Below are 144,179 nucleotides of genomic sequence, written 5' to 3' on the forward strand. Positions count from 1 at the left end.
AGCATACAGAAACCCGGGGAAACACCTGGAAGCCAAATAAACTATACTGAAAATAAGAATTAGGAAAAAGATAAATGATGAAAGATAAGAAAATTAGACCTGCGACAGAGACCTAGTGAAGAGAATTTTTAGCTTGTGGTTTAATGTTTTTGAGGATAATCTAGAGTTCATAACTGCCTTGAGGCAGGCTGGTTGTAGGCAGTTTAGGCAGACCCCTAAGAGAGGCCTACTTTGGGCAGGTGGTGTTGGAGGAGGCCATTGGGCTGGACAAAGACAAATCCAACCATTTGACTAAAGTGTCTGTGAAGATGTTGAAGTCAGATGCAGCAGAGAAAGACCTGTCAAACCTAATCTCAGAAATGGAGATTATGAAGATGATTGGACAGCACAAGGACACCATCAACCTGCTGGGTCCTGCACACAGGATGGTCCTTCGTACACTATCATGGAATATGCCTCCAAAGACAACATACAGGAGTACCTGCAGGCCCAGAGGCCTCCTGACCTGGAGTACTGTTACAATATCAGCCACAATGCAGCAGAGCAACTCTCCTCCAAGCACCCGGTATACTTTGCCTACCAGGTAGCCTGAGGCATGGAGTACCTTGCCTCCAAGAAGTGCATACACCAAGACCTGGCCACCAGGGAAGTGCTGGTGACAAAGGACAACATGATGAAGATCTCAGACTTCAGCCTTGCCAGAGATATCACCACATCAGTTACTATAAAATGAGAACCAACAGTGGACTGCCTGTGAAGTGGATGGTCCCTAAGGCCATGTTTGACCAGATCTACATCCACCAGAGTGACTTCTGGTCTTTTGGGGGTGATCCTGTGCAAAATTTTCACTCTGGAAGCCTCCCATATCCTGGAGTGCCTGTGGAGGTGGTTTTCAAGCTGCTGAAGGAGTCATTTGATGGATAAGCCAATAAGTGCACCAGAGAGTTATACACAATAATGAGGGGTGGCTGGCATGTGGTACCTTCAAGCTGCTGGTAGAAGACCTGGATCATACTGTGGCCTTGACCTCCAACCAGGAGTACCCGGACCTGTCCTTGGCCCTGGAACAATACTGTCTATGCTTTCCCAACACCCAAAGCTTCACCTGCTCCTCAGAGAAGAATTCCACCTTCTCTCATGTGCCGTTGCCCAGGGAGGCCTATCTGCCCTGACACCCAGCCCAGCTTGCCAATGGTGGACTCAAATGACTAGTATCCCTATTACTCCTGTCCAGATTCCGTCATAAGCTGTAACCCTTACCCCCCACCCTCCCTGCAAGACTCACTGCCTTCTCCTTTGTCCCTTTCCTACTGGCAGGAGCCAGCTGCCTACCTGAGGCCTTCACCCCTTGAAGTTCACCTCTCTTCCCCTTCCTCTTCCTCCTCCTTACAACCTGCTCATGAAAGAAAGGAACAGAGAGGCAGGTACTTGCTCGTGGCTACTTCCTTCCCTCCCATATGTTGGACCAAGACCCCTCCCTGTCATCTGGTACTGCCTAGACGTCGAGAGAGTTGGAGATGAGGCATGCCAGTGAAAGCTGTCGGAGCTTTCCTGGTTTGGTTTTGTCTGCTTAGCATAACATGTAAGACTGAGTTCTGGTGGCAGGGACCTAGTCCTTGGGGCTATAGCACTAGTGAGGGGAGGTCAACTGCTCTGGGCCTTGGCTAAGAGCAAGCCCTGCTCCAGAGATATGGTGCCAAGGGCTTATCAATTTTGATACTAATTTGCTTTGCTGACCAAATACCTGGTATCAAAAGATGGGAAGGCAAAGACTGGAAGCAGTGTTGTGACCATGGGGTCCAGCCCCAAACTATGAAGAAAACACAAAGTGTATAAATCTGAGTAAGTATATATTTACACACCTTTTTAAATAGGTTGTTATCAAAGATTTAATCAATGGGTAATATGCTCCTCGTGGCTGGGAAGCATCAGTTGCCATATATTAAAAACAAAGAAAAGAGGTGTCTGGGTGGCTTCCTCCAAGAAGTGTCCCTTCTTTTCAGGTCATGATCCCAGGGTCCTGGGATGAAGCCCCACATCAGGCTCTCTGCACAGTGGGAAACCTGCTTCTCCTTTTCCCTCTGCCCTGCTTATAGTTCCTCTTCCTGTCTCTCTGTCTGTCAAATAAATAAAATATTAAAAAAAAAACAAGAAAGAAACAAAATGTTTTAAAAGGCCTTTTTTTTTTTAATTTTCTAGGGGTGCCTGGATGACTTAGTTGTTTAAGCAGATGTTTGCCTTTGGCTGAGGTCATGATTCCAGTGTACAGGGATCCAGCCCTGCATGGGACTACTTGCACCCCAAGGAGCTTGCTTCTTCCTCTCCCTTTGCACATGATTCCCCCTGTTTGTGTGCTTCTTCTCTCTCTCTCTCTCTCTCTTGCTGTCAATAAATAAAATAAAATCTTTTACTAAATAAATAAAAAAATAAATAAATTTCTAAACCTACTTTCAGTTTAGGTCCCTTAACAAAAATTGCTACTGCTTCATTAAAAAAAAAAAAAAGGATAATTTAGAAAGATGCTTCCAGAGTTAAAAAGCTGTTTTGTTTCTTTGTCAGGATTCAATATAGAAGTGCTTTAAAAAGTAAAAGAAAAAATATGCTATATTAACTCTAATCACACTATAACTTTGGTGGTTATATCAAGATAATGAAAAGTGATTTTAAAGCAAATTTCATTATCAGACATAAAGATCAAGTCAAAATTACAGAAGAGTAAAAGGATGAATTCATCAGGGAGTATAATAATTCTTTTTTTTTAAAGATTTTATTTATTTATTTGACAGAGAGAGATCACAAGTAGGCAGAGAGGCAGGCAGAGACAGAGAGAGGAGGAAGCAGGCTCCCTGCTGAGCAGAGAGCCCGATGCGGGACTCGATCCCAGGACCCAGAGATCATGACCTGAGCCTAAGGCAGCGGCCTAACCCACTGAGCCACCCAGGCACCCCGGGAGTATAATAATTCTTGAATTTTAATACGTAACAACAGATTTGGGGATATATAGGGAAAAACTAAGAACAAAAATCATAACTTCTACCTTGGACGACAAATGGAAAATAATTTCAACACACTTATTTTAAGATTACATAGACAAATGGTCATCATATTGGTAAGATATGTAAGACTTGAACAAAATGATCAACTAACTAGATATGCTTGATATTACATTACAGTAACTGAACTAACTGAGGTCAGTCTTTGGTGAATCACAGAAACAGGTGGAGTTATCAAACAAAGGAATCTTTGTTTACAACATACAAGGAGTTCACAGGGAATAAGTTCCAAAGCCTTGACTGTTTGAACAGGAGAGAGATTTTTATTTAGTATTTAAGATGAATACTCAGAAGGGAGAGTTTTATTATCCCGTGTATGGTTGGTCATAAGGTTGTGGATGCATGCACATCCACATATGTATTTGTGCAATATGTATTGCATGTTCACCTGAATGAAGCTTGTATTCCACCGAGGGCAGAAACTTCAACGTTAGAATAAAGCAGAGGTAACTGTTGGACAAGGGAAAGGAACTCTGCAGGCTTCAAGAGCAGATAGAAACTAGATGGGGTCTTGGGCTCATTTTCTGGGACAAGGAATGAAAGGCCTTGATTGCTTTTGAAATAGCACTAGGAGTTTTACCACTGATTTATTGTCTCAATAGCTTAGGCTATTTCCTGGTCTGGTGGTGACTGTTAGTTTTCCCATTGCCTTGTTCCCTCAAAATCCTTAGGAGTGAGGTTTTTGCATTTCTTTGTAAGAACCTCCCAGGAATTTTTGGAAGAAGTGTGCTGGGGCAAGTACACAGGTGGGGTATAGATCATTGAAAATAGCTGGGGACAAAAAATGACTTTTCTTATGTCAGGAAAACTATATCTCTTCTTTAATTTTCTAGGAACCTCTAACTCTTTCTGCTGATGTTACCAGCAGGCATCTGAGATATTACTGATTGTTCTCTTGAACCTAAGGAAAAGGAAATGTAGAAAGCAAAAGAAAAAACTTTAAAATCTATCCTGCAACTCATCAATTCACTGCAGCCACCTCTCTGTCTTTCCCTTTCTCTTTTTCTCTCTTTCTCTTTCTCTCTCACTTTCTCTCTCACATACGCACAACACACGCAAATCGACTTAAAGCAATTTTTAATTTTCCCTATTCCATTTTAATATACTTGAGGCATGATCATTTTCTTAGTAAATACAAGGAAAAAAAATCTAGGATTCCATCATTCTGTGTGATTAAAGTATTGAGGAATTTACTTCCAATAGCACTTATAAAAACATATTTTATTTAAGGAATATTATATAATCAGGTGCCTGCATTTTTCTTATTCTCTAACTAGTGTTATTTGGCAATTAATATTTTGTCAATCAATATTCCCCTATACCTGAATGTGTGGGCAGTGAGAGATGAGTTAGAGGCAAGGATGGTGAACACTCCCAACAACTGCAGACTACATATATCTTAAGCCATGATTTTCTTTGCAAAGGTCAACATTGATAATGTTCTAGTCATACCTCCGTGTACCAGGAAAGAAGTAGCATATTTCTTGAAAGACACAGCTATCAAAGCTCCATTGAGAATCCGTAAAGATGGAGAAGGGATTTGCAAATTAAATATCTGATAATGGACATCTACTCTGATTATTTAAAAATGAATAAAAATAAAAAACCTTACTAATAACCAAACAGAGTATCCAATTTTACATGTGAAGGAAATAATGGAAGAGACATGTCACCAAAAGTATATGGATGGCTTATAAGCACATGGCCAATTTCTCAACATTTAAACATTAAAGAAATAAAAATTAAAATCATAATGAGACATGCTTACATATCTATTAGAATGGCTAAAATTATAAAGGCTAATTGTACTTGGTCTGAGCTAGATTGAGAAGAAACAAAAAATCTAAACTGTTGTTGGCATATATCATGATACAACCACTTTGGAAAATAGTTTCAAAATTTTTTTAAATGAAAAATATGTTGCAGTTACACAAATAGCCATTTTATTCTAGGCATTTCACCAAGAGAAACAATCCCTATGTTCATACAAGGACTTGTATGTGAATTTCATAGCAGCTTTATTTTTAAGAATTGAAAACAGTGGAAATGTTCATCAATGTCCATCAATAGAGCAAAGACAATTGGAGATTCTCAAAGTAATGATGCCGAGAAAAGAAAATCCAGGCCATGAATAGTATATACTGTGTGATTCCATGACTACAAAAAATCTAGAAAATACAAATTTATATATAGTCACAGTCATCAAATATATGGTGTGATTTTAGTGCCTTCTTCTGTGCTCCCATAGCTTCCTACACTTGGATCTCCGAGCATTTCTTACACCATGTGAAAATATGAACTCTTTCTCTTTATTCTGTCTTACTAGAATAAGAATCCTTGAAATTTTATGGACATTTGAACTCTCAGTTATTAGCAAAAATTCTATCACACAGTAAGTTTCCAAATATAAAAGCCAGAGTTTTACAATGACTTCGAAGCTTTTACATGATCTAGCCACTCATTTAACCTCTGTGACCTCTTTCCCTGCTACTCTTCAGTCACTCACAGTGGCCTCCTTGCTATTCCTCAGATATGCCAGGCATGATCCAACCTTATGGCCTTCAAGATAGCCAATTCCTTTGTCTGGAGTGACCTTATTGCTGATAGTTCTGCGCAAATTCATCACCTTCCCATACATTTGTTCAATTGTCACCTTCATTGTAACTACCCTGATCTTTCTATTAAAATATTTAACTCCCCATCCCCTGCCTAGCAACCTTGATTTTTCTCACCCTGATCGAGTTTTTCTTTTTCCCCATTGTACTCATCCTTTTTGAATGCACTATGCCATTTTTATTAAGGTTTATAGCTTTGAATTGTCTCACCCATTAAAATAAAAGTTCTCCAAAGCCAAGTATTTCATTTACCAGTGTAGTCTGAAGTAATATCTGCCATATAATAGTTCAGTAGACAACTGGTAAATTTCAAAATAAATCAATGTTGAGAGTATACTGAATTTCATAAGTCATTTCAATATTTTTTTCCAAAAAATAAACTACATAAAACATACTTTAAATTTACTTTCAAAATATTTTATAGCATATAATGGACAATATACATAAGCCTAAAGAAACAATCCTATAATTAACCATTTCATACCTACTTAAAAACTGCATAATACCACACTCTTAGATCCTCTTTGAATGCTCTAAAATAACCCTTCAAAGGAAATACATTTTTAAAACTCACAGATTTTTTGGCAAATAATTTAATAAAATAAAAGTTTCATTCATCTATGTAGATCAAAATAAATATGTTTAATAAGCATGAAATTATAACTCTGAAGTGTGCTAAAATGAAACCACCTGCTAAGGGTGAGAGAACAAAAATAAACATCCTTTTTCCAAATAAGAGGAATTTATTACCTTTGAATCAAAGCATGTGGATTTGTTTTAACTGGCAATAAAGCAATATGGAGACACAAACCATAGAAAGTCATATTTTAGATTTCTAAAAGACTTCTAAGTGAAGAGTATACATTTTTTAATTGCTACATAATGCTACATAATGACAAGATGACAGGTTGTGACAAATAGCATTTTAAAAGCTCTACTCATAATGGAACGAAAGATGTCATTTCCCTATAATTTTATATATGTCTTTAATTTACTATATCTGGATCAACATATTACCAAACAGATGTTCATCAAAGACTAAATCATTTTTAATGGAACATAATAATTTGAACCTACATCTATTAATCATTTTTTTCGATCTAACATTTATAGTCTCGCTAAACATTTTATCAGTTGTTGACAAAATTCAAAATAAATAGGATAAAAAGTCGTGTTTGGAAAAGTAGATTTTTTTTCAAATTTGCATTTAAATGAAAATATTTGCTGATATTTTTAAAACTTTATAAGTAATTTATATATATATCTGACCTATCAGATGATATAAAATTTTTGGAGAAAATATGACATATTTTTTGATCTTGGTTGAAGGTATTAATAAAGAGCAACTGTTTGTATTATTTGTATTGTGATATCTTAGTTAATAAACATGGATAACTGGTATAAAATATGTTTTTTTAAAAATTTTATTTATTTACTTGACAGAGATCATAGGAAGGCAGAGAGGCAGCCAGAGAGAGAGGAATGGAAGCATGCTCCCAGCTGAGAAGAGAGCCCACTGTAGGACTCAATCCCAGGAACCTGGAATCATGACCTGAGCCGAAGGAAGAGATTTTAACCCACTGAGCCACCCAGGTGCCCTAAAATATGTTTTTTTTTTAATATAGAAGTATAGTTCTTGCCAAAATATGGAACTAGCTGGAACTGAATGCCTCCTTCAAAGTCAGCTCTGGAGAAATTATGCCAGTGTAATATGGAACTATTTCAGATATTAACCAAAAAGAAAGAAATGATGATAAATTCCTTAAAAGACTCAAAGTTGCCCTTGACTGGTATGTTTCAAGCTCTATTCCTGGTTTGAAGACAGGTTTTAACAGGCCTGTCACTGTAGAAATCCACTAGATGTTTAGAGGCTATCAGAACTTTACAAAAACCTTCAAGGGGTAAAGACTTGAAAATTCTTTAGAGAGATTAGCTCCCTAAGGCATTATTCCTCCACACATTTTCCTCCAATCAATTAAGACTGATGGATGAGGGGCACCTGAGTGGCTCTCTCATCACGTGGGTGGTGGGTTAAGCCTCTGCCTTCATCTCAAGTCATGGTCTCTGGGTCCTGGGATCCAGCCCCACATCGGGCACTGCTCAAAAGGAAGCCTGCTTCCCTCCCTGCTTGCCTGCCTCTCTGCTTACTTGTGATCTCTCTCTCTCTCTCTTTCTCTCTCTCTGTGTCCAATAAATAAATAAAATCTTTAAAAAAAAGCTGATGGATGATAAATTATGAAAACTGCTCCCTCCAAATGATGCTTCTTCATAAGGATTTAAGAATTTAAAATTGTAAGAATTTAAAATTGAAACTTGATCAATGGATTTATCTTATAGAATAAAATCAAGTGAAGGCAGTTATTATTAGTTCTGAAGTATTGGTGATTCTGAATTCTTGGCCTCATTAGTAAATTTATTTTTAAATTCTCCCATGGAGTGATGATTGGCCTTCAGTCTTTCATTGATATACATCATTGGGTCAAATGAGATGTGTGTGCCCAGAACTATATATAATCTTTTTTGTATTTCACTGGAGATGGCATTTCTGAGTTTTGTTCAATTGAATTTGGACAGATGTTTTAATAGTCACTTCTAGAGTTGGCCCTGGAGAATATCTTCCTTTTTTTCTCTTCCCGATTCTCTGAAAAACCCTGACTAATTCACATTATCACAGTAATATCACATTTCAAGTTTTTCCAAACACTAAAGCTGCAAAATAGAAGGAAGCTACTCAGAATGGAATACTATTATGAATGATTGAGAAAGAAAACATTATTATAATTAAGCTACCAGGTTTCAATGTATTTTATTGTTGCTTAGAAAATCCTAGCATACCCAGACTTTACAGAGATTTGATGATCCTAAGAAGAGCTGAACTCATGGACCAAAATAACTATGCACATAAAAAGTACAATTACTTACCTAAAAAATATGATGTGGTTAACTTTATATGCCAATCCAAGTGTTATGGGAACAGGAATTAAAAAAATAGCTTAGGGGCGCCTAGGTGGCACAGTGGATTAAGCCACTGCCTTCAGCTCAGGTCATAATCTCAGGGTCCTGGGATCAAGTCCTGCATCAGGCTCTCTGCTCAGCAGGGAGTCTGCTTCCCTCTCTCTCTCTCTGCCTGCCCTCTGTCTACTTGTGATCTCTCTCTGTCAAATAAATAAATAAATAAAATCTTAAAAAAAAAAAAAAGAATGACTGTACTTTTAAAAAATAGCTTAAAAGGAGCGCCTGGGTGGCTCAGTGGGTTAAGCCGCTGCCTTCCGTTCAGGTCATGATCTCAGGGTCCTGGGATCAAGCCCCACATCGGGCTTTCTGCTCAGCAGGTAGCCTGCTTCTCTTCCTCTCTCTCTGCCCACCTCTCTGCCTACTTGTGATCTCTCACTGTCAAATAAATAAATAAAATATTTTTAAAAATAGCTTAAAAGTATATGATAAAATAATGATATACATATACAAGGAAAAGAAAGATACTATACTGTGAATATAAATTAAGTGAAAATTGTTGAAATAAAGAATACAATAAATGGAGACTAAGATGAATATAGCTGTAAAATGAATAAATGAGTTGGGGAAAACAAACAAATTAATGACTTCTGCCCAAATACAGCAGAAGAGAAAAAAAAAATAAAGAAAATATTTAAATAAGTACTGAGATAAATTTTGGAGAATTAAAGAAAGATAAAAGATACCAGACTTAAAATGATGCCAAACATGAGATATCAGAAACAAAACAAAACAAAAACTACACACACTAAAAACCACTCGTATACATTATGGTGAGTTTTAAGAATATCAAAAACAGAGAAGAGCATAAATGATGCCCAAGAGAAGAACAGATCACCTAAAATGTACAAGAATAATACTGACAGCACAATTCTCAATAGTAATAGCATATAAAGAGACAGCTGGGAGTTTTTATAGATGGAAAAGATATTTGAAACTAGGTATTATACATCAATCCAAATTATTGATTAAATTTGAGAGCACAGTAAAAATACAATGAAGCATGTTAGGTCTTAGAACATTTATCACACAGAGACACACATTTTGGAAAACTTCCTTGGAAGACAGCTCAATTTAGATCGAGAAAACAGAATTATGTACTCAAAGGCACATTTTGAAGGAAGGATTGAATATAGTCTGCACTGCAAATATTCTTTAATCGTATGTTCTGAATTTCCTAAATTTAAGAAGTATTTGTTCAAATATTTATCTTTAAATAAATCCTAGGAGACTTTTTCTTGGATTCTGGAAAATCAGTCCATTTGGATACAAATCTTTTTGTCACTGATGGAAATTTTGATAGCCCTTAACTGTGGAATGCCTAATGTATTGTTACAGCAATTGTGATTTGCCAATACATGGGTGATGTGTGTGTGTTGTGTGTGTTTATATTTATTTTTGATGGTTTAACTCTTCTATGAGATTTTTAAGTAGACATGATTTTAATAAATTATGATTTGTTGAAATTTATCTGAGGTCATATATAATAAAATGAAATTTGTGTGAACTAAAGAAGTGCATCTCCATTTTTTTTGTTTTAAGAGTAGACTGGTCTTTAAAAATTGTCCAAAGAAGTACATTATATTCATTATTAAATTTGATAATATACAATAAAGTATTTATGGTCATACTGGACCATATCAAATTCTACTATTAATTCATATTCATAATTACCATAAGAGGAAAAAGGGATATTTTTCAAAATAATAAAAAATTAGCGTATTTTTCAGAATATGATATAGTGTTATTCACTGAACTGAGGGAACAAATGTCAAAGTCTAACACAGTTTACAGAATGTTTTAACATAAATTGAAATTTAAATCTGACCAAATTTCACAGTTTTAAGTAAAATGATAGCACTTTATATCCTTGAAAAGTGGTAAGTGACCCAAAACATGGCTTAGAAAAACAAATTTAACACTACACTAGTCAGAGATGGTTAAGTTATGGTACAACTTGCCATTGTGTATCATCAAATGGTATATTTTTTTCTTTTGGGCTTGCAATTATATTTTATTTCAGCCATTCTGGTAAGTGTGTAGTGATATCTCAGTGTCATTTTAATTGCATTTCCTTGATGTCTAATTATGTCAAAATATATTACTTTGATGTTTAATGCTCTGAACTTTCTCAGTTCAAGACCATGAAGCCACTTAGGAAAAATACAGTTGCAGAGGCACTCATAGACCAACTCTTATTTCGAAATAAGAAGAAACATTACTACCCATTCCAACAAAAAATAGATTTGTTATGCAGCAGGGATTTTATAAATTACCTGACACAACTTATATAGTAAGATGAAATGGGACAGGCGGCTTCTTGCAGCTATATACAACATCATTTTAATTTCAATTTTCAGTATAATTTTTCCAAGGTATACACAGAATATATATTTAATGTAAATTGTGAACATTTTAAACTCTGTATATGGAAATTAGTCAATTTTAAGTTTATAACAATCAAAATTAACGGAAGTTTATTTTAAATTAGTTAGCTTCCTCTGCATTGCAAGACAGAATAATCAAGAATTGGTAAGAAAAAAGTAATCTCTGTAAAATTACCGGGGGTGCATTATAAAGTGTTCGGTAACCGATCAAACTCACAATTTGGATTGAATGGCAAGTGATTTTTAAAATCTGGAACTCATTGTCAATTTTTTTTTCTTCATTGTGTCTTAATAAATTACTGTGTTCATTTGCATGGAAGTGAAGAAAAATGCATGACATTTCATCTCAACACTAACACCTTTAACTGGCAACTCTGAATGTACTTTACAGCAGTGTAACAAAGTAAAGATCAATGATGTTTCATGAAATATCTGTTATAATTCTCAAGGAGATAGGGAGTTTGTGCAAAAATGCAAATCACTTTGCGACTAAACACATTGTTTATTTCAGCTAATTTTAAGAAAATATGCTGAGAATCTCTCAAAAAAGGAAGCAATGATTTAGGTTTGCCTTCAAAATCCTTATCTAATCCTGAACCAACAGCACATAGTTCAAAGAGCAACTAATTTGAGTAGCTCCAATTTACACATTTCCTAACAATGCTTAATTTAGTGGAATTTCTGTCCAATTATGGTAATTTGATGTAATGAAAGACAAAAGTTCAAAAAGATCATCCTTAATTTATATAGATGCCAAACTCTGCATTTTCTGAATGACGCCCAGGAACGTATTTTCAAAAACAAACAAACAATGCCAGAACCACTATTAGGTCATCTCTGGGCAGAAAGTGACTCAGAGCTTACATTACTCTCTCCCTGAAAGTATACTGTAGGCACTGAAACTACTACCCTGAGTCTGTGCTATCAAATTCCTTAAGTTAGAAAGTTTTAAAACCCGTCTGTGTGGGAGTATTTCATTTACAGATAGAGATTTGGTTGTTTATACATTTTCATACTTGATTTTTAGGGTGTAATAACTATGTTTTAAAATTCATGGTGGTTTTGAATACTGTTGGATAATTGAGCTAAAATGGTATATCCATTCCTCCTAGGAAACAGAAATTATAGAAAGGTAGTGCTTTTCAAATCTGACATCTTTGAGTCATTGTAGTTTCATATAAATGCAATAGGAAAAGTGTCATTCATGTTTATGATATTTTCTATAAATAAATTAGAATGTACTGGAGGCCTGATATAAAGTGGGATGCCTAAACTTCAGTAAGATCTTGTTTTCAATTCAAAATAAATTTTATTTTTTATTTTTTTATAATGTCCCTCAATTTCAGATAAGCACCCCCATAATGTCCACTCCGGTTTTTTTAAGATTTTATTTATTTTATTTGACAGATAGAGATCACAAGTAGGCAGAGAGGCAGGCAGAGAGAGAGGGAAGAGGAAGCAGGCTCCCTGCTAGGCAGAGAGCCCAATGCGGGGCTCGATCCCAGGACCCTGGGATCATGACCTGAGCCAAAGGCAGAGGCTTTAACCCACTGAGCCACCCAGATGCCCCCAAAATAAATTTTAAATTGAATTATGCACCTCTAAGTTCAGAGACAATAAACATCAACCAACACAATTAATAAGTTCTATTTCTTGAAATTTCGGGAACATTGATAGTCTCATCTCCTGGAAGAACAACAGCTAAAATTTTTGGTCATGGATTCTTGCTAAAATATCACTTTCCCAAAGAAAATTAATGTTGTGAATTTTTATTGATTGTTATTGATCATGAAGAATATAACAACCACGATAAAAAGAGTAGGAAAAACATGATATCTCATCTGTAAGGGCATGTGGAAAGTAGGAAATGCTAATAAAAATAACTACCATTATTTCCTAAGTTAACATAATATAACAGAACAAAAATATTTCAAAACAATGTTTTCTTTTTTTTTTAAGATTTTATTTATTTATTTGACAGAGAGAGATCACAAGTAGGCAGAGAGGCAGGCAGAAAGAGAGGAGGAAGCAGGCACCCTGCTGAGCAGAGAGCCCAATGTGGGACTCGATCCCAGGACTCTGAGATTATGACCTGAGCCAAAGGCAGCGGCTTAACCCACTGAGCCACCCAGGCGCCCCCATAACAATATTTTCTAGGCTCATTCTGATAACTCTTTTCTACATTCAAATTTAAAGGTTGAGGCATGTGATATATATTACACAAAAAACATCCCAAGGAATTCGTTAAAAAAAAAACTTTAATAAAGAACAAATCCAAAGGAATTTCTTTTCTAATTTAATTAACAAATTATGAATTGACTTACCTATTTCATCACAGTGTATCAGGCACCAATAATATTTTTTAATCGTCACACCTGATGCAATAGTTATCATCTTTCAGACATACTGATCACGAACAAGCAAATAAACAAGAGCACCGTAGCTTAAGATCTACCTGCATAAATATAGGCTACTTCAGACAATCTCTTCACCACAACATAGAAATGAATAGAAATCATACATGCTCTGTATGGACATACAGATGAGATAGAAGGGGATGGATGTTAATATATGCAGAATCTTTATTAATTACATTGTAAACCATAATATGGAAAAACAGAATACAATTTTAGAAATACCCAGGTCACCATCATTGTTTTATTTTTATATGTGTAGATAAGGAGTTTAATAAACAATCCATGACTATTCAACTCTTTATATTTTGAAAATTTTAGTAAAAGTAACAAACCTACCACCTAGAAAATTATACTTATCTGCAACATACAGCTTTGCCAGCATGGTAGAGGAAAAGCAAAACAAAATAAGTAAGAAAAGTTTAACATTTCACAAGAGATTTGCTTTTATTTTTATTTATTATTTTTTATTTTTCATTAATTATTTACTTCTATTTTCTACTTTATTTTAATGAAAATGTCATGACCATAACATAAGAGCAGAATTAAACCAACATGAGAAATTATTTTTTCATAAGTTAAAATAAACTAGCTTGGTGATTAATTCAAAATTATATTACAAATTTCAGTGTTCTTGAAGTAAGTATCACTGTATAAACAAATGAGTCAGGAGTCATAAACTAATGATGATTCTAAATGTTATTTAGAGAGACATTCTGTACTTAATATATTTCAAATATTCTACACAAGGCAAAGTGGATCCAAGTAATCTGTAGGCAAAATAAGATTTTAGAGAAGTATATATTTCCAACAGTATTTATAAAATATTACCTTTATGTAAGGCATCATCCTGGACTTTGTGGAAAACACACAAAGGAGTAAGAAGTGGCCCTTCAAGAAACATATACAATATCAAGGTTTAACATGAAGCAGCATGTCTTCTCTAAGTAAAAAAAAAAAAAAAAAAACATTGTACCAACTGACTTTACTGAAACTTTATATTTATTGCTCTCATTTTAGGTCATAGTGTCCTTCTGCATGCAGGCTGCTATAACGGACATGATATAGACTTAATAGCTTATAAAGAACAGGAATTTATTTCTCACAGTTCTAGAACGGAGAAGTTCAAGATTAAGGAATGGGCAGATCCAGGGAGAGCCCACTTCCTCATAGATGGCTATCTTCTCACTGTAAACGTACATGATGAATGAATCAAGAGAACTCTCTGGGGTCTCCTTTAAAAGGACTGTAATCCCACTTATGACCTAATCACCTCCCAAAGGCCCCTAAGTTTTAATACTATCACTTCCAGAGTTAGATTCCATAATATGATTTTGGGAGACATAAACATTCACACCATAGTATATATAAACAAAAAAAGACACAAAAACAACAAACAAAAAAATTATTTTAACTACCTATTATTTTCAACTACATAAACTTTTAATTTGTTTCTATATAATATTAAATAACTCATTTGAGTGATTCACTTATATCCAATGCATCTGAGTGCAATTAAATTTGCTTACCCAGCATATCCAGAAGCATATTTCTTCAGACTATCCCATTCCCCACCTTACAGGATTTACCACAATTAGAAGACATGGGATAGAGGATAGATAGATAGATGTATACATAAACACACTTGTACATACACATATGCATATTTTTTCCTGTTAATGATACTCATGCAAATAAAATTTAAGCTCAAGAAACCTGTCTTGTGTGTTACTTAATATCCAGTTTTTAGTCAACATCCAAAAACAAATAATCCAATAAAACCATGGATAGAAGACATGAACAAGTGTTTCCCCAAAGCACACATTCAAATGTTCAGTAGATACATGAAAAGATGTCCATCATCATGTATCATCAGGAAATTGCAAAGCAAAACTAGAAAGAGATACCACCTCACACCTGTCAGAATGGCTAAAATCAACACTACAAGAAACAAAAGGTGTTGGAGAGGATGTGAAAAAGTAACACTTGTGGGGGCTGCCTGGGTGGCTCAGTGGGTTAAGCCTCTGCCTTCAGCTCAGGTCATGATCTCAGGGTCCTGGGATCAAGTCCCACATCGGGCTCTCTGCCAGGCATGGAGCCTGCTCCCTCCTCTCTCTCTCTCTACTTGTGATCTCTCTCTGTCAAATGAATAAAATCTTAAAAAAAAAAAGTAACAATTGTGAACTGTTGGTGGTGATGCAAACTGATACAGCCATATTTGAAAACAGTATGGAATTTCCATAAAATTTAAAAATAAAAATAAAAATAGAAGTCCTTTGTAATCCAACAATCCTGTTGGTGTGTATTTACCCAATGAATATAAGAAAACTTATTCAAAGGGATTCTAGCACCCCTATGTTTATAGCAGCATTATTTATAAAGCTAAGATATGGAAAGCGCCCAAGTATCCATCAATTGATGAATAAATAAAGAATAAGTGGTATGTATATACAATGGAATATTATTCTGCCATAAAAAAGACTGAAATCTTGCCATTTGCAATAACATGGTTGGAACTAGACAGTATAATGCTAAAAGTGAAATAAGTCAGTCAGAGAAAGACAAATACCTTTACTCATATATGGAATAAAAGAAACAAAACAAACAAGCAAAGGGGAAATAATAAGACAGAAAGAGAAACAAAGCAAGAAACAGACATTTCATTTCAGAGAACAAACTGATGGTTACTTGACGGGATCTGAAAGGAGTGATGGATTAAATAAGTGATGGGGGTTAATTAGAGCACTTGTCATGATGAGCACTGAGTGCTATATGTTATATTGTACACATGAAACTAATACAACCATATATGTTAACTAACTGGATTTCAAATGAAAATTTTTTAAAATCCCAGTTTTTAGCTCACATTCTGGCTTACAAAAGGGATTTAGTCAGGAATTTGGAGATTAGTTAATGAACAAAAAAGGGGTGAACAGGCAGTTGTTAGATAAAATTACTATCCTTTCTGGCATTATCTTATACCTTTTATCTAGAAGTATTTTTAGCACTTTAGACTCTTCCTATTTTATTTTGAGTCATTAAACAAAAATTTCCTCAAAGGACCTTAGACTCCATCCAATTTGAGCAACAGTGTGAGAGAGGAAATGGTGTCAGGAGGAAAAAAAAAAAAAGATGAATCTACTTTTGTTTACTAGTGAATGCATAGTTCTTCCACAGAAGAAGCTCTAAATGGAAAGGGCTCCAGCTTTATATGTGTTCAGTCATATGTTCAGAAGTAGGTAACACTATCAAAAAATATAAAGCATCTGAGATTATTTTCCCTTATTTGAAAGCTGGTGTATGAGTCTGCCGTAGTTTCTTGGGTGTTGATAGAAGACGCAGACTCATGGTTTAGAAATAATATAGTTTATTATTCACAGCAATAGAGGTAGCCAGAATATTAACAGTATTTGTGTGTGTGTGTGTATTTGTGTGTGTGTGTGTGTGTGTGTGTGTGTGTGTGTAGGGGTGGGAGTTATATATCAGTTCTGAGCCTCAGTTCCCACAAGAAGAATCAAAACAGAGGCAGATAATATTTGCAAACACAACAGGTTAAGTTAAAAAAAAAGATACTATTTCTGTCTTCCAAGTCTATTCAATACAACCATCTTCAAAGGATGGCCTAGAACAAATAATAAATGCAGAAATGTAAGCAACCAATTGAAAAGTGTCTCCCAAGAAACACACTTTGAGAGTCTTCATTTGACAAAAATACTATAGGATATTACATGGATCAGGTGCATTGAATACTGGAAGGTTAAAATTACAAGGGACCAAATATTTTTAAGCAGTTCTGGCATCCAGTAGAGTTCAAATAGGTTTTATAAGATTGAGGAAAGAAGCCATCAAAACCTGGGCCCAGGGGCACCTGGGTAGCTCAGTGGGTTAAGCCTCTGCCTTCGGCTCAGGCCATGATCTCAGGATCCTGGGATCAAGCTCTGCGTCAGGCTCTCTGTTCAGCAGGGAGCCTGCTTCCCCCCCCCCTGCCTCTTTGCCTACTTGTGGTCTCTGCCTGTCAAATAAATAAATAAAATCTTAAAACAAAACAAAACAAAAATCCTGGGCCCAATTTTCCCAAAAGTATGATTCTGATTCTAGTCTCTATGATGTTATCCCTTGAAGACAATGCCTCTAATTGAGTTGAATTAGTTTACTAAAGAGCATACCCCCATTTGTTGTAGGAGATGAACAATATGCAAGAGGCAAAATGCCACATGGAAGCCACCTGGTCTTCAGTGGAATATAGAATCAGTTCCTTTGGGATGAATTTGTTCCACATTTGACTTCCCACTTAAGGGAAAATAAGAGTGCCTTCTAATAGATTTTAAATAGGAAATGACAATGGAAGCTTATACAAGATTATAAAATGGGAAATTTCATTTAGATAAGCAATCATTTCAAAGTCATCTTCTTAATATTACAGACTCTTCACATAATCATAATTTTATTTTGGTATTATATGGTAATTTCAAATATAGTAAATATAAAGAATTTACCTCTGTAATTATAGCGAGTCTGGTCATAGTTTAATGGCAACAAATCTTCAATTTAGAAGTATGGTCTACCAATTATTAATACATTTGGAAATGGTGTGTCATCTTCACTCCACTTGTCTCACTAAAACAGTGAGCCAAAAAAAGTAGGTCCAAGCTGTTTACTATGGTCAAAATGGGTTGCTTTTGCACTTGGTAAAGAAGCAGTCATATTTTGGAAGAAGAAACTGAGGCTATTAATATTTTCAACTTATTTTCAGAAAAGGAAAGAAAGGATAATCTAAGCTAAAGCCAAAATCTTACACAAGGTGGCAGGAGAATGATCTTTTCCCAGATAAAGGGTTTTTCATCTTAGCCATGTTAGGAGGAAGAAGAGATGAGACATTGTGGACTTGACTAACGTTTGTACACTGTTCAAAAAGTTTTCAAAATAATGTGTATTATTTTTCTTCTTTTAGTTGAGACAAAAACAAACAAACAAACAAAAAACACTAATGAGCTTACTCTTAAAAGGAGGTAAACAAGAAACTAGCAAAGATTGAGTGTTAGGTATTGTCCCCCTCCTTTTCTTTTTAATTATGTTATGTTAGTTACCATACAATACATCATTAGTTTTTGAAGTAGTGTTCCATGATTCATTGTTTGTGTAAAACACCCAATGCCCCATGCAATATGTGCACTCCTTAATACCCATCACCAGTCTCACCCATCCCCACATCCTTCTCATCTTTAAAACCCTCAGTTTGTTTCTTGGAGTCCATAGTTTTTCATGTTTCATTTCCCCTTCCAATCCCCCCACTTCATTTTTCCTTTCCTTCTCCTAATGTCCTCCATGCTATTCCTTAGGTTCCACAAATAAGTGAAACCATATGATGATTGACTTTCACTGCTTGACTTATTTCACTTAACATAATCTCCTACATTCCCATCCATGTTGATGCAAAAGTTGGGTATTCATCCTTTCTGATGGCTGAGTGATATTCCATTGTATCCATAGATCACATCTTCTTTATCCGTTTGTCTGTTGAAGGGGATCTTGGCTCTTTCAACAGAATGGCTATAGTGGACATTGCTGCTATGAACACTGGGGTGCATATGGCCCTTCTTTCCAGTAAAATAGAGCTAGCCTATGACCCAGCGATTGCACTACTGAGTATTGACCTCAAAGATACAGATGCAGTGAAAAGAATTAGGTATTGTTAAAGCACAAATGCAGGGGATAGAAGTTATGGTACAGAAGAGGGAAGGGCAACCATATGGCAGAGTAGAATAAAGTAGCTCAGGAAGAAATTAGTCATATCCAGATATTGTAAGGCATGTGGGGTTGGCAGGGAGAGCATGAGAAATCATGAGAGAAGAGAGAGAAAATGGACCAGGCAGGAGAGGTTTATAACATTTTAACATCTAAGGTAAGCATATGCAAAGCAGAATAGGGAAAGAAATAAAAGTTTTTATAAGACTCAATACATAAGGAATAACGTGGAGGACACTGGGAGATGGAGAGAAGTGTGCTGGGGGAAATCGGAGGGAGAGACAAACCATGAGAGACTGTGGACTCTGAGAAACAAACTGAGGGTTTTGAAGAGGAGGGTGGCAGGTGGTTGGGTGAGCCCAGTGGTGGGTATTAAGGAGGGAATTTATTACATGAAGCACTGGGTGTGGTGCATAAACAATGAATTTTGGATCCCTGAAAATAAACTAAAAGAAAAAAAAGACTGACTACAGACATGGAACTCAGTGTAACACAGATATGGAACTCACTGTAATACCAGCCACTTCCCACCGACACACACAGACTATGATAATAATAAATAATAATGCAATTAAGAAAATTTCCTGCCAAATAATTTTTCCTCTTTTTTATTTTTATGATTATTATTTTTATTTTATTTTTAAAGTTTTTAATTAAATTCCAGTTAGTTAAAATAAGGTTAATATTAGTTTCAGGTGTACAATATAGTGATCAACACTGCCATACAATGGCTTAAATAAAAAAATGAAAAAAAATTTTTTAAAGATTTTATTTTTAAATAAAACCTCTACACCCAAGGTGGATTTCAAACGTACAACTCCAAGATCAAGATTTATATATTTTACTGACTGTTCCAGCCAGGCACCCCAACAAATAAAAATTTTATAAAATTGTTGAGTTTGTGGGAGTCTCATTTGCTTAGTCAGTTAAGTGTCTGCCTTTGGTTCAGATCAGGATCTCAAGAGTCCTGGGATCGAGCCCCATATTGGTCATGCTCTCTCTCTCTCTCTCTCTGGCTTTTGCTCTTAAATAAATAAATAAAATATTTTTAAAAAAATTGTTGAATTTGTTTAACTAGTTTTAAACTAGTAGACAGAGATGAAGATAAAGTATGATGTCATGGCACGGAATAATACAACTTACACTTTTTAAAAAAAAATGTGCAATGCAAGTTACCTCACTTCTTTTATCACCACACTGGGACTTTCCCTACTGAGTTGTTGTAATGTAAAGACCTATTTTATATTTTTATATTTTAGCAAGAGGCTTTCATTGAGGTTAACCCTTAAACTGTCCTTGCTCCCCTTCCCCCAGGGGATTCACTTAAAAACAAGTCCTGGAAATCAGCTCCAGGTAACAAAGCCCATATACAAGGGTGGGTCAGGCCAGGTGGAGACATCAATGAGCAGAGGGGGGGGGCGGTGTTTGCATATTGTCTCCCTAGATACTAATGAGTATGCCCCACTCCTCTGCTCTTTGGGAACCTTTTTGGCACTAATCCTAATCAAGGTGTAATAGGCTGGGTCAAATGTCTATACTAGGGTAAATTGAACCTCAATTGGTCACCTAGCCTCACTGTGGAGTTTCCTGTGTGTGTTAAAATCTCATTGGTCACCTGTGCGTGGCCAGGCCTGACTGCATGGCCTTTGCCCTTAAAAGCTAGACTGTGGAACAGCAAAGGGTTGCCTTCTCTCATAAGAGGTGTGGCCCCAAACGTTCGGTTAGATTCTTGATGCTTCGCATGAAATAAAGCTTTGCTTGACCTTTGCTTTACATCAGTCTCGCTCCTTTAATCATAGACCCATTATTGGGGCATAACAGTATTAATCTTAAAGTTATAAGTCCACAATGCATCCATCATCCATTCTACCCCTTAACATTCCCCTTTGGACAGACCCATGATCTAGAACAAGCCTTATTTTATAGTGCCTTGTAGGTGATTTTGGCTGCTGCCTAAATTGCCTACTTTCCTCTCACCATTACCACGGAAATTGGGTCCACTGAAACAAAGGGGTAGTGTAAGAAATTAACACTTCCATAAATCTCTTTAAATAATAAAGTATAAGATAGTGATACCTTTTTTTCTGCCACATAACCAATTCTTGCAAGAATAAGGTCATATAAAAGAATTTACAACACATGCTAGCATTATCCTACTGGACCCAGATCATTTGTATGTTTCTCTGTCTCTGAGAAATGTAGTTATTTACATGACTGAAACCTGAAAATTGTTTGATATGACCACTAATATCACCTTCTTTTTTTAAAGCCTGTTTAAGGCTTCTGTAATACATAGGTTTTTTAAAAACTTATTAAGCATCTTGTATATATCAAACACTTTAAAAATCTCTGCTTTAAAAAAAAAAAAAAACTCTACCTCAATGGAACTTTGAGTCTGCAAAAGATACAGGCAATATACAAGGCAACAGATAGAATAATTACATATTTGATTATATACTCTGAGGATGTCACATTAAATTGATATGAAAACGATCAGAAGGATCTGGATTTCTTGTCAAAATTTTTTGCCTTACAAAGAAATTGATATTTAGGGAAAGTTGTTACTGAAAGAGGTCCTGTGTCAACCAAAAATGTTAAATCATGATCTCGCTAAATTTTCCAGTTGTGATCATTGCTTTGTTTAGCTGTCTTCTATTAAGACTGAATTTAGTAATTCAGTCTCAGATTTCAGTAAGTCTTTTTTTAAAAGATTTTATTTATTTATTAGAGAGAGAGAGGGAGGGGCAGAGGGAGAGGAAGAACCAGACTCCTTGCTGAGCAGGCAGCTGATGCAGGACTGGATCCTAGTACCCTGGCATCATGACCTAAGCTGAAGGAAGACACTTAACCAACTGAGCCACCCAGGCACTCTAGACTGTAAACTTCTTAAAGGTAAAAAAGTTTATTCTTCTAGTAGTTCCACAGACATTTCTAACATCCATAAGAAAGCATGTACTGATGTAAAATGCCAGCAAATCAAATTATTTAAAAAAGAAAGAAAGAAAGAAAAGATATATCTGGATAAAGAGAAAAACAGAAAATCTAATAATACATTGAATTATTAGAGCAAAGAGTGGAGGAAGAGAAAATAAATATGAAATAGAGATTTCCACTAAAAGAAAAAAATTGAATAAGGCAGGAGATTTAGAAAATTATTATGACAGACTTGAGAAAAAAATAAAATAGGAATTTTTAGAAAATAGCAATAAATGAAAAGGTAAATTGTTCCTACCTTTATAATATTAGCTGTTTGTTGTTGTTGTTGTTGCTAATTTACCTATTTAAGCTAATAAACAAAGAAAGGTTTCATTTAGGAATAAGGTTTCTATGTATATATATATATATTTTTTTTTTCCATTTAGGGATAAGGTATATATATATATATATTTTAATTTTAATTGTTAGAAAATGTGTCACAGAAAGTGTTTAAACTTTAAGATACAGATGCAACATGTAATGAACTGCATTGTTTGAACGTCTAATTTGTAAATGCTGTTAGAGGAAACTTGGTGGAAATGTTCCTATGTGCTTGTGTTTCTGGAACTAAGTATATTTATTAATAAGGAATAGTTTAAAATTATGAAATGACCAGGAGTGGACAATTTTCCTAATCCTATCAGCTCTTTGCAGCTCTTTTATTAGCCCCCTTCAGGAATATCAGCTTTTTTATCTAATTAAATTTTATATTAATGTGCTTTTGACTTTTGGCCTTTCTCTTCCTTCTGTTCTTTTTTTTCCCCCTAAATTACATGTTTCTGTTTAACAGCTACTATCAATTCTTTGATATGAATTCTCAACATCAATTTACTAACTCCAGAGATGAAGGAGCATCAATATTTAGAAGCGAAGAATACAAAGCCTTGGGCATCTGGATGGCTCAGTCACTTAAGCATCTGCCTTCGACTCAGGTGGTGATCCCAGGGTCGTGGGATGGAACCCCAGGTTGAACTTTCTGCTCAGCTGGGAGCCTACTTCTCCCTCTCCTTTTGCCTGCAGCTCCCTTTGTTTGCGTTCTCCCTCTCTTTGTCAACTAAATAAAATATAATAAAATAATGTAAATAATACATTTATTTATTTATTAAAATGCAATTATTACACAATACATAATGTATTGCATAATTATAATAATGGTTAAATAATTTATTAAATATTTATATTAAATATATCAATTTAATTAAATAAATATTTCTAGAATTTAAAATATTTCAAATTTAGATTATTAAATATTAAATCATTAATTTAATAAATAAATATCTAAACATAATTAAATAAAATAATTTATTTATTAAAATGAATAAAATAATGTTGTCATTATCTCAGCATGTATTTTTAAATAGTCTAAAAAAAAAATCTAATAAAGTCTAAATACATTGAGTTCAGATATTTATACAAGTTAACCCAGACACTGAACCCACAGTTTCAAAACTTTTGTTTTTATCTACTACTCAAAATACGATTTTAATGTATTTATTTGTAACTTTGACATAGCAAGGAAACTTGGAGGAAAAGGAGACATTTGCTTTTAATATTTGAAAATTATTTTGTTGATTTAAAAAAATAAAAACCTTAACACGTGAGCATTTCTTCTTAAATAACACTGTGAAGTTTCTGAGTCGCATTCTATTAAAAGTGCTGATAAAATGGCCTCAGTTACTCATTAAAATTATCAGCTGAAAGGGTAACAAATGAAGTAGAGAGCTTTTTAATTATTTATGAATGTATTGCTTGTGGATGGAGTGCCACATAGAGTTACCTCTCTTTTTGGCTTTGTTTTGTGAGCAGCAGTGGAATCTATGAATGAGATTAAACATAAGGACATTCACAGAAATTCTTAATGAACTTCTGGGGAAGGGCAATAAGTGCAAGGAAAAACTGCAGCAAGACTAATTACAAATTTCAAGTGGTCATCGCTTAATTATAGAAGCTTTTAAGTTCAAGTAATATATCTTTTTCATGAGCCTATCATATTGTATTAATTACCACAAACTGCACTCTTGAACACTTATCTTTTCACATATTTCTTATTCTTAGTACTTAAAATTACCCTTATGATTGATAAGTAAATGGATTTTACTGACAATGCATTTATTTACATAAATAAATAATGCTGTTTATATATATAAAAACAATTGAATGTGTTCAATGAATTTTTTTTCAAATTAACATCTTAATTCTACCACATTAGTTACAAATAGATATAGACTTTATAGATTCATCAAATATTTTATTCTCAAATTTATATGTCCTTTGTGAAGTAAATGAAACTGTATATATTAAATATAATCCTATCACATGTAACAGTTACTAGTGCATCCCAGGACATACATAGGTCAGGTCCTCCTCAAGGCATCACGGATAACTGGATTTAACTTTCTATCCTAGGAGTCTTCTGTATATTTCTGTGGCTTTTATACTACAATCAGGAGGAAGAATTCTTTTGCTAAAAGCTTCCAAATGACTATGCGAGTAGATTATTTGTAGACTAGTGATATAATATTATAGTTTAATATGTGAAGCATGATAAAATAAAATGCCATTGCCATATTTAATTTGTTCAGTAAAGCATTCATTTAGTTATCAAGCATTCATTTTCTTTTTTTAAAGATTTTATTTATTTATTTGACAGACAGAGATCACAAGTAGACAGAGAGGCAGGCAGAGAGAAAGGAAGGGAAGCAGGGTCCCTGCTGAGCAGAGAGCCTGATGTGGGGCTCTATCCCAGGACTCTGGGATCATGACCTGAGCAGAAGGCAGAGGCTTTAACACACTGAGCCACCCAAGAGCCCCAAGCATTCATTTTCTTTATACAGAAGAGATAGAACAATATTATATAGTAGAAAATACAGTAAATAATCTAGAAACCTTGATCATTTTGTTTTGGCAATTTTAGAACATAAAATTAGCTAAAGCTCAAGTGCAAGTTATATTTGTATCATAGGAGGAAAAGTTAATTAAAAGTTTGTTTATTACCATAGTTTAACACTTCAACGAAATGATAACGAGTCCAAAATCAATGAATATATGAAGTATACAATAAAAACAATAATCTTGAGTGTATGTGACTCACTGTAGGTATTGATAGGCTAGAAATCAAAGGGAAAGTATCTATAGGGTTTGTTCAGTTCCATGCTCATCAGATTAATAGGCTTTCTCATATTGCTTCCTTCACCACATTAATTTGTCTAATGAAGTTTTCAAGAGTTAAAGACAGTGATAGGTTCATGGCTGGAGAGAAGGTACAGAATCTAAGATAGTTCAGCAGTGCTTATTATTTAAGAGAAAGACAGCATGGGAGGTGAGGGGTATATCATGCATCCTGTTTTCACTCCCTTTGTGGAGCACCTACCCTGGAGGTCATGTAATAATAACCAATGACCAAAAAACAATAAAAAAACCCAAACATCCATGTGGAAGTGCCATCCCTGCCTGGAGATGAGTAGACTGCTCAAACAGATCCTGGGCAGGCATCTCAGCCCAGGCCTGTGCTGGGGAAGCTGGTTCATGGCTTTGGGCGCAATCAGGAAGCCAGCAAACTGACGGGAGAGTGCAGCCAGGGTTAACAGGACTGATGATCTTTTTGCAGCCAGGCCGCAGGTGGACACCCGCTCAAGAAGCCAGGCTAGGAGGCTGCCCAGCGCCAGCGCTGGCAAAGCTTGCAGCCCCCGGGGCTTCCCCCCGCGCCCCAGCCAGGGCGGGGCCTCAGGAGGGAGGGGGGCGGGGCGGCGCGGAGAAGGGGCTTTGCTAATTGCCAAAGCGAAAAGGGAGCTCGCGGAGGACTCAGGAGGGAGGGGGGCGGGGGCGGGTGGAGGGCGGCGGGGAGAAGGCGCTTTGCTAATTGCCGAAGCTGGAAGTGAGCTCACAGAGGATGTGGCTGAGAGTCTGGGAGGAGGTGGAGGGGCTGGCGGAGGAGGGGCGGGCAGCGCCGCGGTGCTGTGCTGCGGCCCAGTCGGGACTGCAGGACCCACCGGACTCGCCGCCCGTACGCTCCCATGTGAGGCTCCGCTGTCCCGCTCCTGCTGCCTGCTGCCCCTCCCTGCCCAAGGCTTCTCCGGACCACCCTCTGCACAGGGGTAAAGTGACACCGCGCCGCGCCCTCACCTGGAGCAGAAAGCGCGGACCCGACCTGGGGGCGGAGAGGGAGGTTGTGGAGGCCCAGCCTCCCGGAACCCCAGGGCACCGGGACCACCCCTGACGCTGCGCCAAACCCGGGTCCTCATGGGGTCGGGCTGGGGACAGCGCCTTGCGCGGTGCCCCCCGCCAGCAGGCACGCTAGCCCCAATCTTTCCGCAGCCCCATGCGCCCGTGCTGAGGACCCCCTTCCCTCCCCCGCCGTGGCCCCGCTGCTTTTGTTCTGGACTTGGGATCCCAGGTGGAAACTAGTCCCTCAGACCTCCCTGGCAGCAAGGAGGGCAGGGAGGGATTCTTGGTTTTCTGCCCTGGCTCCTCCTCTCTCCCCATTCACAAGCCTTTTGGCTTCCCTTTCCTCTCCTCATTGTCAGTTTTCTGAAATGGTTTTCTTCTGCATGTTGACCCAAAGAGCTATTTCATGAATGAATATACACGAAACTGAGTTGGGGCCCACCTGTGAGAGCCCACCTGTAGAGGCCTTTCATTAGAATGGTCTCTGGTTCTAGCCTCAGTTCAGAATACTGCATGTACCTGAGGACCAAGTCCAGATGTTTCTTTCATCTCTGACTTGAATTTGAAATCCTCCTCAGACTTCAGCTTCCAGGATTTCTCCAGTCCTTGCTCTCCCACTGTCTTGGTGGGGATCCGCCATGAGTGTTGAACACAGGAATGAATGAATGATATATACCCCAGACTGCTGGGGCTTTGTCTTCTTTTGCTGAGGTTGGAAAGGCTTGGGAGAGACCCCCTGTATGCAGATAGAGAGCTGCATGCAATTGCTTAGATAAACGTGTTCCCCACTTAATTGCTTGGGCATTGAACATTTCACCCTTAACCTGAGGCTTGAGCAGTTAGGAGGAGACAATCTGGAGGTGAATCAGAAGATGGCTGAATGCACATGGTGGTGGTCTGGGTTTGGGAGATTTTTCTGTAGATTCAAAGGAAAGATATAAATTCTTCCAGTGGGGAGTGGTAAACTTTTTATCGATGGGAGATGGAAAATAAATGGTCTGGTTAAACTTTCCCGCCCCCTCAAAACCCATTATTTGAAAACACAAAAAGCAAAGTGAAGGGAGAAATCCTCCCACTCCCATTCCCACTCACCTCCATAGCCATCTCCTCTTCCAAGAACCTAACAGACAAGGTGCCAAGAAGTGTTAGGTACCAGCAGTGGTCTCAGATCTCATTCAAGAATCATGGTGAAAGGCTTTCAAATAGATTGTGGGGGAACAGGGGTCCAATTAGGGGGGACAAGTTTAAGGTTTGCCTGGTCCCCTAAAAATTAATGGCACTAGAGAAGATGACCTTTGGGAACTATAGCTTAATGGATACAATGTGTTAAAAGCTTCAGTGAGTCATGGTGGGAAGAGGCTATGAGGGCAGCAAACACAGTCCTAGATGATGTTATTAATAGCATTATAGGCTCTAGATTTCCTGTGGTGGTGTTCTTGGCAAGACCAGCCTGGCCAAAGTGGATACTCTCAACCTGGAACAGAGGGTCTTGGAGATGCCAGCACGTGAGGTATGATGAGAGGGTAAAATGATAGGAGGTGTCCTTTGGAAGGACTGACTCCTTGACTTTAAAATGGAGAACTCAAATCTGTACGTGAAATCTTTCTGGCTACAAAGAGGGCCAAGGCCTCCTAAGGCCAAGGTCTCCTCGTCACTTTCAAAGATGTCGAAGAATATATTCAGACATTTCAAAGATGTCCTCATATCATTGGTTCCCACTCTGGAATTCTATCAATAAGGTGAGAGTTCCTGTAGTTGAAAAAGAGATCTAAAAAGACTTCCCTTTCTCATGTAATTTCTGTAACCTCCAGGACACACCCACCTCCCCCTTCCAGCTCTGTAATGAAGCCACAGCTGGTGCCAATTTGTGGAACTCCTTAAAGGCTATTCTCCCTTATATACCCCCGGACCAAGTTCCCATGCTCCCTCACCCGATTTCCTGCACTCACCTCCCACCTGGTGTGTTCACACCTGCAAGTGCCTTTTACCAACCCCTTTGCCAAAAGGCAGCCAGAGTGACCTTTCAAAGACCTATCAGTTCCTGGCATTTGTCTCCATAGAAATCTGCACTGATCTTCTAACAAATTCTCAGTCCTCCAAAGGCACCCATAATCCTCCCATCAGTCTATTCATACCCCTCCAACTGACTGATGCCTGTTCTGCCCCATCTCTCTGCCCTTCAACCACACTGCCTCCTTCTTCCTGTGGAGACCTCTCATGGCACCTGCCTCCAAGCACAGGTGATTCCCATTGATGGGAAGACCCTCTTCTCTCCCCCATCTCCCCACTCCAGTTACTCCCACTTATTCGTGAGCTCACAAGCCCCATGGTACACACTCTCCATGCAGCCTGCTCTCTGTTTTCTAGCACTGGCCTCCGTTTCTAGCTGTGGTTGTGTCATGGATGTCCTTCCCCAGCCAGCCTCCAAGCTCTCCTTCCCTTTAGCTCCAACACCTGACACAGTGCCTGGCACGTAGTAAGCCCTGGCTAGCTTCTAAGAGCCTCACTGAGGGACTGAAAGCATTTTAAAAATGTCACTACGTAGGCTCCAAACTGTAGGCAGAAAAAGCTTTGCCTGGATTGACATTTTAGAGACGTATTGGTCAAGTTGGATGTGTTCACTGACTTTGCCTTGTAAAATTAAAAAAAAAAAAAAAGGACCTCTGTATCGCTTCGCATCTACCGAAGGCGCATGTATACTACTAGACCACGTTATGAGCTTAATGGAAGGAGACAAGATGTTTTCGCTAAGAAAATGTATAAGACTGTTGAGGTCAAGTGGGAGGAAACAGTCCGTTTGTTGGAGCATTGCTATCTTACTCTATCACAGCCACTCATAAAAATCTGACACGGGGTGAGTCAGAATTGTCTGTCGGAGATGAGTTAGATCTGGCTCATGTTCCTACAGACATGAAAGCCAGAAGCGAAGAAGGAGGCTTTGAAAGCGTGGGTTGAGGAGGCCGTGTGGTTCACTGCGATGAGCTAAGTGCCCAGGGCCACCAGCAGACATGCTGGCCTGTGTCCCTCCTTTGTTCTGGGGTCCCTCTTGCACCATGTGGTGAGGCTGGTGGCTGGGAGCAGCTCAGGACAGGACCTGGTGGCATCTTACCTCTCCCACCCTCCTGTGGGCTCCAGTGGGTCCCAAGGGACAGCCTGCCTTCCTTGAAAAGCCCAGTAGCACTGGGAGCAGAAACTGGGGCCAAAGAGTGAGCACCCTGTTTGACAAGCTGGACCAGCCACCTCTTCTTCAGATGCAGGGGGAGCCCTGGCATGCTGACTCCTCCCTTCTCCCTTTCCCCTTTCCTCTCTTCCTCCCTCTTTCCTTCCCCTCTCTCCTTCCCTGGTGGTGCCCTTTCCCAATGCCCACTTCATCCCTTTTCCTTTCTACATGCCTGTCTTCTAGAGTTTCTTCTCTTTCCTCCCCATTACTTCCCTTCATCTGAATCTCCTCTTTGGTTCCTTTGTCCCTGCTCTCTGCTCCTCCTCCCCTTCCCTGGCTCCTGTTCAGCTCCATTGCTAATGCAGGCAGAGCTGGATTAACATGCTCACTTGCTAGCTCAGCCACCCTCCAGAGAAGTCACTCTTTGGTGGCCACCTTCCTGACCCCCTGGTTGCTTCTCCACTTGTTCAGATATTGCTCTGAAGTCTGAGAAGGACAGAGCGGGGCTGCCACAGAAGCAGGCCAGAGGAGAAACCAAACCATGTGTCCACACTGTCCCCCAGCACTGCTGCTCTGAGAGCTTTCTGAGTCCTCAACAGGGTTAGGATTTAGGGGCTTCTTCAGAACCGGGAGTGAAAACAACCATAGGTCAAAAGAAAAGCTACGGCCCCCACACAAAAATAATAATCACAAATGAAAACTATGTTAACTCTGAGTCCCAAAGTCGAAAAATTGCCTTGAATCTGTCACTAGAAAGCACCCAAGGCCTCACTCTCTGGGTTCTGGGTGCCCTGGGAATGGCAGGAGGCTCTGACAGGCGCGTGGGAGTGCGGAACTATGGGGGCTAGCCTGCCGGCTGGCGGGGGGGAGGAGGGGGTACCTCCTGTGGCGCCGTCCTGGCCCGACCCCCTGCGGACAGGGTGTGGTGCGGCATCCGGGGTGGTCCTGGTGCCCTGGGGTTGGCGGGAGGCTGGGCCCCGACCACCCCACACCCTGCTCCTGTCCTGCGTTTTCTGCTTCAGGTGAGGGCGCCTCGCGGTGTCACTTTACCTGTGAGCAGAGGGTCCTCCAGAGAAGCCATGGGGCGGGGAGGGGCAGCAGGCGGCCTGAAGGCCTGAACGGGAACGGGACACCGCTGTGTCAGGGGCTAGGCTGCAGCGTCGGAGCACAGGGGCAGCGAGTATGGTGTGTCCTGCAGTCCCGAATGGGCTGCAGCACAGCACCCTGGCGCTGTGCGCCCCTCCTTCCCGCCTGGGCAATTAGCAAAACCCCTGCTCAAGGCCGCCCCCGACCCGCCCCCCACTTCCCTCCTGAGTCCTCTGAGAGCTCACTTCCAGCTTCAGAAATTAGCAAAGACCCTTCTCTGCTCCGGCCCCGCCCCCTAACTTCTGAAACCTGAGCCATGGCTGGGGTGCGGGGCTAAGCCCTGGCATGCTACTGCATTGCCAGCGCCAGGGCTGGGCAGCCTCCTAGCCGGGCTCCCTGAGCGGGTGTCCACGTGCAGCCTGGCTGCGAATAGATCATCAGTCTTAAACGCCGGCTGCACTCTTGGGTCAGTTTGCTGGCTTCCAGATTGCGCCCAAAGCCAGGAACCAGCTTCCCCAGCACAGGCCTGGGCTGAGATGCCTGCCTGGGATCTGTCTGAGCAGTCTCCTCCACTCCAGGCAGGGATGGCACTTCGACCTGGATGTTTGGGTTTTTTGTTTGTTTTTTTTGGTCATTGGTTATTACATGACCTCCAGGGTAGGTGCTCCACAAAGGGAGTGAAAACAGGACGCCATATATAAGCATACAGCCATTCTAGAAAAATAGCTTGGGGTTCTCCTGGAAACGCTGCATTGGTCCTTGCACTATGGTTTAATAGAAAAGGGATTATGCACCAAGTTACTTAAATGAGCATAGGTTGAAATCGTTTACTGAGAGTAAATATTTTAAATAGTTATATTTTAACTAAATCTATCATCAATCATAAATCTATTACACGAAGATTACAGGCAATTTAAAAGCAAGAGCACTCTCTTCAGGGTTTTAAATAATCCCTGTCTGTCTTGGCACATGAGAATGCAAAGATAGGAAATGGTTTGTAAAAGATCATATAATAGCTTTTACTAATTCTATTTATTTGACAGACAGAGATCACAAGTAGGCAGAGAGGCAGGCAGAGAGAAAGATGGGGAAGCAGGCTCCTCGTCAAGCAGAGAGTCTGATGAAGGGCTTGATCCCAGGACCCTGAGATCATGACCTGAGCCCAAGGCAGAGGCTTAACACACGGAGCCACCCAGGCGCCCCCAGATGAAATACATTTCTGACTTAGAAACTTCAGATAGAATTATTTTGTCCATGATGACAACTGAAGAAAATGTGTCATCCCTAAACCTAACCTTAAACCCTACCAACGCTGAAACCTAAGCTGACCTTAAAGCCCAAACTAGAACCCTGAATCCCAAACCTGGAATGGAACCCAAAGCCTGTACCTGAGCCCTGGATCCAAGCCCTGAACCACGAACCCAAACCCTAAACCAGACCTCCAAGTCATGAAACCTGAACCCAAATCTCAGCATGAAGTCAAACCCCAAATTTGACCTTGAACTTTATCCCATAAGCCCTGAGTCTTAAAGCCTAAATCATAAACTTAAAGCCCTAAACTATAACTCTATTCCCTTGTCCTTCACTCTAAACCCTCACCCTAACACTAAACCCAAAGCCTGATCTAGAACTCTGACTAAAACCTGAACCTGTACCCAAATTCAAATGCTTCACCACACTTTGCTTAGGCACTTGCCATTGATGGATATTTGCAGTTTCTACCTTTTGATTCTTGTGAACATTGTTTGGGTTGGGGGCTAGGGTTAGGGTCTTGGATTAGGGTAGGGTCCAGGCTTGAGACCAAGTTGAGGTCAGAGTGTGGGTCTGCATCAGGGCCATGTTCAGTGACACTGTTTGGGTCAAGGACTGTTGTAATTCCACATTGTTTCCAATTCATTGTTCCTTAGCTATTTGGGGGGAAGTTGGGGGGTATTGGGCTCCATGCAGCTTGAATTTCCGGAATGAAATGGCATCAGCTGGACCCCAGGAGGGAGCAGGACCTTCCACTGAAGGGTGAGCTCCCACAGTCCTGCACTGCCTTGCACCGCCTGCAGAGGGCGCCAGACCCCAGCTCCTGCCCTGAGCCCAGGCTGCACAGCCACAGCTGGGACCAGAGCCCCGCCTCTTCAGGACCCACTGTGGAGACTTCTGGAGAATGTGGGGCGCCTCCCACCCTGACAGGACAAGCTGAGGAGGGTGTGGCTCTGCATCCACACTGACCGGACCCGTTGTGGAGGACGCGCCCACACTGGCAGCAGTCCAACCTCCTAAGGACCAGATGCTGGAGGAGCTGAGGAGAAGCCGCCTGAGTGGACTGTCAAGGGGTTCGTGGTCTCAGGACCCCACAGAGGAAGGGCGCCCTGTGTAGACACTGGGGCTTCCGTCGTTTTGTGTGAGGAGACGTGGCCTCCTGCTGTGCTGTGCACGGGGCTGTGGGGTCCCCCCTTTCTGGGCTCGGGTGCTCCTCGGTCCTCGTCTGTGTTTGTGTGCTCACGGATTCGGTTCCTGGGGCTCCTCAGATGGTCTGCAGTCAGGGAGCATCAGCCTTCTTCGGTGCTTGTGCTCTCCCCACCTCAGCCCTGCGGGGTCCTTCCCGTGTCCACACCCACTCCAGGCTTGCGCCGAGTCCAGAAATTCGGGAGCCAGAGTGAGGACTCTGTAGACGGTTTTGGGGAGAGTAGGTATTTTCCCAGTGTGGGTTCTACCCTGAGCACAGTGCCTCCCCATCTCCGTGTGTACCCCTCCCTGTCTGTCGTCATTGTTGCAGGGCTGTCAGATGACAGGTCTGTCACCTTCTTGGTTCAGGGGCCTCCCGGGTATCTTGCTGTCTTGGATGCAGGTGTAAATGAGATCGTTCTCCGCAGTCTCTTTTTGATGGTTCCTTCCGAGCACCTAGGAGTGCCACTAATTTGTGCATATTGATTTTGTTCCTTGCAAGATCTTGAATTTATTTGTTCGATTGGCCTTAAACTCAATCTGCCAGTTATTTGACCAGCAGCATGGATTTAATTGGGAAGAGCAGAGAATGGCAGTCTGGGCTGAGCAAGCTAAGGTCCCATCACAGGCAAGTGCGAGAAACAAAGGAGAGGAACATTATTTCATGGAGGAGGAAGAAGTTGGGAAGGGTGCTTGAAGGAAAGTCCCTTGGAGAAAGGCAGGGTGATGGAGAATTCTCACCAGCTGAGCTGCAAAGCTCCTACAAAAAGTCAGGAGATGAACCTCCAGCTTCCCGTGTGGGGCCTGGAATTGGTGAGTCTCTCCTGTGGGGAATTGCAATGTGGAGTCTGTAATGGGCACTGAGCAGCAGGCGCCCCCTTCCAGCCTCCCCTTCTGGCATCCCCAGTCCACTTTACTGGGGCTTCCCTTCCTGCTTTTGCACAGTTCTAACCAGCTTGTGGTGGAACGTTGTGGAAAAACTGAAATTCCAAATCCACTGCTTCTACTGCACCTGTGATACAGGGGCCCATGATTTAATTCTCCCACGAGTCTCTTGCTAACATGTGTCCTCTCCATGTTGGGTGACCTGGATCTGGGAGGGCTTGGACTCCATCCCAAAGTCTGATGTTCTCTCTGCTTCCGTGTCGTCGTGCTAACATGGATATTTGGAAGATTCATTTCCTCTGTGGTGATTTCAAAGTGCAGTCAGCTTGTTATAGCAGCACAAATACGTGCTGTCTCCACACTCAGATTCCCCAGCCGTCATTTCTTTACCACGTTTGCCACTTCACACGGGATGCTTCAGTGTGTTTGATCCCACACCAGGACAATGTCCTGCAGAACCACCACATAACCTGAAATGAGGAGATCATTACAGAACCCATCCAAGGGTTAGTGTTAGGAACCAGGGACATGGCAGGACAGACCTGAAGACCCCATGGAGAGCTGTCAGGGTGGCTGAGTTGACAGTGGAGGTGAGGGTGAGTGTCTGGCTCTGGCTTTGTGTCCAGGAGTCAGCTCTGTGTGGGTGTGTCCTCAGCTAGGCATGCAGATTTCTGCTCCTCTGAATCCTTTCCGGAGTTCCAAATGGCACAGTTTCCTTCTGGGCAGCAGGCTGAGTCCTCTGGGATTGCCCATGTGTCCCCAAATTGTAGGGCACCTACTGCAAGGCCTTTGGGGTCACAATCCTGAGAACCGAACCAAACCAAAGGTTATGGTTAGGGCCCACCACATGGCAGGCCCGATCTGCCAGCACTCTGTCCATCTTTCTGGGGGAGGAAGCAGTCGAGGGATTTGTTCAGGGTGAGTGTCAAGCTCCAGGTTTGCATCCAGGGGCCTGCTGAATATGGGGGTGTCCAGAGGTAGGAATGCAGATTTCAGTTCCTCTGAATCCTTTCTGGAGTTCCAAATGGCATGGTTCCTTTCAGGGTGGCAGGGTGAGTCCTATGGTGTTCCTCACTGTCCCCAATCTTTGAGGATTTGGAGCCAGGCCGTCGGGGACACACCTCTCAGGACAGAATCTAGGCTTAAGAGTTTGTGCCTATGGGCATGGCTGCACTGATCTGAAAGCACTGTGGCGAGGATCACAGGGGTCTGAGTTGAGAGCATGTTTCAGGATCAGTATCAAGGTCTGGGTTTGTGTCCAGTGGACCGCTGAATGTGGGGGTGGTCTCAGATGTCCAAGACGATTTCCCCTACTCTGAATCCTTTCCAGCATTCCAAATAGCCTGGTTTCCTTCTGGGTGGCAAGCTGAAATCTCTGGGATTTCTCAGGTCTTGCCATTGCCCTTGCAAGGGCAAGATATTTTTACAGTAAAAGAATTCACCAGATGAGCTGAACAGCAGAAAAGACACAGCTCAAGAGTTAATCAGTGAACAGGAATATCATGCCAAAAACTTCTTTGATAACACACTACAGAGCAGGGGAAGATAGGAGAGAAAGCTGAGATATAAAGGACAAACCCTCCAACTTTACAACATCATTCCCTACTTGTTTATTTCCATTGCTGTCAGCTCCTTCCCAGTCAAAAATATGTCACCTGAGCCAGCCTTTTTTCTTCCTGAGATTGGGGCACTGCAAAGCCCACCAGAGGGGCCAAGGGCACCCCTATACCTGCTGAGCTGAGCCCATTTGTACCCCAACCGTGAGGAGGTACCAGCCTGTCCCCCTGGTGCTCCATGGTCTGTGGCAGTCCTTCCTTCTGGACCCTGCTTTGCTGCTCTATTTTCGCTAACCCTGGTCTCAAACTAGGGATTGCTTCTGGAAGAGGAACTCAGGGAGATGAGGCTCAGGAGGGTCTCCCTGCCTGGAATCTTCGTGTGAGGAGTGCACAGCCAACAGATTTTGCCCAGGGACTTGCAAAATGCAGAGAGGCAGATTTCTTTTCTCTCTTTCTCTCTCTCTCTAGCCTCCTACTAACCAGGAGTTCTTAGAACTTTCTTCAGTGACTTCTAGGTGTTGCTTGGCCACTTTTTCACAGAAAGGCCACTTGAGCATGATGAAACACACGTATAAGCAATTACATTAAAAAAAAAAAAACAATAAGCCAATGCACACAGACCTTTGACAGCAGCACAGGACACTCAAGGGACCAGAGTCCCTACCTTGGGCAATAGTGGTAGAGGCCAGGTTCTGCCATGCAGGTCCCTAGACCTTTGGCAGTTTCCACGATTGCAAATCCAGACATGCAGAATCCTGAGGGACAACCTACTAACTGCAAAAGAGCAAAAATTCATCAGGATTCAGAGAGTGGAAATCCATTTGTACTGGAAAAGAAAGAAGTAGGCTTGCTGTGAATCCAGCAGGGAGGACAGGCATAGATAAAGGCTGGTGTATGGGTCACGGAAACTATTGTTTCTCAAGGGTCCTGCTGTCTCTGTAAAATGCTATGAGGACTGTCTCTTGGGGACCTCCTGCTTTCCTACCAGTGACACCCCCAGATTCTGCTTTGCTAGTCCCATGGATTCCTGGGGATACCCAGTTGATAAGCTATGCTGTCCTCATGACAACACTTGCTAATGGACTGAATGTTTGTGTCTTGTCCCAATTCAGATGTTGAAGCCCTGACCCTCAAGGAGTGCCATCAGGAGGTATGGGCTTTGAGAGGTGGTGAGGTCATGAGATTGGAACACTTGTGAATGAGATAAAAGCACTTCTGAGAAACGACCTGAGAGATTGTTCTGCCAGCTGTCATCCATGCAAGTCTACAACAGAAATATGGGCATTTGTAGATAATGAAGCAGTCTCTTGCTAGATATCAGATCTCCCAGGATCTTGCTTTTGGACTTCTCAGTCTCTAGAACTGCAAGGAATAGTACATGTTTTGCTGTTTCAGCCACCCAGTCTGTCATCATTTGTTGCAGCAACTTGAACTGAATAAAGCAGAGCCCAAGTCCTGGTTAATCCCTGCTTCTACTCATTTCCCCTCAGAAAGAGCTTCTAATCCAGAACTGACCTCTGCTTTCCATACACGTGCTTCAGACTCCTTCTGTGAGAGCCCAGACTTTGTAAAAGACTCCTCCCTCATGGCAACCAGCATTCTGTGACTCCTGAGGACTGTCCTCCCTGACTGTATTGAGTCAATCAAACTGATTTTGATTCTGGAGTCCCAGGATCAAGGACTGCATCAGGCTCCCAGCTTCATGGGGAGTCCGCTTCTCCCTCTGACCTTCTCCCCTCTCATGCTCTCTCTCTCACTCTCTCTCTCTCCCTCTCAAATAAATAAATAAAAATCTTTTAAAAATCTGATTTTAACAGACCATAAGCTTGTTCTTGCTGGTCTTTGGAAGATTAGCCATTAGCCCTTCGGAGAAAGTTCTGAATGGCTGCTTCATGAAGGGGTGAACTGTGTCCCCAAAGTCTCTTTTTGCTGCCTTCTAATCACAGATGCTGAGACAAATCCTCCCAGGTGCTGGTTTTTCAAAGCACTTAATGCTTTGGCTTTGAAGTTCCTCACTTGACAGTTCTGCTTTAATCAGTTTGTGACAAAACAGCCAATTGGTGGTGGATGCAAAGTGCACTGATAAAGTTAATATCAGAGAACAATTTTTTGAGTGTCATGCATGTGCACGTGTGTGCACACACATATCCATGTGCTAAGCATTATGGTAAATGTCTGACAAGAACTAAAAGATCAAAAAGTCAGGATACCCCATTAGCTGATATTTTTATTATTCCTACATCCTAATCTATGAAAAACAGGGTCAGAGAATAAGAAGTGGCAAAAAGAATCAAGATTTGAGGCAGTTCGATTTCTCAGCCAGCCTTGATCAATAGGCATGTACACCTGTGTCTAGTTTCAGGTCTGTGTAACCTTGCCATAACCTTGGATAAGCCATTCATCTCTCAAGTTCAGGTTCTTGGTCCAAGAAGGGAAGGGGCACAGGTTGAGTACCTCCAGTGGGACTTCCTGGCAGGCTTGTTCATCCAAGCATTCCTGTTTCAGTTTGAGTAATTGAAGCCAGTCTTTGTTTTACCGAAGGCCAAGCTTGTCCAGTGTGTCCATGCCACCAGCCAACAGCATTTGTCCATGCCATGTAACAACTGAGCAACATTCATAGGAATGGGGGGAGGAAAAGATGTCCACAGGTGTTGACAGATGTTCTGCATGGAGGAACAGGAGCTGGGGCCATCACCTGCTGTTTCTAGTGGCCTTCTCTGTCGAGTTAAAATAAATGGCAATTATTTGCAATGACAGGGGTGAAAGTAGAGGGTATTATGCCAAGCGAAATAAGTCAGTCAGAGAAAGACAATTATCATATGATCTCACTCATATGTGGAGTTCAAGAAACAAACCAGAATCATAGGGGAGTAAAGGAAAAAAATAAAACAAGATGAAGTCAAAGAGGGAGACAAACCAGAAGAGACTTTAAAAAAAAAGATTTTTATTTACTTATTTGACAAACAGAGATCACAAGTAGGCAGAGAGGCAGGAAGAGCGAGAGAGGAGGATGCAGACTCCCCAGGGAGCAGAGAGCCTGATGTGGGGCTCGATCCCAGGACCCTGAGATCATAACCTGAGTTGAAGGCAGAGGCTTTAACCCACTGAGCCAGCCAGGTACCCCTCAGAAGAGACTCTTAATCACAGTAAACAAACTGAGGGTTCTTGGAGGGGAGAGGGATGGGTGGATGGGGTAACTGGGTGATGGACATTAAGGAAGGCATGTGATACAGTGAGCACTGGGTGTTACAAAAGACTGATGAATCACTAACCTGTATGTCTGAAACTAGTATTATATGTTAATTAATTGTATTTAGATTAAAATTTTCTTTAAAAATAATTTTAAAATAAAATAAGTAACAATCCAATAATGATCAGAGTTATCCAGCAGGGAGTATCAGATCTAGAAGTCAGTTAAATTTAAGGGGCTTGCCGAAGTTTAGGAGAGTCACGCTAGGTCATTTTCCTGTGTGGGGAAGTCTTCAGGGGCAGTTCCAAAGACAAAGATTATTAATATTCCTCCTTCCCCCATTCCTCCTAGAGCCAAAGATGTTTCCTCCACTCACCCACTGGCCCTGTATGTAGGTGTTGCTTTCTCTCTACCAATCAAAAAATCAGTGAGTAACTATAACTTCACCTTTTCCAATATCCCCCTACCCCCGACCTTTGGTCTTTAATGGCCATGGGCAACAGGGACAAAGACATTTTTTAAAAACTTACAGAGATCTATTATGTTCTACTACCTTGGCCCGCATGGGCCACTGCAAAGGGATTCTGTGAACCGTGTACTCAGATGAATGGTCATTATCTTCAAAAAGGCAGGGGCAGTGATAGACACAGGAACCAAAAAAGCAAGAGTTAACGGACCATCAGAATAATGGAGTACCAACACTTTTATGTCCTTGGCTTGAATCCTCAAGGTCCAGTGTCTCAACAGAATTTTCATTTTGGTCTCATCTGCCTCACTTGTCCACCCCTGGGCCAGTTGGCAGTTATACTGAGAACCGGAAATTTTCCTTAGAAGAGAGAAAGAGTGTTTGTCAGGTAAACCAAAGAAATGTCCATTATAGGAAGTTAGGCCTTTTGTCATGGTACTCCATTAGCACCCTCCTGACTGTTAAAGAAAAAAAAAATATTGTGACACCCATTAAAGAGAGTAAGGAAGATTTTAATCAAGGGATGCTACTATGATGAGATTTTATTGTATAGTATGGGAGAGAAATCTGGCTCAGCTCAGACAAATGGAGATTTACAGCTAAAGAGCATGGTGGGGATCACTGAATGTAAAATTAAGATGGAACATCAAGGGTAAGGATGAAGGGATTCTGGCTAAACCATCTGGACAGTAATATTGTTGAAGGAAGGCTAGGGTCATAAACTATTGAGATCAGGGGATAAGGAATTTTTTAAAAGACTTATTAATACATTTTAGAGAGAGGGAGCAGGGGTAGGGGTAGAGGGAGAGGGAAAGAGAATTTTAATCAGACTCTTCACTGAGCATAGAGCCTGAGGTGAGGCTTAATCTCAGGACCGTGAGATCATGACCAGAGTAGAAACCAAGAGTCAAACGTTCAACCAGCTGCACCAACCAGGTGCCCTGGGAATAAGGGATGGGATCAGATATTAAGGGTTATAGATACTGAAGCACCTGGGTGGCTTAGTTTGTTAAATCTCTGGCTTTGGCTTGGTCATGATCTGATCCCAGGATCAAGCCTGGCATTGGGCTTGCTGCTCAGTGGGGAGTCTGGTTCTCTCTCTCCCTCTGCTATTCCCCCTGCTCAGGCTCTCTCTCTGTCAAAATAAATAAATCTTAAAAAAAAAAAAGTGGTAAGATACCAGGGGTGAGAGATAAGGAATTTGATCAGATATCAAGAGTAGAATAGAAGATTGCTGAAAAATGACCAAGCAGATTTCTTGCTAAAACTGGGCTAAGTGGGCGGAGCCTAAGGTCAAGGCTAGACAGAAAGAGGACTCAGAGGAACTTGACTCGAGTCTGGTCAAGGAGAAAATCTTCATCATCCATGACCATTGTATTTTCTGCAGTCACACATTTTACTAATTCTTTTATCAGACATTCAGTGAACGAGAAACATGAACACAGCAGCAATAATATAACAAATGTAAGCGCTCTGGAAGAGACAAAGGCAGTATGGGAATCCACCTCATCAGATTTAGAATATGCATGACTCCATGACTGAATTACTACCACTGCTTGACTGTTGAGATTAAGATGTAGTACAGAGGATCAGAGGGAAGGGAGGGAAATCTGAATGGGAGTCATCAGAAAGGGAGACAAGCCATGAGGCACCTTTAACTATAGGAAACAAACTGAGAGTTGCTGGGGGGGAGGGGAGTGGGAGACATGGAGAAACTGGGTGATAGGCATTAAGGAGGACACGTGATGTGATGAGCACCAAGGGTTATCCACAACTGATGAGTTACTGAATTCTCTGAAACCAATGATGTACTATCTAATGGCTAATTGAATTTAAATATCTAAAAAAGGCACTTCAAAAAAAAAGATGTAGCATAACTCACAATATCCTTTGAGTGGAAGAATGTGCGGACTTTCCACACCTCTGCTGTCCAAGTCCCATGGCTAGTAGCCACATGTGGCTAATGACCACTTAAAAGGTGGCCAATTCAAATGGAGAAATGCTGTAAAAGCAGAATAAACACTGGCTTTCAAAGACATATTGTAACCAAAAGTCAGAGAGTATTGCCACCCTCACATCACAAACATCGCATGACTTCTACAGCTAATGAGAGTGGGACCCAAGATGAGAGAGGTCAACCTGAAAGTCCATGATGTCAGAAAGAACATGGAGAAGAAAGAGTCACAATCCTGGAGTGGATGGTCTGAAGACTGTCAGAATGCCTTTTTTTTTTTTTTTTTTTTTTTGGTGATTCTGTATACGGACAAGGAGAATTCATTGGAGATGACATCTGTATGCCTCACATTTTCAAGGGAAAATTATGAAAACGCATATAGACCCACAGCCATAGTTTAATTATGTTTGAAATATATTCAGAACTACTCCAGTCAGTAAATTGCATATTTTCCATTTAACTTCTCAATTTTCTCTTCGGCACCTCCCATTCTTGAAATCCCAACACAAATCACATCTCTTGCCTAAGGACCATAAACTACCTCACTATCAAAGGCTACAGTTCATTCATTCATTTGATTCATTCAAAGCAACTTAATCTTGAGTGATGTCTTAGGCGCTCTTCTAGGGACTGGTGACACGGTGAACAAAATAGGTAAAAATCTCACTTTCATGGAGCCTCTCTGGTATTTAGGGGAAAATCTTTCCTTATCAACATGAAAATACTTTTTATGGATGTTGCTTAGAATTTCAGTTTTTTTTTTCTTGACAGTATCTCAGGTGATCATCTTTGAGGTGGTTCTCCTGAAAATATTTTTGGGGGGTACTGACTCGACTTTCTGAGTCAGACACTTTCCTAAAGACAGGGGTCAAAGGAAAAGTGACAACTGTCACTCTTGCAGTAAGAACAGGGATCACAATGCTTGAAACAGATATGCTGCTCAGCTGTCAGAAAGTCCACAAGGCTCCAAATGTGTGTGGCCAACTAACGGAACCTGTAACTCAGAGGTTATCATCCTGAGAGCAATGGGAAATCCCTCTAGTTAAGGACTCTCCTTGACGGAAGCTTGACAATGGCCTTGATTTACTTACTATGATGTTTAGGTAATTATACACATTAAGAAAAGTGCACAAGGCACTTACATTTCCATGATACCATCAAAGATATTGTTGTTTTATTAAAATGTTACATCTAGAGTTGTAACGTATAGAGTAGTTAAGTCAATCACTATGAGGTACAGGTGAGACTATTGTAACAGCCATACTTCCATAAAAAAGAAAAATTTTTTGTGGTTTCTGATCTAGGAATCAGCCAGTGAATAATTCTATATCAGTGTCCAGTTACCGGGCTAAACATGTAATCTATTTATATTTCTGAGGGTAAGCTGAATTGTGATCACTGAGCCAGCTGTATTCTAGTAACTACTCATTTACCCAACATAACAGATATAAGAAGGTAAAAGGCTTCTAAGGAGACTGGTTACTTATATTTTGAACCACATTTTGGCAGGTATAACTTGCAACTTGTGCTTAGTGGTAAGATTTCTGATATTTACTTTCTCCTTCCTTTGGCAAGTCAAGTTAGTTAAAAAGTAATTAGAGTAGAGTCCATTGTTTTTCTTAAATGCTTACAGAGATATAGAACTCTCAAGTTTCTTTACTAGACAGGATTAGATCACATTAGTGATAAAGATCAGAATGATTTACATTGCTAAAACGAGAACTTCCTGTCAGTTTGGAGAAAGCTCATTTTTATAACCAACATATTGGCTGGGCTAGAGATTAATGAGTGCTATGGGTGGGGTGATGAATGTGATATATTCAATGACCTGTGGAATTTGTTCTGTAATTTCCCCACTCCTCTGGTCAGCAGAGCGTCTTCTTCAGTACCCAGCACTGCCCATAACTGCATTCAGAAAATCACTCTCCAAAAATGGTTATTTGTTTTGCCTTTTTTATAATTTTTTAAAACATTTGATTTATTTACATGTCAGAGAGAGGGAATGAGAGCACAAGCAGGGGGAGCAGGAGAGGGAAGGGGAGAAGCAAGCTTCCTGCTTGGTGGGATTGCACAAGGGCTGAAGAAGACAGAATGGGAAGGGGACAAGGAGAATAGTGGGTTTCAGATTCTTGGGAACAGAGCCCACATCTATTTCTATGTTTATCTCACTGCTATAAACCCAGGTCACAGCAGAGTGCCTGCAGCAGAGTCATGGAAGTGCTCCAGAACTGATAACTATTGCTATTTATACTACTAACATTCCTCCACAAAGGGCCAAGTGTCATAGCTTCTCCCAGTTCCCCACACTGAACGCAATGAAGAATCAAACTATCGGGTGAAGGATGGCGAGGGGCATTTAACAGGACCCAGATCACAGGAGCCATATTGTATTGCAGGACCAGGGGTCTTACCAGTGACTAGGTATTCACTCCTCTTGAGAGGCTAGCTCCTTGGATCTCCCTCTTCAATCCTCTGAACCCATGTCTGGCATCAGAAACAAAAGTAAACATAACGTATCGCCCTTGTTTATTTTTTACTATTATTTGTTACAGAGGAAGAGAGAGATCACAAGCAAGGGGAGCTGCAGGCAGAGGGAAGGCAGGCCCCCCACTAGAGCCTGGTATGGGATCCAATCCCAGGACCCTGGGATCATGACCTGAACCAAAGGTAGATGCTTAACTGAGTAAGCTACCCAGGCGTCCCTTATTGTCCTTCTTTAAAATTTAATGTATTCTCTCTCCCTCTCTCTTTGTCCCCACTCTGTCACTCATACTCACACAATCACAGAGTCACCGACAATAGCAAGGCATTTCCCATTCTAATTCGCTAAGGCACTATGAGCTTAAGCTCAACAGAATCACTTTGCCAGCTGCTGCTCTACCGTGCCCTGATCCCTTCTCTATCCCCAAGCTCGATCTGTAACTCAAGTGTCATGGTGGTGGCTCTTTCTGCCCTCCCTCCACAAGGCTGTCATCAGCACACTCTTCCCCGTGGCTCCACTCCCCAGCACTGGCTGCCTTTGGTCTACGGGTATGCCCTCTCCTAGAGCTTTTCCACTCTCCCTGAGGGGAAGACAACCCTTACTTCTCCCCGGTGGCTGTCACGTGTCCGCTATATATTGTGACGATCAGCCCGATTAAGAGATTGGGAACTAAAAGACCGGCTTCTGCTTATGGATCAAACTAACTCTGGGGCTTGGCACACATGACAGCAGCACATGGTGGTAGAACTGAGATGGTTAGGGAGTTAATCTGCATTTTCACATCTGGTCAGCAGCAGAACAAAGAAGACACCCCAGATCTCCTATCTCCCAGAACAGTACTCTTCAAGTAACTTACAGCACCATCCTTCTCCAGCTTTGGAAGTGGCACTTTTCCAACCCCAAAGTCTTGATTCTAGGCAGCACTCCGAGAGATACTCCCTCCAGAATCACCCCTGGCTGGAAGTAGTGGTCGGCCAAGGCCTCCCAAATATCTTCCCTTCAGAGTTGCGCTTGCATCAAACTCAAAACTGTGGCACGTACGGGACTTTCCTGTCAGCCTCTAGCTCTAATGACCTATTGGACTTCAGAGGTGCTCTTTTATACCCACTTACCTTATAACATCAACGTGTGACTCCTCTAGAATTCTCTCCATGGCTTTTCTCCTGTACTAATTGTTATGGACTGAATTGTGTCCCCACAAAAGTCATATGAAGAATTCCTAATCTCCAGTGTGACTGCATCTGGAGATAGGGCCTACCTAGAAGGAGGTACTGAAGGCTTGGTGAGGTCACAGGAGTCCTAATCTGCTAGGACTGGTGTCCTCATAAGGGTGAAACACATGAAAGCACTCCCCCTACCTCCCCTCTGGGGGCCCACAGAGAAGAGGTCATCTGAGGGCACAGTTGAAAAGGTAGTGATCTATAGAACAACAAGAAAAAGCTCACTGGAGACCAACCTTGCTGGCACCTTGATCTGGAACTTCTGGCCTCCAGATCTGTGCGAAAATACATTTCTGACATTAAAGCTCTCCAGCCTGTGTTTGTCTGTCCCCGACGGCCTGGCTCCAAAGCCTCAGAGATTGGGGACAGTGAGGAACACCATAGGACTAACCCTGCCACCCTGAAAGGAACCATGCCATTTGGAACTCCAGAAAGGATTCAGAGGAACTGAAATCTGCATTCCTACCTCTGGACAGCCCCATATTCAGCAGGCCCCTGGATGCAAACCTGGAGCTTGACACTCAACCTGAACAAATCCCTCGACTGCCCCCTCCCCCAGAAAGATGGACAGAGTGCTGGCAGATCGGGCCTGCCATGTTGTGGGCCCTAACCATAACCTTTGGTTTGCTTTTCAAGATTCTGACCCCAAAGGCCTTGCAGTAGGTGCCCTACAATTTGGGGACACATGGGCAATCCCAGAGGACTCAGCCTGCTGCCCAGAAGGAAACTGTGCCATTTGGAACTCCGGAAAGGATTCAGAGGAGCAGAAATCTGCATGCCTAGCTAAGGACACACCCACACAGAGCTGACTCCTGGACACAAAGCCAGAGCCAGACACTCACCCTCACCTCCACTGTCAACTCAGCCACCCAGACAGCTCTCCATGGGGTCTTCAGATCAGCCCTGCCATGTCCCTGGTTCCTAACACTAACCCTTGGATGGTTTCTGTAATGATCTCCTCATTTCAGGTTATGTGGTGGTTCTGCAGGACATTGTCCTGGTGTGGGATCAAACACACTGAAGCATCCCGTGTGAAGTGGCAAACGTGGTAAAGAAATGACGGCTGGGGAATCTGAGTGTGGAGACAGCACGTATTTGTGCTGCTATAACAAGCTGACTGCACTTTGAAATCACCACAGAGGAAATGAATCTTCCAAATATCCATGTTAGCACGATGACACGGAAGCAGAGAGAACATCAGACTTTGGGATGGAGGCCAAGCCCTCCCAAATCCAGGTCACCCAACATGGAGAGGACACATGTTAGCAAGAGACTCGTGGGAGAATTAAATCATGGGCCCCTGTATCTCAGGTGCAGTAGAAGCAGTGGATTTGGAATTTCAGTTTTTCCACAACGTTCCACCACAAGCTGGTTAGAACTGTGCAAAAGCAGGAAGGGAAGCCCCAGTAAAGTGGACTGGGGATGCCAGAAGGGGAGGCTGGAAGGGAGCGCCTGGTGCTCAGTGCCCATTACAGACCCCACATTGCAATCCCCCACAGGAGAGACTCACCAATTCCAGGCCTCACACGGGAAGCTGGAGGTTCATCTCCTGACTTTTTGTAGGAGCTTTGCAGCTCAGCTGGTGAGAATTCTCCATCACCCTGCCTTTCTCCAAGGGACTTTCCTTCAAGCACCCTTCCCAACTTCTTCCTCCTCCATGAAATAATGTTCCTCTCCTTTGTTTCTCGCACTTGCCTGTGATGGGACCTTAGCTTGCTCAGCCCAGACTGCCATTCTCTGCTCTTCCCAATTAAACCCATGCTGCTGGTCAAATAACTGGCAGATTGAGTTTAAGGCCAATTGAACTAATAAATTCAAAAACTTGCAAGGAACAAAATCAATATGCACAAATTAGTGGCACTCCTAGGTGCTCGGAAGGAACCATCAAAAAGAGACTGCTGAGAACGATCTCATTTACACCTGCATCCAAGACAGCAAGATACCCGGGAGGCCCCTGAACCAAGAAGGTGACAGACCTGTCATCTGACAGCCCTGCAACAATGACGACAGACAGGGAGGGGTACACACGGAGATGGGGAGGCACTGTGCTCAGGGTAGAACCCACACTGGGAAAATACCTACTCTCCCCAAAACCGTCTACAGAGTCCTCACTCTGGCTCCCGAATTTCCGGACTCGGCGCAAGCCTGGAGTGGGTGTGGACACCGGAAGGACCCCGCAGGGCTGAGGTGGGGAGAGCACAAGCACCGAAGCAGGCGGACGCTCCCTGACCTCAGACCATCTGAGGAGCCCCAGGAACCGAATCCGCGAGCACACAAACACAGATGAGGACCTAGGAGCACCCGAGCCCAGAAAGGGGGGACCCCACAGCCCCGCGCACAGCACAGCAGGAGTCCACGTCTCCTCACACAAAACGACGGAAGCCCCAGTGTCTACATAGGGCTCCCTTTCTCTGTGGGGTCCTGAGACCACGAACCCCTTGACAGTGCACTCAGGCGGCTTCTCCTCAGCTCCTCCAGCATCTGGTCCTTAGGAGGTTGGACTGCTGCCAGTGTGGGCGCGTCCTCCACAACGGGTCCGGTCAGTGTGGATGCAGAGCCACACCCTCCTCAGCTTGTCCTGTCAGGGTGGGAGGCGCCCCACATTCTCCAGAAGTCTCCACAGTGGGTCCTGAAGAGGCGGGGCTCTGGTCCCAGCTGTGGCTGTGCAGCCTGGGCTCAGGGCGGGAGCTGGGGTCTGGCGCCCTCTGCAGGCGGTGCAAGGCAGTGCAGGACTGTGGGAGCTCACCCTTCAGTGGAAGGTCCTGCTCCCTCCTGGGGTCCAGCTGATGCCATTTCATTCCGGAAATTCAAGCTGCATGGAGCCCAATACCCCCCAACTTCCCCCCAAATAGCTAAGGAACAATGAATTGGAAACAATGTGGAATTACAACAGTCCTTGACCCAAACAGTGTCACTGAACATGGCCCTGATGCAGACCCACACTCTGACCTCAACTTGGTCTCAAGCCTGGACCCTACCCTAATCCAAGACCCTAACCCTAGCCCCCAACCCAAACAATTTCACAAGAATCAAAAGGTAGAAACTGCAAATATCCATCAATGGCAAGTGCCTAAGCAAAGTGTGGTGAAGCATTTGAATTTGGGTACAGGTTCAGGTTTTAGTCAGAGTTCTAGATCAGGCTTTGGGTTTAGTGTTAGGGTGAGGGTTTAGAGTGAAGGACAAGGGAACAGAGTTATAGTTTAGGGCTTTAAGTTTATGATTTAGGCTTTAAGACTCAGGGCTTATGGGATAAAGTTCAAGGTCAAATTTGGGGTTTGACTTCATGCTGAGATTTGGGTTCAGGTTTCATGACTTGGAGGTCTGGTTTAGGGTTTGGGTTCGTGGTTCAGGGCTTGGATCCAGGGCTCAGGTACAGGCTTTGGGTTCCATTCCAGGTTTGGGATTCAGGGTTCTAGTTTGGGCTTTAAGGTCAGCTTAGGTTTCAGCGTTGGTAGGGTTTAAGGTTAGGTTTAGGGATGACACATTTTCTTCAGTTGTCATCATGGACAAAATAATTCTATCTGAAGTTTCTAAGTCAGAAATGTATTTCATCTGGGGGCGCCTGGGTGGCTCCGTGTGTTAAGCCTCTGCCTTGGGCTCAGGTCATGATCTCAGGGTCCTGGGATCGAGCCCTTCATCAGGCTCTCTGCTTGACCGGGAGCCTGCTTCCCCATCTTTCTCTCTGCCTGCCTCTCTGCCTACTTGTGATCTCTGTCTGTCAAATAAATAGAATTAGTAAAATCTATTATATGATCTTTTACAAACCATTTCCTATCTTTGCATTCTCATGTGCCAAGACAGACAGGGATTATTTAAAATCCTGAAGAGAAAGCTCTCTCTTTTAAATTGTCTGTAACCTTCGTGTAATAGATTTATGATTGATAATAGATTTAGTTAAAATATAACTATTTAAAATATTTACTCTCAGTAAACGATTTCAACCTATGCTCATTTAAGTAACTTGGTGCATAATCCCTTTTCTATTAAACCATAGTGCAAGGACCAATGCCGCGTTCCCGAGAGAACCCCAAGCTATTTTTCTAGAATGGCTGTATGCTATATATGCCGTCCTGTTTTCACTCCCTTTGTGGAGCACCTACCCTGGAGGTCATGTAATAACCAATGACCAAAAAAACAAACCAAAAACCCAAACATCCAGGTCGAAGTGCCATCCCTGCCTGGAGTGGAGGAGACTGCTCAGACAGATCCCAGGCAGGCATCTCAGCCCAGGCCTGTGTTGGGGAAGCTGGTTCCTGGCTTTGGGCGCAAACTGGAAGCCAGCAAACTGACCCAAGAGTGCAGCCGGCATTTAGGACTGATGATCTTTTGGCAGCCAGGCTGCGCGTGGACACCCGCTCAGGGAGCCAGGCTAGGCGGCTGCCCAGCGCAGGCGCTGGCAATGCAGCAGCATGCCAGGGCTTAGCCCCGCACCCCAGCATGGACTCCGGCCTCAGAAGTGAGGGGGTGGGGCCAGCGTAGAGAAGGGTCTTTGCTAATTTCCAAAGCTGGAAGTGAGCTCTCAGAGGACTCAGGAGGGAGGGGGGCGGGGGCGGGGGCGGGTCGGGGGCGGCCGGGAGAAGGGGCTTTGCTAATTGCCCAGGCGGGAAGGAGGGGCGCGCAGCGCCAGGGTGCTGTGCTGCAGCCCATTCGGGACTGCAGGACCCACCATACTCGCTGCCCCTGCACTCTCATGCTCCAGCCTAGCCCATGAGGCCGTGGTGTCCTGTTCCCATTCCCGCCGCCTGCTGCCCCTCCCCGCCCAATGGCTTCTCTGGAGGACCCTCTGCTCACAGGTAAAGTGACACCACGACGCGCCCTCACCTGAAGCAGAAAACGCGGTCCAGGAGCTGGGCGTGGGATGTTTGGGCCCCAGCCTCCCGCCAACCCCAGGGCACCAGGACCACCCCAGACGCTGTGCCACACCCTGTCCGCAGGGGGTCAGGCCGGGACAGCGCCACAGGAGGTACCCCCCCCCCGCCAGAGGGCAGGCTAGCCCCCATAGTTTGGCACCCCCACGCGCTTTTCAGAGCCTCCTGCCATTTCCAGGGCACCCAGAACCCAGAGAGTGAGGCCTTGGGTGCTTTCTAGAGACAGATTCAAGGCAATTTTTCGACTTTGGGACTCAGAGTTAACATAGTTTTCATTTGTGATTATTATTTTTTGTGGGTGCCATAGCTTTTCTTTTGACCTATGGTTGTTTTCACTCCCGGTTCTGAAGAAGCCCCTAAATCCTAACCCTGTTGAGGACTCAGAAAGCTCTCAGAGCAGCAGTGCTGGGGGACAGTGTGGACACATGTTTTGGTTTCTCCTCTGGCCTGCTTCTGTGGCAGCCCCGCTCTGTCCTCCTCAGACTTCAGAGCAATATCTGAACAAGTGGAGAAGCGACCAGGGGGTCAGGAAGGTGGCCACCGAAGAGTGACTTCTCTGGAGGGTGGCTGAGCTAGCAAGTGAGCATGTTAGTCCAGCTCTGCCTGCATTCAGTATGGAGCTGAACAGGGGCCAGGGAAGGGGAGGAGGAGCAGAGAGCAGGGACAAAGGGACCAAAGAGGAGATTCAGATGAAGGGAAGTAATGGGGAGGAAAGAGAAGAAACTCTAGAAGACAGGTATGTAGAAAGGAAAAGGGATGAAGTGGGCATTGGGAAAGGGCACCACCAGGGAAGGAGAGAGGGGAAGGAAAGAGGGAGGAAGAGAGGAAAGGGGAAAGGGAGAAGGGAGGAGTCAGCATGCCAGGGCTCCCCCTGCATCTGAAGAAGAGGTGGCTGCTCCAGCTTGTCAAACAGGGTGCTCACTCTTTGGCCCCAGTTTCTGCTCCCAGTGCTACTGGGCTTTTCAAGGAAGGCAGGCTGTCCCTTGGGACCTACTGGAGCCCACTGGAGCCCACAGGAGGGTGGGAGAGGTAAGATGCCACCGGGTCCTGTCCTGAGCTGCTCCCAGCCACCAGCCTCACCACATGGTGCAAGAGGGACCCCAGAACAAAGGAAGGATACAGGCCAGCATGTCTGCTGGTGGCCCTGGGCACTTAGCTCATCGCAGTGAACCACACGGCCTCCTCAACCCACGCTTTCAAAGCCTCCTTCTTCGTTTCTGGCTTTCATGTCTGTAGGAACATGAGCCAGATCTAACTCATCTCTGACAGACAATTCTGACTCACCCCCTGTCAGATTTTTATGAGTGGCTGTGATAGAGTAAGATAGCAATGCTCCAACAAACGGACTGTTTCCTCCCACTTGACCTCAACAGTCTTATACATTTTCTTAGCGAAAACATCTTGTCTCCTTCCATTAAGCTCATAACGTGGTCTAGGAGTATACATGCGCCTTCGGTAGATGCGAAGCGATACAGAGGTCTTTTTTTTTTTTTTTAATTTTACAAGGTAAAGTCAGTGAACACATCCAACTTGACCAATACGTCTCTAAAATGTCAATCCAGGCAAAGCTTTTTCTGCCTACAGTTTGGAGCCTACGTGGTGACATTTTTAAAATGCTTTCAGTCCCTCAGTGAGGCTCTTAGAAGCTAGCCAGGGCTTACTACGTGCCAGGCACTGTGTCAGGTGTTGGAGCTAAAGGGAAAGAGAGCTTGGAGGCTAGCTGGGGAGGGACATCCATGACACAAGCACAGCTAGAAACGGAGGCCAGTGCTAGAAAAGAGAGAGCAGGCTGCATGGAGAGTGTGTACCATGGGGCTTGTGAGCTCACGAATAAGTGGGAGTAACTGGAGTGGGGAGATGGGGGAGAGAAGAGGGTCTTCCCATCAATGGGAATCACCTGTGCTTGGAGGCAGGTGGCATGAGAGGTCTCCACAGGAAGAAGGAGGCAGTGTGGTTGAAGGGCAGAGAGATGGGGCAGAACAGGCATCAGTCAGTTGGAGGGGTATGAATAGACTGATGGGAGGATTATGGGTGCCTTTGGAGGACTGAGAATTTGTTAGAAGATCAGTGCAGATTTCTGTGGAGACAAATGCCAGGAACTGATAGGTCTTTGAAAGGTCACTCTGGCTGCCTTTTGGCAAAGGGGTTGGTAAAAGGCACTTGCAGGTGTGAACACACCAGGTGGGAGGTGAGTGCAGGAAATCGGGTGAGGGAGCATGGGAACTTGGTCCCGGGGTATATAAGGGAGAATAGCCTTTAAGGAGTTCCACAAATTGGCACCAGCTGTGGCTTCATTACAGAGCTGGAAGGGGGAGGTGGGTGTGTCCTGGAGGTTACAGAAATTACATGAGAAAGGGAAGTCTTTTTAGATCTCTTTTTCAACTAGAGGAACTCTCACCTTATTGATAGAATTCCAGAGTGGGAACCAATGATATGAGGACATCTTTGAAATGTCTGAATATGTTCTTCGACATCTTTGCAAGTGACGAGGAGACCTTGACCTTAGGAGGCCTTGGCCCTCTTTGTAGCCAGAAAGATTTCACCTACAGATTTGGGTTCTCCCTTTTAAAGTCAAGGAGTCAGTCCTTCCAAAGGACACCTCCTATCATTTTACCCTCTCATCATACCTCACGTGCTGGCATCTCCAAGACCCTCTGTTCCAGGTTGAGAGTATCCACTTTGGCCGGGCTGGTCTTGCCAAGAACACCACCACAGGAAATCTAGAGCCTGTAGTGCTATTAATAACATCATCTAAGACTGTGTTTGCTGCCCTCTTGGCCTCTTCCCACCATGACTCACTGAAGCTTTTTACACATTGTATCCATTATGCTATAGTTCCCAAAGGTCATCTTCTCTAGTGCCATTAGTTTTTAGGGGAACAGGCAAACCTTAAACTTGTCCCCCTTAATTGGATCCCTGTGCCCCCACAATCTCTTTGAATGCCTTTCACCATGATCCTTGAATGAGATCTGAGACCACTGCTGGTACCTAACACTTCTTGGCACCTTGTCTGCTAGGTTCTTGGAAGAGGAGGTGGCTATGGAGGTGAGTGGGGATGGGAGTGGGAGGATTTCTCCCTTCACTTCCCTTTTTGTGTTTTCAAATAATGGGTTTTGAGGGGGAGGGGAAGTTTAACCAGACCATTTATTTTCCATCTCCCATCGATAAAATGTCACACAGGAGAGAGGTGGCAGAAACGCACTTTCAGGTTAATTTTTTTACAAGGAAGATTGACTTATGAACCTACTTTGTTATTCCCTTTCATTCAATTTCCCTGTACCTCCTTTTCTATGAAGTGTAACGGTAACCCATTATTATTTTTATTGTTGGCACGTGCTTTGTGAACCATAAAGTGTACGCTATAAATGGGAGCGCTTTTCTTTTTTTTTTTTTTTGTAGTTTACGAAAAACTAATATTTTTTAAATTAATTTTTTATTTATTTTCAGCATAACAGTATTCATTCTTTTTGCACCACACCCAGTGCTCCATGCAAGCAGTGCCCTCTATGATACCCAACACCTGGTACCCCAACCTCCAAATCCCCCGCCCCTTCAAAACCCTCAGATTGTTTTTCAGAGTCCATAGTCTCTCATGATTCAGCTCCCCTTCCAATTTCCCCCACCTCCCTTCTCGTCTCTAACTCCCCATGTCCATGAAAAACTAATTTAAAAACATTCATCCACCAGAGTACCCAAAGGGCTCCCATATAAACTATCTGTCGTTACATTATGTCCCGATGTGGAGCTCGATCCCAGGATCCTGAGATCATGACCTGAACTGAAGGCAGAGGCTTTAACACACTGAGCCACCAGCCCCAATGTATTCTCTTCAGTACCAGAATTTGTAACCAATTGACAGATGAAAAAGGAGGCAGTCAAGTGAAAAACAATAGGTCTTAGACCTGCAAGAAATTTGAATTAGATGAATTCAGCTACTCAGGCACTGTTTCACATTTTCAGATCTCTGCAGAAAAGGGGTTAACCTTTTTACAGCATGTAAAAGAGAAGACTATAACACATACTATGTGTAAGCATGTAAATATCAAAAAATATCGCATTAGATGCTAAGACACACAGGGCCTATATTTTCTCTCAAATTCATGAATATGTAGGAGCAATAAGTGAGAAGTGAATGTATACTCTTCACTTCGAAGTCTTTTAGAAATCTAAAATATGACTTTCTATGGTTTGTGTCTCCATATTCCTTTATTGCCAGTTTGAAAAAATCCTCATGCTTTGATTCAAAGGTAATAAATTCCTCTTATTTGGAAAAATGATGTTTATTTTTATTCTCTCACCCTTAGCAGGTGGTTTCATTTTAGCACACTTCAGAGTTATAATTTCATGCTTATTAAAAACATTTATTATGATCTACATAGATGAATGAAACTTTTATTTTATTAAATTATTTGACAAAAAATCTGTTATTTTTAAAAATGTATTTCCTTTAGGGTTATTTTAGAGCGTTCAGAGAGGATCTAGGAGTGTGGTATTATGTAGTTTTTAAGTAGGTATGAAATGGTTATTTATAGGATTGTTTCTTTAAGGCTTATGTATATTGTCCATTATATGCTATAAAATATTTTGAAAGTAAATTTAAGGTATGTTTTACATAGTTTATTTTTTGGAAATAAATATTGAAATGACTTGTGAAATTCAGTATATTCTCAACATTAATTTATTTTGAAATTTACCAGTTGTCTACTGAACTATTATATGGCAGATATTACTTCAGACTACACTGGTAAATGAAATACTTGGCTTTGTAGAACTTTTATTTTAATGGGTGAGACAATTCAAAGCTATAAACCTTAATAAAAATTGCATAGTGCATTCAAAAAGGATGAGTACAATGGGGAAAAAGAAAAACTCGATCAGGGTGAGAAAAATCAAGGTTGCTAGGCAGGGGATGGGGAGTTAAAATTTTTAATAGGAAGATCAGGGTAGTTACAATGAAGCTGACAATTGAACAAAGGTATGGAAAGGTGATGAATTTGCCCAGAACTATCAGCAATAAGGTCACTCCAGACAAAGGAATTGGCTATCTTGAAGGCCATAAGGTTGGATCATGCCTGGCATATCTGAGGAATAGCAAGGAGGCCACTGTGAGTGACTGAAGAGTAGCAGGGAAAGAGGTCACAGAGGTTAAATGAGTGGCTAGATCATGTAAAGCTTAGAAGTCATTGTAAAACTCTGGCTTTTATATTTGGAAACTTACTGTGTGATAGAATTTCTGCTAATAACTGAGAGTTCAATTGTCCATAAAATTTCAAGGACTCTTATTCTAGTAAGACAGAATGAAGAGAAAGAGTTCATATTTTCACATGGTGTAACAAATGCTCAGAGATGCAAGTGTAGGAAGCTATAGGATCACAGAAGAAGGCACTAAAATCACACCAATATATTTGATGACTGTGACTATATATAAATTTTTATTTTCTAGATTTTTTATAGTCATGGAATGACACTGTATATACTATTCATTGCCTGGCTTTTCTTTTCTCAGCATCATTACTTTGAGAATCTCCAATAGTAAATAGTTCATTTTGATGTTGAATAGTAATCTCTTTAATGAATAGATCATAATTTTTCTTTGCTCTATGGATGGACATTGATGAACATTTCCACTGTTTTCAATTCTTAAAAATAAAGCTGCTATAAAATTCATATACAAGTCCCTGTATGAACATAGGGTTTGCTTCTCTTGGTTAAATGCCTAGAAGTAAAATGGCTATTTTTGTAACTGCAACATATTTTGCATTTAAAAAAATTTTCAAACTATTTTCCAAAGTGGTTGTATCATGATATATGCCAACAACAGTTTAGATTTTTTGTTGCTTCTCAATCTAGCTCAGACCAAGTACAATTAGCCTTTATAATTTTAGCCATTCTAATAGATATGTAAGCATGTCTCATTATGATTTTAATTTGTATTTCTTTAATGTCTAAATGTTGAGAAATTTGTCATGTGCCTATAAGCCATCCATATACTTTTGGTGACATGTCTCTTCCATTATTTCCTTCACATGTAAAATTGGATACTCTGTTTGGTTATTAGTAAGGTTTTTTATTTTTATTCATATTTAAATAATCAGAGTAGATGTCCATTATCAGATATGTAATTTGGAAATCGCTTGTCCATCTTTACAGTTTCTCAATGGAGCTTTGATAGCTGTGTCTTTCAAGAAATATGCTACTTCTTTCCTGGTACACGGAGGTATGACTAGAACATTATCAATGTTGACCTTTGCAAAGAAAATCATGGCTTAAGATATATGTAGTCTGCAGTTGTTGGGAGTGTTCACCATCCTTGCCTCTAACTCATCTCTCACTGCCCACACATTCAGATATAGGGGAATATTGATTGACAAAATATTAATTGCCAAATAACACTAGTTGGAGAATAAGAAAAATGCAGGCACCTGATTATATAATATTCCTTAAATAAAATATGTTTTTATAAGTGCTATTAGAAGTAAATTCCTCTATACTTTAATCACACAGAATGATGGAATCCTAGATTTTTTTTCTTGTATTTACTAAGAAAATGATCATGCCTCAAGTATATTAAAATGGAATAGGAAAAATTAAAAATTGTTTTAAGATGATTTGTGCGTGTTGTGCATATGTGAGAGAGAAAGTGAGAGAGAAAGAGAAAGAGAGAAAAAGAGAAAGGGAAAGACAGAGAGGTGGCTGCAGTGAATTGATGAGTTGGAGGATAGATTTTAAAGTTTTGTCTTTTGCTTTCTACATTTCTTTTTCCTTAGGTTCAAGAGAACAATCAGTAATATCTCAGAAGCCTGCTGGTAACATCAGCAGAAAGAATTAGAGGTTCCCAGAAAATTAAGATGACATATAGTTTTCCTGACATAAGAAAAGTCATTTTTTGTCCCCAGCTATTTTCAATGATCTATACCCCACCTGTGTACTTGCCCAAGCACACTTCTTCCAAAACTTCCTGGGAGGTTCTTACAAAGAAATGCAAAAACTTCACTCCTTAAGGATTTTGAGGGAACAAGGCAATGGGAAAACTAACAGTCACCACCAGAGCAGGAAATAGCCTAAGCTATTGAGACAATAAATCAGTGGCAAAACTCCTAGTGCTATTTCAAAAGCAATCAAGGCCTTGCATTCCTTGTCCCAGAAAATGAGCCCAAGACCCCATCTAGTTTCTATCTGCTCTTGAAGCCTGCAGAGTCCCTTTCCCTTGTCCAACAGTTACCTCTGCTTTATTCTAACGTTGAAGTTTCTGCCCTCGGTGGAATACAAGCTTCATTCAGGTGAACATGCAATACATATTGCACAAATACATATGTGGATGTGCATGCAGCCACAACCTTATGACCAACCATACATGGAATAATAAAACTCTCCCTTCTGAGTATTCATCTTAAATACTAAATAAAAATCTCTCTCCTGTTCAAACAGTCAAGGCTTTGGAACTTATTCCCTATGATCTCCTTGTATGTTGTAAACAAAGATTCCTTTGTTTGACAACTCCACCTGTTTCTGTGATTCACCAAAGACTGACCTCAGTTAGGTCAGTTGCTGTAATGGCTTTCACTACTCTGATTCTACCTCTGCAAGTCTCCAAATTTAACTATTTTTTCTCCCAATTCCGCATGTTCTTGGCTTTAAACTGCAACTCTGAAGAGAAGATTTGCTTGTTTAAAAAAAAAATCAAGAAAAGGGAGTAGTAGTCAACATTGTTACTTTGAACTTCCTGCCCTAAGGGGCTCTCCTGTTCTTTCTCTTTGACTTCCTGGACTAAAACGACAGAAATTTGGCAATACATCACTCCCCAATCCAGATTACTGCCAGAACAGTTTATACTCTTAGAAAAATATTAGTTTAAAAGATCACATAATTAAATACTTAAGCATGTAGTGTAATATAGTGGTTTACAAGAAATATATTTTGGTCATCTGAATATTTGGTTTTCAACCATGGCTACTGACTCACAGCTCCTAAAACTCTTGGGATTTCCTGTGATAAGGGTGAGAGAGGTGTGTTTTGTTCTGTTAATGAAGTGACCTTCAGACCTCACTCAAGGCAAGGGCTGTTTGCCTGAAGGACCAACCACTTGGTGAAAGCCTTCACAACTTTTTGCCCAACGTGCCTCCCCTTCCTCCCAATACAGGATTATCTGGGGAGGGAAGAGGATCTGGAGATTAGATCAGCAAATGACAATGATTTAGTCAGTCATGACTATGTCATGAAGCCTCCACAGAAAAGCTGAAAGGACTGGGTTCAGAAAGCTTTTAGTTTGTGAAATGTATGAAAAGGCAGGAAGAGTGGCAGTCTTACAGAAGGTAATAGAAGCTCTGTGCCCATTCTCCATACCTTGCCCTGTGCACTTCTTTATCTATCTATTGATTTAAATCTTCTATTATATCTTTTAATAAGCTGGCAAACATAAAGTAAGTATTTTTCTGAGTTTTGTGAGTCCCTGTAGCAAATTAAAAGAACGTAAGAAGTAGGCCATTAGGACCTCCAACCTGTAGTTGCTCAGTCACAAGCACAGGTAATAACCTGGGGCCTACAGTGAGACTGGCATCTGAGGTGGGGTTGGAGATAGTCTTGGAGGACTGATCCCTTAACTGATGAAATCTTACACTATGTTCAGGTAGATAGTGTCAGAATTTAGTTGAATTCTTGGAGATCCTGCTGTTGTCTGAAAATTATTTGGCATTGTTGGTATGATGTCCTAAAACCCAAAAAGATATAGCTACCTCAAAATAAGAATACGGTTGACAGCTTATATATAATAAGTGAGTATTTCAGGGATTTAAAATATACCCAATAAATAATGTAAGGAAATAAGGAAAGATTTTGAAATAAAAACAAGAATAAGAACCTAGTGGTACTAATAGATTAAATATATGTAATCTAGTTGAATTAAGAATACAATGGATAGAATATGTAATGGATTCAATAGAGATAAGAAGTCACTTAAGGATATAGTCATCTGGATACCAGCAAAGCATTAAAATTATCAATATAAAAGAGGTGTAAGATGTAGGTGATGTGTGTGGAACAAAAGCTAGAGAAGAAATTAGATTTCCTTACTACTCATAGCCTGTTGACAAGTCCTTGAAGCTCCTCTGGGGACTCAGCTGCTTCCATGTGAACACATCCACTCAGGGCAAAAAGCATTCTTAGTCCTCCCCCCAGGATACTGAAAATCTACTTTCACATGTAAAAATTACTTTGGAAACTTCTTTATCTCTACTCCCCACCCCTGCCCTCAAGATATAAATTGGCAATCATCTCCCAAGCATATACCCACTGATACACATCAGAAGAGTCTCTTCCCTGAGTTTTTACTAAATAGTAATAAATGACCTTTCCCTAACAATAGCTAGCCCCCTCAAGGTCCTGGAAACCTTGTTTATAAAATACCTTGGAGGCTTGTGCTATCCCTAACCTCCTCCCAAATTGAAAGTATATAATCAGCCACTCTTCATGACCCTCTCTCTCTACTCCAAGTAAATAAATAAATAAATATTTTTAAATAAAATAAAATAAATGACTTTTTTTAAATGAAAGAAGAAAAAGGAAAGAAATATTTGAATATTAATGTACATCTATTTCTCAAGCATAAAATAGTCAAGACACTGGATTAAAACTTACATACAAGAAAAGAAAGAAAATATTCATAACTAGAGTTGACTCTATGAATCCCAAACTAGGGCATACATACCAAAGACACACAAAAAAAATCACAAGTGTTAGAGAGAAAAAAAATAATTCATTAATAAAGAAACAAGAATCAGACTGAGAGAAATTTTTTAAATAACATCAGATATAAAAAAGAATGAAGTAATAGCTTTATTATCTTGAAAAAAAATCACAAATGGAAACATTTAGATCCTTATAAAATGTCATTGGCATAGGAAGGCATAATAAAAAAAATATTTTCAGGAATACAGACCACAGATAATTTGCCTTAATTTGTGTAGGCAGCACTTAAATACTAATATTATTTATTTATTTTTTTTTTTATATTTCTGGAACTTTATTTTTTTTTTCATGCTTTTTTTTTTTATTAAATTTATTTTTTATTTTCAGCATAACAGTATTCATTATTTTTCACCACACCCAGTGCTCCATGCAATTCGTGCCCTTTATAATACCCACCACCTAGTACCCCAACCTCCCACCCCCCACCCCTTCAAAACCCTCAGATTGTTTTTCAGAGTCCATAGTCTCTCATGGTTCACCTCCCCTTCCAATTTCCCCCAACTCCCTTCTCCTCTCTAACTCCCCATGTCCTCCATGCTATTTGTTATGCTCCACAAATAAGTGAAACCATATGATAATTGACTCTCTCTGCTTGACTTATTTCACTCAGCATAATAATCTCTTCCAGTCCCGTCCATGTTGCTACAGAAGTTGGGTATTGGTCCTTTCTTTTTTTTTTTTTTTTTTATAAACATATATTTTTATCCCCAGGGGTACAGGTCTGTGAATCACCAGGTTTACACACTTCACAGCACTCACCAAAGCACATACCCTCCCCAATGTCCATAATCCCACCCCCTTCTCCCAAACCCCCTCCCCCCAGCAACCCTCAGTTTGTTTTGTGAGATTAAGAGTCACTTATGGTTTGTCTCCCTCCCAATCCCATCTTGTTTCATTTATTCTTCTCCTACCCACTTAAGCCTCCATGTTGCATCACCACTTCCTCATATCAGGGAGATCATATGATAGTTGTCTTTCTCTGCTTGACTTATTTCGCTAAGCATGATACGCTCTAGTTCCATCCATGTTGTCGCAAATGGCAAGATTTCATTTCTTTTGATGGCTGCATAGTATTCCATTGTGTATATATACCACATCTTCTTGATCCGGGAAAAGAAGTCTGTAACATACAATGGTAAAAATATTAGATTGGCAGCTGACTTATCCACAGAGACCTGGCAGGCCAGAAAGAGCTGGCATGATATTTTTAGAGCACTAAACGAGAAAAACATGCAGCCCAGAATACTATATCCAGCTAGGCTATCATTGAAAATAGAAGGAGAGATTAAAAGCTTCCAGGACAAACAACAACTGAAAGAATTTGCAAATACCAAACCAGCTCTACAGGAAATATTGAAAGGGGTCCTCTAAGCAAAGAGAGAGCCTACAAGTGGTAGATCAGAAAGGAACAGAGACCATATACAATAACAGTCACGTTACAGGCAATACAATGGCACTAAATTCATATCTCTCAATAGTTACCCTGAATGTGAATGGGCTAAATGCCCCTGTCAAAAGACACAGGGTATCAGAATGGATAAAAAAACAAAACCCATCTATATGTTGCCTCCAAGAAACTCATTTTAAGCCTGAAGACACCTCCAGATTTAAAGTGAGGGGGTGGAAAAGAATTTACCATGCTAATGGACATCAGAAGAAAGCAGGAGTGGCAATCCTTATATCAGATCAATTAGATTTTAAGCCAAAGACTATAATAAGAGATGAGGAAGGACACTATATCATACTCAAAGGGTCTGTCCAACAAGAAGATTTAACAATTTTAAATATCTATGCCCCCAACGTGGGAGCAGCCAACTATATAAACCAATTAATAACAAAATCAAAGAAACACATCAACAACAATACAATAATAGTAGGGGACTTTAACACTCCCCTCACTGAAATGGACAGGTCATCCAAGCAAAAGATCAGCAAGGAAATAAAGGCCTTAAACGACACACTGGACCAGATGGACATCACAGATATATTCAGAATATTTCATCCCAAAGCAACAGAATACACATTCTTCTCTAGTGCACATGGAACATTCTCCAGAATAGATCACATCCTTGGTCCTAAATCAGGACTCAACCGGTATCAAAAGATTGGGATCATTCCCTGCATATTTTCAGACCACAATGCTCTAAAGCTAGAACTCAACCACAAAAGGAAGTTTGGAAAGAACCCAAATACATGGAGACTAAACAGTATCCTTCTAAAGAATGAATGGGTCAACCGGGAAATTAAAGAAGAATTGAAAAAAATCATGGAAACAAATGATAATGAAAATACAACAGTTCAAAATCTGTGGGACACAATAAAGGCAGTCCTGAAAGGAAAATATATAGCGGTACAAGCCTTTCTCAAGAAACAAGAAAGGTCTCAGGTACACAACCTAACCCTACACCTAAAGGAGCTGGAGAAAGAACAAGAAAGAAACCCTAAGCCCAGCAGGAGAAGAGAAATCATAAAGATCAGAGCAGAAATCAATGAAATAGAAACCAAAAAAACAATAGAACAAATCAACGAAAGTAGGAGCTGGTTCTTTGAAAGAATTAATAAAATTGATAAACCCCTGGCCCGACTTATCAAAAAGAAAAGAGAAAGGACCCAAATAAATAAAATCATGAATGAAAGAGGAGAGATCACAACTAACACCAAAGAAATACAAACTATTATAAGAACATACTATGAGCAACTCTACGGCAATAAATTTGACAATCTGGAAGAAATGGATGCATTCCTAGAAACATATAAACTACCACAACTGAACCAGGAAGAAATAGAAAGCCTGAACAGACCCATAACCAGTAAGGAGATTGAAACAGTCATTAAAAATCTCCAAACAAACAAAAGCCCAGGGCCAGATGGCTTCCCGGGGGAATTCTACCAAACATTTAAAGAAGAACTAATTCCTATTCTCCTGAAACTGTTCCAAAAAATAGAAATGGAAGGAAAACTTCCAAACTCATTTTATGAGGCCAGCATCACCTTGATCCCTAAATACTAATATTATTTTAACAGTTAAAATATACTCTATGATCTTTGAGGTTGGGGAAAAGAGGATGACCAAGTCATCTTGAAATAATTCAGTTTTATGAAAAAAGTAAAAAGATCAAAAAAAAGACTTGTAGAAAAGAGAGATAAAACATATGCATAATAAAAATAAATAAATAAATAAACAGCTGGAGTGCCTGGGTGACTTAGTCGGTTCAAGTGTCTGCCTTCAGCTCAGGTGATGATCCCAGGGTCCTGGTATTGAGCCCTGCATCAGGCTCCCTGCTCAGTGGAGAGTCTGCTTCTCCCTCCCATTGAGAAAAAAAAATTTGACTTATTTATTTGAGAGAGATAATCTTTAAATTTTACTTATTTATTTGAGAGAGAGTGAGAAAAGAAAAACATGCACACAGCAGAGGGAATAACAGAGGGAGAGGGAGAAGCACGCCACTGAGCAGGGAACCCCCTGCGGGGCTCTATCCCAGGACCCGGGTATTATGACCTGAGCTATAGGTAGACACTTAACTCAGGTACCCCAATAAATACAATCTTTTAAAAAAAATAAATAATAATAAAAATAAATAATATTTCAGATAGTATGATTTTTTTAATGTAAGACTTGGTATAAAAACAGGATGACATACTTGTCTAATTATAGCAAAAGACTTTGATAAGTTTAGATGCAGTAGTACATAAAAAATTTAACTTCTTTCATTAACTGATAATTTAATTAGATTAAATTAAGAGACATCAAAATTTAGAGAATCTAATAGTCCTGATCTATTAATAAATGTAGCCATCCTGACCCCAAAACAAGAGTCTTCAGTAAGTATATAAGCATAAGTTGAACATTTACACAAACAGGCCATTATTTAGGCCAGAAGTATATGCCAATAAATTCCTAGAGTTAAATATCAGGCTATATTTTCCAAGAATAAGGCAATAAAATTAGAAAACAATGACCAAAATATTAAATTCATATAATTGGAAGTTAACTTCATACCTAAAAAGAAATAATACAGCCAATTCAGAAATTTTTAGAATTACAGTACTTTGGTAATATCAACTATCAAAATGAGTAACGGACAGATGGGGCTAGCAAGAGACTCGTGGGAGGATTAAATCATGGGCCCCTGTATCTCATGTGCAGTAGAAGCAGTGGATTTGGAATTTCAGTTTTTCCACAACGTTCCACCACAAGCTGGTTAGAACTGTGCAAAAGCAGGAAGGGAAGCCCCAGTAAAGTGGACTGGGGATGCCAGAAGGGGAGGCTGGAAGGGGGCGCCTGGTGCTCAGTGCCCATTACAGACCCCACATTGCAATCCCCCACAGGAGAGACTCACCAATTTTAGGCCCCACAGGGGAAGCTGGAGGTTCATCTCCTGACTTTTTGTAGGAGCTTTGCAGCTCAGCTGGTGAGAATTCTCCATCACCCTGCCTTTCTCCAAGGGACTTTCCTTCAAGCACCCTTCCCAACTTCTTCCTCCTCCATGAAATAATGTTCCTCTCCTTTGTTTCTCGCACTTGCCTGTGATGGGACCTTAGCTTGCTCAGCCCAGACTGCCATTCTCTGCTCTTCCCAATTAAACCCATGCTGCTGGTCAAATAACTGGCAGATTAAGTTTAAGGCCAATCGAACTAATAAATTCAAGAACTTGCAAGGAACAAAATCAATATGCACAAATTAGTGGCACTCCTAGGTGCTCCGAAGGACCCATCAGAAAGAGACTGCTGAGAACGATCTCATTTACACCTGCATCCAAGATAGCAAGATACCCAGGAGGCCCCTGAACCAAGAAAGTGACAGCCCTGCAACAATGACGACAGACAGGGAGGGGTACACACGGAGATGGGGAGGCACTGTGCTCAGGGAAGAACCCACACTGGGAAAATACCTACTCTCCCCCAAAACCGGCTACAGAGTCCTCACTCTGGCTCCCGAATTTCCGGACTCGGCGCAAGCCTGGAGTGGGTGTGGACACGGGAAGGACCCCGCAGGGCTGAGGTGGGGAGAGCACAAGCACCAAAGAAGGCAGACGCTCCCTGACTGCAGACCATCTGAGGAGCCCCAGGAACCCAATCCGCGAGCACACAAACACAGACAAGGACCAAGGATCACCCGAGCCCAGAAAGTGGGGACCCCACAGCCCCGCGCACAGCACAGCAGGAGGCCACGTCTCCTCACACAAAACGACGGAAGCCCCAGTGTCTACACAGGGCGCCCTTTCTCTGTGGGGTCCTGAGACCACGAACCCCTTGACAGTCCACTAAGGGACTTCTCCTCACCTCCTCCAGCGTCTGGTCCTTAGGAGGTTGGACTGCTGCCAGTGTGGGCGCGTCCTCCACAACGGGTCCGGTCAGTGTGGATGCAGAGCCACACCCTCCTCAGCTTGTCCTGTCAGGGTGGGAGGCGCCCCACATTCTCCAGAAGTCTCCACAGTGGGTCCTGAAAAGGCAGGGCTCAGGTCCCAGCTGTGGCTGTGCAGCCTGGGCTCAGAGCGGGAGCTGGGGTCTGGCGCCCTCTGCAGGCGGTGCAAGGCAGTGCAGGACTGTGGGAGCTCACCCTTCAGTGGAAGGTCCTGTTCCCTCCTGGGGTCCAGCTGATGCCATTTCATTCCGGAAATTCAAGCTGCATGGAGCCCAATACCCCCCAACTTCCCCCCAAATAGCTAAGGAACAATGAATTGGAAACAATGTGGAATTACAACAGTCCTTGACCCAAACAGTGTCACTGAACATGGCCCTGATGCGGACCCACACTCTGACCTCAACTTGGTCTCAAGCCTGGACCCTACCCTAATCCAAGACCCTAACCCTAGCCCCCAACCCAAACAATGTTCACAAAAATCAAGAGGTAGAAACTGCAAATATCCATCAATGGCAAGTGCCTAAGCAAAGTGTGGTGAAGCATTTGAATTTGGGTACAGGTTCAGGTTTTAGTCAGAGTTCTAGATCAGGCTTTGGGTTTAGTGTTATGGTGAGGATTTAGAGTGAAGGACAAGGGAACAGAGTTATAGTTTAGGGCTTTAAGTTTATGATTTAGGCTTTAAGACTCAGGGCTTATGGGATAAAGTTCAAGGTCAAATTTGGGGTTTGACTTCATGCTGAGATTTGGGTTCAGGTTTCATGACTTGGAGGTCTGGTTTAGGGTTTGGGTTCTTGGTTCAGGACTTGGATCCAGGGCTCAGGTACAGGCTTTGGGTTCCATTCCAGGTTTGGGATTCAGGGTTCTAGTTTGGGCTTTAAGGTCAGCTTAGGTTTCAGTGTTGGTAGGGTTTAAGGTTAGGTTTAGGGATGACACATTTTCTTCAGTTGTCATCATGGACAAAATAATTCTATCTGAAGTTTCTAAGTCAGAAATGTATTTCATCTGGGGGCGCCTGGGTGGCTCCGTGTGTTAAGCCTCTGCCTTGGGCTCAGGTCATGATCTCAGGGTCCTGGGATCGAGCCCTTCATCAGGCTCTCTGCCAGGCATGGAGCCTGCTCCCTCCTCTCTCTCTCTCTACTTGTGATCTCTCTCTGTCAAATGAATAAAATCTTAAAAAAAAAAAGAAAAAATAACAATTGTGAACTGTTGGTGGTGATGCAAACTGATACAGCCATATTTGAAAACAGTATGGAATTTCCATAAAATTTAAAAAGAGAAGTCCTTTGTGATCCAACAATCCTGTTGGTGTGTATTTACCCAATGAATATAAGAAAACTTATTCAAAGGGACGCTAGCACCCCTATGTTTGTAGCAGCATTATTTATAAAGCTAAGATATGGAAAGCGCCCAAGTATCCATCAATTGATGAATAAATAAAGAATAAGTGGTATGTATATACAATGGAATATTATTCTGCCATAAAAAAGACTGAAATCTTGCCATTTGCAATAACATGGTTGGAACTAGACAGTATAATGCTAAAAGTGAAATAAGTCAGTCAGAGAAAACAAATACCTTTACTCATATATGGAATAAAAGAAACAAAACAAACAAGCAAAGGGGAAATAATAAGACATAGAAAGAGAAACAAAGCAAGAAACAGAAATTTCATTAAGGAGAACAAACTGATGGTTACTTGAGGGGATCTGAAAGGAGTGATGGATTAAATAAGTGATGGGGTTAATTAGAGCACTTGTCATGATGAGCACTGAGTGCTATATGTTATATTGTACACATGAAACTAATACAACCATATATGTTAACTAACTGGATTTCAAATGAACATTTTTTAAAATCCCAGTTTTTAGCTCACATTCTGGCTTACAAAAGGGATTTAGTCAGGAATTTGGAGATTAGTTAATGAACAAATAAGGGGTGAACAGGCAGTTGTTAGATAAAATTACTATCCTTTCTGGCATGATCTTATACCTTTTATCTAGAATTATTTTTAGCACTTTAGACTCTTCCTATTTCATTTTGAGTCACTAAATAAAAATTTCCTCAAAGGACCTTAGACTCCATCCAATTTGAGCAACAGTGTGAGAGAGGAAATGGTGTCCAGGAGGAAAAAAAAAAGATGAAACTACTTTTGCTTACTAGTGAATGCATAGTTCTTCCACAGAAGAAGCTCTAAATGGTCAGGGCTCCAGCTTTATATGTGTTCAGTCATATGTTCAGAAGTAGGTAACACTATCAAAAAATATAAAGCATCTGAGATTATTTTCCCTTATTTGAAAGCTGGTGTATGAGTCTGCCATAGTTTCTTGGGTGTTGATAGAAGACGCAGACTCATGGTTCAGAAATAATATAGTTTAATATTCACAGCAATAGAGGTAGCCAGAATATTTACAGTATTTTTTTTTTGTGTGTGTGTGTGTGTGTGTGTGTGTAGGGGTGGGAGTTATATATCAGTTCTGAGCCTCAGTTCCCACAAGAAGAATCAAAACAGAGGCAGATAATATTTGCAAACACAACAGGTTAAGTTAAAAAAAAGATACTATTTCTGTCTTCTAAGTCTATTCAATACAACAATCTTCAAAGGATGGCCTAGAACAAATAATAAATGCAGAAATGTAAGCAACCAATTGAAAAGTGTCTCCCAAGAAACACACTTTGAGAGTCTTCATTTGACAAAAATACTATAGGATATTACATGGATCAGGTGCATTGAATACTGGAAGGTTAAAATTACAAGGGACCAAATATTTTTAAGCAGTTCTGGCATCCAGTAGAGTTCACATAGGTTTTATAAGATTGAGGAAAGAAGCCATCAAAACCTGGGCCCAGGGGCACCTGGGTAGCTCAGTGGGTTAAGCCTCTGCCTTCGGCTCAGGCCATGATCTCAGGGTCCTGGGATCGAGCTCTGCATCAGGCTCTCTGTTCAGCAAGGAGCCTGCTTCCCCCTTCCCTCTGCCTCTTTGCCTACTTGTGGTCTCTGTCTGTCAAATAAATAAATAAAATCTTAAAACAAAACAAAACAAAACAAAAATCCTGGGCCCAATTTTCCCAAAAGTATGATTCTGATTCTAGTCTCTATGATGTTATCCCTTGAAGACAATGCCTCTAATTGAGTTGAATTAGTTTACTAAAGAGCATACCCCCATTTGTTGTAGGAGATGAACAATATGCAAGAGGCAAAATGCCACTTGGAAGCCACCTGGTCTTCAGTGGAATATAGAATCAGTTCCTTTGGGATGAATTTGTTCCACATTTGACTTCCCACTTAAGGGAAAATAAGAGTGCCTTCTAATAGATTTTAAATAGGAAATGACAACGGAAGCTTATACAAGATTATAAAATGGGAAATTTCATTTAGATAAGCAATCATTTCAAAGTCATCTTCTTAATATTACAGACTCTTCACATAATCATAATTTTATTTTGGTATTATATGGTAATTTCAAATATAGTAAATATAAAGAATTTACCTCTGTAATTTTAGCGAGTCTGGTCGTAGTTTAATGGCAACAAATCTTCAATTTAGAAGTATGGTCTACCAATTATTAATACATTTGGAAATGGTGTGTCATCTTCACTCCACTTGTCTCACTAAAACAGTGAGCCAAAAAAAGTAGGTCCAAGCTGTTTACTATGGTCAAAATGGGTTGCTTTTGCACTTGGTAAAGAAGCAGTCATATTTTGGAAGAAGAAACTGAGGCTATTAATATTTTCAACTTATTTTCAGAAAAGGAAAGAAAGGATAATCTAAGCTAAAGCCAAAATCTTACACAAGGTGGCAGGAGAATGATCTTTTCCCAGATAAAGGGTTTTTCAACTTAGCCATGTTAGGAGGAAGAAGAGATGAGACATTGTGGACTTGACTAACGTATGTACACTGTAGAAAAAGTTTTCAAAATAATGTGTATTATTTTTCTTCTTTTAGTTGAGACAAAAACAAACAAACAAAAAAAAAAAACACTAATGAGCTTACTCTTAAAAGGAGGTAAACAAGAAACTAGCAAAGATTGAGTGTTAGGTATTGTCCCCCTCCTTTTTTTTTTTAATTCTGTTATGCTAGTTACCATACAATACATCATTAGTTTTTGACGTAGTGTTCCATGATTCATTGTTTGTGTAAAACACCCAGTGCCCCATGCAATATGTGCACTCCTTAATACCCATCACCAGGCTCACCCATCCCCACATCCTTCTCATCTTTAAAACCCTCAGTTTGTTTCTTGGAGTCCATAGTTTTTCATGTTTCATTTCCCCTTCCAATCCCCCCACTTCATTTTTCCTTTCCTTCTCCTAATGTCCTCCATGCTATTCCTTAGGTTCCACAAATAAGTGAAACCATATGATGATTGACTTTCACTGCTTGACTTATTTCACTTAACATAATCTCCTCCAGTCCCATCCATGTTGATGCAAATTTGGGTATTCATCCTTTCTGATGGCTGAGTGATATTCCATTGTATCCATAGATCACATCTTCTTTATCCGTTTGTCTGTTGAAGGGGATCTTGGCTCTTTCAACAGAATGGCTATAGTGGACATTGCTGCTATGAACACTGGGGTGCATATGGCCCTTCTTTCCAGTAAAATAGAGCTAGCCTATGACCCAGCGATTGCACTACTGAGTATTGACCTCAAAGATACAGATGCAGTGAAAAGAATTAGGTATTGTTAAAGCACAAATGCAGGGGATAGAAGTTATGGTACAGAAGAGGGAAGGGCAACCATATGGCAGAGTAGAATAAAGTAGCTCAGGAAGAAATTAGTCATATCCAGATATTGTAAAGCATGTGGGGTTGGCAGGGAGAGCATGAGAAATCATGAGAGAAGAGAGAGAAAATGGACCAGGCAGGAGAGGTTTATAACATTTTAACATCTAAGGTAAGCATATGCAAAGCAGAATAGGGAAAGAAATAAAAGTTCTTATAAGAATCAATACATAAGGAATAACGTAGAGGACACTGGGAGATGGAGAGAAGTGTGCTGGAGGAAATCAGAGGGAGAGACAAACCATGAGAGACTGTGGACTCTGAGAAACAAACTGAGGGTTTTGAAGAGGAGGGTGGCAGGTGGTTGGGTGAGCCCAGTGGTGGGTATTAAGGAGGGAATTTATTACATGAAGCACTGGGTGTGGTGCATAAACAATGAATTTTGGATCCCTGAAAATAAACTAAAAGAAAAAAAAGACTGACTACAGACATGGAACTCAGTGTAACACAGATATGGAACTCACTGTAATACCAGCCACTTCCCACCGACACACACAGACTATGATAATAATAAATAATAATGCAATTAAGAAAATTTCCTGCCAAATAATTTTTCCTCTTTTTTATTTTTATGATTATTATTTTTATTTTATTTTTAAAGTTTTTATTTAAATTCCAGTTAGTTAAAATAAGGTTAATATTAGTTTCAGGTGTACAATATAGTGATCAACACTGCCATACAATGGCTTAAATAAAAAAATGAAAAAAAAATTTTTAAAGATTTTATTTTTAAATAAAACCTCTACACCCAAGGTGGATTTCAAACGTACAACCCCAAGATAAAGATTTACATATTTTACTGACTGTTCCAGCCAGGCACCCCAACAAATAAAAATTTAATAAAATTGTTGAGTTTGTGGGAGTCTCATTTGCTTAGTCAGTTAAGTGTCTGCCTTTGTCTCAGATCAGGATCTCAAGAGTCCTGGCATCGAGCCCCATATTGCTCATGCTCTCTCTCTCTCTCTCTCTCTCTCTCTGGCTTTTGCTCTTAAATAAATAAATAAAATATTTTTTAAAAAATAGTTGAATTTGTTTAACTAGTTTTAAACTAGTAGACAGAGATGAAGATAAAGGATGATGTCATGGCACGGAAAAATACAACTTACACGTTTTAAAAATAAAATGTGTAATGCAGGGGCGCCTGGGTGGCTCAGTGGTTAAGCCGCTGCCTTCGGCTCAGGTCATGATCTCAGGGTCCTGGGATCGAGTCCTGCTCTCTCTCTGCCTGCCTCTTTGCCTACTTGTGATTTCTCTCGGTCAAATAAATAAAATAAAATATAAAAAAAAATGTGTAATGCAAGTTACCTCACTTCTTTTATCACCACACTGGGACTTTCCCTACTGAGTTGTTGTAATGTAAGGACCTATTTTATATTTTTATATTTTAGCAAGAGGCTTTCATTGAGGTTAACCCTTAAACTGTCCTTGCTCCCCTTCCCCCAGGGGATTCACTTAAAAACAAGTCCTGGAAATCAGCTCCAGGTAACAAAGCCCATATACAAGGGTGGGTCAGGCCAGGTGGAGACATCAATGAGCAGAAGGGGGGGGGCGGCGTTTGCATATTGTCTCCCTAGATACTAATGAGTATGCCCCACTCCTCTGCTCTTTGGGAACCTTTTTGGCACTAATCCTAATCAAGGTGTAATAGGCTGGGTCAAATGTCTATACTAGGGTAAATTGAACCTCAATTGGTCACCTAGCCTCACTGTGGAGTTTCCTGTGTGTGTTAAAATCTCATTGGTCACCTGTGCGTGGCCAGGCCTGACTGCATGGCCTTTGCCCTTAAAAGCTAGACTGTGAAACAGCAAAGGGTTGCCTTCTCTCATAAGAGGTGTGGCCCCAAACGTTCGGTTAGATTCTTGATGCTTGGCATGAAATAAAGCTTTGCTTGACCTTTGCTTTACATCAGTCTCGCTCCTTTAATCATAGACCCATTATTGGGGCATAACAGTATTAATCTTAAAGTTATAAGTCCACAATGCATCCATCATCCATTCTACCCTTTAACATTCCCCTTTAGGCAGACCCATGATCTAGAACAAGCCTTATTTTATAGTGCCTTGTAGGAGATTTTTGCTGCTGCCTAAATTGCCTACTTTCCTCTCACCATTACCACGGAAATTGGGTCCACTGAAACAAAGGGGTAGTGTAAGAAATTAACACTTCCATAAATCTCTTTAAATAATAAAGTATAAGATAGTGATACCTTTTTTTCTGCCACATAACCAATTCTTGCAAGAATAAGGTCATATAAAAGAATTTACAACACATGCTAGCATTATCCTACTGGACCCAGACCATTTGTATGTTTCTCTGTCTCTGAGAAATGTAGTTATTTACATGACTGAAACCTAAAAATTGTTTGATATGACCACTAATATCACCTACATTATTTTAAAGCCTGTTTAAGGCTTCTGTAATACATAGGCTTTGTAAACACTTATTAAGCATCTTGTATATATCAAACACTTTAAAAAAAATCTCTGCTTTAAAAAAAAAAAAAACTCTACCTCAATGGAACTTTGAGTCTGAAAAAGATACAGGCAATATACAAGGCAACAGATAGAATAATTACATATTTGATTATATACTCTGAGGATGTCACCTTAAATTGATATGAAAATGATCAGAAGGATCTGGATTTCTTGTCAAAATTTTTTGCCTTAAAAAGAAATTGATATTTAGGGAAAGTTGTTACTGAAAGAGGTCCTGTGTCAACCAAAAATGTTAAACCATGATCTCGCTAAATTTTCCAGTTGTGATTATTGCTTTGTTTAGCTGTCTTCTATTAAGACTGAATTTAGTAATTCAGTCTCAGATTTCAGTAAGTCTTTTTTTTAAAGATTTTATTTATTTATTAGAGAGAGAGAGGGAGGGGCAGAGGGAGAGGAAGAACCAGACTCCTTGCTGAGCAGGCAGCTGATGCAGGACTGGATCCTAGTACCCTGGCATCATGACCTAAGCTGAAGGAAGACACTTAACCAACTGAGCCACCCAGGCACTCTAGACTGTAAACTTCTTAAAGGTAAAAAAGTTTATTCTTCTAGTAGTTCCACAGACATTTCTAACATCCATAAGAAAGCATGTACTGATGTAAAATGCCAGCAAATCAAATTATTTAAAAAAGAAAGAAAGAAAGAAAAGATATATCTGGATAAAGAGAAAAACAGAAAATCTAATAATACATTGAATTATTAGAGCAAAGAGTGGAGGAAGAGAAAATAAATATGAAATAGAGATTTCCACTAAAAGAAAAAAATTGAATAAGGCAGGAGATTTAGAAAATTATTATGACAGACTTGAGAAAAAAATAAAATAGGAATTTTTAGAAAATAGCAATGAATGAAAAGGTCAATTGTACCTACCTCTATAATATTAGCTGTTTGTTGTTGTTGTTGTTGCTAATTTACCTATTTATGCTAATAAACAAAGAAAGGTTTCATTTAGGGATAAGGTTTCTCTCTCTATATATATATTTTTTCCATTTAGGGATAAGGTATATGTATATATACATAGATATATATGTATATATATATATATTTTTTTTAATTTTAATTGTTAGAAAATGTGTCACAGAAAGTGTTTAAACTTTAAGATACAGATGCAACATGTAATGAACTGCATTGTTTGAACGTCTAATTTGTAAATGCTGTTAGAGGAAACTTGGTGGAAATGTTCTTATGTGCTTGTGTTTCTGGAACTAAGTATATTTATTAATAAGGAATAGTTTAAAATTATGAAATGACCAGGAGCGGACAATTTTCCTAATCCTATCAGCTCTTTGCAGCTCTTTTATTAGCCCCCTTCAGGCATATCAGCTTTTGTATCTAATTAAATTTTATATTAATGTGCTTTTTTACTTTTGGCCTTTCTCTTCCTTCTGCTCTTTTTTTCCCCCTAAATTACATGTTTCTGTTTAACAGCTACTATCAATTCTTTGATATGAATTCTCAACATCAATTTACTAACTCCAGAGATGAAGGAGCATCAATATTTAGAAGCGAAGAATACAAAGCCTTGGGCATCTGGATGGCTCAGTCACTTAAGCATCTGCCTTCGACTCAGGTGGTGATCCCAGGGTCGTGGGATGGAACCCCAGGTTGAACTTTCTACTCAGCTGGGAGCCTACTTCTCCCTCTCCTTCTGCCTGCAGCTCCCTTTGCTTGCGTTCTCCCTCTCTTTGTCAAGTAAATAAAATAAAATAAAATAAAATAAAATAAAATAATGTAAATAAATTTATTTAATGTAAATAAATTTATTTATTAAAATGCAATTATTACACAATACATAATGTATTGCATAATTATAATAATGATTAAATAATTTATTAAATATTTATATTAAATATATCAATTTAATTAAATAAATATTTTTAGAATTTAAAATATTTCAAATTTAGATTATTAAATATTAAATCATTAATTTAATAAATAAATATCTAAACATAATTAAATAAAATAATTTATTTATTAAAATGAATAAAATAATGTTGTCATTATCTCAGCATGTATTTTTAAATAGTCTAAAAAAAAATCTAATAAAGTCTAAATACATTGAGTTCAGATATTTATACAAGTTAACCCAGACACTCAACCCACAGTTTCAAAACTTTTGTTTTTATCTACTACTCAAAATACAATTTTAATGTATTTATTTGTAACTTTGACATAGCAAGGAAACTTGGAGGAAAAGGAGACATTTGCTTTTAATATTTGAAAATTATTTTGTTGATTTAAAAAAATAAAAACCTTAACACGTGAGCATTTCTTCTTAAATAACACTGTGAAGTTTCTGAGTCGCATTCTATTAAAAGTGCTGATAAAATGGCCTCAGTTACTCATTTAAATTATCAGCTGAATGGGTAACAAATGAAGTAGAGAGCTTTTTAATTATTTATGAATGTATTGCTTGTGGATGGAGTGCCACATAGAGTTACCTCTCTTTTTGGCTTTGTTTTGTGAGCAGCAGTGGAATCTATGAATGAGATTAAACATAAGGACATTCACAGAAATTCTTAATGAACTTCTGGGGAAGGGCAATAAGTGCAAGGAAAAACTGCAGCAAGACTAATTACAAATTTCAAGTGGTCATCGCTTAATTATAGAAGCTTTTAAGTTCAAGTAATATATCTTTTTCATGAGCCTATCATATTGTATTAATTACCACAAACTGCACTCTTGAACACTTATCTTTTCACATATTTCTTATTCTTAGTACTTAAAATTACCCTTATGATTGATAAGTAAATGGATTTTACAGACAATGCATTTATTTACATAAATAAATAATGCTGTTTATATATATAAAAACAATTGAATATGTGTATGTGTTCAATGAATTTTTTTTCAAATTAACATCTTAATTCTACCACATTAGTTACAAATAGATATAGACTTTATAGATTCATCAAATATTTTATTCTCAAATTTATATGTCCTTTGTGAAGTAAATGAAACTGTATATATTAAATATAATCCTATCACATGTAACAGTTACTAGTGCATCCCAGGACATACATAGGTCAGGTCCTCCTCAAGGCATCACGGATAACTGGATTTAACTTTCTATCCTAGGAGTCTTCTGTATATTTCTGTGGCTTTTATACTACAATCAGGAGGAAGAATTCTTTTGCTAAAAGCTTCCAAATGACTATGCGAGTAGATTATTTGTAGACTAGTGATATAATATTATTGTTTAATATGTGAAGCATGATAAAATAAAATGCCATTGCCATATTTAATTTGTTCAGTAAAGCATTCATTTAGTTATCAAGCATTCATTTTCTTTTTTTAAAGATTTTATTTATTTATTTGACAGACAGAGATCACAAGTAGACAGAGAGGCAGGCAGAGAGAAAGGAAGGGAAGCAGGGTCCCTGCTGAGCAGAGAGCCTGATGTGGGGCTCTATCCCAGGACTCTGGGATCATGACCTGAGCAGAAGGCAGAGGCTTTAACACACTGAGCCACCCAAGAGCCCCAAGCATTCATTTTCTTTATACAGAAGAGATAGAACAATATTATATAGTAGAAAAGACAGTAAATAATCTAGAAACCTTGATCATTTTGTTTTGGCAATTTTAGAACATAAAATTAGCTAAAGCTCAAGTGCAAGTTATATTTGTATCATAGGAGGAAAAGTTAATTAAAAGTTTGTTTATTACCATAGTTTAACACTTCAACGAAATGATAACGAGTCCAAAATCAATGAATATATGAAGTATACAATAAAAACAATAATCTTGAGTGTATGTGACTCACTGTAGGTATTGATAGGCTAGAAATCAAAGGGAAAGTATCTATAGGGTTTGTTCAGTTCCATGCTCATCAGATTAATAGGCTTTCTCATATTGCTTCCTTCACCACATTAATTTGTCTAATGAAGTTTTCAAGAGTTAAAGACAGTGATAGGTTCATGGCTGGAGAGAAGGTACAGAATCTAAGATAGTTCAGCAGTGCTTATTATTTAAGAGAAAGACAGCATGGGAGGTGAGGGGTATATCATGCATCCTGTTTTCACTCCCTTTGTGGAGCACCTACCCTGGAGGTCATGTAATAATAACCAATGACCAAAAAACAATAAAAAAACCCAAACATCCATGTGGAAGTGCCATCCCTGCCTGGAGATGAGTAGACTGCTCAAACAGATCCTGGGCAGGCATCTCAGCCCAGGCCTGTGCTGGGGAAGCTGGTTCATGGCTTTGGGCGCAATCAGGAAGCCAGCAAACTGACGGGAGAGTGCAGCCAGGGTTAACAGGACTGATGATCTTTTTGCAGCCAGGCCGCGGGTGGACACCCGCTCAAGGAGCCAGGCTAGGAGGCTGCCCAGCGCCAGCGCTGGCAAAGCTTGCAGCCCCCGGGGCTTCCCCCCGCGCCCCAGCCAGGGCGGGGCCTCAGGAGGGAGGGGGGCGGGGCGGCGCGGAGAAGGGGCTTTGCTAATTGCCAAAGCGAAAAGGGAGCTCGCGGAGGACTCAGGAGGGAGGGGGGCGGGGGCGGGTGGAGGGCGGCGGGGAGAAGGCGCTTTGCTAATTGCCGAAGCTGGAAGTGAGCTCACAGAGGATGTGGCTGAGAGTCTGGGAGGAGGTGGAGGGGCTGGCGGAGGAGGGGCGGGCAGCGCCGCGGTGCTGTGCTGCGGCCCAGTCGGGACTGCAGGACCCACCGGACTCGCCGCCCGTACGCTCCCATGTGAGGCTCCGCTGTCCCGCTCCTGCTGCCTGCTGCCCCTCCCTGCCCCAAGGCTTCTCCGGACCACCCTCTGCACAGGGGTAAAGTGACACCGCGCCGCGCCCTCACCTGGAGCAGAAAGCGCGGACCCGACCTGGGGGCGGAGAGGGAGGTTGTGGAGGCCCAGCCTCCCGGAACCCCAGGGCACCGGGACCACCCCGGACGCTGCGCCAAACCCGGGTCCTCATGGGGTCGGGCTGGGGACAGCGCCTTGCGAGGTGCCCCCCGCCAGCAGGCACGCTAGCCCCCATCTTTCCGCAGCCCCATGCGCCCGTGCTGAGGACCCCTTTCCCTCCCCCGCCCTGGCCCCGCTGCTTTTGTTCTGGACTTGGGATCCCAGGTGGAAACTAGTCCCTCAGACCTCCCTGGCAGCAAGGAGGGCAGGGAGGGATTTTTGGTTTTCTGCCCTGGCTCCTCCTCTCTCCCCATTCACAAGCCTTTTGGCTTCCCTTTCCTCTCCTCATTGTCAGTTTTCTGAAATGGTTTTCTTCTGCATGTTGACCCAAAGAGCTATTTCATGAATGAATATACACGAAACTGAGTTGGGGCCCACCTGTGAGAGCCCACCTGTAGAGGCCTTTCATTAGAATGGTCTCTGGTTCTAGCCTCAGTTCAGAATACTGCATGTACCTGAGGACCAAGTCCAGATGTTTCTTTCATCTCTGACTTGAATTTGAAATCCTCCTCAGACTTCAGCTTCCAGGATTTCTCCAGTCCTTGCTCTCCCACTGTCTTGGTGGGGATCCGCCATGAGTGTTGAACACAGGAATGAATGAATGATATATACCCCAGACTGCTGGGGCTTTGTCTTCTTTTGCTGAGGTTGGAAAGGCTTGGGAGAGACCCCCTGTATGCAGATAGAGAGCTGCATGCAATTGCTTAGATAAACGTGTTCCCCACTTAATTGCTCGGGCATTGAACATTTCGCCCTTAACCTGTGGCTTGAGCAGTTAGGAGGAGACAATCTGGAGGTGAATCAGAAGATGGCTGAATCCACATGGTGGTGGTCTGGGTTTGGGAGATTTTCCTGTAGATTCAAAGGAAAGATATAAATTCTTCCAGTGGGGAGAGGTAAACTTTTTATCGATGGGAGATGGAAAATAAATGGTCTGGTTAAACTTTCCCGCCCCCTCAAAACCCATTATTTGAAAACACAAAAAGCAAAGTGAAGGGAGAAATCCTCCCACTCCCATTCCCACTCACCTCCATAGCCATCTCCTCTTCCAAGAACCTAACAGACAAGGTGCCAAGAAGTGTTAGGTACCAGCAGTGGTCTCAGATCTCATTCAAGAATCATGGTGAAAGGCTTTCAAATAGATTGTGGGGGAACAGGGGTCCAATTAGGTGGGACAAGTTTAAGGTTTGCCTGGTCCCCTAAAAATTAATGGCACTAGAGAAGATGACCTTTGGGAACTATAGCTTAATGGATACAATGTGTTAAAAGCTTCAGTGAGTCATGGTGGGAAGAAGCCATGAGGACAGCAAACACAGTCTTAGATGATGTTATTAATAGCATTATAGGCTCTAGATTTCCTGTGGTGGTGTTCTTGGCAAGACCAGCCTGGCCAAAGTGGATACTCTCAACCTGGAACAGAGGGTCTTGGAGATGCCAGCACGTGAGGTATGATGAGAGGGTAAAATGATAGGAGGTGTCCTTTGGAAGGACTGACTCCTTGACTTTAAAAGGGAGAACCCAAATCTGTAGGTGAAATCTTTCTGGCTACAAAGAGGGCCAAGGCCTCCTAAGGTCAAGGTCTCCTCGTCACTTGCAAAGATGTCGAAGAACATATTCAGACATTTCAAAGATGTCCTCATATCATTGGTTCCCACTCTGGAATTCTATCAATAAGGTGAGAGTTCCTGTAGTTGAAAAAGAGATCTAAAAAGACTTCCCTTTCTCATGTAATTTCTGTAACCTCCAGGACACACCCACCTCCCCCTTCCAGCTCTGTAATGAAGCCACAGCTGGTGCCAATTTGTGGAACTCCTTAAAGGCTATTCTCCCTTATATACCCCGGGACCAAGTTCCCATGCTCCCTCACCCGATTTCCTGCACTCACCTCCCACCTGGTGTGTTCACACCTGCAAGTGCCTTTTACCAACCCCTTTGCCAAAAAGCAGCCAGAGTGACCTTTCAAAGACCTATCAGTTCCTGGCATTTGTCTCCATAGAAATCTGCACTGATCTTCTAACAAATTCTCAGCCCTCCAAAGGCACCCATAATCCTCCCATCAGTCTATTCATACCCCTCCAACTGACTGATGCCTGTTCTGCCCCATCTCTCTGCCCTTCAACCACACGGCCTCCTTCTTCCTGTGGAGACCTCTCATGGCACCTGCCTCCAAGCACAGGTGATTCCCATTGATGGGAAGACCCTCTTCTCTCCCCCATCTCCCCACTCCAGTTACTCCCACTTATTCGTGAGCTCACAAGCCCCATGGTACACACTCTCCATGCAGCCTGCTCTCTCTTTTCTAGCACTGGCCTCCGTTTCTAGCTGTGGTTTTGTCATGGATGTCCTTCCCCAGCCAGCCTCCAAGCTCTCCTTCCCTTTAGCTCCAACACCTGACACAGTGCCTGGCACGTAGTAAGCCCTGGCTAGCTTCTAAGAGCCTCACTGAGGGACTGAAAGCATTTTAAAAATGTCACCACGTAGGCTCCAAACTGTAGGCAGAAAAAGCTTTGCCTGGATTGACATTTTAGAGACGTATTGGTCAAGTTGGATGTGTTCACTGACTTTGCCTTGTAAAATGAAAAAAAAAAAAAAAGACCTCTGTATCGCTTCGCATCTACCGAAGGCGCATGTATACTACTAGACCACGTTATGAGCTTAATGGAAGGAGACAAGATGTTTTCGCTAAGAAAATGTATAAGACTGTTGAGGTCAAGTGGGAGGAAAGTCCGTTTGTTGGAGCATTGCTATCTTACTCTATCACAGCCACTCATAAAAATCTGACACGGGGTGAGTTCAGAATTGTCTGTCGGAGATGAGTTAGATCTGGCTCATGTTCCTACAGACATGAAAGCCAGAAACGAAAAAGGAGGCTTTAAAAGCGTGGGTTGAGGAGGCCGTGTGGTTCACTGCCATGAGCTAAGTGCCCAGGGCCACCAGCAGACATGCTGGCCTGTATCCTTCCTTTGTTCTGTTGTCCCTCTTGCACCATGTGGTGAGGCTGGTGGCTGGGAGCAGCTCAGGACAGGACCCGGTGGCATCTTAATTCTCCCACCCTCCTGTGGGCTACAGTCGGCTCCAGTAGGTCTCAAGGGACAGCCTGCCTTCCTTGCAAAGCCCAGTAGCACTGGGAGCAGAAACTGGGGCCAAAGAGTGAGCACCCTGTTTGACAAGCTGGAGCAGCCACCTCTTCTTCAGATGCAGGGGGAGCCCTGGCATGCTGACTCCTCCCTTCTCCCTTTCCCCTTTCCTCTTTCCTCCCTCTTTCCTTCCCCTCTCTCCATCCCTGGTGGTGCCCTTTCCCAATGCCCACTTCATCCCTTTTCCTTTCTACATACCTGTCTTCTAGAGTTTCTTCTCTTTCCTCCCCATTACTTCCCTTCATCTGAATCTCCTCTTTGGTCCCTTTGTCCCTGCTCTCTGCTCCTCCTCCCCTTCCCTGGCCCCTGTTCAGCTCCATACTGAATGCAGGCAGAGCTGGACTAACATGCTCACTTGCTAGCTCAGCCACCCTCCAGAGAAGTCACTCTTCGGTGGCCACCTTCCTGACCCCCTGGTCGCTTCTCCACTTGTTCAGATATTGCTCTGAAGTCTGAGGAGGACAGAGCAGGGCTGCCACAGAAGCAGGCCAGAGGAGAAACCAAACCATGTGTCCACACTGTCCCCCAGCACTGCTGCTCTGAGAGCTTTCGGAGTCCTCAACAGGGTTAGGATTTAGGGGCTTCTTCAGAACCGGGAGTGAAAACAACCATAGGTCAAAAGAAAAGCTATGGCCCACACAAAAATAATAATCACAAATGAAAACTATGTTAACTATGAAGTCCCAAAGTCGAAGAATTGCCTTGAATCTGTCACTAGAAAGCACCCAAGGCCTCACTCTCTGGGTTCTTGGTTCCCTGGGAATGGCAGGAGGCTCTGACCTGCACGTGGGGGTGCCGAACTATGGGGGCTAGCCTGCCCGCTGGCGGGGGGGGGGGTACCTCCTGTGGCGCTGTCCTGGCCCGACCCCTTGCAGAGGGGTTGTGGCGCGGCGTCCTGGGTGGTCCTGGTGCCCTGGGGTTGGCGGTTGCCTGGGCCCCGACCACTCCACCCCCCCCCTCCTGTCCTGCGTTTTCTGCTTCAGGTGAGGGCGCGTCGAGGTGTCACTTTACCTGTGAGCAGAGGGTCCTCCAGAGAAGCCATGGGTCAGGGAGGGGCAGCAGGCGGCAGGAATGAGAACGGGACACCAAGGCCTCTGGGGCTAAGCTGGAGCGTGGGAGCGCAGGGGCAGCGAGTATGGTGGTTCCTGCAGTCCCGAATGGGCTGCAGCAGAGCACCCTGGCGCTGTGCGCCCCTCCTTCCCGCCTGGGCTATTAGCAAAGCCCCTTCTCCTGGCCGCCCCCACCCCGCCCCCGCCCCCCTCCCTCCTGAGTCCTCTGAGAGCTCACTTCCAGCTTTGGAAATTAGGAAAGACCCTTCTCTGCGCCGGCCCTGCCCCCTCACTCCAGGGGCCTGAGTCCTGGCTGGGGTGCAGGGCTATGCCCTAGCATGCTGCCCCATTGCCAGCGCCTGCGCTGGGCAGACTCCTAGCCTGGCTCCCTGAGCGGGTGTCCACGGGCAGCCTGGCTGCGAAAAGATCATCAGTCCTAAAGGCCAGCTGCACTCTTGGGTCAGTTTGCTGGCTTCCAGATTGCGCCCAAAGCCAGGAAACAGCTTCCCCAGCACAGGCCTGGGCTGAGATGCCTGCCTGGGATCTGTCTGAGCAGTCTCCTCCACTCCAGGCAGGGATGGCACTTCGACCTGGATGTTTGGGTTTTTGGTTTGTTTTTTTGGTCATTGGTTATTACATGACCTCCAGGGTAGGTGTTCCACAAAGGGAGTGAAAACAGGACGCCTGATATATATGCATATGGCCATTCTAGAAAAATAGCTTGGGGTTCTCTCGGAAACGCGGCATTGGTCCTTGCACTATGGTTTAATAGAAAAGGGATTATGCACCAAGTTACTTAAATGAGCATAGGTTGAAATCGTTTACTGAGAGTAAATATTTTAAATAGTTATATTTTAACTAAATCTATCATCAATCATAAATCTATTACACGAAGGTTACAGGCAATTTAAAAGAGAGAGCTTTCTCTTCAGGGTTTTAAATAACCCCTGTCTGTCTTGGCACATGAGAAGGCAAAGATAGGAAATGGTTTGTAAAAGATCATATAATAGCTTTTACTAATTCTATTTATTTGACAGACAGAGATCACAAGTAGGCAGAGAGGCAGGCAGAGAGAAAGATGGGGAAGCAGGCTCCCGGTCAAGCAGAGAGCCTGATGAAGGGCTCGATCCCAGGACCCTGAGATCATGACCTGATCCCAAGGCAGAGGCTTAACACACGGAGCCACCCAGGCGCCCCCAGATGAAATACATTTCTGACTTAGAAACTTCAGATAGAATTATTTTGTCCATGATGACAACTGAAGAAAATGTGTCATCCCTAAACCTAACCTTAAACCCTACCAACACTGAAACCTAAGCTGACCTTAAAGCCCAAACTAGAACCCTGAATCCCAAACCTGGAATGGAACCCAAAGCCTGTACCTGAGCCCTGGATCCAAGCCCTGAACCAAGAACCCAAACCCTAAACCAGACCTCCAAGTCATGAAACCTGAACCCAAATCTCAGCATGAAGTCAAACCCCAAATTTGACCTTGAACTTTATCCCATAAGCCCTGAGTCTTAAAGCCTAAATCATAAACTTAAAGCCCTAAACTATAACTCTGTTCCCTTGTCCTTCACTCTAAACCCTCACCCTAACACTAAACCCAAAGCCTGATCTAGAACTCTGACTAAAACCTGAACCTGTACCCAAATTCAAATGCTTCACCACACTTTGCTTAGGCACTTGCCATTGATGGATATTTGCAGTTTCTACCTTTTGATTCTTGTGAACATTGTTTGGGTTGGGGGCTAGGGTTAGGGTCTTGGATTAGGGTAGGGTCCAGGCTTGAGACCAAGTTGAGGTCAGAGTGTGGGTCTGCATCAGGTCCATGTTCAGTGACACTGTTTGGGTCAAGGACTGTTGTAATTCCACATTGTTTCCAATTCATTGTTCCTTAGCTATTTGGGGGGAAGTTGGGGGGTATTGGGCTCCATGCAGCTTGAATTTCCGGAATGAAATGGCATCAGCTGGACCCCAGGAGGGAGCAGGACCTTCCACTGAAGGGTGAGCTCCCACAGTCCTGCACTGCCTTGCACCGCCTGCAGAGGGCGCCAGACCCCAGCTCCCGCCCTGAGCCCAGGCTGCACAGCCACAGCTGGGACCAGAGCCCCGCCTCTTCAGGACCCACTGTGGAGACTTCTGGAGAATGTGGGGCGCCTCCCACCCTGACAGGACAAGCTGAGGAGGGTGTGGCTCTGCATCCACACTGACCGGACCCGTTGTGGAGGACGCGCCCACACTGGCAGCAGTCCAACCTCCTAAGGACCAGATGCTGGAGGAGCTGAGGAGAAGCCGCCTGAGTGCACTGTCAAGGGGTTCGTGGTCTCAGGACCCCACAGAGAAAGGGCGCCCTGTGTAGACACTGGGGCTTCCGTCGTTTTGTGTGAGGAGACGTGGCCTCCTGCTGTGCTGTGCGCGGGGCTGTGGGGTCCCCACTTTCTGGGCTCGGGTGATCCTTGGTCCTTGTCTGTGTTTGTGTGCTCGCGGATTGGGTTCCTGGGGCTCCTCAGATGGTCTGCAGTCAGGGAGCGTCTGCCTTCTTTGGTGCTTGTGCTCTCCCCACCTCAGCCCTGCGGGGTCCTTCCCGTGTCCACACCCACTCCAGGCTTGCGCCGAGTCCGGAAATTCGGGAGCCAGAGTGAGGACTCTGTAGCCGGTTTTGGGGGAGAGTAGGTATTTTCCCAGTGTGGGTTCTTCCCTGAGCACAGTGCCTCCCCATCTCCGTGTGTACCCCTCCCTGTCTGTCGTCATTGTTGCAGGGCTGTCACTTTCTTGGTTCAGGGGCCTCCTGGGTATCTTGCTATCTTGGATGCAGGTGTAAATGAGATCGTTCTCAGCAGTCTCTTTCTGATGGGTCCTTCGGAGCACCTAGGAGTGCCACTAATTTGTGCATATTGATTTTGTTCCTTGCAAGTTCTTGAATTTATTAGTTCGATTGGCCTTAAACTTAATCTGCCAGTTATTTGACCAGCAGCATGGGTTTAATTGGGAAGAGCAGAGAATGGCAGTCTGGGCTGAGCAAGCTAAGGTCCCATCACAGGCAAGTGCGAGAAACAAAGGAGAGGAACATTATTTCATGGAGGAGGAAGAAGTTGGGAAGGGTGCTTGAAGGAAAGTCCCTTGGAGAAAGGCAGGGTGATGGAGAATTCTCACCAGCTGAGCTGCAAAGCTCCTACAAAAAGTCAGGAGATGAACCTCCAGCTTCCCCTGTGGGGCCTAAAATTGGTGAGTCTCTCCTGTGGGGGATTGCAATGTGGGGTCTGTAATGGGCACTGAGCACCAGGCGCCCCCTTCCAGCCTCCCCTTCTGGCATCCCCAGTCCACTTTACTGGGGCTTCCCTTCCTGCTTTTGCACAGTTCTAACCAGCTTGTGGTGGAACGTTGTGGAAAAACTGAAATTCCAAATCCACTGCTTCTACTGCACATGAGATACAGGGGCCCATGATTTAATCCTCCCACGAGTCTCTTGCTAGCCCCATCTGTCCGTTACTCATTTTGATAGTTGATATTACCAAAGTACTGTAATTCTAAAAATTTCTGAATTAGCTGTATTATTTCTTTTTAGGTATGAAGTTAACTTCCAATTATATGAATTTAATATTTTGGTCATTGTTTTCTAATTTTATTGCCTTATTCTTGGAAAATATAGCCTGATATTTAACTCTAGGAATTTATTGGCATATACTTCTGGCCTAAATAATGGCCTGTTTGTGTAAATGTTCAACTTATGCTTATATACTTACTGAAGACTCTTGTTTTGGGGTCAGGATGGCTACATTTATTAATAGATCAGGACTATTAGATTCTCTAAATTTTGATGTCTCTTAATTTAATCTAATTAAATTATCAGTTAATGAAAGAAGTTAAATTTTTTATGTACTACTGCATCTAAACTTATCAAAGTCTTTTGCTATAATTAGACAAGTATGTCATCCTGTTTTTATACCAAGTCTTACATTAAAAAAATCATACTATCTGAAATATTATTTATTTTTATTATTATTTATTTTTTTTAAAAGATTGTATTTATTGGGGTACCTGAGTTAAGTGTCTACCTATAGCTCAGGTCATAATACCCGGGTCCTGGGATAGAGCCCCGCAGGGGGTTCCCTGCTCAGTGGCGTGCTTCTCCCTCTCCCTCTGTTATTCCCTCTGCTGTGTGCATGTTTTTCTTTTCTCACTCTCTCTCAAATAAATAAGTAAAATTTAAAGATTATCTCTCTCAAATAAATAAGTCAAATTTTTTTTTCTCAATGGGAGGGAGAAGCAGACTCTCCACTGAGCAGGGAGCCTGATGCAGGGCTCAATACCAGGATCATCACCTGAGCTGAAGGCAGACACTTGAACCGACTAAGTCACCCAGGCACTCCAGCTGTTTATTTATTTATTTATTTTTATTATGCATATGTTTTATCTCTCTTTTCTACAAGTCTTTTTTTTGATCTTTTTACTTTTTTCATAAAACTGAATTATTTCAAGATGACTTGGTCATCCTCTTTTCCCCAACCTCAAAGATCATAGAGTATATTTTAACTGTTAAAATAATATTAGTATTTAAGTGCTGCCTACACAAATTAAGGCAAATTATCTGTGGTCTGTATTCCTGAAAATATTTTTTTTATTATGCCTTCCTATGCCAATGACATTTTATAAGGATCTAAATGTTTCCATTTGTGATTTTTTTTCAAGATTATAAAGCTATTACTTCATTCTTTTTTATATCTGATGTTATTTAAAAATTTCTGTCAGTCTGATTCTTCTTTCTTTATTAATGAATTATTTTTTTTCTCTCTAACACTTGTGATTTTTTTTGTGTGTCTTTGGTATGTATGCCCTAGTTTGGGATTCATAGAGTCAACTCTAGTTATGAATATTTTCTTTCTTTTCTTGTATGTAAGTTTTAATCCAGTGTCTTGACTATTTTATGCTTGAGAAATAGATGTACATTAATATTCAAATATTTCTTTCCTTTTTCTTCTTTCATTTAAAAAAAGTCATTTATTTTATTTTATTTAAAAATATTTATTTATTTATTTACTTGGAGTAGAGAGAGAGGGTCATGAAGAGTGGCTGATTATATACTTTCAATTTGGGAGGAGGTTAGGGATAGCACAAGCCTCCAAGGTATTTTATAAACAAGGTTTCCAGGACCTTGAGGGGGCTAGCTATTGTTAGGGAAAGGTCATTTATTACTATTTAGTAAAAACTCAGGGAAGAGACTCTTCTGATGTGTATCAGTGGGTATATGCTTGGGAGATGATTGCCAATTTATATCTTGAGGGCAGGGGTGGGGAGTAGAGATAAAGAAGTTTCCAAAGTAATTTTTACATGTGAAAGTAGATTTTCAGTATCCTGGGGGGAGGACTAAGAATGCTTTTTGCCCTGAGTGGATGTGTCCACATGGAAGCAGCTGAGTCCCCAGAGGAGCTTCAAGGACTTGTCAACAGGCTATGAGTAGTAAGGAAATCTAATTTCTTCTCTAGCTTTTGTTCCACACACATCACCTACATCTTACACCTCTTTTATATTGATAATTTTAATGCTTTGCTGGTATCCAGATGACTATATCCTTAAGTGACTTCTTATCTCTATTGAATCCATTACATATTCTATCCATTGTATTCTTAATTCAACTAGATTACATATATTTAATCTATTAGTACCACTAGGTTCTTATTCTTGTTTTTATTTCAAAATCTTTCCTTATTTCCTTACATTATTTATTGGGTATATTTTAAATCCCTGAAATACTCACTTATTATATATAAGCTGTCAACCGTATTCTTATTTTGAGGTAGCTATATCTTTTTGGGTTTTAGGACATCATACCAACAATGCCAAATAATTTTCAGACAACAGCAGGATCTCCAAGAATTCAACTAAATTCTGACACTATCTACCTGAACATAGTGTAAGATTTCATCAGTTAAGGGATCAGTCCTCCAAGACTATCTCCAACCCCACCTCAGATGCCAGTCTCACTGTAGGCCCCAGGTTATTACCTGTGCTTGTGACTGAGCAACTACAGGTTGGAGGTCCCAGTGGCCTACTTCTTACGTTCTTTTAATTTGCTACAGGGACTCACAAAACTCAGAAAAATACTTACTTTATGTTTGCCAGCTTATTAAAAGATATAATAGAAGATTTAAATCAATAGATAGATAAAGAAGTGCACAGGGCAAGGTATGGAGAATGGGCACAGAGCTTCTATTACCTTCTGTAAGACTGCCACTCTTCCTGCCTTTTCATACATTTCACAAACTAAAAGCTTTCTGAACCCAGTCCTTTCAGCTTTTCTGTGGAGGCTTCATGACATAGTCATGACTGACTAAATCATTGTCATTTGCTGATCTAATCTCCAGATCCTCTTCCCTCCCCAGATAATCCTGTATTGGGAGGAAGGGGAGGCACGTTGGGCAAAAAGTTGTGAAGGCTTTCACCAAGTGGTTGGTCCTTCAGGCAAACAGCCCTTGCCTTGAGTGAGGTCTGAAGGTCACTTCATTAACAGAACAAAACACACCTCTCTCACCCTTATCACAGGAAATCCCAAGAGTTTTAGGAGCTGTGAGTCAGTAGCCATGGTTGAAAACCAAATATTCAGATGACCAAAATATATTTCTTGTAAACCACTATATTACACTACATGCTTAAGTATTTAATTATGTGATCTTTTAAACTAATATTTTTCTAAGAGTATAAACTGTTCTGGCAGTAATCTGGATTGGGGAGTGATGTATTGCCAAATTTCTGTCGTTTTAGTCCAGGAAGTCAAAGAGAAAGAACAGGAGAGCCCCCTAGGGCAGGAAGTTCAAAGTAACAATGTTGACTACTACTCCCTTTTCTTGATTTTTTTTTTAAACAAGCAAATCTTCTCTTCAGAGTTGCAGTTTAAAGCCAAGAACATGCGGAATTGGGAGAAAAAATAGTTAAATTTGGAGACTTGCAGAGGTAGAATCAGAGTAGTGAAAGCCATTACAGTAACTGACCTAACTGAGGTCAGTCTTTGGTGAATCACAGAAACAGGTGGAGTTGTCAAACAAAGGAATCTTTGTTTACAACATACAAGGAGATCACAGGGAATAAGTTCCAAAGCCTTGACTGTTTGAACAGGAGAGAGATTTTTATTTAGTATTTAAGATGAATACTCAGAAGGGAGAGTTTTATTATCCCGTGTATGGTTGGTCATAAGGTTGTGGCTGCATGCACATCCACATATGTATTTGTGCAATATGTATTGCATGTTCACCTGAATGAAGCTTGTATTCCACCGAGGGCAGAAACTTCAACGTTAGAATAAAGCAGAGGTAACTGTTGGACAAGGGAAAGGGACTCTGCAGGCTTCAAGAGCAGATAGAAACTAGATGGGGTCTTGGGCTCATTTTCTGGGACAAGGAATGCAAGGCCTTGATTGCTTTTGAAATAGCACTAGGAGTTTTGCCACTGATTTATTGTCTCAATAGCTTAGGCTATTTCCTGGTCTGGTGGTGACTGTTAGTTTTCCCATTGCCTTTTTCCCTCAAAATCCTTAAGGAGTGAGGTTTTTGCATTTCTTTGTAAGAACCTCCCAGGAAGTTTTGGAAGAAGTGTGCTTGGGCAAGTACACAGGTGGGGTATAGATCATTGAAAATAGCTGGGGACAAAAAATGACTTTTCTTATGTCAGGAAAACTATATGTCATCTTAATTTTCTGGGAACCTCTAATTCTTTCTGCTGATGTTACCAGCAGGCTTCTGAGATATTACTGATTGTTCTCTTGAACCTAAGGAAAAAGAAATGTAGAAAGCAAAAGACAAAACTTTAAAATCTATCCTCCAACTCATCAATTCACTGCAGCCACCTCTCTGTCTTTCCCTTTCTCTTTTTCTTTATCTTTCTCTCTCACTTTCTCTCTCACATATGCACAACACACACAAATCATCTTAAAACAATTTTTAATTTTCCCTATTCCATTTTAATATACTTGAGGCATGATCATTTTCTTAGTAAATAAAAGAAAAAAAAATCTAGGATTCCATCATTCTGTGTGTTTAAAGTATAGAGGAATTTACTTCTAATAGCACTTATAAAAACATATTTTATTTATGGAATATTATATAATCAGGTGCCTGCATTTTTCTTATTCTCCAACTAGTGTTATTTGGCAATTAATATTTTGTCAATCAATATTCCCCTATACCTGAATGTGTGGGCAGTGAGAGATGAGTTAGAGGCAAGGATGGTGAACACTCCCAACAACTGCAGACTACATATATCTTAAGCCATGATTTTCTTTGCAAAGGTCAACATTGATAATGTTCTAGTCATACCTCCGTGTACCAGGAAAGAAGTAGCATATTTCTTGAAAGACACAGCTATCAAAGCTCCATTGAGAAACTGTAAAGATGGACAAGCGATTTCCAAATTACATATCTGATAATGGACATCTACTCTGATTATTTAAATATGAATAAAAATAAAAAAACCTTACTAATAACCAAACAGAGTATCCAATTTTACATGTGAAGGAAATAATGGAAGAGACATGTCACCAAAAGTATATGGATGGCTTATAGGCACATGACAAATTTCTCAACATTTAGACATTAAAGAAATACAAATTAAAATCATAATGAGACATGCTTACATATCTATTAGAATGGCTAAAATTATAAAGGCTAATTGTACTTGGTCTGAGCTAGATTGAGAAGCAACAAAAAATCTAAACTGTTGTTGGCATATATCATGATACAACCACTTTGGAAAATAGTTTGAAAATTTTTTTAAATGCAAAATATGTTGCAGTTACAAAAATAGCCATTTTACTTCTAGGCATTTAACCAAGAGAAACAAACCCTATGTTCATACAGGGACTTGTATATGAATTTCATAGCAGCTTTATTTTTAAGAATTGAAAACAGTGGAAATGTTCATCAATGTCCATCCATAGAGCAAAGAAAAATTATGATCTATTCATTAAAGAGATTACTATTCAACATCAAAATGAACTATTTACTATTGGAGATTCTCAAAATAATGATGCTGAGAAAAGAAAAGCCAGGCAATGAATAGTATATACAGTGTGATTCCATGACTATAAAAAATCTAGAAAATACAAATTTATATATAGTCACAGTCATCAAATATATTGGTGTGATTTTAGTGCCTTCTTCTGTGATCCTATAGCTTCCTACACTTGTATCTCTGAGCATTTGTTACACCATGTGAAAATATGAACTCTTTCTCTTCATTCTGTCTTACTAGAATAAGAGTCCTTGAAATTTTATGGACAATTGAACTCTCAGTTATTAGCAGAAATTCTATCACACAGTAAGTTTCCAAATATAAAAGCCAGAGTTTTACAATGACTTCTAAGCTTTACATGATCTAGCCACTCATTTAACCTCTGTGACCTCTTTCCCTGCTACTCTTCAGTCACTCACAGTGGCCTCCTTGCTATTCCTCAGATATGCCAGGCATGATCCAACCTTATGGCCTTCAAGATAGCCAATTCCTTTGTCTGGAGTGACCTTATTGCTGATAGTTCTGGGCAAATTCATCACCTTTCCATACCTTTGTTCAATTGTCAGCTTCATTGTAACTACCCTGATCTTCCTATTAAAAATTTTAACTCCCCATCCCCTGCCTAGCAACCTTGATTTTTCTCACCCTGATCGAGTTTTTCTTTTTCCCCATTGTACTCATCCTTTTTGAATGCACTATGCCATTTTTATTAAGGTTTATAGCTTTGAATTGTCTCACCCATTAAAATAAAAGTTCTACAAAGCCAAGTATTTCATTTACCAGTGTAGTCTGAAGTAATATCTGCCATATAATAGTTCAGTAGACAACTGGTAAATTTCAAAATAAATTAATGTTGAGAATATACTGAATTTCACAAGTCATTTCAATATTTATTTCCAAAAAATAAACTATGTAAAACATACCTTAAATTTACTTTCAAAATATTTTATAGCATATAATGGACAATATACATAAGCCTTAAAGAAACAATCCTATAAATAACCATTTCATACCTACTTAAAAACTACATAATACCACACTCCTAGATCCTCTCTGAACGCTCTAAAATAACCCTAAAGGAAATACATTTTTAAAAATAACAGATTTTTTGTCAAATAATTTAATAAAATAAAAGTTTCATTCATCTATGTAGATCATAATAAATGTTTTTAATAAGCATGAAATTATAACTCTGAAGTGTGCTAAAATGAAACCACCTGCTAAGGGTGAGAGAATAAAAATAAACATCATTTTTCCAAATAAGAGGAATTTATTACCTTTGAATCAAAGCATGTGGATTTGTTCAAACTGGCAATAAAGGAATATGGAGACACAAACCATAGAAAGTCATATTTTAGATTTCTAAAAGACTTCGAAGTGAAGAGTATACATTCACTTCTCACTTATTGCTCCTACATATTCATGAATTTGAGAGAAAATATAGGCCCTGTGTGTCTTAGCATCTAATGCGATATTTTTTGATATTTACATGCTTACACATAGTATGTGTTATAGTCTTCTCTTTTACATGCTGTAAAAAGGTTAACCCCTTTTCTGCAGAGATCTGAAAATGTGAAACAGTGCCTGAGTAGCTGAATTCATCTAATTCAAATTTCTTGCAGGTCTAAGACCTATTGTTTTTCACTTGACTGCCTCCTTTTTCATCTGTCAATTGGTTACAAATTCTGGTACTGAAGAGAATACATTGGGGCTGGTGGCTCAGTGTGTTAAAGCCTCTGCCTTCAGTTCAGGTCATGATCTCAGGATCCTGGGATCGAGCTCCACATCGGGACATAATGTAACGACAGATAGTTTATATGGGAGCCCTTTGGGTACTCTGGTGGATGAATGTTTTTAAATTAGTTTTTCATGGACATGGGGAGTTAGAGACGAGAAGGGAGGTGGGGGAAATTGGAAGGGGAGCTGAATCATGAGAGACTATGGACTCTGAAAAACAATCTGAGGGTTTTGAAGGGGCGGGGGATTTGGAGGTTGGGGTACCAGGTGTTGGGTATCATAGAGGGCACTGCTTGCATGGAGCACTGGGTGTGGTGCAAAAAGAATGAATACTGTTATGCTGAAAATAAATAAAAAATTAATTTAAAAAATATTAGTTTTCCGTAAACTACAAAAAAAAAAAAAAAAGAAAAGCGCTCCCATTTATAGCGTACACTTTATGGTTCACAAAGCACGTGCCAACAATAAAAATAATAATGGGTTACCGTTACACTTCATAGAAAAGGAGGTACAGGGAAATTGAATGAAAGGGAATAACAAAGTAGGTTCATAAGTCAATCTTCCTTGTAAAAAAATTAACCTGAAAGTGCGTTTCTGCCACCTCTCTCCTGTGTGACATTTTATCGATGGGAGATGGAAAATAAATGGTCTGGTTAACCTTTCCCTCCCCCTCAAAACCCATTATTTGAAAACACAAAAAGGGAAGTGAAGGGAGAAATCCTCCCACTCCCATCCCCACTCACCTCCATAGCCACCTCCTCTTCCAAGAACCTAGCAGACAAGGTGCCAAGAAGTGTTAGGTACCAGCAGTGGTCTCAGATCTCATTCAAGGATCATGGTGAAAGGCATTCAAAGAGATTGTGGGGGCACAGGGATCCAATTAAGGGGGACAAGTTTAAGGTTTGCCTGTTCCCCTAAAAACTAATGGCACTAGAGAAGATGACCTTTGGGAACTATAGCATAATGGATACAATGTGTAAAAAGCTTCAGTGAGTCATGGTGGGAAGAGGCCAAGAGGGCAGCAAACACAGTCTTAGATGATGTTATTAATAGCACTACAGGCTCTAGATTTCCTGTGGTGGTGTTCTTGGCAAGACCAGCCCGGCCAAAGTGGATACTCTCAACCTGGAACAGAGGGTCTTGGAGATGCCAGCACATGAGGTATGATGAGAGGGTAAAATGATAGGAGGTGTCCTTTGGAAGGACTGACTCCTTGACTTTAAAAGGGAGAACCCAAATCTGTAGGTGAAATCTTTCTGGCTACAAAGAGGGCCAAGGCCTCCTAAGGTCAAGGTCTCCTCGTCACTTGCAAAGATGTCGAAGAACATATTCAGACATTTCAAAGATGTCCTCATATCATTGGTTCCCACTCTGGAATTCTATCAATAAGGTGAGAGTTCCTCTAGTTGAAAAAGAGATCTAAAAAGACTTCCCTTTCTCATGTAATTTCTGTAACCTCCAGGACACACCCACCTCCCCCTTCCAGCTCTGTAATGAAGCCACAGCTGGTGCCAATTTGTGGAACTCCTTAAAGGCTATTCTCCCTTATATACCCCGGGACCAAGTTCCCATGCTCCCTCACCCGATTTCCTGCACTCACCTCCCACCTGGTGTGTTCACACCTGCAAGTGCCTTTTACCAACCCCTTTGCCAAAAGGCAGCCAGAGTGACCTTTCAAAGACCTATCAGTTCCTGGCATTTGTCTCCATAGAAATCTGCACTGATCTTCTAACAAATTCTCAGTCCTCCAAAGGCACCCATAATCCTCCCATCAGTCTATTCATACCCCTCCAACTGACTGATGCCTGTTCTGCCCCATCTCTCTGCCCTTCAACCACACTGCCTCCTTCTTCCTGTGGAGACCTCTCATGCCACCTGCCTCCAAGCACAGGTGATTCCCATTGATGGGAAGACCCTCTTCTCTCCCCCATCTCCCCACTCCAGTTACTCCCACTTATTCGTGAGCTCACAAGCCCCATGGTACACACTCTCCATGCAGCCTGCTCTCTCTTTTCTAGCACTGGCCTCCGTTTCTAGCTGTGCTTGTGTCATGGATGTCCCTCCCCAGCTAGCCTCCAAGCTCTCTTTCCCTTTAGCTCCAACACCTGACACAGTGCCTGGCACGTAGTAAGCCCTGGCTAGCTTCTAAGAGCCTCACTGAGGGACTGAAAGCATTTTAAAAATGTCACCACGTAGGCTCCAAACTGTAGGCAGAAAAAGCTTTGCCTGGATTGACATTTTAGAGACGTATTGGTCAAGTTGGATGTGTTCACTGACTTTACCTTGTAAAATTAAAAAAAAAAAAAAAGACCTCTGTATCGCTTCGCATCTACCGAAGGCGCATGTATACTCCTAGACCACGTTATGAGCTTAATGGAAGGAGACAAGATGTTTTCGCTAAGAAAATGTATAAGACTGTTGAGGTCAAGTGGGAGGAAACAGTCCGTTTGTTGGAGCATTGCTATCTTACTCTATCACAGCCACTCATAAAAATCTGACACGGGGTGAGTCAGAATTGTCTGTCAGAGATGAGTTAGATCTGGCTCATGTTCCTACAGACATGAAAGCCAGAAACGAAGAAGGAGGCTTTGAAAGCGTGGATTGAGGAGGCCGTGTGGTTCACTGCGATGAGCTAAGTGCCCAGGGCCACCAGCAGACATGCTGGCCTGTATCCTTCCTTTGTTCTGGGGTCCCTCTTGCACCATGTGGTGAGGCTGGTGGCTGGGAGCAGCTCAGGACAGGACCCGGTGGCATCTTACCTCTCCCACCCTCCTGTGGGCTCCAGTGGGCTCCAGTAGGTCCCAAGGGACAGCCTGCCTTCCTTGAAAAGCCCAGTAGCACTGGGAGCAGAAACTGGGGCCAAAGAGTGAGCACCCTGTTTGACAAGCTGGAGCAGCCACCTCTTCTTCAGATGCAGGGGGAGCCCTGGCATGCTGACTCCTCCCTTCTCCCTTTCCCCTTTCCTCTCTTCCTCCCTCTTTCCTTCCCCTCTCTCCTTCCCTGGTGGTGCCCTTTCCCAATGCCCACTTCATCCCTTTTCCTTTCTACATACCTGTCTTCTAGAGTTTCTTCTCTTTCCTCCCCATTACTTCCCTTCATCTGAATCTCCTCTTTGGTCCCTTTGTCCCTGCTCTCTGCTCCTCCTCCCCTTCCCTGGCCCCTGTTCAGCTCCATACTGAATGCAGGCAGAGCTGGACTAACATGCTCACTTGCTAGCTCAGCCACCCTCCAGAGAAGTCACTCTTCGGTGGCCACCTTCCTGACCCCCTGGTCGCTTCTCCACTTGTTCAGATATTGCTCTGAAGTCTGAGGAGGACAGAGCGGGGCTGCCACAGAAGCAGGCCAGAGGAGAAACCAAAACATGTGTCCACACTGTCCCCCAGCACTGCTGCTCTGAGAGCTTTCAGAGTCCTCAACAGGGTTAGGATTTAGGGGCTTCTTCAGAACCGGGAGTGAAAACAACCATAGGTCAAAAGAAAAGCTATGGCACCCACAAAAAATAATAATCACAAATGAAAACTATGTTAACTCTGAGTCCCAAAGTCGAAAAATTGCTTTGAATCTGTCTCTAGAAAGCACCCAAGGCCTCACTCTCTGGGTTCTTGGTGCCCTGGAAATGGCAGGAGGCTCTGAAAAGCGCGTGGGGGTGCCGAACTATGGGGGCTAGCCTGCCCTCTGGCGGGGGGGGGCGTACCTCCTGTGGCGCTGTCCCGGCCTGACCCCCTGCGGACAGGGTGTGGCACAGCGTCTGGGGTGGTCCTGGTGCCCTGGGGTTGGCGGGAGGCTGGGGCCCAAACATCCCACGCCCAGCTCCTGGACAGCGTTTTCTGCTTCAGGTGAGGGCGCGTCGTGGTGTCACTTTACCTGTGAGCAGAGGGTCCTCCAGAGAAGCCATTGGGCGGGGAGGGGCAGCAGGCGGCGGGAACGGGAACAGGACACCACGGCCTCATGGGCTAGGCTGGAGCATGAGAGTGCAGGGGCAGCGAGTATGGTGGGTCCTGCAGTCCCGAATGGGCTGCAGCACAGCACCCTGGCGCTGCGCGCCCCTCCTTCCCGCCTGGGCAATTAGCAAAGCCCCTTCTCCCGGCCGCCCCCGACCCGCCCCCGCCCCCGCCCCCCTCCCTCCTGAGTCCTCTGAGAGCTCACTTCCAGCTTTGGAAATTAGCAAAGACCCTTCTCTACGCTGGCCCCACCCCCTCACTTCTGAGGCCGGAGTCCATGCTGGGGTGCGGGGCTAAGCCCTGGCATGCTGCTGCATTGCCAGCGCCTGCGCTGGGCAGCCGCCTAGCCTGGCTCCCTGAGCGGGTGTCCACGCGCAGCCTGGCTGCCAAAAGATCATCAGTCCTAAATGCCGGCTGCACTCTTGGGTCAGTTTGCTGGCTTCCAGTTTGCGCCCAAAGCCAGGAACCAGCTTCCCCAACACAGGCCTGGGCTGAGATGCCTGCCTGGGATCTGTCTGAGCAGTCTCCTCCACTCCAGGCAGGGATGGCACTTCGACCTGGATGTTTGGGTTTTTGGTTTGTTTTTTTGGTCATTGGTTATTACATGACCTCCAGGGTAGGTGCTCCACAAAGGGAGTGAAAACAGGACGGCATATATAGCATACAGCCATTCTAGAAAAATAGCTTGGGGTTCTCTCGGAAACGCGGCATTGGTCCTTGCACTATGGTTTAATAGAAAAGGGATTATGCACCAAGTTACTTAAATGAGCATAGGTTGAAATCGTTTACTGAGAGTAAATATTTTAAATAGTTATATTTTAACTAAATCTATTATCAATCATAAATCTATTACACGAAGGTTACAGACAATTTAAAAGAGAGAGCTTTCTCTTCAGGGTTTTAAATAACCCCTGTCTGTCTTGGCACAAGAAATGCAAAGATAGGAAATGGTTTGTAAAAGATCATATAATAGATTTTACTAATTCTATTTATTTGACAGACAGAGATCACAAGTAGGCAGAGAGGCAGGCAGAGAGAAAGATGGGGAAGCAGGCTCCCGGTCAAGCAGAGAGCCTGATGAAGGGCTCGATCCCAGGACCCTGAGATCATGACCTGAGCCCAAGGCAGAGGCTTAACACACGGAGCCACCCAGGCGCCCCCAGATGAAATACATTTCTGACTTAGAAACTTCAGATAGAATTATTTTGTCCATGATGACAACTGAAGAAAATGTGTCATCCCTAAACCTAACCTTAAACCCTACCAACGCTGAAACCTAAGCTGACCTTAAAGCCCAAACTAGAACCCTGAATCCCAAACCTGGAATGGAACCCAAAGCCTGTACCTGAGCCCTGGATCCAAGCCCTGAACCACGAACCCAAACCCTAAACCAGACCTCCAAGTCATGAAACCTGAACCCAAATCTCAGCATGAAGTCAAACCCCAAATTTGACCTTGAACTTTATCCCATAAGCCCTGAGTCTTAAAGCCTAAATCATAAACTTAAAGCCCTAAACTATAACTCTGTTCCCTTGTCCTTCACTCTGAACCCTCACCCTAACACTAAACCCAAAGCCTGATCTAGAACTCTGACTAAAACCTGAACCTGTACCCAAATTCAAATGCTTCACCACACTTTGCTTAGGCACTTGCCATTGATGGATATTTGCAGTTTCTACCTTTTGATTCTTGTGAACATTGTTTGGGTTGGGGGCTAGGGTTAGGGTCTTGGATTAGGGTAGGGTCCAGGCTTGAGACCAAGTTGAGGTCAGAGTGTGGGTCTGCATCAGGGCCATGTTCAGTGACACTGTTTGGGTCAAGGACTGTTGTAATTCCACATTGTTTCCAATTCATTGTTCCTTAGCTATTTGGGGGGAAGTTGGGGGGTATTGGGCTCCATGCAGCTTGAATTTCCGGAATGAAATGGCATCAGCTGGACCCCAGGAGGGAGCAGGACCTTCCACTGAAGGGTGAGCTCCCACAGTCCTGCACTGCCTTGCACCGCCTGCAGAGGGCGCCAGACCCCAGCTCCCGCCCTGAGCCCAGGCTGCACAGCCACAGCTGGGACCAGAGCCCCGCCTCTTCAGGACCCACTGTGGAGACTTCTGGAGAATGTGGGGCGCCTCCCACCCTGACAGGACAAGCTGAGGAGGGTGTGGCTCTGCATCCACACTGACCGGACCCGTTGTGGAGGACGCGCCCACACTGGCAGCAGTCCAACCTCCTAAGGACCAGATGCTGGAGGAGCTGAGGAGAAGCCGCCTGAGTGCACTGTCAAGGGGTTCGTGGTCTCAGGACCCCACAGAGAAAGGGAGCCCTATGTAGACACTGGGGCTTCCGTCGTTTTGTGTGAGGAGACGTGGACTCCTGCTGTGCTGTGCGCGGGGCTGTGGGGTCCCCCCTTTCTGGGCTCGGGTGCTCCTAGGTCCTCATCTGTGTTTGTGTGCTCGCGGATTCGGTTCCTGGGGCTCCTCAGATGGTCTGAGGTCAGGGAGCGTCCGCCTGCTTCGGTGCTTGTGCTCTCCCCACCTCAGCCCTGCGGGGTCCTTCCGGTGTCCACACCCACTCCAGGCTTGCGCCGAGTCCGGAAATTCGGGAGCCAGAGTGAGGACTCTGTAGACGGTTTTGGGGAGAGTAGGTATTTTCCCAGTGTGGGTTCTACCCTGAGCACAGTGCCTCCCCATCTCCGTGTGTACCCCTCCCTGTCTGTCGTCATTGTTGCAGGGCTGTCAGATGACAGGTCTGTCACCTTCTTGGTTCAGGGGCCTCCCGGGTATCTTGCTGTCTTGGATGCAGGTGTAAATGAGATCGTTCTCAGCAGTCTCTTTTTGATGGTTCCTTCCGAGCACCTAGGAGTGCCACTAATTTGTGCATATTGATTTTGTTCCTTGCAAGTTTTTGAATTTATTAGTTCAATTGGCCTTAAACTCAATCTGCCAGTTATTTGACCAGCAGCATGGGTTTAATTGGGAAGAGCAGAGAATGGCAGTCTGGGCTGAGCAAGCTAAGGTCCCATCACAGGCAAGTGCGAGAAACAAAGGAGAGGAACATTATTTCATGGAGGAGGAAGAAGTTGGGAAGGGTGCTTGAAGGAAAGTCCCTTGGAGAAAGGCAGGGTGATGGAGAATTCTCACCAGCTGAGCTGCAAAGCTCCTACAAAAAGTCAGGAGATGAACCTCCAGCTTCCCGTGTGAGGCCTGGAATTGGTGAGTCTCTCCTGTGGGGGATTGCAATGTGGGGTCTGTAATGGGCACTGAGCACCAGGCGCTCCCTTCCAGCCTCCCCTTCTGGCATCCCCAGTCCACTTTACTGGGGCTTCCCTTCCTGCTTTTGCACAGTTCTAACCAGCTTGTGGTGGAACGTTGTGGAAAAACTGAAATTCCAAATCCACTGCTTCTACTGCACCTGAGATACAGGGGCCCATGATTTAATTCTCCCACGAGTCTCTTGCTAACATGTGTCCTCTCCATGTTGGGTGACCTGGATTTGGGAGGGCTTGGCCTCCATCCCAAAGTCTGATGTTCTCTCTGCTTCCGTGTCATCGTGCTAACATGGATATTTGGAAGATTCATTTCCTCTGTGGTGATTTCAAAGTGCAGTCAGCTTGTTATAGCAGCACAAATACGTGCTGTCTCCACACTCAGATTCCCCAGCCGTCATTTCTTTACCACGTTTGCCACTTCACACGGGATGCTTCAGTGTGTTTGATCCCACACCAGGACAATGTCCTGCAGAACCACCACATAACCTGAAATGAGGAGATCATTACAGAAACCATCCAAGGGTTAGTGTTAGGAACCAGGGACATGGCAGGGCTGATCTGAAGACCCCATGGAGAGCTGTCTGGGTGGCTGAGTTGACAGTGGAGGTGAGGGTGAGTGTCTGGCTCTGGCTTTGTGTCCAGGAGTCAGCTCTGTGTGGGTGTGTCCTTAGCTAGGCATGCAGATTTCTGCTCCTCTGAATCCTTTCCGGAGTTCCAAATGGCACAGTTTCCTTCTGGGCAGCAGGCTGAGTCCTCTGGGATTGCCCATGTGTCCCCAAATTGTAGGGCACCTACTGCAAGGCCTTTGGGGTCAGAATCTTGAAAAGCAAACCAAAGGTTATGGTTAGGGCCCACAACATGGCAGGCCCGATCTGCCAGCACTCTGTCCATCTTTCTGGGGGAGGGGGCAGTCGAGGGATTTGTTCAGGTTGAGTGTCAAGCTCCAGGTTTGCATCCAGGGGCCTGCTGAATATGGGGCTGTCCAGAGGTAGGAATGCAGATTTCAGTTCCTCTGAATCCTTTCTGGAGTTCCAAATGGCATGGTTCCTTTCAGGGTGGCAGGGTTAGTCCTATGGTGTTCCTCACTGTCCCCAATCTCTGAGGCTTTGGAGCCAGGCCGTCGGGGACAGACAAACACAGGCTGGAGAGCTTTAATGTCAGAAATGTATTTTCGCACAGATCTGGAGGCCAGAAGTTCCAGATCAAGGTGCCAGCAAGGTTGGTCTCCAGTGAGCTTTTTCTTGTTGTTCTATAGATCACTACCTTTTCAACTGTGCCCTCAGATGACCTCTTCTCTGTGGGCCCCCAGAGGGGAGGTAGGGGGAGTGCTTTCATGTGTTTCACCCTTATGAGGACACCAGTCCTAGCAGATTAGGACTCCTGTGACCTCACCAAGCCTTCAGTACCTCCTTCTAGGTAGGCCCTATCTCCAGATGCAGTCACACTGGAGATTAGGAATTCTTCATATGACTTTTGTGGGGACACAATTCAGTCCATAACAATTAGTACAGGAGAAAAGCCATGGAGAGAATTCTAGAGGAGTCACACGTTGATGTTATAAGGTAAGTGGGTATAAAAGAGCACCTCTGAAGTCCAATAGGTCATTAGAGCTAGAGGCTGACAGGAAAGTCCCGTACGTGCCACAGTTTTGAGTTTGATGCAAGCGCAACTCTGAAGGGAAGATATTTGGGAGGCCTTGGCCGACCACTACTTCCAGCCAGGGGTGATTCTGGAGGGAGTATCTCTCGGAGTGCTGCCTAGAATCAAGACTTTGGGGTTGGAAAAGTGCCACTTCCAAAGCTGGAGAAGGATGGTGCTGTAAGTTACTTGAAGAGTACTGTTCTGGGAGATAGGAGATCTGGGGTGTCTTCTTTGTTCTGCTGCTGACCAGATGTGAAAATGCAGATTAACTCCCTAACCATCTCAGTTCTACCACCATGTGCTGCTGTCATGTGTGCCAAGCCCCAGAGTTAGTTTGATCCATAAGCAGAAGCCGGTCTTTTAGTTCCCAATCTCTTAATCGGGCTGATCGTCACAATATATAGCGGACACGTGACAGCCACCGGGGAGAAGTAAGGGTTGTCTTCCCCTCAGGGAGAGTGGAAAAGCTCTAGGAGAGGGCATACCTGTAGACCAAAGGCAGCCAGTGCTGGGGAGTGGAGCCACGGGGAAGAGTGTGCTGATGACAGCCTTGTGGAGGGAGGGCAGAAAGAGCCACCACCATGACACTTGAGTTACAGATCGAGCTTGGGGATAGAGAAGGGATCAGGGCACGGTAGAGCAGCAGCTGGCAAAGTGATTCTGTTGAGCTTAAGCTCATAGTGCCTTAGCGAATTAGAATGGGAAATGCCTTGCTATTGTCGGTGACTCTGTGATTGTGTGAGTATGAGTGACAGAGTGGGGACAAAGAGAGAGGGAGAGAGAATACATTAAATTTTAAAGAAGGACAATAAGGGACGCCTGGGTAGCTTACTCAGTTAAGCATCTACCTTTGGTTCAGGTCATGATCCCAGGGTCCTGGGATTGGATCCCATACCAGGCTCTAGTGGGGGGCCTGCCTTCCCTCTGCCTGCAGCTCCCCTTGCTTGTGATCTCTCTCTTCCTCTGTAACAAATAATAGTAAAAAATAAACAAGGGCGATACGTTATGTTTACTTTTGTTTCTGATGCCAGACATGGGTTCAGAGGATTGAAGAGGGAGATCCAAGGAGCTAGCCTCTCAAGAGGAGTGAATACCTAGTCACTGGTAAGACCCCTGGTCCTGCAATACAATATGGCTCCTGTGATCTGGGTCCTGTTAAATGCCCCTCGCCATCCTTCACCCGATAGTTTGATTCTTCATTGCGTTCAGTGTGGGGAACTGGGAGAAGCTATGACACTTGGCCCTTTGTGGAGGAATGTTAGTAGTATAAATAGCAATAGTTATCAGTTCTGGAGCACTTCCATGACTCTGCTGCAGGCACTCTGCTGTGACCTGGGTTTATAGCAGTGAGATAAACATAGAAATAGATGTGGGCTCTGTTCCCAAGAATCTGAAACCCACTATTCTCCTTGTCCCCTTCCCATTCTGTCTTCTTCAGCCCTTGTGCAATCCCACCAAGCAGGAAGCTTGCTTCTCCCCTTCCCTCTCCTGCTCCCCCTGCTTGTGCTCTCATTCCCTCTCTCTGACATGTAAATAAATCAAATGTTTTAAAAAATTATAAAAAAGGCAAAACAAATAACCATTTTTGGAGAGTGATTTTCTGAATGCAGTTATGGGCAGTGCTGGGTACTGAAGAAGACGCTCTGCTGACCAGAGGAGTGGGGAAATTACAGAACAAATTCCACAGGTCATTGAATATATCACATTCATCACCCCACCCATAGCACTCATTAATCTCTAGCCCAGCCAATATGTTGGTTATAAAAATGAGCTTTCTCCAAACTGACAGGAAGTTCTCGTTTTAGCAATGTAAATCATTCTGATCTTTATCACTAATGTGATCTAATCCTGTCTAGTAAAGAAACTTGAGAGTTCTATATCTCTGTAAGCATTTAAGAAAAACAATGGACTCTACTCTAATTACTTTTTAACTAACTTGACTTGCCAAAGGAAGGAGAAAGTAAATATCAGAAATCTTACCACTAAGCACAAGTTGCAAGTTATACCTGCCAAAATGTGGTTCAAAATATAAGTAACCAGTCTCCTTAGAAGCCTTTTACCTTCTTATATCTGTTATGTTGGGTAAATGAGTAGTTACTAGAATACAGCTGGCTCAGTGATCACAATTCAGCTTACCCTCAGAAATATAAATAGATTACATGTTTAGCCCGGTAACTGGACACTGATATAGAATTATTCACTGGCTGATTCCTAGATCAGAAACCACAAAAAATTTTTCTTTTTTATGGAAGTATGGCTGTTACAATAGTCTCACCTGTACCTCATAGTGATTGACTTAACTACTCTATACGTTACAACTCTAGATGTAACATTTTAATAAAACAACAATATCTTTGATGGTATCATGGAAATGTAAGTGCCTTGTGCACTTTTCTTAATGTGTATAATTACCTAAACATCATAGTAAGTAAATCAAGGCCATTGTCAAGCTTCCGTCAAGGAGAGTCCTTAACTAGAGGGATTTCCCATTGCTCTCAGGATGATAACCTCTGAGTTACAGGTTCCGTTAGTTGGCCACACACATTTGGAGCCTTGTGGACTTTCTGACAGCTGAGCAGCATATCTGTTTCAAGCATTGTGATCCCTGTTCTTACTGCAAGAGTGACAGTTGTCACTTTTCCTTTGACCCCTGTCTTTAGGAAAGTGTCTGACTCAGAAAGTCGAGTCAGTACCCCCCAAAAATATTTTCAGGAGAACCACCTCAAAGATGATCACCTGAGATACTGTCAAGAAAAAAAAAAACTGAAATTCTAAGCAACATCCATAAAAAGTATTTTCATGTTGATAAGGAAAGATTTTCCCCTAAATACCAGAGAGGCTCCATGAAAGTGAGATTTTTACCTATTTTGTTCACCGTGTCACCAGTCCCTAGAAGAGCGCCTAAGACATCACTCAAGATTAGGTTGCTTTGAATGAATCAAATGAATGAATAAACTGTAGCCTTTGATAGTGAGGTAGTTTATGGTCCTTAGGCAAGAGATGTGATTTGTGTTGGGATTTCAAGAATGGGAGGTGCCGAAGAGAAAATTGAGAAGCTAAATGGAAAATATGCAATTTACTGACTGGAGTAGTTCTGAATATATTTCAAACATAATTAAACTATGGCTGTGGGTCTATATGCGTTTTCATAATTTTCCCTTGAAAATGTGAGGCATACAGATGTCATCTCCAATGAATTCTCCTTGTCCGTATACAGAATCACCAAAAAAAAAAAAAAAAAAAAAGGCATTCTGACAGTCTTCAGACCATCCACTCCAGGATTGTGACTCTTTCTTCTCCATGTTCTTTCTGACATCATGGACTTTCAGGTTGACCTCTCTCATCTTGGGTCCCACTCTCATTAGCTGTAGAAGTCATGCGATGTTTGTGATGTGAGGGTGGCAATACTCTCTGACTTTTGGTTACAATATGTCTTTGAAAGCCAGTGTTTATTCTGCTTTTACAGCATTTCTCCATTTGAATTGGCCACCTTTTAAGTGGTCATTAGCCACATGTGGCTACTAGCCATGGGACTTGGACAGCAGAGGTGTGGAAAGTCCGCACATTCTTCCACTCAAAGGATATTGTGAGTTATGCTACATCTTTTTTTTTGAAGTGCCTTTTTTAGATATTTAAATTCAATTAGCCATTAGATAGTACATCATTGGTTTCAGAGAATTCAGTAACTCATCAGTTGTGGATAACCCTTGGTGCTCATCACATCACGTGTCCTCCTTAATGCCTATCACCCAGTTTCTCCATGTCTCCCACTCCCCTCCCCCCCAGCAACTCTCAGTTTGTTTCCTATAGTTAAAGGTGCCTCATGGCTTGTCTCCCTTTCTGATGACTCCCATTCAGATTTCCCTCCCTTCCCTCTGATCCTCTGTACTACATCTTAATCTCAACAGTCAAGCAGTGGTAGTAATTCAGTCATGGAGTCATGCATATTCTAAATCTGATGAGGTGGATTCCCATACTGCCTTTGTCTCTTCCAGAGCGCTTACATTTGTTATATTATTGCTGCTGTGTTCATGTTTCTCGTTCACTGAATGTCTGATAAAAGAATTAGTAAAATGTGTGACTGCAGAAAATACAATGGTCATGGATGATGAAGATTTTCTCCTTGACCAGACTCGAGTCAAGTTCCTCTGAGTCCTCTTTCTGTCTAGCCTTGACCTTAGGCTCCGCCCACTTAGCCCAGTTTTAGCAAGAAATCTGCTTGGTCATTTTTCAGCAATCTTCTATCCTACTCTTGATATCTGATCAAATTCCTTATCTCTCACCCCTGGTATCTTACCACTTTTTTTTTTTAAGATTTATTTATTTTGACAGAGAGAGAGCCTGAGCAGGGGGAATAGCAGAGGGAGAGAGAGAACCAGACTCCCCACTGAGCAGCAAGCCCAATGCCAGGCTTGATCCTGGGATCAGATCATGACCAAGCCAAAGCCAGAGATTTAACCAACTAAGCCACCCAGGTGCTTCAGTATCTATAACCCTTAATATCTGATCCCATCCCTTATTCCCAGGGCACCTGGTTGGTGCAGCTGGTTGAACGTTTGACTCTTGGTTTCTACTCTGGTCATGATCTCACGGTCCTGAGATTAAGCCTCACCTCAGGCTCTATGCTCAGTGAAGAGTCTGATTAAAATTCTCTTTCCCTCTCCCTCTACCCCTACCCCTGCTCCCTCTCTCTAAAATGTATTAATAAGTCTTTTAAAAAATTCCTTATCCCCTGATCTCAATAGTTTATGACCCTAGCCTTCCTTCAACAATATTACTGTCCAGATGGTTTAGCCAGAATCCCTTCATCCTTACCCTTGATGTTCCATCTTAATTTTACATTCAGTGATCCCCACCATGCTCTTTAGCTGTAAATCTCCATTTGTCTGAGCTGAGCCAGATTTCTCTCCCATACTATACAATAAAATCTCATCATAGTAGCATCCCTTGATTAAAATCTTCCTTACTCTCTTTAATGGGTGTCACAATATTTTTTTTTTCTTTAACAGTCAGGAGGGTGCTAATGGAGTACCATGACAAAAGGCCTAACTTCCTATAATGGACATTTCTTTGGTTTACCTGACAAACACTCTTTCTCTCTTCTAAGGAAAATTTCCGGTTCTCAGTATAACTGCCAACTGGCCCAGGGGTGGACAAGTGAGGCAGATGAGACCAAAATGAAAATTCTGTTGAGACACTGGACCTTGAGGATTCAAGCCAAGGACATAAAAGTGTTGGTACTCCATTATTCTGATGGTCCGTTAACTCTTGCTTTTTTGGTTCCTGTGTCTATCACTGCCCCTGCCTTTTTGAAGATAATGACCATTCATCTGAGTACACGGTTCACAGAATCCCTTTGCAGTGGCCCATGCGGGCCAAGGTAGTAGAACATAATAGATCTCTGTAAGTTTTTAAAAAATGTCTTTGTCCCTGTTGCCCATGGCCATTAAAGACCAAAGGTCGGGGGTAGGGGGATATTGGAAAAGGTGAAGTTATAGTTACTCACTGATTTTTTGATTGGTAGAGAGAAAGCAACACCTACATACAGGGCCAGTGGGTGAGTGGAGGAAACATCTTTGGCTCTAGGAGGAATGGGGGAAGGAGGAATATTAATAATCTTTGTCTTTGGAACTGCCCCTGAAGACTTCCCCACACAGGAAAATGACCTAGCGTGACTCTCCTAAACTTCGGCAAGCCCCTTAAATTTAACTGACTTCTAGATCTGATACTCCCTGCTGGATAACTCTGATCATTATTGGATTGTTACTTATTTTATTTTAAAATTATTTTTAAAGAAAATTTTAATCTAAATACAATTAATTAACATATAATACTAGTTTCAGACATACAGGTTAGTGATTCATCAGTCTTTTGTAACACCCAGTGCTCACTGTATCACATGCCTTCCTTAATGTCCATCACCCAGTTACCCCATCCACCCATCCCTCTCCCCTCCAAGAACCCTCAGTTTGTTTACTGTGATTAAGAGTCTCTTCTGAGGGGTACCTGGCTGGCTCAGTGGGTTAAAGCCTCTGCCTTCAACTCAGGTTATGATCTCAGGGTCCTGGGATCGAGCCCCACATCAGGCTCTCTGCTCCCTGGGGAGTCTGCATCCTCCTCTCTCGCTCTTCCTGCCTCTCTGCCTACTTGTGATCTCTGTTTGTCAAATAAGTAAATAAAAATCTTTTTTTTAAAAGTCTCTTCTGGTTTGTCTCCCTCTTTGACTTCATCTTGTTTTATTTTTTTCCTTTACTCCCCTATGATTCTGGTTTGTTTCTTGAACTCCACATATGAGTGAGATCATATGATAATTGTCTTTCTCTGACTGACTTATTTCGCTTGGCATAATACCCTCTACTTTCACCCCTGTCATTGCAAATAATTGCCATTTATTTTAACTCGACAGAGAAGGCCACTAGAAACAGCAGGTGATGGCCCCAGCTCCTGTTCCTCCATGCAGAACATCTGTCAACACCTGTGGACATCTTTTCCTCCCCCCATTCCTATGAATGTTGCTCAGTTGTTACATGGCATGGACAAATGCTGTTGGCTGGTGGCATGGACACACTGGACAAGCTTGGCCTTCGGTAAAACAAAGACTGGCTTCAATTACTTAAACTGAAACAGGAATGCTTGGATGAACAAGCCTGCCAGGAAGTCCCACTGGAGGTACTCAACCTGTGCCCCTTCCCTCCTTGGACCAAGAACCTGAACTTGAGAGATGAATGGCTTATCCAAGGTTATGGCAAGGTTACACAGAGCTGAAACTAGACACAGGTGTACATGCCTATTGATCAAGGCTGGCTGAGAAATCGAACTGCCTCAAATCTTGATTCTTTTTGCCACTTCTTATTCTCTGACCCTGTTTTTCATAGATTAGGATGTAGGAATAATAAAAATATCAGCTAATGGGGTATCCTGACTTTTTGATGTTTTAGTTCTTGTCAGACATTTACCATAATGCTTAGCACATGGATATGTGTGTGCACACACGTGCACATGCATGACACTCAAAAAATTGTTCCCTGATATTAACTTTATCAGTGCACTTTGCATCCACCACCAATTGGCTGTTTTGTCACAAACTGATTAAAGCAGAACTGTCAAGTGAGGAACTTCAAAGCCAAAGCATTAAGTGCTTTGAAAAACCAGCACCTGGGAGGATTTGTCTCAGCATCTGTGATTAGAAGGCAGCAAAAAGAGACTTTGGGGACACAGTTCACCCCTTCATGAAGCAGCCATTCAGAACTTTCTCCGAAGGGCTAATGGCTAATCTTCCAAAGACCAGCAAGAACAAGCTTATGGTCTGTTAAAATCAGATTTTTAAAAGATTTTTATTTATTTATTTGAGAGGGAGAGAGAGAGAGTGAGAGAGAGAGCATGAGAGGGGAGAAGGTCAGAGGGAGAAGCGGACTCCCCATGAAGCTGGGAGCCTGATGCAGTCCTTGATCCTGGGACTCCAGAATCAAAATCAGTTTGATTGACTCAATACAGTCAGGGAGGACAGTCCTCAGGAGTCACAGAATGCTGGTTGCCATGAGGGAGGAGTCTTTTACAAAGTCTGGGCTCTCACAGAAGGAGTCTGAAGCACGTGTATGGAAAGCAGAGGTCAGTTCTGGATTAGAAGCTCTTTCTGAGGGGAAATGAGTAGAAGCAGGGATTAACCAGGACTTGGGCTCTGCTTTATTCAGTTCAAGTTGCTGCAACAAATGATGACAGACTGGGTGGCTGAAACAGCAAAACATGTACTATTCCTTGCAGTTCTAGAGACTGAGAAGTCCAAAAGCAAGATCCTGGGAGATCTGATATCTAGCAAGAGACTGCTTCATTATCTACAAATGCCCATATTTCTGTTGTAGACTTGCATGGATGACAGCTGGCAGAACAATCTCTCAGGTCGTTTCTCAGAAGTGCTTTTATCTCATTCACAAGTGTTCCAATCTCATGACCTCACCACCTCTCAAAGCCCATACCTCCTGATGGCACTCCTTGAGGGTCAGGGCTTCAACATCTGAATTGGGACAAGACACAAACATTCAGTCCATTAGCAAGTGTTGTCATGAGGACAGCATAGCTTATCAACTGGGTATCCCCAGGAATCCATGGGACTAGCAAAGCAGAATCTGGGGGTGTCACTGGTAGGAAAGCAGGAGGTCCCCAAGAGACAGTCCTCATAGCATTTTACAGAGACAGCAGGACCCTTGAGAAACAATAGTTTCCGTGACCCATACACCAGCCTTTATCTATGCCTGTCCTCCCTGCTGGATTCACAGCAAGCCTACTTCTTTCTTTTCCAGTACAAATGGATTTCCACTCTCTGAATCCTGATGAATTTTTGCTCTTTTGCAGTTAGTAGGTTGTCCCTCAGGATTCTGCATGTCTGGATTTGCAATCGTGGAAACTGCCAAAGGTCTAGGGACCTGCATGGCAGAACCCGGCCTCTACCACTATTGCCCAAGGTAGGGACTCTGGTCCCTTGAGCGTCCTGTGCTGCTGTCAAAGGTCTGTGTGCATTGGCTTATTGTTTTTTTTTTTAATGTAATTGCTTATATGTGTGTTTCATCATGCTCAAGTGGCCTTTCTGTGAAAAAGTGGCCAAGCTACACCTAGAAGTCACTGAAGAAAGTTCTAAGAACTCCTGGTTAGTAGGAGGCTAGAGAGAGAGAGAAAGAGAGAAAAGAAATCTGCCTCTCTGCATTTTGCAAGTCCCTGGGCAAAATCTGTTGGCTGTGCACTCCTCACACGAAGATTCCAGGCAGGGAGACCCTCCTGAGCCTCATCTCCCTGAGTTCCTCTTCCAGAAGCAATCCCTAGTTTGAGACCAGGGTTAGCGAAAATAGAGCAGCAAAGCAGGGTCCAGAAGGAAGGACTGCCACAGACCATGGAGCACCAGGGGGACAGGCTGGTACCTCCTCACGGTTGGGGTACAAATGGGCTCAGCTCAGCAGGTATAGGGGTGCCCTTGGCCCCTCTGGTGGGCTTTACAGTGCCCCAATCTCAGGAAGAAAAAAGGCTGGCTCAGGTGACATATTTTTGACTGGGAAGGAGCTGACAGCAATGGAAATAAACAAGTAGGGAATGATGTTGTAAAGTTGGAGGGTTTGTCCTTTATATCTCAGCTTTCTCTCCTATCTTCCCTTGCTCTGTAGTGTGTTATCAAAGAAGTTTTTGGCATGATATTCCTGTTCACTGATTAACTCTTGAGCTGTGTCTTTTCTGCTGTTCAGCTCATCTGGTGAATTCTTTTACTGTAAAAAGTATCTTGCCCTTGCAAGGGCAATGGCAAGACCTGAGAAATCCCAGAGATTTCAGCTTGCCACCCAGAAGGAAACCAGGCTATTTGGAATGCTGGAAAGGATTCAGAGTAGGGGAAATCGTCTTGGACATCTGAGACCACCCCCACATTCAGCGGTCCACTGGACACAAACCCAGACCTTGATACTGATCCTGAAACATGCTCTCAACTCAGACCCCTGTGATCCTCGCCACAGTGCTTTCAGATCAGTGCAGCCATGCCCATAGGCACAAACTCTTAAGCCTAGATTCTGTCCTGAGAGGTGTGTCCCCGACGGCCTGGCTCCAAATCCTCAAAGATTGGGGACAGTGAGGAACACCATAGGACTCACCCTGCCACCCTGAAAGGAACCATGCCATTTGGAACTCCAGAAAGGATTCAGAGGAACTGAAATCTGCATTCCTACCTCTGGACACCCCCATATTCAGCAGGCCCCTGGATGCAAACCTGGAGCTTGACACTCACCCTGAACAAATCCCTCGACTGCTTCCTCCCCCAGAAAGATGGACAGAGTGCTGGCAGATCGGGCCTGCCATGTGGTGGGCCCTAACCATAACCTTTGGTTTGGTTCGGTTCTCAGGATTGTGACCCCAAAGGCCTTGCAGTAGGTGCCCTACAATTTGGGGACACATGGGCAATCCCAGAGGACTCAGCCTGCTGCCCAGAAGGAAACTGTGCCATTTGGAACTCCGGAAAGGATTCAGAGGAGCAGAAATCTGCATGCCTAGCTGAGGACACACCCACACAGAGCTGACTCCTAGACACAAAGCCAGAGCCAGACACTCACCCTCACCTCCACTGTCAACTCAGCCACCCTGACAGCTCTCCATGGGGTCTTCAGGTCAGTCCTGCCATGTCCCTGGTTCCTAACACTAACCCTTGGATGGGTTCTGTAATGATCTCCTCATTTCAGGTTATGTGGTGGTTCTGCAGGACATTGTCCTGGTGTGGGATCAAACACACTGAAGCATCCCGTGTGAAGTGGCAAACGTGGTAAAGAAATGACGGCTGGGGAATCTGAGTGTGGAGACAGCACGTATTTGTGCTGCTATAACAAGCTGACTGCACTTGGAAATCACCACAGAGGAAATGAATCTTCCAAACAACCATGTTAGCACGACGACACGGAAGCAGAGAGAACATCAGACTTTGGGATGGAGTCCAAGCCCTCCCAGATCCAGGTCACCCAACATGGAGAGGACACATGTTAGCAAGAGACTCGTGGGAGAATTAAATCATGGGCCCCTGTATCACAGGTGCAGTAGAAGCAGTGGATTTGGAATTTCAGTTTTTCCACAACGTTCCACCACAAGCTGGTTAGAACTGTGCAAAAGCAGGAAGGGAAGCCCCAGTAAAGTGGACTGGGGATGCCAGAAGGGGAGGCTGGAAGGGGGCGCCTGCTGCTCAGTGCCCATTACAGACTCCACATTGCAATTCCCCACAGGAGAGACTCACCAATTCCAGGCCCCACACGGGAAGCTGGAGGTTCATGTCCTGACTTTTTGTAGGAGCTTTGCAGCTCAGCTGGTGAGAATTCTCCATCACCCTGCCTTTCTCCAAGGGACTTTCCTTCAAGCACCCTTCCCAACTTCTTCCTCCTCCATGAAATAATGTTCCTCTCCTTTGTTTCTCGCACTTGCCTGTGATGGGACCTTAGCTTGCTCAGCCCAGACTGCCATTCTCTGCTCTTCCCAATTAAACCCATGCTGCTGGTCAAATAACTGGCAGATTGAGTTTAAGGCCAATCGAACAAATAAATTCAAGATCTTGCAAGGAACAAAATCAATATGCACAAATTAGTGGCACTCCTAGGTGCTCTGAAGGAACCATCAAAAAGAGACTGCGGAGAACGATCTCATTTACACCTGCATCCAAGACAGCAAGATACCCGGGAGGCCCCTGAACCAAGAAGGTGACAGACCTGTCATCTGAAAGCCCTGCAACAATGACGACAGACAGGGAGGGGTACACACGGAGATGGGGAGGCACTGTGCTCAGGGTAGAACCCACACTGGGAAAATACCTACTCTCCCCAAAACCATCTACAGAGTCCTCACTCTGGCTCCCGAATTTCTGGACTCGGCGCAAGCCTGGAGTGGTTGTGGACACGGGAAGGACCCCGCAGGGCTGAGGTGGGGAGAGCACAAACACCGAAGAAGGCTGATGCTCCCTGACTGCAGACCATCTGAGGAGCCCAAGGAACCGAATCTGCGAGCACACAAACACAGACTAGGACCAAGGAGCACCCGAGTTCAGAAAGGGGGGACCCCACAGCCCCACGCAAGCACAGCAGGAGGCCACGTCTCCTCACACAAAACGACGGAAGCCCCAGTGTCTACACAGGGCGCCCTTCCTCTGTGGGGTCCTGAGACCACGAACCCCTTGACAGTGCACTCAGGCGGCTTCTCCTCAGCTCCTCCAGCATCTGGTCCTTAGGAGGTTGGACTGCTGCCAGTGTGGGCGCGTCCTCCACAACGGGTCCGGTCAGTGTGGATGCAGAGCCACACCCTCCTCAGCTTGTCCTGTCAGGGTGGGAGGCGCCCCACATTCTCCAGAAGTCTCCACAGTGGGTCCTGAAGAGGCGGGGCTCTGGTCCCAGCTGTGGCTGTGCAGCCTGGGCTCAGGGCGGGAGCTGGGGTCTGGCGCCCTCTGCAGGCGGTGCAAGGCAGTGCAGGACTGTGGGAGCTCACTCTTCAGTGGAAGGTCCTGCTCCCTCCTGGGGTCCAGCTGATGCCATTTCATTCCGGAAATTCAAGCTGCATGGAGCCCAATACCCCCCAACTTCCCCCCAAATAGCTAAGGAACAATGAATTGGAAACAATGTGGAATTACAACAGTCCTTGACCCAAACAGTGTCACTGAACATGGCCCTGATGCAGACCCACACTCTGACCTCAACTTGGTCTCAAGCCTGGACCCTACCCTAATCCAAGACCCTAACCCTAGCCCCCAACCCAAACAATGTTCACAAGAATCAAAAGGTAGAAACTGCAAATATCCATCAATGGCAAGTGCCTAAGCAAAGTGTGGTGAAGCATTTGAATTTGGGTACAGGTTCAGGTTTTAGTCAGAGTTCTAGATCAGGCTTTGGGTTTAGTGTTAGGGTGAGGGTTCAGAGTGAAGGACAAGGGAACAGAGTTATAGTTTAGGGCTTTAAGTTTATGATTTAGGCTTTAAGACTCAGGGCTTATGGGATAAAGTTCAAGGTCAAATTTGGGGTTTGACTTCATGCTGAGATTTGGGTTCAGGTTTCATGACTTGGAGGTCTGGTTTAGGGTTTGGGTTCGTGGTTCAGGGCTTGGATCCAGGGCTCAGGTACAGGCTTTGGGTTCCATTCCAGGTTTGGGATTCAGGGTTCTAGTTTGGGCTTTAAGGTCAGCTTAGGTTTCAGCGTTGGTAGGGTTTAAGGTTAGGTTTAGGGATGACACATTTTCTTCAGTTGTCATCATGGACAAAATAATTCTATCTGAAGTTTCTAAGTCAGAAATGTATTTCATCTGGGGGCGCCTGGGTGGCTCCGTGTGTTAAGCCTCTGCCTTGGGCTCAGGTCATGATCTCAGGGTCCTGGGATCGAGCCCTTCATCAGACTCTCTGCTTGACGAGGAGCCTGCTTCCCCATCTTTCTCTCTGCCTGCCTCTCTGCCTACTTGTGATCTCTGTCTGTCAAATAAATAGAATTAGTAAAAGCTATTATATGATCTTTTACAAACCATTTCCTATCTTTGCATTCTCATGTGCCAAGACAGACAGGGATTGTTTAAAACCCTGAAGAGAGTGCTCTTGCTTTTAAATTGCCTGTAACCTTCGTGTAATAGATTTATGATTGATGATAGATTTAGTTAAAATATAACTATTTAAAATATTTACTCTCAGTAAACGATTTCAACCTATGCTCATTTAAGTAACTTGGTGCATAATCCCTTTTCTATTAAACCATAGTGCAAGGACCAATGCCGCGTTTCCGAGAGAACCCCAAGCTATTTTTCTAGAATGGCTGTATGCTATATATGCCGTCCTGTTTTCACTCCCTTTGTGGAGCACCTACCCTGGAGGTCATGTAATAACCAATGACCAAAAAAACAAACCAAAAACCCAAACATCCAGGTCGAAGTGCCATCCCTGCCTGGAGTGGAGGAGACTGCTCAGACAGATCCCAGGCAGGCATCTCAGCCCAGGCCTGTGTTGGGGAAGCTGGTTCCTGGCTTTGGGAGCAAACTGGAAGCCAGCAAACTGACCCAAGAGTGCAGCCGGCATTTAGGACTGATGATCTTTTGGCAGCCAGGCTGCGCGTGGACACCCGCTCAGGGAGCCAGGCTAGGCGGCTGCCCAGCGCAGGAGCTGGCAATGCAGCAGCATGCCAGGGCTTAGCCCTGCACCCCAGCATGGGCTCCTGCCTCAGAAGTGAGGGGGTGGGGCCAGCGTAGAGAAGGGTCTTTGCTAATTTCCAAAGCTGGAAGTGAGCTCTCAGAGGACTCAGGAGGGAAGGGGGGGGCGGGTCGGGGGCGGCCTTGAGCAGGGGTTTTGCTAATTGCCCAGGCGGGAAGGAGGGGCGCACAGCGCCAGGGTGCTGTGCTGCAGCCCATTCGGGACTGCAGGACACACCATACTCGCTGCCCCTGTGCTCCCACGCTGCAGCCTAGCCCCTGACGCAGCGGTGTCCCGTTCCCATTCAGGCCTTCAGGCCGCCTGCTGCCCCTCCCCGCCCCATGGCTTCTCTGGAGGACCCTCTGCTCACAGGTAAAGTGACACCGCGACGCGCCCTCACCTGAAGCAGAAAACGCAGGACAGGAGCGGGGTGTGGGGTGGTCGGGGCCCAGCCTCCCGCCAACCCCAGGGCACCAGGACCACCCCGGACGCCGCACCACACCCTGTCCGCAGGGGGTCGGGCCAGGACGGCGCCACAGGAGGTACCCCCTCCTACCCCCGCCAGCCCGCAGGCTAGCCCCCATAGTTCCGCACTCCCACGCGCCTGTCAGAGCCTCCTGCCATTCCCAGGGCACCCAGAACCCAGAGAGTGAGGCCTTGGGTGCTTTCTAGTGACAGATTCAAGGCAATTTTTCGACTTTGGGACTCAGAGTTAACATAGTTTTCATTTGTGATTATTATTTTTGTGTGGGGGCCGTAGCTTTTCTTTTGACCTATGGTTGTTTTCACTCCCGGTTCTGAAGAAGCCCCTAAATACTAACCCTGTTGAGGACTCAGAAAGCTCTCAGAGCAGCAGTGCTTTGGGACAGTGTGGACACATGGTTTGGTTTCTCCTCTGGCCTGCTTCTGTGGCAGCCCCGCTCTGTCCTCCTCAGACTTCAGAGCAATATCTGAACAAGTGGAGAAGCGACCAGGGGGTCAGGAAGGTGGCCACCGAAGATTGACTTCTCTGGAGGGTGGCTGAGCTAGCAAGTGAGCATGTTAATCCAGCTCTGCCTGCATTAGTGATGGAGCTGAACAGGAGCCAGGGAAGGGGAGGAGGAGAAAAGCAGGGACAAAGGAACCAAAGAGGAGATTCAGATGAAGGGAAGTAATGGGGAGGAAAGAGAAGAAACTCTAGAAGACAGGCATGTAGAAAGGAAAAGGGATGAAGTGGGCATTGGGAAAGGGCACCACCAGGGAAGGAGAGAGGGGAAGGAAAGAGGGAGGAAGAGAGGAAAGGGGAAAGGGAGAAGGGAGGAGTCAGCATGCCAGGGCTCCCCCTGCATCTGAAGAAGAGGTGGCTGGTCCAGCTTGTCAAACAGGGTGCTCACTCTTTGGCCCCAGTTTCTGCTCCCAGTGCTACTGGGCTTTTCAAGGAAGGCAGGCTGTCCCTTGGGACCTACTGGAGCCCACAGGAGGGTGGGAGAGGTAAGATGCCACCAGGTCCTGTCCTGAGCTGCTCCCAGCCACCAGCCTCACCACATGGTGCAAGAGGGACCCCAGAACAAAGGAGGGACACAGGCCAGCATGTCTGCTGGTGGCCCTGGGCACTTAGCTCATCGCAGTGAACCACACGGCCTCCTCAACCCACGCTTTCAAAGCCTCCTTCTTCGTTTCTGGCTTTCATGTCTGTAGGAACATGAGCCAGATCTAACTCATCTCCGACAGACAATTCTGACTCACCCCGTGTCAGATTTTTATGAGTGGCTGTGATAGAGTAAGATAGCAATGCTCCAACAAACGGACTGTTTCCTCCCACTTGACCTCAACAGTCTTATACATTTTCTTAGCGAAAACATCTTGTCTCCTTCCATTAAGCTCATAACGTGGTCTAGTAGTATACATGCGCCTTCGGTAGATGCGAAGCGATACAGAGGTCCTTTTTTTTTTTTTTAATTTTACAAGGCAAAGTCAGTGAACACATCCAACTTGACCAATACGTCTCTAAAATGTCAATCCAGGCAAAGCTTTTTCTGCCTACAGTTTGGAGCCTACGTAGTGACATTTTTAAAATGCTTTCAGTCCCTCAGTGAGGCTCTTAGAAGCTAGCCAGGGCTTACTACGTGCCAGGCACTGTGTCAGGTGTTGGATCTAAAGGGAAGGAGAGCTTGGAGGCTGGCTGGGGAAGGACATCCATGACACAACCACAGTTAGAAACGGAGGCCAGTGCTAGAAAAGAGAGAGCAGGCTGCATGGAGAGTGTGTACCATGGGGCTTGTGAGCTCACGAATAAGTGGGAGTAACTGGAGTGGGGAGATGGGGGAGAGAAGAGGGTCTTCCCATCAATGGGAATCACCTGTGCTTGGAGGCAGGTGCCATGAGAGGTCTCCACAGGAAGAAGGAGGCAGTGTGGTTGAAGGGCAGAGAGATGGGGCAGAACAGGCATCAGTCAGTTGGAGGGGTATGAATAGACTGATGGGAGGATTATGGGTGCCTTTGGAGGACTGAGAATTTGTTAGAAGATCAGTGCAGATTTCTATGGAGACAAATGCCAGGAACTGATAGGTCTTTGAAAGGTCACTCTGGCTGCCTTTTGGCAAAGGGGTTGGTAAAAGGCACTTGCAGGTGTGAACACACCAGGTGGGAGGTGAGTGCAGGAAATCAGGTGAGGGAGCATGGGAACTTGGTCCGGGGGTATATAAGGGAGAATAGCCTTTAAGGAGTTCCACAAATTGGCACCAGCTGTGGCTTCATTACAGAGCTGGAAGGGGTGTGTCCTGGAGGTTACAGATATTTACATGAGAAAGGGAAGTCTTTTTAGATCTCTTTTTCAACTAGAGGAACTCTCACCTTATTGATAGAATTCCAGAGTGGGAACCAATGATATGAGGACATCTTTGAAATGTCTGAATATATTCTTCGACATCTTTGAAAGTGACGAGGAGACCTTGGCCTTAGGAGGCCTTGGCCCTCTTTGTAGCCAGAAAGATTTCACGTACAGATTTGAGTTCTCCATTTTAAAGTCAAGGAGTCAGTCCTTCCAAAGGACACCTCCTATCATTTTACCCTCTCATCATACCTCACGTGCTGGCATCTCCAAGACCCTCTGTTCCAGGTTGAGAGTATCCACTTTGGCCAGGCTGGTCTTGCCAAGAACACCACCACAGGAAATCTAGAGCCTATAATGCTATTAATAACATCATCTAGGACTGTGTTTGCTGCCCTCATAGCCTCTTCCCACCATGACTCACTGAAGCTTTTAACACATTGTATCCATTAAGCTATAGTTCCCAAAGGTCATCTTCTCTAGTGCCATTAATTTTTAGGGGACCAGGCAAACCTTAAACTTGTCCCCCCTAATTGGACCCCTGTTCCCCCACAATCTATTTGAAAGCCTTTCACCATGATTCTTGAATGAGATCTGAGACCACTGCTGGTACCTAACACTTCTTGGCACCTTGTCTGTTAGGTTCTTGGAAGAGGAGATGGCTATGGAGGTGAGTGGGAATGGGAGTGGGAGGATTTCTCCCTTCACTTTGCTTTTTGTGTTTTCAAATAATGGGTTTTGAGGGGGCGGGAAAGTTTAACCAGACCATTTATTTTCCATCTCCCATCGATAAAAAGTTTACCACTCCCCACTGGAAGAATTTATATCTTTCCTTTGAATCTACAGGAAAATCTCCCAAACCCAGACCACCACCATGTGGATTCAGCCATCTTCTGATTCACCTCCAGATTGTCTCCTCCTAACTGCTCAAGCCACAGGTTAAGGGCGAAATGTTCAATGCCCAAGCAATTAAGTGGGGAACACGTTTATCTAAGCAATTGCATGCAGCTCTCTATCTGCATACAGGGGGTCTCTCCCAAGCCTTTCCAACCTCAGCAAAAGAAGACAAAGCCCCAGCAGTCTGGGGTATATATCATTCATTCATTCCTGTGTTCAACACTCATGGCGGATCCCCACCAAGACAGTGGGAGAGCAAGGACTGGAGAAATCCTGGAAGCTGAAGTCTGAGGAGGATTTCAAATTCAAGTCAGAGATGAAAGAAATATCTGGACTTGGTCCTCAGGTACATGCAGTATTCTGAACTGAGGCTAGAACCAGAGACCATTCTAATGAAAGGCCTCTACAGGTGGGCTCTCACAGGTGGGCCCCAACTCAGTTTCGTGTATATTCATTCATGAAATAGCTCTTTGGGTCAACATGCAGAAGAAAACCATTTCAGAAAACTGACAATGAGGAGAGGAAAGGGAAGCCAAAAGGCTTGTGAATGGGGAGAGAGGAGGAGCCAGGGCAGAAAACCAAGAATCCCTCCCTGCCCTCCTTGCTGCCAGGGAGGTCTGAGGGACTAGTTTCCACCTGGGATCCCAAGTCCAGAACAAAAGCAGCGGGGCCACGGCGGGGGAGGGAAGGGGGTCCTCAGCACGGGCGCATGGGGCTGCGGAAAGATGGGGGCTAGCGTGCCTGCTGGCGGGGGGGCACCGCGCAAGGCGCTGTCCCCAGCCCGACCCCATGAGGACCCGGGTTTGGCGCAGCGTCCGGGGTGGTCCCGGTGCCCTGGGGTTCCGGGAGGCTGGGCCTCCACAACCTCCCTCTCCGCCCCCAGGTCGGATCCGCGCTTTCTGCTCCAGGTGAGGGCGCGGCGCGGTGTCACTTTACCCCTGTGCAGAGGGTGGTCCGGAGAAGCCTTGGGGCAGGGAGGGGCAGCAGGCAGCAGGAGCGGGACAGCGGAGCCTCACATGGGAGCGTACGGTCGGCGAGTCCGGTGGGTCCTGCAGTCCCGACTGAGCCGCAGCACAGCACAGCGGCGCTGCCCGCCCCTCCTCCGCCAGCCCCTCCACCTCCTCCCAGACTCTCAGCCACATCCTCTGTGAGCTCACTTCCAGCTTCGGCAATTAGCAAAGCGCCTTCTCCCCGCCGCCCTCCACCCGCCCCCGCCCCCCTCCCTCCTGAGTCCTCCGCGAGCTCCCTTTTCGCTTTGGCAATTAGCAAAGCCCCTTCTCTGCCCCGCCCCCGCCCCCTCCCTCCTGAGGCCCCGCCCTGGCTGGGGCGCGGGGGAAGCCCCGGGGGCTGCAAGCTTGACCAGCGCTGGCGCTGGGCAGCCTCCTAGCCTGGCTCCTTGAGCGGGTGTCCACCCGCGGCCTGGCTGCAAAAAGATCATCAGTCCTGTTAACCCTGGCTGCACTCTCCCGTCAGTTTGCTGGCTTCCTGATTGCGCCCAAAGCCATGAACCAGCTTCCCCAGCACAGGCCTGGGCTGAGATGCCTGCCCAGGATCTGTTTGAGCAGTCTACTCATCTCCAGGCAGGGATGGCACTTCCACATGGATGTTTGGGTTTTTTTATTGTTTTTTGGTCATTGGTTATTATTACATGACCTCCAGGGTAGGTGCTCCACAAAGGGAGTGAAAACAGGATGCATGATATACCCCTCACCTCCCATGCTGTCTTTCTCTTAAATAATAAGCACTGCTGAACTATCTTAGATTCTGTACCTTCTCTCCAGCCATGAACCTATCACTGTCTTTAACTCTTGAAAACTTCATTAGACAAATTAATGTGGTGAAGGAAGCAATATGAGAAAGCCTATTAATCTGATGAGCATGGAACTGAACAAACCCTATAGATACTTTCCCTTTGATTTCTAGCCTATCAATACCTACAGTGAGTCACATACACTCAAGATTATTGTTTTTATTGTATACTTCATATATTCATTGATTTTGGACTCGTTATCATTTCGTTGAAGTGTTAAACTATGGTAATAAACAAACTTTTAATTAACTTTTCCTCCTATGATACAAATATAACTTGCACTTGAGCTTTAGCTAATTTTATGTTCTAAAATTGCCAAAACAAAATGATCAAGGTTTCTAGATTATTTACTGTATTTTCTACTATATAATATTGTTCTATCTCTTCTGTATAAAGAAAATGAATGCTTGGGGCTCTTGGGTGGCTCAGTGTGTTAAAGCCTCTGCCTTCTGCTCAGGTCATGATCCCAGAGTCCTGGGATAGAGCCCCACATCAGGCTCTCTGCTCAGCAGGGACCCTGCTTCCCTTCCTTTCTCTCTGCCTGCCTCTCTGTCTACTTGTGATCTCTGTCTGTCAAATAAATAAATAAAATCTTTAAAAAAAGAAAATGAATGCTTGATAACTAAATGAATGCTTTACTGAACAAATTAAATATGGCAATGGCATTTTATTTTATCATGCTTCACATATTAAACAATAATATTATATCACTAGTCTACAAATAATCTACTCGCATAGTCATTTGGAAGCTTTTAGCAAAAGAATTCTTCCTCCTGATTGTAGTATAAAAGCCACAGAAATATACAGAAGACTCCTAGGATAGAAAGTTAAATCCAGTTATCCGTGATGCCTTGAGGAGGACCTGACCTATGTATGTCCTGGGATGCACTAGTAACTGTTACATGTGATAGGATTATATTTAATATATACAGTTTCATTTACTTCACAAAGGACATATAAATTTGAGAATAAAATATTTGATGAATCTATAAAGTCTATATCTATTTGTAACTAATGTGGTAGAATTAAGATGTTAATTTGAAAAAAAATTCATTGAACACATTCAATTGTTTTTATATATATAAACAGCATTATTTATTTATGTAAATAAATGCATTGTCAGTAAAATCCATTTACTTATCAATCATAAGGGTAATTTTAAGTACTAAGAATAAGAAATATGTGAAAAGATAAGTGTTCAAGAGTGCAGTTTGTGGTAATTAATACAATATGATAGGCTCATAAAAATGATATATTACTTGAACTTAAAATCTTCTATAATTAAGCGATGACCACTTGAAATTTGTAATTAGTCTTGCTGCAGTTTTTCCTTGCACTTATTGCCCTTCCCCAGAAGTTCATTAAGAATTTCTGTGAATGTCCTTATGTTTAATCTCATTCATAGATTCCACTGCTGCTCACAAAACAAAGCCAAAAAGAGAGGTAACTCTATGTGGCACTCCATCCACAAGCAATACATTCATAAATAATTAAAAAGCTCTCTATTAATTTGTTACCCATTCAGCTGATAATTTAAATGAGTAACTGAGGCCATTTTATCAGCACTTTTAATAGAATGCGACTCAGAAACTTCACAGTGTTATTTAAGAAGAAATGCTCACGTGTTAAGGTTTTTATTTTTTTAAATCAACAAAATAATTTTCAAATATTAAAAGCAAATGTCTCCTTTTCCTCCAAGTTTCCTTGCTATGTCAAAGTTACAAATAAATACATTAAAATCGTATTTTGAGTAGTAGATAAAAACAAAAGTTTTGAAACTGTGGGTTGAGTGTCTGGGTTAACTTGTATAAATATCTGAACTCAATGTATTTAGACTTTATTAGATTTTTTTTTTAGACTATTTAAAAATACATGCTGAGATAATGACAACATTATTTTATTCATTTTAATAAATAAATTATTTTATTTAATTATGTTTAGATATTTATTTATTAAATTAATGATTTAATATTTAATAATCTAAATTTGAAATATTTTAAATTCTAAAAATATTTATTTAATTAAATTGATATATTTAATATAAATATTTAATAAATTATTTAATCATTATTATAATTATGCAATACATTATGTATTGTGTAATAATTGCATTTTAATAAATAAATAAATGTATTATTTACATTATTTTATTATATTTTATTTAGTTGACAAAGAGAGGGAGAACGCAAACAAAGGGAGCTGCAGGCAAAAGGAGAGGGAGAAGTAGGCTCCCAGCTGAGCAGAAAGTTCAACCTGGGGTTCCATCCCACGACCCTGGGATCACCACCTGAGTCGAAGGCAGATGCTTAAGTGACTGAGCCATCCAGATGCCCAAGGCTTTGTATTCTTCGCTTCTAAATATTGATGCTCCTTCATCTCTGGAGTTAGTAAATTGATGTTGAGAATTCATATCAAAGAATTGATAGTAGCTGTTAAACAGAAACATGTAATTTAGGGGGAAAAAAAGAACAGAAGGAAGAGAAAGGCCAAAAGTCAAAAGCACATTAATATAAAATTTAATTAGATAAAAAAGCTGATATTCCTGAAGGGGGCTAATAAAAGAGCTGCAAAGAGCTGATAGGATTAGGAAAATTGTCCACTCCTGGTCATTTCATAATTTTAAACTATTCCTTATTAATAAATATACTTAGTTCCAGAAACACAAGCACATAGGAACATTTCCACCAAGTTTCCTATAACAGCATTTACAAATTAGACGTTCAAACAATGCAGTTCATTACATGTTGCATCTGTATCTTAAAGTTTAAACACTTTCTGTGACACATTTTCTAACAATTAAAATTAATATATATATATATATATATATATATATATATATACCTTATCCCTAAATGGAAAAAAAATATATATATATATATATACATAGAAACCTTATTCCTAAATGAAACCTTTCTTTGTTTATTAGCTTAAATAGGTAAATTAGCAACAACAACAACAACAAACAGCTAATATTATAAAGGTAGGAACAATTTACCTTTTCATTTATTGCTATTTTCTAAAAATTCCTATTTTATTTTTTTCTCAAGTCTGTCATAATAATTTTCTAAATCTCCTGCCTTATTCAATTTTTTTCTTTTAGTGGAAATCTCTATTTCATATTTATTTTCTCTTCCTCCACTCTTTGCTCTAATAATTCAATGTATTATTAGATTTTCTGTTTTTCTCTTTATCCAGATATATCTTTTCTTTCTTTCTTTCTTTTTTAAATAATTTGATTTGCTGGCATTTTACATCAGTACATGCTTTCTTATGGATGTTAGAAATGTCTGTGGAACTACTAGAAGAATAAACTTTTTTACCTTTAAGAAGTTTACAGTCTAGAGTGCCTGGGTGGCTCAGTTGGTTAAGTGTCTTCCTTCAGCTTAGGTCATGATGCCAGGGTACTAGGATCCAGTCCTGCATCAGCTGCCTGCTCAGCAAGGAGTCTGGTTCTTCCTCTCCCTCTGCCCCTCCCTCTCTCTCTCTAATAAATAAATAAAATCTTTTAAAAAAAGACTTACTGAAATCTGAGACTGAATTACTAAATTCAGTCTTAATAGAAGACAGCTAAACAAAGCAATGATCACAACTGGAAAATTTAGCGAGATCATGATTTAACATTTTTGGTTGACACAGGACCTCTTTCAGTAACAACTTTCCCTAAATATCAATTTCTTTGTAAGGCAAAAAATTTTGACAAGAAATCCAGATCCTTCTGATCGTTTTCATATCAATTTAATGTGACATCCTCAGAGTATATAATCAAATATGTAATTATTCTATCTGTTGCCTTGTATATTGCCTGTATCTTTTTCAGACTCAAAGTTCCATTGAGGTAGAGTTTTTTTTTTTTAAAGCAGAGATTTTTAAAGTGTTTGATATATACAATATGCTTAATAAGTTTTTAAAAAACCTATGTATTACAGAAGCCTTAAACAGGCTTTAAAAAAAGAAGGTGATATTAGTGGTCATATCAAACAATTTTCAGGTTTCAGTCATGTAAATAACTACATTTCTCAGAGACAGAGAAACATACAAATGATCTGGGTCCAGTAGGATAATGCTAGCATGTGTTGTAAATTCTTTTATATGACCTTATTCTTGCAAGAATTGGTTATGTGGCAGAAAAAAAGGTATCACTATCTTATACTTTATTATTTAAAGAGATTTATGGAAGTCTTAATTTCTTACACTACCCCTTTGTTTCAGTGGACCCAATTTCCGTGGTAATGGTGAGAGGAAAGTAGGCAATTTAGGCAGCAGCCAAAATCACCTACAAGGCACTATAAAATAAGGCTTGTTCTAGATCATGGGTCTGTCCAAAGGGGAATGTTAAGGGGTAGAATGGATGATGGATGCATTGTGGACTTATAACTTTAAGATTAATACTGTTATGCCCCAATAATGGGTCTATGATTAAAGGAGCGAGACTGATGTAAAGCAAAGGTCAAGCAAAGCTTTATTTCATGCGAAGCATCAAGAATCTAACCGAACGTTTGGGGCCACACCTCTTATGAGAGAAGGCAACCCTTTGCTGTTTCACAGTCTAGCTTTTAAGGGCAAAGGCCATGCAGTCAGGCCTGGCCACGCACAGGTGACCAATGAGATTTTAACACACACAGGAAACTCCACAGTGAGGCTAGGTGACCAATTGAGGTTCAATTTACCCTAGTATAGACATTTGACCCAGCCTATTACACCTTGATTAGGATTAGTGCCAAAAAGGTTCCCAAAGAGCAGAGGAGTGGGGCATACTCATTAGTATCTAGGGAGACAATATGCAAACACCGCCCTTCCCCTTCTGCTCATTGATGTCTCCACCTGGCCTGACCCACCCTTGTATATGGGCTTTGTTACCTGGAGCTGATTTCCAGGACTTGTTTTTAAGTGAATCCCCTGGGGGAAGGGGAGCAAGGACAGTTTAAGGGTTAACCTCAATGAAAGCCTCTTGCTAAAATATAAAAATATAAAATAGGTCCTTACATTACAACAACTCAGTAGGGAAAGTCCCAGTGTGGTGATAAAAGAAGTGAGGTAACTTGCATTGCACATTTTTTTTTTAAAAGTGTAAGTTGTATTATTCCGTGCCATGACATCATACTTTATCTTCATCTCTGTCTACTAGTTTAAAACTAGTTAAACAAATTCAACAATTTTTTAAAAAATATTTTATTTATTTATTTAAGAGCAAAAGCCAGAGAGAGAGAGAGAGAGAGAGCATGAGCAATATGGGGCTCGATCCCAGGACTCTTGAGATCCTGATCTGAACCAAAGGCAGACACTTAACTGACTAAGCAAATGAGACTCCCACAAACTCAACAATTTTATAAAATTTTTATTTGTTGGGGTGCCTGGCTGGAACAGTCAGTAAAATATATAAATCTTGATCGTGGGGTTGTACGTTTGAAATCCACCTTGGGTGTAGAGGTTTTATTTAAAAATAAAATCTTTAAAAAAAATTTTTTCATTTTTTTATTTAAGCCATTGTATGGCAGTGTTGATCACTATATTGTACACCTGAAACTAATATTAACCTTATTTTAACTAACTGGAATTTAAATAAAAACTTTAAAAATAAAATAAAAATAATAATCATAAAAATAAAAAAGAGGAAAAATTATTTGGCAGGAAATTTTCTTAATTGCATTATTATTTATTATTATCATAGTCTGTGTGTGTCGGTGGGAAGTGGCTGGTATTACAGTGAGTTCCATATCTGTGTTACACTGAGTTCCATGTCTGTAGTCAGTCTTTTTTTTTCTTTTAGTTTATTTTCAGGGATCCAAAATTCATTGTTTATGCACCACACCCAGTGCTTCATGTAATAAATTCCCTCCTTAATACCCACCACTGGGCTCACCCAACCACCTGCCACCCTCCTCTTCAAAACCCTCAGTTTGTTTCTCAGAGTCCACAGTCTCTCATGGTTTGTCTCTCCCTCCGATTTCCCCCAGCACACTTCTCTCCATCTCCCAGTGTCCTCCACGTTATTCCTTATGTATTGAGTCTTATAAAAACTTTTATTTCTTTCCCTATTCTGCTTTGCATATGCTTACCTTAGATGTTAAAATGTTATAAACCTCTCCTGCCTGGTCCATTTTCTCTCTCTTCTCTCATGATTTCTCATGCTCTCCCTGCCAACACCACATGCCTTACAATATCTGGATATGACTAATTTCTTCCTGAGCTACTTTATTCTACTCTGCCATATGGTTGCCCTTCCCTCTTCTGTACCATAACTTCTATCCCCTGCATTTGTGCTTTAACAATACCTAATTCTTTTCACTGCATCTGTATCTTTGAGGTCAATACTCAGTAGTGCAATCGCTGGGTCATAGGCTAGCTCTATTTTACTGGAAAGAAGGGCCATATGCACCCCAGTGTTCATAGCAGCAATGTCCACTATAGCCATTCTGTTGAAAGAGCCAAGATCCCCTTCAACAGACAAACGGATAAAGAAGATGTGATCTATGGATACAATGGAATATCACTCAGCCATCAGAAAGGATGAATACCCAACTTTTGCATCAACATGGATGGGAATGTAGGAGATTATGTTATGTGAAATAAGTCAAGCAGTGAAAGTCAATCATCATATGGTTTCACTTATTTGTGGAACCTAAGGAATAGCATGGAGGACATTAGGAGAAGGAAAGGAAAAATGAAGTGGGGGGATTGGAAGGGGAAATGAAACATGAAAAACTATGGACTCCAAGAAACAAACTGAGGGTTTTAAAGATGAGAAGGATGTGGGGATGGGTGAGCATGGTGATGGGTATTAAGGAGTGCACATATTGCATGGGGCACTGGGTGTTTTACACAAACAATGAATCATGGAACACTACTTCAAAAACTAATGATGTATTGTATGGTAACTAACATAACATAATTAAAAAGAAAAGGAGGGGGCAATACCTAACACTCAATCTTTGCTAGTTTCTTGTTTACCTCCTTTTAAGAGTAAGCTCATTAGTGTTTTTTGTTTGTTTGTTTGTTTTGTCTCAACTAAAAGAATAAAAACAATACACATTATTTTGAAAACTTTTTGAACAGTGTACAAACGTTAGTCAAGTCCACAATGTCTCATCTCTTCTTCCTCCTAACATGGCTAAGATGAAAAACCCTTTATCTGGGAAAAGATCATTCTCCTGCCACCTTGTGTAAGATTTTGGCTTTAGCTTAGATTATCCTTTCTTTCCTTTTCTGAAAATAAGTTGAAAATATTAATAGCCTCAGTTTCTTCTTCCAAAATATGACTGCTTCTTTACCAAGTGCAAAAGCAACCCATTTTGACCATAGTAAACAGCTTGGACCTACTTTTTTTGGCTCACTGTTTTAGTGAGACAAGTGGAGTGAAGATGACACACCATTTCCAAATGTATTAATAATTGGTAGACCATACTTCTAAATTGAAGATTTGTTGCCATTAAACTATGACCAGACTCGCTATAATTACAGAGGTAAATTCTTTATATTTACTATATTTGAAATTACCATATAATACCAAAATAAAATTATGATTATGTGAAGAGTCTGTAATATTAAGAAGATGACTTTGAAATGATTGCTTATCTAAATGAAATTTCCCATTTTATAATCTTGTATAAGCTTCCGTTGTCATTTCCTATTTAAAATCTATTAGAAGGCACTCTTATTTTCCCTTAAGTGGGAAGTCAAATGTGGAACAAATTCATCCCAAAGGAACTGATTCTATATTCCACTGAAGACCAGGTGGCTTCCAAGTGGCATTTTGCCTCTTGCATATTGTTCATCTCCTACAACAAATGGGGGTATGCTCTTTAGTAAACTAATTCAACTCAATTAGAGGCATTGTCTTCAAGGGATAACATCATAGAGACTAGAATCAGAATCATACTTTTGGGAAAATTGGGCCCAGGATTTTTGTTTTGTTTTGTTTTAAGATTTTATTTATTTATTTGACAGGCAGAGACCACAAGTAGGCAAAGAGGCAGGGGGGAGGGGCGAAGCAGGCTCCCTGCTGAACAGAGAGCCTGATGCAGAGCTTGATCCCAGGATCCTGAGATCATGGCCTGAGCCGAAGCAGAGGCTTAACCCACTGAGCTACCCAGGGGCCTCTGGGCCCAGGTTTTGATGGCTTCTTTCCTCAATCTTATAAAACCTATTTGAACTCTACTGGATGCCAGAACTGCTTAAAAATATTTGGTCCCTTGTAATTTTAACCTTCCAGTATTCAATGCACCTGATCCATGTAATATCCTATAGTATTTTTGTCAAATGAAGACTCTCAAAGTGTGTTTCTTGGGAGACACTTTTCAATTGGTTGCTTACATTTCTGCATTTATTATTTGTTCTAGGCCATCCTTTGAAGATGGTTGTATTGAATAGACTTGGAAGACAGAAATAGTATCTTTTTTTTTTAACTTAACCTGTTGTGTTTGCAAATATTATCTGCCTCTGTTTTGATTCTTCTTGTGGGAACTGAGGCTCAGAACTGATATATAACTCCCACCCCTACACACACACACACACACACACACACACACAAATACACACACACACACAAATACTGTTAATATTCTGGCTACCTCTATTGCTGTGAATAATAAACTATATTATTTCTGAACCATGAGTCTGCGTCTTCTATCAACACCCAAGAAACTACGGCAGACTCATACACCAGCTTTCAAATAAGTGAAAATAATCTCAGATGCTTTATATTTTTTGATAGTGTTACCTACTTCTGAACATATGACTGAACACATATAAAGCTGGAGCCCTTTCCATTTAGAGCTTCTTCTGTGGAAGAACTATGCATTCACTAGGAAACAAAAGTAGATTCATCTTTTTTTTTTTTTCCTCCTGACACCATTTCCTCTCTCACACTGTTGCTCAAATTGGATGGAGTCTAAGGTCCTTTGAGGAAATTTTTGTTTAATGACTCAAAATAAAATAGGAAGAGTCTAAAGTGCTAAAAATACTTCTAGATAAAAGGTATAAGATAATGCCAGTAAGGATAGTAATTTTATCTAACAACTGCCTGTTCACCCCTTTTTTGTTCATTAACTAATCTCCAAATTCCTGACTAAATCCCTTTTGTAAGCCAGAATGTGAGCTAAAAACTGGGATTTTAAAAAATTTTCATTTGAAATCCAGTTAGTTAACATATATGGTTGTATTAGTTTCATGTGTACAATATAACATATAGCACTCAGTGCTCATCATGACAAGTGCTCTAATTAACCCCCATCACTTATTTAATCCATCACTCCTTTCAGATCCCGTCAAGTAACCATCAGTTTGTTCTCTGTAATGAAATGTCTGTTTCTTGCTTTGTTTCTCTTTCTATGTCTTATTATTTCCCCTTTGCTTGTTTGTTTTGTTTCTTTTATTCCATATATGAGTAAAGGTATTTGTCTTTCTCTGACTGACTTATTTCACTTTTAGCATTATACTGTCTAGTTCCAACCATGTTATTGCAAATGGCAAGATTTCAGTCTTTTTTTATGGCAGAATAATATTCCATTGTATATACATACCACTTATTCTTTATTTATTCATCAATTGATGGATACTTGGGCGCTTTCCATATCTTAGCTTTATAAATAATGCTGCTATAAACATAGGGGTGCTAGAATCCCTTTGAATAAGTTTTCTTATATTCATTGGGTAAATACACACCAACAGGATTGTTGGATCACAAAGGACTTCTATTTTTAAATTTTATGGAAATTCCATACTGTTTTCAAATATGGCTGTATCAGTTTGCATCACCACCAACAGTTCACAATTGTTACTTTTTTTTTAAAGATTTTATTCATTTGACAGAGAGAGATCACAAGTAGAGAGAGAGAGGGGAGGGAGCAGGCTCCATGCCTGGCAGAGAGCCTGATGTGGGACTTGATCCCAGGACCCTGAGATCATGACCTGAGCTGAAGGCAGAGGCTTAACCCACTGAGCCACCCAGGCAGCCCCCACAAGTGTTACTTTTTCACATCCTCTCCAACACCTTTTGTTTCTTGTAGTGTTGATTTTAGCCATTCTGACAGGTGTGAGGTGGTATCTCTTTCTAGTTTTGCTTTGCAATTTCCTGATGATACATGATGATGGACATCTTTTCATGTATCTACTGAACATTTGAATGTGTGCTTTGGGGAAACACTTGTTCATGTCTTCTATCCATGGTTTTATTGGATTATTTGTTTTTGGATGTTGACTAAAAACTGGATATTAAGTAACACACAAGACAGGTTTCTTGAGCTTAAATTTTATTTGCATGAGTATCATTAACAGGAAAAAATATGCATATGTGTATGTACAAGTGTGTTTATGTATACATCTATCTATCTATCCTCTATCCCATGTCTTCTAATTGTGGTAAATCCTGTAAGGTGGGGAATGGGATAGTCTGAAGAAATATGCTTCTGGATATGCTGGGTAAGCAAATTTAATTGCACTCAGATGCATTGGATATAAGTGAATCACTCAAATGAGTTATTTAATATTATATAGAAACAAATTAAAAGTTTATGTAGTTGAAAATAATAGGTAGTTAAAATAATTTTTTTGTTTGTTGTTTTTGTGTCTTTTCTTGTTTATATATACTATGGTGTGAATGTTTATGTCTCCCAAAATCATATTATGGAATCTAACTCTGGAAGTGATAGTATTAAAACTTAGGGGCCTTTGGGAGGTGATTAGGTCATAAGTGGGATTACAGTCCTTTTAAAGGAGACCCCAGAGAGTTCTCTTGATTCATTCATCATGTACGTTTACAGTGAGAAGATAGCCATCTATGAGGAAGTGGGCTCTCCCTGGATCTGCCCATTCCTTAATCTTGAACTTCTCCGTTCTAGAACTGTGAGAAATAAATTCCTGTTCCTTATAAGCTATTAAGTCTATATCATGTCCGTTATAGCAGCCTGCATGCAGAAGGACACTATGACCTAAAATGAGAGCAATAAATATAAAGTTTCAGTAAAGTCAGTTGGTACAATGTTTTTTTTTTTTTTTACTTAGAGAAGACATGCTGCTTCATGTTAAACCTTGATATTGTATATGTTTCTTGAAGGGCCACTTCTTACTCCTTTGTGTGTTTTCCACAAAGTCCAGGATGATGCCTTACATAAAGGTAATATTTTATAAATACTGTTGGAAATATATACTTCTCTAAAATCTTATTTTGCCTACAGATTACTTGGATCCACTTTGCCTTGTGTAGAATATTTGAAATATATTAAGTACAGAATGTCTCTCTAAATAACATTTAGAATCATCATTAGTTTATGACTCCTGACTCATTTGTTTATGCAGTGATACTTACTTCAAGAACACTGAAATTTGTAATATAATTTTGAATTAATCACCAAGCTAGTTTATTTTAACTTATGAAAAAATAATTTCTCATGTTGGTTTAATTCTGCTCTTATGTTATGGTCATGACATTTTCATTAAAATAAAGTAGAAAATAGAAGTAAATAATTAATGAAAAATAAAAAATAATAAATAAAAAATAAAAGCAAATCTCTTGTGAAATGTTAAACTTTTCTTACTTATTTTGTTTTGCTTTTCCTCTACCATGCTGGCAAAGCTGTATGTTGCAGATAAGTATAATTTTCTAGGTGGTAGGTTTGTTACTTTTACTAAAATTTTCAAAATATAAAGAGTTGAATAGTCATGGATTGTTTATTAAACTCCTTATCTACACATATAAAAATAAAACAATGATGGTGACCTGGGTATTTCTAAAATTGTATTCTGTTTTTCCATATTATGGTTTACAATGTAATTAATAAAGATTCTGCATATATTAACATCCATCCCCTTCTATCTCATCTGTATGTCCATACAGAGCATGTATGATTTCTATTCATTTCTATGTTGTGGTGAAGAGATTGTCTGAAGTAGCCTATATTATATGCAGGTAGATCTTAAGCTACGGTGCTCTTGTTTATTTGCTTGTTCGTGATCAGTATGTCTGAAAGATGATAACTATTGCATCAGGTGTGACGATTAAAAAATATTATTGGTGCCTGATACACTGTGATGAAATAGGTAAGTCAATTCATAATTTGTTAATTAAATTAGAAAAGAAATTCCTTTGGATTTGTTCTTTATTAAAGTTTTTTTTTAACGAATTCCTTGGGATGTTTTTTGTGTAATATATATCACATGCCTCAACCTTTAAATTTGAATGTAGAAAAGAGTTATCAGAATGAGCCTAGAAAATATTGTTATGGGGGCGCCTGGGTGGCTCAGTGGGTTAAGCCGCTGCCTTTGGCTCAGGTCATAATCTCAGAGTCCTGGGATTGAGTCCCACATTGGGCTCTCTGCTCAGCAGGGTGCCTGCTTCCTCCTCTCTTTCTGCCTGCCTCTCTGCCTACTTGTGATCTCTCTCTGTCAAATAAATAAATAAAATCTTAAAAAAAAAGAAAACATTGTTTTGAAATATTTTTGTTCTGTTATATTATGTTAACTTAGGAAATAATGGTAGTTATTTTTATTAGCATTTCCTACTTTCCACATGCCCTTACAGATGAGATATCATGTTTTTCCTACTCTTTTTATCGTGGTTGTTATATTCTTCATGATCAATAACAATCAATGAAAATTCCTAACATTAATTTTCTTTGGGAAAGTGATATTTTAGCAGGAATCCATGACCTAAAATTTTAGCTGTTGTTCTTCCAGGAGATGAGACTATCAATGTTCCCGAAATTTCAAGAAATAGAACTTATTAATTGTGTTGGTTGATGTTTATTGTCTCTGAACTTAGAGGTGCATAATTCAATTTAAAATTTATTTTGGGGGCGCCTGGGTGGCTCAGTGGGTTAAAGCCTCTGCCTTTGGCTCAGGTCATGATCCCAGGGTCCTGGGATCGAGCCCCGCATCGGGCTCTCTGCCTAGCAGGGAGCCTGCTTCCTCTTCCCTCTCTCTCTGCCTGCCTCTCTGCCTACTTGTGATCTCTATCTGTCAAATAAAATAAATAAAATCTTAAAAAAAACGGAGTGGACCTTATGGGGGTGCTTATCTGAAATTGAGGGACATTATAAAAAAATAAAAAATAAAATTTATTTTGAATTGAAAACAAGATCTTACTGAAGTTTAGGCATCCCACTTTATATCAGGCCTCCAGTACATTCTAATTTATTTATAGAAAATATCATAAACATGAATGACACTTTTCCTATTGCATTTATATGAAACTGCAATGACTCAAAGATGTCAGATTTGAAAAGCACTACCTTTCTATAATTTCTGTTTCCTAGGAGGAATGGATATACCATTTTAGCTCAATTATCCAACAGTATTCAAAACCACCATGAATTTTAAAACATAGTTATTACACCCTAAAAATCAAGTATGAAAATGTATAAACAACCAAATCTCTATCTGTAAATGAAATACTCCCACACAGACGGGTTTTAAAACTTTCTAACTTAAGGAATTTGATAGCACAGACTCAGGGTAGTAGTTTCAGTGCCTACAGTATACTTTCAGGGAGAGAGTAATGTAAGCTCTGAGTCACTTTCTGCCCAGAGATGACCTAATAGTGGTTCTGGCATTGTTTGTTTGTTTTTGAAAATACGTTCCTGGGCGTCATTCAGAAAATGCAGAGTTTGGCATCTATATAAATTAAGGATGATCTTTTTGAACTTTTGTCTTTCATTACATCAAATTACCATAATTGGACAGAAATTCCACTAAATTAAGCATTGTTAGGAAATGTGTAAATTGGAGCTACTCAAATTAGTTGCTCTTTGAACTATGTGCTGTTGGTTCAGGATTAGATAAGGATTTTGAAGGCAAACCTAAATCATTGCTTCCTTTTTTGAGAGATTCTCAGCATATTTTCTTAAAAATAGCTGAAATAAACAATGTGTTTAGTCGCAAAGTGATTTGCATTTTTGCACAAACTCCCTATCTCCTTGAGAATTATAACAGATATTTCATGAAACATCATTGATCTTTACTTTGTTACACTGCTGTAAAGTACATTCAGAGTTGCCAGTTAAAGGTGTTAGTGTTGAGATGAAATGTCATGCATTTTTCTTCACTTCCATGCAAATGAACACAGTAATTTATTAAGACACAATGAAGAAAAAAAAATTGACAATGAGTTCCAGATTTTAAAAATCACTTGCCATTCAATCCAAATTGTGAGTTTGATCGGTTACCGAACACTTTATAATGCACCCCCGGTAATTTTACAGAGATTACTTTTTTCTTACCAATTCTTGATTATTCTGTCTTGCAATGCAGAGAAAGCTAACTAATTTAACATAAACTTCCGTTAATTTTGATTGTTATAAACTTAAAATTGACTAATTTCCATATACAGAGTTTAAAATGTTCACAATTTACATTAAATATATATTCTGTGTATACCTTGGAAAAATTATACTGAAAATTGAAATTAAAATGATGTTGTATATAGCTGCAAGAAGCCGCCTGTCCCATTTCATCTTACTATATAAGTTGTGTCAGGTAATTTATAAAATCCCTGCTGCATAACAAATCTATTTTTTGTTGGAATGGGTAGTAATGTTTCTTCTTATTTCGAAATAAGAGTTGGTCTATGAGTGCCTCTGCAACTGTATTTTTCCTAAGTGGCTTCATGGTCTTGAACTGAGAAAGCTCAGAGCATTAAACATCAAAGTAATATATTTTGACATAATTAGACATCAAGGAAATGCAATTAAAATGACACTGAGATATCACTACACACTTACCAGAATGGCTAAAATAAAATATAATGACAAGCCCAAAAGAAAAAAATATACCATTTGATGATACACAATGGCAAGTTGTACCATAACTTAACCATCTCAGACTAGTGTAGTGTTAAATTTGTTTTTCTAAGCCATGTTTTGGGTCACTTACCACTTTTCAAGGATATAAAGTGCTATCATTTTACGTAAAACTGTGAAATTTGGTCAGATTTAAATTTCAATTTATGTTAAAACATTCTGTAAACTGTGTTAGACTTTGACATTTGTTCCCTCAGTTCAGTGAATAACACTATATCATATTCTGAAAAATACGCTAATTTTTTATTATTTTGAAAAATATCCCTTTTTCCTCTTATGGTAATTATTAATATGAATTAATAGTAGAATTTGATATGGTCCAGTATGACCATAAATACTTTATTGTATATTATCAAATTTAATAATGAATATAATGTACTTCTTTGGACAATTTTTAAAGACCAGTCTACTCTTAAAACAAAAAAAATGGAGATGCACTTCTTTAGTTCACACAAATTTCATTTTATTATATATGACCTCAGATAAATTTCAACAAATCATAATTTATTAAAATCATGTCTACTTAAAAATCTCATAGAAGAGTTAAACCATCAAAAATAAAAATAAACACACACAACACACACACATCACCCATGTATTGGCAAATCACAATTGCTGTAACAATACATTAGGCATTCCACAGTTAAGGGCTATCAAAATTTCCATCAGTGACAAAAAGATTTGTATCCAAATGGACTGATTTTCCAGAATCCAAGAAAAAGTCTCCTAGGATTTATTTAAAGATAAATATTTGAACAAATACTTCTTAAATTTAGGAAATTCAGAACATACGATTAAAGAATATTTGCAGTGCAGACTATATTCAATCCTTCCTTCAAAATGTGCCTTTGAGTACATAATTCTGTTTTCTCGATTTCAATTGAGCTGTCTTCCAAGGAAGTTTTCCAAAATGTGTGTCTCTGTGTGATAAATGTTCTAAGACCTAACATGCTTCATTGTATTTTTACTGTGCTCTCAAATTTAATCAATAATTTGGATTGATGTATAATACCTAGTTTCAAATATCTTTTCCATCTATAAAAACTCCCAGCTGTCTCTTTATATGCTATTACTATTGAGAATTGTGCTGTCAGTATTATTCTTGTACATTTTAGGTGATCTGTTCTTCTCTTGGGCATCATTTATGCTCTTCTCTGTTTTTGATATTCTTAAAACTCACCATAATGTATACGAGTGGTTTTTAGTGTGTGTAGTTTTTGTTTTGTTTTGTTTCTGATATCTCATGTTTGGCATCATTTTAAGTCTGGTATCTTTTATCTTTCTTTAATTCTCCAAAATTTATCTCAGTACTTATTTAAATATTTTCTTTATTTTTTTTTTCTCTTCTGCTGTATTTGGGCAGAAGTCATTAATTTGTTTGTTTTTCCCAACTCATTTATTCATTTTACAGCTATATTCATCTTAGTCTCCATTTATTGTATTCTTTATTTCAACAATTTTCACTTAATTTATATTCACAGTATAGTATCTTTCTTTTCCTTGTATATGTATATCATTATTTTATCATATACTTTTAAGCTATTTTTAAAAATATTTTATTTATTTATTTGACAGTGAGAGATCACAAGTAGGCAGAGAGGTGGGCAGAGAGAGAGGAAGAGAAGCAGGCTACCTGCTGAGCAGAAAGCCCGATGTGGGGCTTGATCCCAGGACCCTGAGATCATGACCTGAACGGAAGGCAGCGGCTTAACCCACTGAGCCACCCAGGCGCTCCTTTTAAGCTATTTTTTAAAAGTACAGTCATTCTTTTTTTTTTTTTAAGATTTTATTTATTTATTTATTTGACAGAGAGAGATCACAAGTAGACAGAGGGCAGGCAGAGAGAGAGAGAGGGAAGCAGACTCCCTGCTGAGCAGAGAGCCTGATGCAGGACTTGATCCCATGACCCTGAGATTATGACCTGAGCTGAAGGCAGTGGCTTAATCCACTGTGCCACCTAGGCGCCCCTAAGCTATTTTTTTAATTCCTGTTACAATAACACTTGGATTGGCATATAAAGTTAACCACATCATATTTTTTAGGTAAGTAATTGTACTTTTTATGTGCATAGTTATTTTGGTCCATGAGTTCAGCTCTTCTTAGGATCATCAAATCTCTGTAAAGTCTGGGTATGCTAGGATTTTCTAAGCAACAATAAAATACATTGAAACCTGGTAGCTTAATTATAATAATGTTTTCTTTCTCAATCATTCACAATAGTATTCCATTCTGAGTAGCTTCCTTCTATTTTGCAGCTTTAGTGTTTGGAAAAACTTGAAATGTGATATTACTGTGATAATGTGAATTAGTCAGGGTTTTTCAGAGAATCGGGAAGAGAAAAAAAGGAAGATATTCTCCAGGGCCAACTCTAGAAGTGACTATTAAAACATCTGTCCAAATTCAATTGAACAAAACTCAGAAATGCCATCTCCAGTGAAATACAAAAAAGATTATATATAGTTCTGGGCACACACATCTCATTTGACCCAATGATGTATATCAATGAAAGACTGAAGGCCAATCACCACTCCATGGGAGAATTTAAAAATAAATTTACTAATGAGGCCAAGAATTCAGAATCACCAATACTTCAGAACTAATAATAACTGCCTTCACTTGATTTTATTCTATAAGATAAATCCTATGATCAAGTTTCAATTTTAAATTCTTACAATTTTAAATTCTTAAATCCTTATGAAGAAGCATCATTTGGAGGGAGCAGTTTTCATAATTTATCATCCATCAGCTTTTTTTTAAAGATTTTATTTATTTATTGGACACAGAGAGAGAGAAAGAGAGAGAGAGAGAGAGATCACAAGTAAGCAGAGAGGCAGGCAAGCAGGGAGGGAAGCAGGCTTCTTTTTGAGCAGAGCCCGATGTGGGGCTGGGTCCCAGGACCCAGAGACCATGACTTGAGATGAAGGCAGAGGCTTAACCCACCACCCACGTGATGAGAGAGCCACTCAGGTGCCCCTCATCCACCAGTCTTAATTGATTGGAGGAAAATGTGTGGAGGAATAATGCCTTAGGGAGCTAATCTCTCTAAAGAATTTTCAAGTCTTTACCCCTTCAAGGTTTTTGTAAAGTTCTGATAGCCTCTAAACATCTAGTGGATTTCTACAGTGACAGGCCTGTTAAAACCTGTCTTCAAACCAGGAATAGAGCTTGAAACATACCAGTCAAGGGCAACTTTGAGTCTTTTAAGGAATTTATCATCATTTCTTTCTTTTTGGTTAATATCTGAAATAGTTCCATATTACACTGGCATAATTTCTCCAGAGCTGACTTTGAAGGAGGCATTCAGTTCCAGCTAGTTCCATATTTTGGCAAGAACTATACTTCTATATTAAAAAAAAAAAACATATTTTAGGGCACCTGGGTGGCTCAGTGGGTTAAAATCTCTTCCTTCGGCTCAGGTCATGATTCCAGGTTCCTGGGATTGAGTCCTACAGTGGGCTCTCTTCTCAGCTGGGAGCATGCTTCCATTCCTCTCTCTCTGGCTGCCTCTCTGCCTTCCTATGATCTCTGTCAAGTAAATAAATAAAATTTTTAAAAAAACATATTTTATACCAGTTATCCATGTTTATTAACTAAGATATCACAATACAAATAATACAAACAGTTGCTCTTTATTAATACCTTCAACCAAGATCAAAAAATATGTCATATTTTCTCCAAAAATTTTATATCATCTGATAGGTCAGATATATATATAAAATTACTTTTAAAGTTTTAAAAATATCAGCAAATATTTTCATTTAAATGCAAATTTGAAAAAAAATCTACTTTTCCAAACACGACTTTTTATCCTATTTATTTTGAATTTTGTCAACAACTGATAAAATGTTTAGCGAGACTATAAATGTTAGATCGAAAAAAATGATTAATAGATGTAGGTTCAAATTATTATGTTCCATTAAAAATGATTTAGTCTTTGATGAACATCTGTTTGGTAATATGTTGATCCAGATATAGTAAATTAAAGACATATATAAAATTATAGGGAAATGACATCTTTCGTTCCATTATGAGTAGAGCTTTTAAAATGCTATTTGTCACAACCTGTCATCTTGTCATTATGTAGCATTATGTAGCAATTAAAAAATGTATACTCTTCACTTAGAAGTCTTTTAGAAATCTAAAATATGACTTTCTATGGTTTGTGTCTCCATATTGCTTTATTGCCAGTTAAAACAAATCCACATGCTTTGATTCAAAGGTAATAAATTCCTCTTATTTGGAAAAAGGATGTTTATTTTTGTTCTCTCACCCTTAGCAGGTGGTTTCATTTTAGCACACTTCAGAGTTATAATTTCATGCTTATTAAACATATTTATTTTGATCTACATAGATGAATGAAACTTTTATTTTATTAAATTATTTGCCAAAAAATCTGTGAGTTTTAAAAATGTATTTCCTTTGAAGGGTTATTTTAGAGCATTCAAAGAGGATCTAAGAGTGTGGTATTATGCAGTTTTTAAGTAGGTATGAAATGGTTAATTATAGGATTGTTTCTTTAGGCTTATGTATATTGTCCATTATATGCTATAAAATATTTTGAAAGTAAATTTAAAGTATGTTTTATGTAGTTTATTTTTTGGAAAAAAATATTGAAATGACTTATGAAATTCAGTATACTCTCAACATTGATTTATTTTGAAATTTACCAGTTGTCTACTGAACTATTATATGGCAGATATTACTTCAGACTACACTGGTAAATGAAATACTTGGCTTTGTAGAACTTTTATTTTAATGGGTGAGACAATTCAAAGCTATAAACCTTAATAAAAATGGCATAGTGCATTCAAAAAGGAAGAGTACAATGGGGAAAAAGAAAAATTCGATCAGGGTGAGAAAAATCAAGGTTGCTAGGCAGGGGATGGGGAGTTAAATCTTTTAATAGAAAGATCAGGGTAGTTACAATGAAGGTGACAATTGAACAAATGTATGGGAAGGTGATGAATTTGCGCAGAACTATCAGCAATAAGGTCACTCCAGACAAAGGAATTGGCTATCTTGAAGGCCATAAGGTTGGATCATGCCTGGCATATCTGAGGAATAGCAAGGAGGCCACTGTGAGTGACTGAAGAGTAGCAGGGAAAGAGGTCACAGAGGTTAAATGAGTGGCTAGATCATGTAAAAGCTTCGAAGTCATTGTAAAACTCTGGCTTTTATATTTGGAAACTTACTGTGTGATAGAATTTTTGCTAATAACTGAGAGTTCAAATGTCCATAAAATTTCAAGGATTCTTATTCTAGTAAGACAGAATAAAGAGAAAGAGTTCATATTTTCACATGGTGTAAGAAATGCTCGGAGATCCAAGTGTAGGAAGCTATGGGAGCACAGAAGAAGGCACTAAAATCACACCATATATTTGATGACTGTGACTATATATAAATTTGTATTTTCTAGATTTTTTGTAGTCATGGAATCACACAGTATATACTATTCATGGCCTGGATTTTCTTTTCTCGGCATCATTACTTTGAGAATCTCCAATTGTCTTTGCTCTATTGATGGACATTGATGAACATTTCCACTGTTTTCAATTCTTAAAAATAAAGCTGCTATGAAATTCACATACAAGTCCTTGTATGAACATAGGGATTGTTTCTCTTGGTGAAATGCCTAGAATAAAATGGCTATTTGTGTAACTGCAACATATTTTTCATTTAAAAAAATTTTGAAACTATTTTCCAAAGTGGTTGTATCATGATATATGCCAACAACAGTTTAGATTTTTTGTTTCTTCTCAATCTAGCTCAGACCAAGTACAATTAGCCTTTATAATTTTAGCCATTCTAATAGATATGTAAGCATGTCTCATTATGATTTTAATTTTTATTTCTTTAATGTTTAAATGTTGAGAAATTGGTCATGTGCTTATAAGCCATCCATATACTTTTGGTGACATGTCTCTTCCATTATTTCCTTCACATGTAAAATTGGATACTCTGTTTGGTTATTAGTAAGGTTTTTTATTTTTATTCATTTTTAAATAATCAGAGTAGATGTCCATTATCAGATATTTAATTTGCAAATCCCTTCTCCATCTTTACGGATTCTCAATGGAGCTTTGATAGCTGTGTCTTTCAAGAAATATGCTACTTCTTTCCTGGTACACGGAGGTATGACTAGAACATTATCAATGTTGACCTTTGCAAAGAAAATCATGGCTTAAGATATATGTAGTCTGCAGTTGTTGGGAGTGTTCACCATCCTTGCCTCTAACTCATCTCTCACTGCCCACACATTCAGGTATAGGGGAATATTGATTGACAAAATATTAATTGCCAAATAACACTAGTTAGAGAATAAGAAAAATGCAGGCACCTGATTATATAATATTCCTTAAATAAAATATGTTTTTATAAGTGCTATTGGAAGTAAATTCCTCAATACTTTAATCACACAGAATGATGGAATCCTAGATTTTTTTTCCTTGTATTTACTAAGAAAATGATCATGCCTCAAGTATATTAAAATGGAATAGGGAAAATTAAAAATTGCTTTAAGTCAATTTGCGTGTGTTGTGCGTATGTGAGAGAGAAAGTGAGAGAGAAAGAGAAAGAGAGAAAAAGAGAAAGGGAAAGACAGAGAGGTGGCTGCAGTGAATTGATGAGTTGCAGGATAGATTTTAAAGTTTTTTCTTTTGCTTTCTACATTTCCTTTTCCTTAGGTTCAAGAGAACAATCAGTAATATCTCAGATGCCTGCTGGTAACATCAGCAGAAAGAGTTAGAGGTTCCTAGAAAATTAAAGAAGAGATATAGTTTTCCTGACATAAGAAAAGTCATTTTTTGTCCCCAGCTATTTTCAATGATCTATACCCCACCTGTGTACTTGCCCCAGCACACTTCTTCCAAAAATTCCTGGGAGGTTCTTACAAAGAAATGCAAAAACCTCACTCCTAAGGATTTTGAGGGAACAAGGCAATGGGAAAACTAACAGTCACCACCAGACCAGGAAATAGCCTAAGCTATTGAGACAATAAATCAGTGGTAAAACTCCTAGTGCTATTTCAAAAGCAATCAAGGCCTTTCATTCCTTGTCCCAGAAAATGAGCCCAAGACCCCATCTAGTTTCTATCTGCTCTTGAAGCCTGCAGAGTTCCTTTCCCTTGTCCAACAGTTACCTCTGCTTTATTCTAACGTTGAAGTTTCTGCCCTCGGTGGAATACAAGCTTCATTCAGGTGAACATGCAATACATATTGCACAAATACATATGTGGATGTGCATGCATCCACAACCTTATGACCAACCATACACGGGATAATAAAACTCTCCCTTCTGAGTATTCATCTTAAATACTAAATAAAAATCTCTCTCCTGTTCAAACAGTCAAGGCTTTGGAACTTATTCCCTGTGAACTCCTTGTATGTTGTAAACAAAGATTCCTTTGTTTGATAACTCCACCTGTTTCTGTGATTCACCAAAGACTGACCTCAGTTAGTTCAGTTACTGTAATGTAATATCAAGCATATCTAGTTAGTTGATCATTTTGTTCAAGTCTTACATATCTTACCAATATGATGACCATTTGTCTATGTAATCTTAAAATAAGTGTGTTGAAATTATTTTCCATTTGTCGTCCAAGGTAGAAGTTATGATTTTTGTTCTTAGTTTTTCCCTATATATCCCCAAATCTGTTGTTACGTATTAAAATTCAAGAATTATTATACTCCCAGGGCGCCTGGGTGGCTCAGTGGGTTAGGCCGCTGCCTTAGGCTCAGGTCATGATCTCAGGGTCCTGGGATCAAGTCCCGCATCGGGCTCTCTGCTCAGCAGGGAGCCTGCTTCCTCTTCTCTCTGTCTCTGCCTGCCTCTCTGCCTACTTGTGATCTCTCTCTGTCAAATAAATAAATAAAATCTTTAAAAAAAAAAGAATTATTATACTCCCTGATGAATTCATCCTTTTACTCTTCTGTAATTTTGACTTGATCTTTATGTCTGATAATGAAATTTGCTTTAAAATCACTTTTCATTATCTTGATATAACCACCAAAGTTATAGTGTGATTAGAGTTAATATAGCATATTTTTTCTTTTACTTTTTAAAGCACTTCTATATTGAATCCTGACAAAGAAACAAAACAGCTTTTTAACTCTGGAAGCATCTTTCTAAATTATCCTTTTTTTTTTTTTAATGAAGCAGTAGCAATTTTTGTTAAGGGACCTAAACTGAAAGTAGGTTTAGAAATTTATTTATTTTTTTATTTATTTAGTAAAAGATTTTATTTTATTTATTGACAGCAAGAGAGAGAGAGAGAGAGAGAAGAAGCACACAAACAGGGGGAATCATGTGCAAAGGGAGAGGAAGAAGCAAGCTCCTTGGGGTGCAAGTAGTCCCATGCAGGGCTGGATCCCTGTACACTGGAATCATGACCTCAGCCAAAGGCAAACATCTGCTTAAACAACTAAGTCATCCAGGCACCCCTAGAAAATTAAAAAAAAAAAAAGGCCTTTTAAAACATTTTGTTTCTTTCTTGTTTTTTTTTTTAAATATTTTATTTATTTGACAGACAGAGAGACAGGAAGAGGAACTATAAGAAGGGCAGAGGGAAAAGGAGAAGCAGGTTTCCCACTGTGCAGAGAGCCTGATGTGGGGCTTCATCCCAGGACCCTGGGATCATGACCTGAAAAGAAGGGACACTTCTTGGAGGAAGCCACCCAGACACCTCTTTTCTTTGTTTTTAATATATGGCAACTGATGCTTCCCAGCCACGAGGAGCATATTACCCATTGATTAAATCTTTGATAACAACCTATTTAAAAAGGTGTGTAAATATATACTTACTCAGATTTATACACTTTGTGTTTTCTTCATAGTTTGGGGCTGGACCCCATGGTCACAACACTGCTTCCAGTCTTTGCCTTCCCATCTTTTGATACCAGGTATTTGGTCAGCAAAGCAAATTAGTATCAAAATTGATAAGCCCTTGGCACCATATCTCTGGAGCAGGGCTTGCTCTTAGCCAAGGCCCAGAGCAGTTGACCTCCCCTCACTAGTGCTATAGCCCCAAGGACTAGGTCCCTGCCACCAGAACTCAGTCTTACATGTTATGCTAAGCAGACAAAACCAAACCAGGAAAGCTCCGACAGCTTTCACTGGCATGCCTCATCTCCAACTCTCTCGACGTCTAGGCAGTACCAGATGACAGGGAGGGGTCTTGGTCCAACATATGGGAGGGAAGGAAGTAGCCACGAGCAAGTACCTGCCTCTCTGTTCCTTTCTTTCATGAGCAGGTTGTAAGGAGGAGGAAGAGGAAGGGGAAGAGAGGTGAACTTCAAGGGGTGAAGGCCTCAGGTAGGCAGCTGGCTCCTGCCAGTAGGAAAGGGACAAAGGAGAAGGCAGTGAGTCTTGCAGGGAGGGTGGGGGGTAAGGGTTACAGCTTATGACGGAATCTGGACAGGAGTAATAGGGATACTAGTCATTTGAGTCCACCATTGGCAAGCTGGGCTGGGTGTCAGGGCAGATAGGCCT

Source organism: Mustela nivalis, assembly GCF_964662115.1.
Source record: "Mustela nivalis genome assembly, chromosome: 10".
Lineage (NCBI taxonomy): Eukaryota > Metazoa > Chordata > Mammalia > Carnivora > Mustelidae > Mustela > Mustela nivalis.